The 144,179-nt window shown below is 42.7% G+C and overlaps 2 protein-coding genes across 3 annotated transcripts in view; both read right to left on the bottom strand.

Annotated features, from left to right (window-relative positions):
- Nucleotides 1–4,318, bottom strand: part of LOC149443741 (nuclear receptor subfamily 0 group B member 2-like) — a 5,312-nt gene extending 994 nt beyond the window's left edge. Inside the window, exons 1-2 of the mRNA XM_089655339.1 lie at nucleotides 3,694–4,318; nucleotides 1–969 (exon numbers count right to left, since the gene is read on the bottom strand). The exon at nucleotides 1–969 is cut by the window's left edge and continues 994 nt beyond it. Coding sequence (XP_089511465.1) covers nucleotides 725–969; nucleotides 3,694–4,318 — 870 coding nt within the window. The 3' untranslated portion in view covers nucleotides 1–724. The remainder of the gene's footprint in view (nucleotides 970–3,693) is intronic.
- Nucleotides 4,319–61,087: 56,769 nt separating this feature from the next.
- Nucleotides 61,088–141,425, bottom strand: TTK (TTK protein kinase). 2 transcript variants are annotated; one of them, XM_089655346.1, is made up of 22 exons: nucleotides 141,278–141,425; nucleotides 132,630–132,804; nucleotides 123,869–124,091; nucleotides 120,007–120,113; nucleotides 115,367–115,510; nucleotides 114,894–115,008; nucleotides 114,744–114,813; nucleotides 114,555–114,649; nucleotides 111,733–111,835; nucleotides 109,388–109,508; nucleotides 103,396–103,586; nucleotides 101,600–101,733; nucleotides 100,800–100,929; nucleotides 97,871–97,963; nucleotides 88,036–88,193; nucleotides 87,803–87,954; nucleotides 79,319–79,443; nucleotides 79,063–79,143; nucleotides 72,022–72,198; nucleotides 66,222–66,312; nucleotides 65,311–65,405; nucleotides 61,088–64,921 (listed from the first exon to the last, which is right to left on the bottom strand). In XM_089655346.1, exons 2-22 carry the CDS (start codon nucleotides 132,784–132,786, stop codon nucleotides 64,832–64,834), a joined length of 2,652 nt encoding a protein of 883 aa, XP_089511472.1. In that variant the 5' UTR covers nucleotides 132,787–132,804; nucleotides 141,278–141,425; the 3' UTR covers nucleotides 61,088–64,831. The 2 variants fall into 2 exon arrangements, with proteins under 2 accessions (XP_089511472.1, XP_089511473.1); XM_089655347.1 differs by having other exon boundaries at nucleotides 132,630–132,799.
- Nucleotides 141,426–144,179: the final 2,754 nt, after the last annotated feature.

Raw genomic sequence — 144,179 nt, 5'->3', positions numbered from 1 at the left:
TATACAGTTGTGAAATTTGTCCAAGAGGATGCTTAATAAGCATCCATCTTTCTTCTGTACTTCTCTTTAAAGTACTTACTGCCATTAGTAGGATATTTTTCGTTAATCATTTGGTGACCTCTTGGGACTGAAATACAGGAGCTTACATTGCTAATTTGTATTTGATGGTGAAGGCTCTTGTGCTGCCATACTTATCTTTGTCCATTACTGACCCAGCGGTTAGTGAATTATCAGGACGCCAGTTATGCCCAAACTTGTTCTGGGTTGCTGACTAACCAGGTTGCAAAGGAAGAATAAGGATGACATTCTTGAAGCTCACCTTCAAAAACATGCCAGCAGTACCAGCTCCCATATTGCTTTTCTGTCAAGCTCAAAACAATCACTTTTTTTTTTGTGATTGTAAACAGGAAAAAAAAAACTTAATAGCATCAATAGGTATAAAAATTATTCTGGTATCAGAGATTTAGGTGTTTAAATTTACGTACATACAAAACTGGAGTTAAATAGATTATGACTTCAACACATACTGTATTCTTTTATGGAGCTTTGCGTTATCTCTCAGTATCTGTTTTATCAGTTCTCTGTCTTTCAGTATGTGTACTGGTGCAATATAAGAAAATATTTGACCAAAGCTGAAAAGTCAGCTTATACTTATGACGGCCCTTTCAATTCAAGAGGTTTAATTATGTTCAATGCATCAGGGAAATGTTCTGGATTCACAGTTTTAGTGGTTGATGAACAAAGTTTCAAGCAACACCTCTTCCAGATTAATGACTTCAGAGACAGGTCTAAAGAAAAGTTCTGTGATCATTTTGGAGTCGATAGCCTTGACAATGTCCACAGCTTGTAGCATCCAAGTGAAGCGAGCGTGACTCCTGCTGTGTATCATTGATGTAAACTCCATTAGTGTTTGCTGTGCTTCCAGCTGCAGGGTCTGAACATACTGTGGGTACCTAATACCACTAATACCTGGGAACCAAGCAAAGTGAACAGAAAACACATTACAATTAAACATTTTTTCAGTTGGTTTTAGCAAATAACAAGAACAGCATAGAGGTTTATCAATGGGTATAGTTTTGTATAAAGCACACGACAGACTTCAAATATTCATTACTTCAAAATAAGTTATCAATGCTGTGTTTCGTTATGCATATCTTTTTCAACTGTCTATAACTACTGAACAAAGCATAGCTTCAGACATTTGTTTTCCAAATTTTGGATGGGGTAAGGAAGAGTTTGTTTTTTTTCAAGTTTTTATATTTGCCTGTAACCCCATTGCAGAGATTTTTTACTAACCTAACCTCCTATCCCTGTGTCAGCCTTACAAGGAATGGGGGAAAGCAGTTGTCCCCTGGACAGGAAGGCATGGGCAGCAATAAAAACATGGTCAGAAGTTCTATCTCTTGTCCACTAAATAAAAACTATGTTTTTATTTTTATCTGTTTTGCAGTTGGAGAGCTTTTTTATGATATCCTGTCCTTAAATCTCCCAATAGACAAATAGTTGGTAATAAAAACCTAACAGAGGCACTAACCCTTCCCATCTCTATCTGAAACAAAATGTAAAAAAAAAAAAAAAAGTTTTGGCTGGGCTGTAATTAAATACTTTTTCAAGAATAATGTCAATTGTTAATGCCTTCTCCCTTTTGCCTGCATACCCGGTAGCTGTTATGCAGTACTATAGCAGTTGCACAATAGATGAGTCAAGATCATTACACTTGATAGAAACATTGTATCAGACAAAATACAATTTATGACTGTGTCCTGGGTGAACTACGATAACGTTAAAGCTCCTGGCTGTACCAGTCTCTCGCACCTGAGGTTTGCCCTAACTGCACGTAGTACAACCCACCCATCTTGTGTGTGGGTAATATGATCACCAGCTCTACAACTACATTAAAGCATACATAGTTTATAGGCAGAAGTTCAAAGTTTGCTTGAACTAATTTAGGTTAGTATTTGTTAATTTATATTATTGTAATCAATATATTTATTTATTACAGGTACTTATACAGCACCGTCAATTTATGCAGTTCTTTACATATATTATACATTCACATCACTCCCTAACCCTCAAGGGGCATACAGTCTAAGGTGCCTAACTTACATTCATACATACACATACTAGGGCCAATTTAGATAGGAGCCAATTAACCTACCAGCATGTTTTTGGCGTGTGGGAGGAAAACGGAGTACCCGGAGGAAACCCACGCAGGCACAGGGAGAACGCGCAAACTCCAGGCAGGTGGTGCCGTGGTTGGGATTTGAACCAGCAACCCTAGTGCTGGCTGGTGGAAGTGCTAACCATTTAGCCACTGTTATGGTGTGATCCTCCTGCGCTCCTAATTGAATTGCTACCGAACGTGGGTACCATATGAAAATTCTACAATTTGATTTAACATTTAGCCACTGTGCTGCCCAAAACATGTAAAAAAAAAAATTAGCAGTATGTTATAATATTAAATATTGGACCATTAACAACACTCAGGATTGGAAATAATAGGAGCATTTGTAAATAGAACCAATATTTAATTCCTGGATTAGGCAATCTATTTCTTTATATTATGTAAATGAAATGATACAGCTGGTTTTGCTAAAGCAGGATTAGTATTCAGAAAGAAACTGTAATTTTCAGTTGATGGCACGTGATTATGTAATTAGGTCATTTTCAAGTCTTTCTTTTTAAGAGCTATAGCAAAATATGACGTTAATTACCATAAAAGTAGCATATCAGCTTTCATTATAACAGCACATCACACTGAAATTGGTAGAATATATCTCTAGCAAACATATTTTTTTTTTATTATACAGTATATAAACAAAAAATGACTCCACTGCTATTGGGTAAGTGTAGACCTAATTCACTACTGTAACAGATGCATGCAAATACATACTGTACATACAACTTTTAAATATTGTCAGATTCCCCTATGGCAGCTAGCAAAAAAATATTTCTCACTAGAATTGTATAAAAAAATTAAAGATAAATTCCAGTATAGAGTAAAAGAAAAATCTTGTTTTAAAAAGAAGAGCTAGTTGCTAAATATAAGTAACTACTAATTATCACTAATAAACCACGGTTACTTACAATGGGAACGAAGCCCAGTACCTGAAAAGGGGAGATGTCATTCTCAATCTATTTCTAAAATCATATTTATTGAAAGATTGCAAAGGTGGAAATAAGAGGAATTTCTTACAGAATCATTGAAGCTCAAATCCTTTTTTAGACCTCACAACTGTATATGTTAAAGAGCTTAAGTGACGTCATATTATAAAGTACCACTAAAATAGTTGACCACTAATGATATGTGTGCACTTGCACCCTTGTACAAACCAGTTTTCCCAGGTACCTGTTCCCAGTAAAGGTAACAGATTACTGTTATATTAGTGAGAACCTGGAACCTTAATGCCATGGCATTTGGGGGTTCATCTATCAACCTAGTTAGCACCTGCTCACATTTGATGTATTTATTTTGTTAAAACAGCGTTCAGTAATGTCTGAAAGAATTGTAACTGAATGTCAGTCATCAAAAAATTTCAAAGTCAAGCTTCTGAGTTTTTGTTTAATTCTTAGATACATTTTCTTAATTGAAAAAGTTATCGCTCTTGTGAGTTTGCAATAGCGGTATGTTATAGAGCCAATTCATATACAGCTAGTGTTAAATGAAGATCTTTAGATTAGGCAAAAACCTACCTGGATTAAACAGTACCATCCCTTTAAGATATGCATACTCTTTTGTGCAAATGTCCAAGCTCCACAGTTTATGTAGAAGCGACCTTATCCGTTGGACATCTCTGAAAGGAACTCCAGCATCAGGCCTCATTGTGGTATCACCGATATTGGAAGATTGATTAAGGAGAATCTTCTTCAAGAGGCTGGGGACAGAAAGTTCCTTCCATTCAAAATCCACTTTTTCTTGAGCCAGTCCTAAAACAAAAAGTGGAGCCCAACACTTGTGTATGAGAAGGATCTGATCTTCCTGTGGCAGCTGGTAAAAGGATGGAACATTTTTAATGAAAGCCACTGTCTTTAATAAAACTTCAGATGCTTTTTTGCAAATAACTTCAGAATTCTTTAGCACTACCATCTTGTTGCCCTCACAAGGACATCCTCCAGTAGAATTACAGATGTATTGATGATGCCCTTGCAGGCTGTTAGCTTCTGGTGTTACTTCTGAATTAAGCATTCGAAAAAGAATGCTGTTGACTGGATCTCTATTACATTGACAGGCACTAGGCCTTTCAGACTTACAAGCCATTGCTGTGCTGTGCGTGTCTGTTAATGGAGCACTCAGGTTACTGTAAACTGTGTCATACATGAGGCAAACTGTCTTCCTGCTAGATTAGTAGGTGATGTTATTTATATAGACATTCAGCAGTAATGTGACCTTGTGGTGTGTCATAACTGCCTTGAACTTTATTCTTACTAGTGTGTTTTCATTCACAATCCAGGAAGGCGTGATTTCAGCTGCACAATCTTGAAGAAGGACAGTTATCTGAATGAGGGAACTGATCACAGATAGGCATGGAACAATAAGAAATGGTGTGTCCTCTGTCATTAAGATATGGTGAAAAGCTGTGCCATGATATCAAGGACACCTATTGAGCTGCCAACTCTAACAGGTTTCTTACCAATCTCAAGATGATGTTATAACATAACCTTGAAAGAGCAACCTGCAGGCCACAGAGTTCACTAATAATCTCATGAGACATGGTTTAATTTAGCTTTATTTATTAAATGTTCAGAAAACACAGAAGAGTATCTAAATTTCAAATATTTATCAGTATAAATTGGGTAGAGGATAATGTATACTAAGTGCAAAAAAGGAAATGCTAAAACGTATCCAGACACATGCATAAATTACCATTACAAAAGAGAGAAGAATGGTGACCTCATTATTATGATGTTCAATCACTGTGCACAGTCAGCATGCAGGAGTGTGTTGGTCACCATGCTATTTGGCCTAACTGCAGTGGAAAAAGGGAGGTCAACATCTTCACTATACATGTGGCAGGAAAGCCTGGTTCACAAGATTGCCTGGACAGAATTACGAATCTTTTGGCAGGTAAAACAGTTTTTATGTACTCCGTTATAAAGAGTTTGTACATCCCATGATACTTCAATAAGTGTTACCTCTATCTTTAACCACTTGCCCTCCTGAGGATTTACCCCCCTTCCTGACCAGGCCATTTTTTGCGTTATGGCTCTGTGTCACTTTAACTGACAACGCTGCAACCAAGTAAATTTACGTCCTTTTTTTTCCCCAGGAATTGAGCTTTCTTTCAGTGATATTTGATCGCCCGTGCGTTTTTTTATTTTTTGCACTATAAAAACAAAAACACCAACAATTTTGAGTAAAAAAAAACAATATTTTGGACTTTTTGCTATTAAACATGTCCAGTAAAAAAAAAAAAAAAAAAAAAAAAAAATCACATTTCATCATAAATTTAGGCCAAAATGTATTCGGCTGCATGTTTGTGCTACAAAAAAAAAATCCCAATACATGTAAAGTAATTGGTTTACGTGAAAGTTATAGCGTTTACAAATGGCGGTATATATACTGGGATTTGACTATGAGATACTTTTCACTGCAAACAATACATACAAACTCAGTGCTGAGCTACAAAATACACTACAAAACAGTAAAAAGTGTCTGAATTAGAGTCCTTATTAAAGTTTTGTAAAGGAAGAATTCAATCTTCAGCATGAACACCACCAGAAAAAAGACACAAATCTGCTTTTGAGATAGATATGACTCACTAGGTTCAAAGAGGCATAACGTTTTAGGATTGCATACAGATCCACATTGCCAGCCTCCAAACGTCTCCCTCTGTCAAGGTGGTTCTCCTTCTAGGGGGATATCATCACAGATCACACCACCTGATCAAGGATCCATGTATTCAGGTAATTACCAATAAAGAGAAGATCACAGGCTCAACATAGTGAAAAAACGGACTTATTTAAAATACTAAAATTTATACAGCCCAAACTCCCCAAAATTGATGTGAAATCCTCCTAGATCCCCAAACCACGTGTGTCAAACACAAGGCACATCGCCCTAATCCAACCCGCCAGGTCATTTTATGTGGCCCTTACTGCACGATGAGGGGGCATCATGGCCCCTACCTTGTCTCAACAGCCAGCGGCAGAGAGTAGGACAGAACTCCTCCTACAGATCCTGTGCCTCTCTGGACAACCACAGCACCCTCTTGTCTCTATCTCCTCTGGGCTCAGCATTCAGCAGACTCTGGCAGCTGACTCCAGTCCTACTCCAGACTCTGCACTTTCTGCTTCCCAGCTCCGCCTCCAACTTCTTCCTGGCAGCAGCACAAGGTAAGGAGGTGCACTGTGATGTAAGGGAATGTGGGGGGCACATAACTTCTGATGGGGGGGCTCTTGACATCTGATGTAAGGGGGGCTGGTGTGCTCTAGACATCTAGTCTTACAGATAACACCGGCCCTTTGAGGGCAACCATAATGATGTGGCCTGTAATGAAATTGAGTTTGACACCCCTACCCTAAGCCAATCAGATAATTTCAAGATCAGCAATCTGCAGTGTTATAAATTATGTCCTTTACCTACCACTCACATGTAAAGAAATCAGAACAGGATTTATCTGCACAAAAAGAAAACAGTGGAAAATGATCTGGTCAGGGGTGGCTTGGTGTTTTGCAAAGAGTACTTTCATGGGGCCCACTTACAAAGTTCTAATGAAATCCTTTTGGGCAGCAGCACGAATTTCAGTAGCCAATTATTATTGCACTGATAAATGCTTCTTTGCTGTATCATGAAAAGTGCAGTGCATTACCCCAGTGAATATCAGATTTATTGTCCCATAACTAATAAGGGCCATGTGTAAGTTGGAAGATGGCTGCTTCCATCGAGCCTTTTCACAGAAATGTATTTACTGGTGCCAGTGTCTTTTTATTTTTAAAAAGGCACTGTCTATAGAGCAAACATGGTATTTTCCCCTTGGCCTAGAAGTATTCCTAAGCAGAACAGCCTCTTCAGACTCTCCAAAGGGGAAAAGACAAATTGACATGACAATATGAATCTTACTTTATTCAAGCAACCACAAATGAGGATGATGACACCCAACACGTTGTCACATTCATTAAGTGGCCAGTGCACTCAAAGGGAGTTGTTTCCACTTACCCTGTGAAAGGGTAACATGTTCTGGTGATTAGAGATCTCATAAACCATGCCAAGCAAGACAGCCTCTTCAGACTCTATGAAGAGGAAGAGGCGGACGAGCATGACTATGTATCCTGCTGGTTTAAGCAGCCGGGGATAGAGTTTAAGACACCTAACAGGATGTCACATTCAATAAAAACATTGTCAATACACTAAAGAAATGGTTTCCACTTTGAAGGGTTATCTGCTTTGGCAATGAGAAGCTGCCAAGTCTTCCCAGGCAAAGCATCCCTCTTCAGAGTCTCCAAAGAGGATGATGTGGACGAACATGATTGCAGGAATACTGCTTTGTTAGAGCGGACATGATTGCAGGAATACTGCTTTGTTCAAGCAACCAAGGATAAAGATGACACCTAACAGGTTGTCACATGAGGCTAATACACTCTAAAGCAGTGGTTCTCAACCTTTCTAACGCCGCGACCCCTTAATACAGTTCCTCATATTGTGGTGACCCCCAACCATAAAATTATTTTCGTTGCTACTTCATAACTGTAATTTTGCAGTAGGAGGAATAGTGCCACGTCATTGGTGTCAGTGGGAGGAATAGTGCCCCGTCATTGGTGTCAGTGGGAGGAATAGTGCCCCGTCATTGGTGTCAGTGGGAGGAATAGTGCCCCGTCATTGGTGTCAGTGGGAGGAATAGTGCCCCGTCATTGGTGTCAGTGGGAGGAATAGTGCCCCGTCATTGGTGTCAGTGGGAGGAATAGTGCCCCGTCATTGGTGTCAGTGGGAGGAATAGTGCCCCGTCATTGGTGTCAGTGGGAGGAATAGTGCCCCGTCATTGGTGTCAGTGGGAGGAATAGTGCCCCGTCATTGGTGTCAGTGGGAGGAATAGTGCCTCGTCATTGGTGTCAGTGGGAGGAATAGTGCCCCGTCATTGGTGTCAGTGGGAGGAATAGTGCCCCGTCATTGGTGTCAGTGGGAGGAATAGAGCCCCGTCATCGGTGTCAGTGGGAGGAATAGTGCCCCATCATCGGTGTCAGTGGGAGGAATAGTGTCCCATCATCGGTGTCAGTGGGAGGAATAGTGTCCCATCATCGGTGTCGGTGGGAGGAATAGTGCCCCATCATCGGTATCGGTGGGAGGAATAGTGCCCCATCATCGGTGTCGGTGGGAGGAATAGTGCCCCATCATCGGTGTCGGTGGGAGGAATAGTGTCCCATCATTGGTGTCGGTGGGAGGAATAGTGCCCCATCATTGGTGTCAGTGGGAGGAATAGTGCCCCATCATTGGTGTCAGTGGGAGGAATAGTGCCCCATCATTGGTGTCAGTGGGAGGAATAGTGCCTCATCATTGGTGTCAGTGAAAGGAATAGTGCCCCATCATTGGTGTCGGTGGGAGGAATAGTGCCCCATCATAGGTGTCAGTGGGAGGAGGAATAGTGTCCCATCATCGGTATCAATGGGAGGAATAGTGCCCCATCATTGGTATCAGTGGGAGGAATAGTGCCCCATCATAGGTGTCAGTGGGAGGAGGAATAGTGCCCCATCATTGGTGTCAGTGGGGGGAGGAATAGTGCCCCATCATAGGTGTCAGTGGGGGGAGGAATAGTGCCCCATCATAGGTGTCAGTGGGGGGAGGAATAGTGCCCCATCCTTGGTGTCAGTGGGGGGAGGAATAGTGCCCCATCCTTGGTGTCAGTGGGGGAAGGAATAGTGCCCCATCCTTGGTGTCAGTGGGGGGAGGAATAGTGCCCCATCCTTGGTGTCAGTGGGGGGAGGAATAGTGCCCCATCCTTGGTGTCAGTGGGGGGAGGAATAGTGCCCCATCCTTGGTGTCAGTGGGGGGAGGAATAGTGCCCCATCCTTGGTGTCAGTGGGGGGAGGAATAGTGCCCCATCCTTGGTGTCAGTGGGGGGAGGAATCGTGCCCCATCCTTGGTGTCAGTGGGGGGAGGAATCGTGCCCCATCCTTGGTGTCAGTGGGGGGAGGAATCGTGCCCCATCCTTGGTGTCAGTGGGGGAGGAATAGTGCCCCATCGTTGGTGTCATTTGGGGGAGGAATAGTGCCCCATCGTTGGTGTCAGTGGGAGGAATAGTGTCCCATCGTTGGTGTCAGTGGGAGGAATAGTGCCCCATTATTGGTATTAGTGACACCAATGATGGGGCACTATTCCCACTGACACCAATGATACTTACCTTGCAGACCCCTGCTCCAGCCTGGGCTCACTCGCTCCCTCCCTCTCCCATGGTACCGACACTTACCTGTCAGCTGTCTTCCTTCTCCGGCCGCTCTCCTCCTCTTCACTCGCTCGATCTTCGCGGTGCCGCTCGGCTCCTCCTCTCCAAGCTCCACCTCCTTGCCAGTGATTGGCCGTCTGTGTGCCTCTCCTGAGCTACAGTGCCGGCGGCCAATCACAGGCGAGGATTGATCTCGAGGTGTGTCCAGATGACAGGGGCGGCATGTCATCCCGCCCACACCTGGAGACGGCGGCGGCGAGGAGCGGTGTCTCGGTTCCTAAGACCATCGGAAATATGTGTTTTCCGATGGTCTTAGGCGACCCCTGTGGAAGCGTCGTTCGACCCCCAAAGGGGTCGCGACCCCCAGGTTGAGAACCGCTGCTCTAAAGGAATGTTTTCACTCACACTGTGAAAGGGGTATCTGTTCTATCAGCAAGCAGTCTGCTAGCCTTCCAGGCAAACAATTCTCCTCAGAATCTTCCAAAAGATGATTCAAGTGATCATGACTGTGTGAGCCCTGCTGGTTCAAGCAACCAGGGATAAAGAAGTTGACACCTAATAATTTATCACATTCATTGACCATGTGGTCAATACATTCTAAAGGAGTTGCTTCCACTCACCTTGTGAAGGGATCATATATTCTGCCAATCAGCAGTCTCAGAACATTCTCAGTCAAATCAACTCTTGCCAGATTTGTTCAAAGAACATGTGGACGAACATGACTGTATGATTCCTGCTTTGTTTAAGTAGACAAAAATTAAGATGATGGTGACCAAGTTGTGACAATTAATTAAGCATGTGGTCAAGCCACTCTGAACTAATTGCTGAATTCACCTTCTGCAAGGGCCATGTCACGTACCTGATGGGAGACTGAATTGACGAGGTCGGCCTCACTTGTGTCACTAATCCTGAGCCCGCTGAGGTTGGAACAGAGGGCGTCTAAGGACCAGGGGGACAAGAGCGCCAGGGTTTTGCTTGCAGCTCTTGCAGATGATGACCTTGGTAAGCAGGATATCCACTGATTCGGATACTGTAGAAATAGACCAGGCAGGTACAGTGGGTTGTCAGATGCACAGCAGAGCCAGGTTTGCAGCCAGGACACAGGACTGGAGCGGAGTCGTAGGATAGCCAGGGTCATAACAGTCGGGCAGCACGGTACAGGATCAGGAGGAAAATGCCAAAGCCTGGAACAGAGACGAAGTCAGGAACCGGGGGGCAGAAGAGAACTCAGAGTTGGGTCAGGGACAAGCCGGGTCAGCACCAAAGGAATCGCACAGAAAACAAGCAGGACACTGGGGGAGCTAAAGACCAGTCAGCACTGAATCAGCACCGAGGTGCTCTTTAAATAGCCTGCCCAGCGCCAACAGGCGCGCCTGGGTCCTAGTGCCTGCCCGGTGCCGTCATTGGTGACAGGCGCGCCTGGGTCCTAGTGCCCGCCTGCCTGTATGCCTTGTCGGGATCCTGCGCCGGTGCAGATTCATGCGCTGCGGCGATCTTCTTGTTCCCCGATAGGCCATCTAGTCTGGCAATGTCCAGTCTTCCTTTTAGGGCCATTATAACTGGTCTCAGAGCCTTCTCAAGCCAATCAATCCTCACCAGTCCCTTCTGAACAAGATGAGGACGACCTTTGTCCAGGTTGTTGGTTCTCCTTTTGCAAGGTTTATGAAATTCCTTTAAATAGTATTTCAAGTGCCTCTAGATGATGGTTTGACAATACCCTTATGGTGACTGAATCAAGTGCCTGTTCTACAACATTGGAGCATGTTGTCACAGCAGGATGTCAAGGGTTGTGATCTTCCTGCCTCAAGATGAACATCTGTTGAGTTAAAGAAGACTGGAATTTGAGACCATTTTCATGCTCACTCCAGAGAGGGTAGCTTCTGCATTTCTGGTTGGGAGTCAAAGGAAAGCCAACACATAATACAAGAAGTCGGCAAAGAGCTTCATGTCAGGATACTTTCTGGTATTCTGGGAATTGTGCCATCCATGCATGTCTTATGGCACTTGGTGGTTCCTCTTTGGACATAGGAACAGCTGTGGCGACTAACACATAGTCACTCAAGGCAAGCAATTCAGGTCATATTTTGGACATCTTTAATCCTTCACATCTCAGATCCAGCAGGTCAAGTAGACTCAGCTGAACTCTCACCCCCTATCAAGTTGGGTTTCTGGACTGGTAGCAGTCAGAGGGCCTATGTCAGAAGATGTGCATTACGTCCTGCATGGAAGCTAGCCAAAACTTGTAGCTGGAGAAGCAGAATCTTCTGCAATGTCATTCCCACCTGATGACCTAGTGGCTGGTGGTGCAGTAAGACACCAGCAAAGTAGGAGTTAAGAACTGAATTCCAGTCTCTCCTAGCCTTCAGTGACAGCACAACGACTGTGACCTACATCCGGAAACAAGGGGGCACTTAGGATCTCCTTTCTGAAGGAGGTTTCTCTGATTCTAGAGTTAGCTCAAGTCAATATTCTGCAGCTATCTGCTGCCTATGTGCCCAGTCAGAGGAATCTTTAAGCAAACAATTTGTCCAGGACAATCCTGGACAGTGAATGGCCCAGACTGCTGCAAGTCTTTCGCGAACTAATGAGCTTGGTAATCGATTCCAGAGGTAGACCTATGCACATCCTCAATCAACAAGTTGCTTTCTATTCCCAGGTCCAGCATCCACAAGCAATCGGAATGAAGGTGCTGATTGCAGAGTGGATCTCTAGGACAGCTTATGCCTTTCAGCCTCTCCCTCTGATTCTCCACTTCCTGCTGAGGCTGCAACAAGGGAAGGTGATAGTTCTGGTGATCTCAGATTGGTTGAAGGGGCCTTGGTGCCCTCTGCCCCTCCTACTGAGTGCCAAGGATTCACTCCCTCTGCTGGTAAGATCAGATTCTCCAAAGTCACATTCATCCAACACCTGGCAGGCTCAAACTCATGGCTTGGGTCTTGAGAAGCAGGGGCTAATAGATCTTGGGGGGCTCTGTAAAGGTTGTGAATACTCTTATGAAAGCAAAGAAGAATAGCAGTAACAGTGGCTATAGTAGAATATGACAAATTCACAGGGTTGTTGCTGATCAAGGTTTTACACTGGGCTCTTCACAAGTCCGTCACATTCTGAAGTTTATGATTTAGGTTTATGTATAAGTACACTATGGGACCACATTTCAGCTTTCTCTTCCTTCACTGGCATACAGTGGGCAGCCAACAATCAATTATACTGTTCTTCAGGCTGCAACTTGGTTGAAACCTACCTAAGAGATTGTTTGTGAAGTGGGATCTCCCATTGGTGTTGGACTTGCTTGCATCAGATGCCTTCAATCAAAGTGGCCCCTTGCAATACCTCTCACTGGAAACTGCTTTCCTGGTGGCAATTACATCAACCAGAAGATTGTCCGTATTAGCTGCCCTGGGGTTTAAAGAACCCTTTCTTACTTCATCGCAGATAGGGAGGTACTCATGCTGATGCTCAAGATTGTGCCTAAGTGGCCTTCATAGTCCGTAAAGCGTGTAAAGATAATTGCCTCCTGGTTGATGAAGCTCATCTCCTTGGCCTACAGGGTGAAAGGATTGTGTGTCAGGGGAATCACTTCACTGTCAACCCAAAGGGTCTAGACTTTGTGAGCAGCAGCAGGCTGAGTGTTCCCAGACACTATCTGTAAGGCAGCTACTTATGGCTCATTACTGTATAGAATCAGTCTTAATGATAGTTGAGTTTGGCAGAGGCATCCTGGCTTCTGCATTTTAGCCAGAATTGAGGAGTGTGAAGCATTATCCCTCCCCTGTGTGGCTAGTTAGTTCCCAGCTGTGTAGACATGGAGCTGTCAGGAAAACGGAAAACTGAAATGACAGACACTTACCGTAATTTTCCTTTCCTATACAGTTGTGTTCAAAATAATAGCAGTGTGTTGAAAAAAGTGAATAAAGCTCATAATCCTTCTAATAGCTTTTATTTCCATACACACAAATGCATTGGGAACACTACACATTCTATTCCAAATCAAAACATCAAGAAAAATATATCTAATTTGTGTTGTTCCTCTAAAACAATTGAAGAAAAGTGAATATTAGACTGATCAAAAAAATAGCAGTGTTTGTATTCTTCTAAACAAACTCAAACATTCACTATATAAACTGAAAAATGTTTGAAGATTTTGCTTTCCTTTGAATCACTTAATGAATATTTAGTTGTATAAGCACTGTTTCTGAGAACCGCTGTACATCTGTGTTGCATGGAGTCAACCAACTTCTGGCACCTGTGAACAGGTATTCCAGCCCAGGATGATTGGACTACATTCCACAGTTCTTCTCTATTTCTTGGTTTTGCCTCAGAGACTGCATTTTTGATGTCTCCCCACAAGTTTTCTATTGGATTAAAATCCGGGGATTGGGCTGGCCACTCTATAACGTCAATCTTGTTGGTCTGGAACCAAGATGTTGCACGTTTACTGGTGTGTTTGGGGTCGTTGTCTTGTTGGAACACCCATTTCAAGGGCATTTCCTCTTCAGCATTAGACAGCATGACCTCCTCAAGTATTCTGATGTATTCGAACTGATCTGTGATCCCTGGTATGCGATAAATAGGCCCAACACCGTAGTATGAGAAACATCCTCATATCATGATGCTTGTGCAACCATGCTTCACTGTCTTCACAGTGTACTGTGGCTTGAATTCAGTGTTTGGGAGTCGTCTGACAAACTGTCTCCGGCCACTAGACCCAAAAAAGAACAATCTTACTTTAATTAGTCCACAAAATGTTGTGCCATTTCTCTATAGGCCAGTCAATGTGCTCTTTGACAAATTGTAACCTCTTCAGCACGTCTTTTTTTCAACAGTGGGACTTTGCGGGGGCTTCTTGCAGATAGCTTGGCTTCACATAGGCGTCTTCTAATTGTAACAGTACTCACAGGTAACTTTAGACCTTCTTTGATCTTCCTGGAGCTGATTGTTGGCTGAGTCTTTGCCATTTTGGCTATTCTTCTATCCATTCGAATGGTAGTTTTTCACTTTCTTCCACGTCTTTCAGGTTTTGGTTGCTATTTTAAAGCATTTGCGATCATTTTAGCTGAGCAGCCTATCATTTTCTGCACTTCTTTATATGTTTTCCCCTCTCCAATCAACTTTTTAATCAATGTACGCTGTTCTTCTGAACAATGTCTGGAACGACCCATTTTCTTCAGAATTTCAGAGAGAAATGCACTGTAACCAGCATGTACAACATTTGCTGCCTTCCTTCCTTAAATAAGGGCAATAATTGCCACCTGTTTTTCAAAGAATGAATGACCTCACTAATTGAACTCCACACTGCTATTATTTTGAACATGCCCCTTTCAATTAGTGATTCAATTGCACAGAATCAGCAGCATGCATGTCATGACTGTTGGGTCTGTTGGATTTCTATTACTCTACTACACCTGCTAGTAAATTATTTGCCATGTAGAAATATCATTTCTACCAAAAACAGTGATTGATCAGGTTAGTGATGTCTGACTGCTATTATTTTGAACACAACTGTATGTAAGTGTGCAGGTAATGGAATCAAGGCACTGGGCGATAACTGCAACAAAATGAAGAACTTAACGTGATATTAAACCCAAATCAAAAATTTTTAATTTATTGCAGCTTACCAATCATTTGATGTGTGAAGAAAAGTCCATGAAAGTGAGAGAGTTGGTGAAACAATTCAACAAAGACTATGGGGTCATCATTATCTTCTAGAATGCCTTGGTGTTTTCTAAATTCTAGGCACACATGGAAATAGAAACTTTCTAATTGAAGCCACAACTTGACTTTCTCCCAATAAATAGCCATGGGAGGTGCAAGAGGCCAGAATGATGTTTCTTCAACTAGGAAGTCAATATTTGCATATCGCATAAGACCACAAGACTGCTGCATCTTATCTCATTTTGTGACTATGGATACATTTAAGATACCCGTGGATAATGTAGAACAGCCCCATTGCCTGACAGGGCAACTGTTTATTACAATAAAGCACTAGAAAACACTTTGGTCAAGTTTCAGTGGGGAAATAGATGTAGTTTACCAGCTGTTCATGTTTGGGAACTTGGCAGCCAACACAGATGCTTGAGGGTGATCAGTGTCTGAATATGTGAACAACCTTTTGGTCTATGCTTACCTTTAATGGTGGGATTGGGGAAGACAGTATTCTAGTCTAGGTATAAAGGAACATTAAATCCTGAGTAGCTAAATATGGTTACTACAAGTATTCTGCATAATAACTGGTGTTACATGATAACTGAAAGTCAGAAGATATTTGTGACTGTTATCTCTGTTTCCCATTGTCACACTACTTAATTATCTTCAGGCCATAAACAGCCAAATGACAGTACATGATTAATAGGTAATACATTTCCTTTTAACTCAAGGTCTTGTGGTTTATTACCCTGAAGGTTAGCACTAACCTTGTCATTTACTTATACTTTTTCTCACTAACCTATGTAAGAAAGGCTAAGCATTTTTTTTTATAGCTGAGTAGGTTAGCAGGTTCAGTGCATGCATGCATTGCAACTGTTCCTCTGATTGATATAGGGAACTGATATAATTATCTGCATCAGTCATGACTAACTAGATATGTGAGTAGTGTTTTCACAATGCACAACAGTAGGCATAGTGGGGTCAGGCTCAGAGGACAGTAGCTATAGCAGTTCAAGAGCTTACACAGAAACCAGCAAGATAAGTACACAAGCAGGTACCCCAGCACTTAGTTAGCACAGTGATCTCTCTGTTTTTTCTTTCAGCCTGCTACGTGTTTACCCAGTCTTGGGTAGCCAAGAAAAGAGAGCATTAGGATATTTCTGTTTGCTATAATGCCCAAAATGATAATTATACATCACGATTTTCTGTGAGCTAAAAAATCCCAACGTCCCCCACACATGTATGCTTACTGAAATATGACTGCCACAGCAACCAGTGTTTCATTACATCCAGCACCACAAGCCCGCTCTATGCCAAATCTGTTAAAAATGAAATTAAAATTTTTTATTTAATATAGTTGTAGGGTCTGGGAGGGGATTGACCTGGTAAAAAAAAAAAAACATAAATTTTTCATTTTTATCACTTTCAGCACTCACTTGATCTTGTCAGTTAAGCAACAGAGGGCCAATTGGGGCAACATTTCTGGATTGTGCTTTGGACATCGGTTGCTCTTATTATGGCCCTGGGTGACTCCACATAGTTTCCCCAAAAACAAACAGGTAGTGTTTATACTCTTTTAGTGGTCTGTTTAGCACAAAGCCTTTTCACTCAGTAGGCAGAGAAGCAAAGAGAGAGAAGGCAAGAGACTGTCAGTCAGCTTGCATATATATAGAAGCCTGTGGACAGCTTAAACCAATAATGAGGTTTGACTACCAGATAAAATGTGGACCCAAGGCTTTATCCCAACTAAAGTTCTACAAAGCTTCTGGACTCTGGGACCCAGAACAGAACTATTGACAATTAACAAAAAGTCTCCTTTTTCCTCATCCTCTATATAAACTGGATCCCCTCACCATGTGTATGTACTAAATCCTGTGTGACACATATACACCATCCACATTCCTGCCAGCGCCTCACATATCCTCTCCCTATGCTGAAACCTGTGGAAAGGAACACATTTTGCCAACATACATTGTAGAATGCTAATGGTTAGTCTCTTTCTCAGTAATGTTCTTGGGGCAAGACTGCTTCCAGAACAACTTCAGAGGCATTGGTTTGTACAATATATTTTTTTTTTTGCTGAAGTTAGGGCTGGTTAACATTGGTCTTTTGCACAATACTTACTCCGGCTCCTGAAAAGCCCTCTGCTAATTAATTCATTTTCACTATGAGGGACTTGCTCCCTTTGGTGAGATCAGTAGTAGAGCTGCTATAGTAGTAAAGGTAGGGACAATCCTTTTTCACATATGCTGTGCCCAATTTTTAATTACATTATTCTTGTTCATTAGAGGTTTTAAGCCCAATCCAGCCAAGGCAAAAAATTGACAACATCACTCATATTCTGTATGTCTAAGCATCCAAGGATATGCTTTGTGGGGAATAAGAATGCTGTTCCTCATTCTTTGGATTGAGGTTGGGGTTCCATGTAAGTCAAATGGGAGGACCGCTTACTACTAGAACAGCCCATATGGTGTTGCAGAATTTGTCTGGGTGCTACAGAAGCCTAACAATACCATTTAGTAATATTGGGTATGGTAATATACCTGGAAGGACCCAACCATCCTATCAACTTATCAACATGACACATAGGATAAACATCAAATGTTTGTTCTGATTATAGCAGAGTTGACCTGGCCTGACTCTTGGACTTGCCACACATGTTCCTAAACTATGGGCGTGACTGCCATTATCCTATCCTGCATTTAAACATTGTGGTCGATTACATTTTTGTGCAGGTTCTTGAACCAATGTTTCCTGGGTTACATTCATTAGTCCTCCGGGATGTCTAAAAAACAAAAGTTCAAAGGGGGAAAACTCTGTAGACGACTGTGGTAATTACCATACTAAAAACATTAAAGGGTAGCAACAATAAACATAGTATAACATTTACAATTGCTATACAAGCAGAATTAAAGGATAAGTTTACCTCTTTTTTTTCTATATTCCAGCTCCCCTATGTACCAATATAGCATTCATGTACTTCTTTCGCAGAGATTCAAAAGTTTTCCATTTATTCTACCCACCTTTATGTCAGTATCCAGTTGGCTGTACAAAAAAGCTTTTTCATTACTTCTGCCTTATTTCCTCCAGAGACTTTAAGTCATGACACAGAAAGGAGTTCACTAGCTGACCTCATTAGCGCACACCCTGCATCATCTACCCTCCTACCTCCCACCCACTTCCAGGTGCGCAAATATTAAATGAAAAGCAATCAATCAGTGATCACTATTCTCACTAAATACATAGACATCGATTTTTTTTTCTGCCTTAACTTTCATCTTGCATAGATCATTGATTTGGTTAATCTTCATCAATTGCTGCTTGAGCAAAGCAGGATTCATATAGGCTTTTGCCTGAAAAGGCACAAGCACCACAGGCCCAATTTAGGGCATTTATGATTTGTGCAGATCTGGAGGGGCTAAATGGTAAAGAGCCCATTAGTCACATTTTCATACACCTTAAAGAAACATTTTCCTGGAAATATACCTTTTACCTTCTGGCAACAGCTAGCCATAAAGATGAGGTGCAAAACTCATGGCTCCAGACAGCATGCACATGATACATGCAGATCTGGAGGAGCTAAATGGTAGAGAGCCATTAGTTGGCTTAGTCGCTTAGTGCCTTATCTGCATTAAATTAGCCTCAGAGCCTGTGTAAATAATATGTGTTCAGTTTTAAAGGGATGAGGTGGCAACCCTACACAGGACCATAAGCAAATGGCTTTTCAGCAAATTGGCAGTAAGAAATACAAGGAGATAAACTGCACACAGCTTTAGGAGGCCCACAGAAGGTCTGACAACCTAGAACAAAAATGACAGAAAGGAAGGCACTGGCTCCCACCAGCTACTAATCTGCATCACAGCAGTGGCAGCATAGGTGATTAGACTGCATGCTGCACAAGGACCTATGCAGCATGCAGGAAAACAAATCGTTGGCAAACAGGAATACTGAGAAAGTCTAAATAAGAACTCCAAATGTTACGAAAAATAATATAACATGTACAATTGCTACTCAAGCCATTTAATAACTAAGAGATATCTTTTTGAAAAAAAAAAAAAAAACTAAGAGATACTAAACGTTATTCATCCACTTGAAACTGCAGCTGATGAAGGTTAATAGAGCAGTCCAAAACCAAAATTCAATGCAATAGGAATAAGCTTGTTCGGTAAGAAATCCCTAAAGGGTTAACTATTGTTAAAGGGAAGCTGATACTACAACTTTCCAGACCAGTGCACTGAGACTTTGCCAGCTGGGTAATGAATCAAATCCTGCCATACAAAAAACAGGCCATGATGAAAAGGTTCTGTTCAGAACTGGGAAAGAAAGGTAGGAATCTATAGTGTACATCACCCAAAGTAATTGTCAACCTCATAATTATTATTTTTTTAAACAAAAGTTGAATTACATACCAAATAGCTCATATGCATCCAAGCATTCTGCCCCAAGCTGCTTTGGAACACAGAATGCATTCCAGATGCCTTTAGGGGCTCCAGTATATCTAAGGAAGCATCTTTGAAGGTAAAACAGATGCAGAATCTGCATGGTCAGAGGCAAATAAAAAGGCATTAAAATCAGGCAGAATCTACATACCAGAAAGCTGCACAGTCATAGTGTCACCCATGGGAACAGACCTGCATTTAGCAAGACAACAATCCCAAAGGCCTGTCACAACACCCATGCAAAGAGCCATCTAGTAATTTAATACTGCTAAAGTTTACCTTCCATTTCAAACTGCAGCCACTGACGTTTTCTAAAGCTGTTTAAAACAATTTAATGTGATCGAAATTTAGTTTATTTAGTGAGAAACTCCAAAAAGGGTTAACTACTGCTAAAGAGATGCGAACAATGCAGCTTTCCACAATAGCGCACTGGGACATCACCAGGTGATTAATGAACCAGACCCTGCCATACAGAAAAAGGACATGATGAAACAAACAGTTGTCTATTCAAAACAGAACAAAGTTTGTCAAAGTTCTGCAATGTACATAGATCATGCAGAGGGTAATGCTATTATAATTTTTTTTTTAACAAAATAGAATTATACTACAAGTAGGGATGCACCGATACCGAGTATTTTCACTCGTACTTGTGAAAATGTTCCTTATACCAGAAGCCTATACTTTGTGGTGCCATTTGTGTCAATACAAAATACACCACAAAGATTAGCATGCAATTTGAACAGGAATGCAATTCCTGTCTAAATCACATGCGGTTTCCCTACTGCTCCTGTGTGAACCCAGGCTTGTCATAGCCTGAGTTCACACAGGAGTGGTGTGGGAAACCTCCCTGTAGGGATCCCATGCTGAGCTGGGCATGTGGGGATGTATACTATGGAGGCAGATGGTCCATATTCTGAGTAGCAGAAGAGGAGATTTGCAAAGAGAGGAGAGAAAGTGGTGGGGATTTCAAATCCCCAGACCTGGGAAACAGCTTTCTCTCCTCTCCTTGGGGATGACAGTATGGGTTAGACAGTATCTGACTGGTCAGCACCGTCCATGTGACGGTGCCAACCAATCAAAAGTCCTCTAGTCCGACTGTCATCCCTGCAAGAAGAGCAGAGAAAGCCGCTTTCTCTCCTCTCCTACCACTGAGTATGGAGCATCTGCCACTAGGTATATATCCCCACACGCCCACTCTCCACTGCAGGAAACCTCCTTGCATCGCTCCTGGGTTCACACAGGAACAGTGGGGAAACCACATGCAGTTTGGACATGAATGGCATTCCTGTTCAAATTGCATGCTATTCTTTGTGGTGCAATTTGCGTTCATACATTTTGTATTGATGCAAATTGCGCCGCAAAGTATTGGTAATTGGTATTGGCGAGTACTTGACCAAAAGTATCGATACTCATACTCACCCATAAAAAAGGGTAACAGTACATCCCTAACTACACGTGCTTTCCTCCTTCCCCAAGCTGCTCTGAAAATAAGAAAAATTCCAGATGCCATAAGAAGTTCCATTAGATCCAGGAAACTATTAGATAGATAGGGAAAGTCAGATGCTGAGCCTGCATGCTCAGAAGAACTAAACGTCATTAAAATCAGACAGAAGCTACATGCCAAAATGTTGAAGAGCCATGGAATCAACCTTGGGAGCAGACCTGCATTTAGCAAAGGTGGAGCGGTCACATGTTTATTGCAGCCAGGTAAGCAGACCTGCTTGCACATTTTGCTAGGTCCTACAAGGTGAGGAGGACAAAATGTATGGATTAAATCAGCCTAAAAATATATAGAAATGGAGTTCTATGGGGTAGGAGCAAGTGGGAGTCTACTCATTTGTATGCTGCTATGGAATTAGTCAGGAAACGCCGTTTACACACCCTAAGGGCCGGTGAAAAAACATCACATTGGCTGGAAAATCCAAATTGCCTAAGCAATTCTTTTCATGAGAAGCATCAGCTACTAAACTTCTGACAAGTTTGGACACCTTCTGTTATGATGCACTGGCAACTGCTTTTTTGGGGGGTTTTGTGTGTCTTCTCCTAAATAAAAAGTATTGGAATTTAAACTTTAGGGACTACTTTTTTTATTTAAATATTTAAATGTGTAATGGTTACACAGAATGGTTAGTTTTGGTACAACTATGCTATCAGACCATGTGTAGAAATGAAAAAAACAAGTAAAGGTGTCAATATACATCATCACTCCTGTTAAACTGCCTCTCCACCACCCTATAGCAGGTATACTGCTACAGGGCGGCAGGGGTGCGCAAAACCGCACACACACATATATATACTGTATATATATATATGTATGTGTGTGTGTGATTTTGCATTTTCGGGTAGGGGGTGCGCACCATACCCACGCCACCATTCGTGGCCGCGGCTGTCAATCACCGGGTCACTGCCAGTTATTCTCCACCGGCGCTCGGTGATTACCAAGGATCTACGATGGGGAGGAATTTTTTCTCAAAATTGTCAGTCTTTTTTTTTTTTTATAGTGCAAAAAATGTAAAATGCACATGTGATCAAATACCGCCGAAAGAAAGCTCAATTCATGGGAAAAAAAAGCACGTAAAGCGTTGCACATTGCATGGCCGCACAAATGTCAGTTAAAGTAACGCAGTGCCGTAACACAAAAGATGGCCTAATCAGGAAGGGGGGTAAATCCTCAGGAGGGCAAGTGGTTAATGTCTAAATAGACATGCAATAAATATAAAGTCAGTGAGCGCTCTATTATATAGCAGCTATTGCACATAAAAGGTAACCAAATAAAACCTCGTAAAATCCAAGTATATACAAGTGCGGCGCTAAAAGTATAGTAAGATGAATAATATTAAATAATAAAATTATGTATAAAATAGATGACAGTTCGTTATAAGGTGCTTGATAAAGGAGTTGATGGTGACTTCACATTCCAGTGGTGTGTCGGTAAATAGTAAAAATACGCACTCACCAGATGCATATCTTTAGGTACGCATGTAATCACTATAAACAGAGGTCCCCCTCTCGGGATGAGATGGATGAGTTGGGCCGTCTTAACGGACTCTCCTCCCTCTGGATGGTAGGAAGCTACAGGAATGTCTCCCTAGGTATGTGCAGATGGAAATCCAGGCAGAGGCCTCCTTAATGGATGGGCGGACGCTTGTCAGCTAACAGCTCCCTCCTCTGGATTGGTGCCACAAGTAATTCAGCTCCTGTATCATCAAATGCTGGGCTCTGGAAGTGAACGTTAGCTCACCGGGGAGCCAACCAAAAAACGGCCCATAGTGTAGTACTTTTTAGAAAAATTCAGTTCATTAATCCACGTGGCAAAATAGTAAACATTAAAAGAATGGTATACTGACCATTAAAGTTAAAAAAGGTGGCCGCCGGACCTGTGATAGGTACCAGCGGCAATACGTCACGGCATAATGGCCCCTTTGACGTGTTTCGTGCTAAAGCACTTCCTCAGAAAGGTAGGCCATCACGCCAGTGCTGTGCGTCATATGTATATATAGGCTGAGTAATTGGATAATAAAATCCTGTGTATCGGATACCCAAAAATATATATATAACTGTTAACAGTTGATGTTTTTTATTGCCTTTTTAGTCTCCTTTTTAACCTCTTCTTATATATATATATATTTTTTTTTTTCTGTTTGTAATACATCTTTTTCCAATGTTCATTTTTATTCTTTTACCTTTTTTAATACGTATCATTTTTATCATGTCCTCCTCCCTACCTTTTACTTCTTTACCTTTTTACCTTGTTACTTTTTTATATATTTTATTTTTTAGATTTACATGTTTTATATTATGTGATTTTATTTCCTTTTGAACCTGGTGAATTTATTAATTGTATTAGCATTTTTTAGCCTTTATTTTAGGGGAATTGATCATTCCTTTTGCAATTATTTTAGGGCTTTTTTTAGTTTATTCTGTTCTATATTTGATGCTGTTCTATTCAATAAGTACTATTTTTTACTATTTTTTACGATTGTCACATCACACAGGACTTCAGCCTGTGTTTACACAGAAATGGACTATGGCAAAATGGCACCCGCGCATGCACGCGCGGCTCTTTCCACGCTTCGGCAAGATGGCGCAGACGTACTGTGCATGCGCCAGCCATTACATGCCGATATGCACGTAGCGCGCATGTGCAAAGTGCGGCAGAACGGAGGACGCGCACTGCGCATGCACGGGCGTCCAATACACAGGATTTCATTATCCAATTACTCAGCCTATATATACATATGATGCACAGCACTGGCGTGATGGCCTACTTTTCTGAGGAAGTGCTTTAGCACGAAATGCCATTACACCGTGACGTCTTGCCGCTGGTACCTATCACAGGTCCGGCGGCCACCTTTTTTAACTTTAATGGTCAGTATACCATTCTTTTATTGTTTACTGTTTTACCACGTGGATTAATAAATTGATTTTTTATAAAAAGTACTACACTATGGGTCGTTTTTTGGTTGGCTCCCCAGTGAGCTAATGTTCACTTCCAGAGCCCAGCATTTGATGATACAAGAGCTGAATTACTTGTGGCACCAATCCAGAGGAGGGAGCTGTTAGCTGACAAGTGTCCGCCCATCCATTAAGGAGGCCTCTGCCTGGATTTCCATCTGCACATACCTAGGGAGACGTTCCTGTAGCTGCCTACCATCCAGAGGGAGGAGAGTTCGTTAAGACGGCCCAACTCATCCATCCCATCCCGAGAGGGGGACCTCTGTTTATACTGATTACATGTGTACCTAAAGATATGTATCTGGTGAGTGCATATTTTTACTATTTACCGACACACCACTGGAATGTGAAGTCACCATCAACTGCTTTATCAAGCACCTTATAACGAACTGTCACCTATTTTATACATAATTTTATCATTTATTATTATTCATCTTACTATAGTTTTAGCGCTGCACTTTTATATACTTGAATGTCTAAATAGTTTATCCAGCATGCGCTGAGCAATGTATGGGTACAATGAATACAGACTTTTCCTATGTAAATGATTCATGATTCATGCACACTTTATTTTTGTACTTGTGGTTTTTTTCTGACCTGTGCTCTATATACTGCTCATTTATTGAACCCTATGGACTTTTGTTTTTTTTAGCTTACGAGCAGCTTCTAAACATCTTTTGATAGCATGCAAGCAGTCTTAAACAGTCTTTATTTATTATGTGAGCAGCCCTTGACAGTTTTTATTTAGCATGATAGCAGCCCTTGACAGTCTTTATTTAGCATGATAGCAGCCCTTGACAGTTGTTATTCAGCATGATAGCAGTCCATGACAGTCTTTATCAAGCATGAGAGCAGCCCACCACAGTCTTTATTTAGCACGCAAGCAGCTCTCAACGTTGGAGTACCTTCAGCACATGGACACTGTTAAAAAAAAAACACGGAAAGAAAATAAGCAGCTGACCTCATATTTCTGTAACACTAGAAATTTATGATTTGGAAACTGGCCTTGTACTTGACAAAGGAGAACAACTTTTATCACTATTTACCTTACGGTGCCAGCCTGACACATAGTCATTGGGAACAACAAGAAGATAATACTGTCTATGCCTGGCTCCTTATCATCAGTGGGATATGCAACAGCTGTCACAGTAAACACTAAAGATACTTTATCAAAACTCATGCAGCAAATATAAGATAATACAACTGAATCATAATTTATTGTTATACCTTGGCACATAGCTCTGCCACTGGAAGGAAATGGGCAGTTTTGCAACCTTTATGAAATCTAGGATTATGATGACTATGTTACTGTGGGGCTCAACCCCTAAAGGGCCTGCTGATTTGGTCCCAAGGTTATTTCACCAGTTAGTGTACTAGCAGCCAGGCACACAGTCGCTGTCACTCTTCTGGCTCATTAAAACAATCTAGGGGTATCCTTTATCTAATGCTTTATTAACTTGAACTTTGATGGATGTAGGGTAAGTGTGGGATGTTCCTGTAAGGCAAAGTACCAAGACTTCTCACTTCCTCAAACTTCCTGGCGCAGTCTTTACTGCAGCAAATGATGAACTGGGCTACTCAGAAACACCATAAGGAATATCCACTTTTAAGCACAGGTGATAGCACCTGTCTCCATCCAAAATCAGACATACATGTCTCCCATGAGCGCTTCAGACCAGCTCCCTAAAAGAACTCATTTGATCAGCTCCAGCAAATTCAGTAGAATAGGCCCCCAGCTAACCAAGCTAGGATCTTGATGAGCAGATGAAAAGTACAGCTGGACTGCCCAGAAAGGCAGCAGCCCTTCAGGATGGGATCTTCTTCTCCTGGACAAGAACCCCCCCTGCTCTAGGCTTCAAAATATATATGCACTCTCCCAGCCACTTACTGGGCACCCTCCCCAAGGATTTGCTGGAACCACATACATATTCAAGCTGCCTATTCGACTGTCCCAGCACACTACATTCCAGGCAGGAGGAAGCAGTCAAATCTGTAACCAGTGAGACACAGAACAGCCCAAAACAATCACAAGCTGTTCAACTGATTACAGTAGAGCTAAAAGAACTAGAGTAACCTAGCTTAGCTAGCAGCCTAACTAGGAGGGTGCTACATAACATATACCTAATGGATGCCCTTTAGATAATAGAAAGAAGTTGGGCCATGCCTCAGGGCAGCAAATCTTCTAGAAATAGCAGCATGTTCTTCCTAAGCCTGCAGGGTGCTAACCTAACAAGTGTATGTCAATATAGATGAAAGGAAGTTTGTGACCATGCCGTATGCAGCAGGTATCGTTCATCTAACCATTCAGTGGACGGCTGCCCCCATAGAACATGACGATGCCAGACGATGGTTATCAACGCAAGTCTATGTGCTGTTTAAAGCAATATTACACCCAAAAGAAAAAATGTATTATATTGCAGCTTACAAATCATTAGATGCAGTGGCTGCATCAGTTTTCTTTTCTTAAAAAGAAACACACCTCCTGTATTAGTGAGACACCACTGTGAAGGAATGAGCACAGGACACAGCAGATAACAGCATTGTCAGTCTGGGGGGAAGATGAGAGTGTTCAATGTATTAACAGATTTGATGCAATAACCAATTGAAGCCAAGCTCTTGCTCAAACTTTATAATCAATTACAGCAAACACCTCCAGTGTTAGTGAGACACCACTGTGAAGGAATGAGCACAGGACACAGCAGATAACAGCATTGTCAGTCTGGGTGGAAGATGAGTGTTCAATGTATTAACAGATTTAGTGCAATAACAAACTGAAACCAAGCTCTAGCTCAAATTTTATAATCAGTTACAGCAAAAACTTTCTCATTTTGGGATAAAGGTTTTACATGAATAAATAAAACCTGGTAATTTTAATCATTTTCCCCCTGATGAAGTCACGTGACCCTGTGATGCAACGCGTAGGGGAGGGGCTCTGACGTCACGACGTTGCATCGGAGAGGCTCGGCGATTCCAGCAGAGGCAGACAGAAAGGCAGAGTGAACTGCAAGCTCTGCAGATCTGTACCAGATAAGTGCCTCAAACTGCTGTATCACCGCATCTGGTAGCAATAAACTACTCTTATCTAAAAGGATAAGGCACCATGGTCTTTTTTTCTCCATCTGATTTATATATCCAATACTGAGGAAAGGTGGATATGAGGAGGAGGTGTCCCCAGGAGGGGAAATAGGAGATACTCACACTCTTTTCAAATGTCTATCTATGAGAGGCTACGTGTATGAATTAAGAGGAGATCATAGGAGGATCTGAGCAGGCCTTCACATCTATCTGGAATATTGTATAGAGGAGCATTATCCCACCAGTCCTGGAAGGACTAAAAGTCTATTTGCCTAAATTTATTTGGGCAAATATTAAGGTGAGCGCATATTGAGACTACACGGCACCTGGAAAGAGGGATTAAGGAGTTCACCTGCACTTTGCACATTGCACAAAGTTATATAAAAGACTTTTTAATTTATTTTATGCACTATATGAATTACATCCGTATATTTATTATGGCATTAACATTATTGATTGAGCACAAATGGCATGTTTTAGCACAATAATGGTTTGATTTATATATTTATTAATTTATCACACTAATTAATTAATTGATTTTTATTAATTATTTATTAGTTTATTTATTTTATTTATTATTATGAGTGACACATAATATATGATTAAGTATTTATAGTAGGAGCGCGGCATTATAAGTATATTTAATTGGTAATTTTAATCACCCCTGCCAGTGGTAAATGGATAGTCTCATCCATGTAAACAGATACATTCTGCTGGAGCTTGAGCTTCTTAAACACAGCAGACTTGCTGGCTTAAAGGATAAGTTCACTTTTCGTAACATGTTACGTTACACGCATATTCAGGGTGTAACATGTAACGATTGGACCAGCCCCACACCTCCCCGACCCCCATTGTGACAGCTAGCATGTTCTCCTCCCCACCAGCTGTCACAATTTAAAAAAAAACTAATTCACAGTATTCTATGAGTCAGTAAGCCTGTCAGTAAGTATCTGCTTGCTCGAAGGGGATGTACTGAGATCGAAGATGCTGTGACAGCTACAAGCTGGACACTCGAAGAATCTAAACTTCACTGAAAAGTGGCAAGAAGAAAGCCAAAAGCCACACTGGAGACATAGCAAACAGGTAGAAAAAGGTTTTTTGGTCTTACGAGGCTAAAACTAAACTTTCTGATCCTGTGCAATGGCAGAAAGCCAACACAATGCTAATCACCTTGAGAATACAGTTCCCAAGGTGAAGATTGGCTGCACCAAATGCAAGGCAGTTCTAGCAAAAACCTGCTTCCATTTGCAAGAGACTTAAGACTACACAACATGTTCAACTTCCAGCAGAACAATGGTTTAAAACCAGGAATCTGAATGTTCTAGAACAGCCATGTTAAAGCCCGGACCTCAGTTTAACTGAAAATCTTGGTCAAAGCTTGAAAGTTGTAATTCACCAATTAATGACTTTCATAGGCCTACGTTCAACATTGCAAAGCTACATCAATTTTGGTGGAGCCTTACCACAAAAGACGTTCAGTTATAATTGCAGCCAACATTGTTTCTACCAAGTACAGAACATATGGTGAGTACATATGGAACCAATAAAAGTTTATTCTTTTAAGGAGAATGTATATTTGATTTGCATATATGTTTCTTCTTAAAAAAAAAATTTCTATGTAGGTTTAATGCCACATGTTCATTGGGTAGGTATATTTGCTTTTTACATATGCAGGTCAATGTAAGTATGAGGGACTAAAAAACCATAAGCTAAGCTGGGACATATTTATTAAGCACAAAAAGATCAGTTCATTGATCATTTGCCACCCATTCAATTATTATTATTATTATTATTATTATACAGGATTTATATAGCACCAACAGTTTGCTAAGCACTTTACAATATAAAAGGAGACAATACAGCAACAATACAGTTCAATTCAAGAAGGATAGGAGGGCCCTGCTCCTTGGAGCTTACAATCTAAGAGGGAGGGGCTGGTGGTAAAAAAAAAAGGTAATAACTGTGGGGGATGAACTGATAGGAGAAATAGAAGAATCAGTTATTAGCTGAAGGCAGGATAAGCTTCCCTGAAGAGACAGGTTTTCAGTGATTGACTAAAAGTGGGAAGAATAGACGTTAGTCGGATAGATTGGGGTAGAGAGTTCCAGAGGATGAGGGAGGCTCTGGAGAAGTCTTGGAGATGAGAATGGGAGGAGGAGAGAAGGGAGCTAGAGAGCAAGAGGTTGTGGGAGGAGCGGAGAGGACGGTTTGGGTGATATTTGGAGACAAGATTGGTGATGTAATATGGGGCAGAGTTATGAATGGCTTTATATGGTATTGTCAATGTTTTGAATTTTATTTGTTGAGCAATGGGAAGCCAGTGGAGGGATTGTCAGAGAGGGATGGCAGATATGGAACGGTTGGTAGGGTGGATGAATCTGGCAGCAGCATTCATGATAGAATGAAGAGGGGTTAGTCTGCAATTAGGTAGTCCAATGAGGAGGGAGTTACAATAGTTGTTTCAGTGGTTTAAAACGGGCATATCTTGGAGATGTTATGGAAGTGAAGTCTAAAAGATTTGGACAGTGATTGGATTTGGACCTGAAAAGACAGATGTGAGTCCAGGATTACACCTAGTACCCTGGCATGAGGAGAGGGGCTTATGGTTGTATTATGTCACATAGTAGGTTGGTAATGCGAGAGGAGACTGAAGGGGTGAGGTGAGGAGTAGAAAGATAGATTTGTGTCTCATCAGCATAGATATTGAAGCCTGGGAGTTTATCCCAGTGACCAAGGGAGGAGGTGTAGATGGAGAAGAGAAGGGGTCCAAGGACAGAACCTTGAGGGACCCCTACAGAAAGAGGAAGTGGAGAGGAGGGGACAAAGTTAAAGGTAACACTGACAGAGCGCTGCGATAGGTAGGAGGACAACCAGGAGAGAGCAGAGTCTCGGAGGCCAAGAGAGTTGAGTTTTTTGAGCAAGAGGGGATGGTCAACAGTATCAAAAGCCGCAGAGAGGTTGAGTAGTAAAAATATGGAGTAGTGGCCATTGGTTTTAGCAGTTCGTAAATCATTAGTGAGTTTTAGTAGGGCGGTTTCAGTGGAGTGGAGTGAGCGAAAGCCAGATTGTAAAGGGACAAGAAGGTTGTTGTCAGTGAGGTAGGAGCTCAGGCAATTGTAGACTAAGCATTCTAAGAGTTTAAAGGTAAACGGGAGCAGGGAGATGGGTCTTAAGTTGTTCAGGTTGGTGGAGTCCAGTGAGGGCTTTTTAAGTATGGGAGTAATCTGTCCATGCTTTAGAGGGGAGGGGAAGGTGCCGGTAGAGAGGGAGAGATTGAAGATGTGAGTGAGGGAGCATAGGACAGATGAAGAGGGTGACCGTAGAAGTTGTGAGGGGACAGGTCCAGGGGGCAGGTGGTGAGATGGGCTTCTGAGAAAACGTTAGTGACCTCTGTTTGGTTGGCAGTTGAACATTCAAATCTAATGAATGTTTGACCACGAACTTTGAACTTAATGCACGTCTAGGGGACTCAAACTTGTGAATTCATAAATGCCCATTTTGAAGGCTTATATTTAAGTTATTGGACATAAAAGGGGTATGGAGACTCAGGCACTGCCCTGAGGGACATGAATCAGTGAAAAAAAAAATTCAAAAAGTACTGTTTTTAAAGGAGCAGCCATTTTTCATTGCCTAAAGTAAAAAAACATGAAAAATTCCCTTAACCACTTGCCTAAAGAGCACTTGTACCCCCCTTTGTACGCATGCCAATTTTCAGCTTACTGTACTGTCGCACTTTGAATGACAATTGCACAGTCATGCAACACTGTACCCAAATGAAATTTTTATCATTTTTTTCATACAAATAGAGTTTCTTTTGGTGGTATTTAATCACCACTAGGTGTTTTTTTTTTTGCACTATAAACAAAAAAAAGAGCAAAGGATTTGAAAAAAAAAAGTTTTTCTTTGTTTCTATTATAAAAGTCTGCAAACAGGTAATATTTCTCCTTCACTGATGTGCGCTGATGAGTCTGGGTGGCACTGCTAGGCGGCACTGATGGGTGCAACTGCTGGGCAGCACTGATGGGTGGCACTGCTGGGCACAGATGGGCACTGCTGGGCGGCACTGGTGAGCATTGCAGGGTGGCACTGCTGGGCGGCACTGCAGAGCACTGATCATCAGTGCCGATCTGCTCTGTGACAGCTGCTGGTTATCAGTTCAATACTCTGAAAATAAGCATTTTAGCCTTAAAATCCCTATTTGCATTTGCCTCGTACATCCAACCCTGGGGAAGTGCAGAGAGGCCACTGTAGAAAATCTGGCAAATACAGGTGAGCCTAGACATTCAAATGTGACTAGATCCACGTGCTGTTAAAATAAGTCTCAGTGTTTCAATATTTTTTTTTATCTCAGCAGTTGTTTAACAGGCATGCTAACTACTTTCTCTAATAAATACATATTGTATGCACTAGGACAGGTGTAGGCAACCTGCGGCTCTCTAGCTGTTGTGGAACTACATTTCCCATGAGGCATTGCAACATTACAAAACTGACAGTTACAGCTATGACTTGCAAAGGCATGATGGGACTTGTAGTCCTGCGGCTCTCAGGTTGCCTACCCCTGCTAGGAGGAGGAAATTCTACAAATGTCTATGTGTAATTAGGCAATATAAGTTAGTACAGCGTCCTGTGTAAGTGAAAATACAATCTAGCTTCTCTACAATTAAAATTTCCATGAGCTCTACTACATTTACTGCTATTGCATTAATACATTTCATTTTATACCAATAGTTTAATTTTCAAAAATTGTGGACACAGTATCAAACTTACATTTTTTAATTTTTGTACTGTATGAAATTCAAACAAGGAAAATTGATGTTCAAATGTGCATCTTTTTGATAGCTTGAATATACACATTTATTAAACCCATTATATTGGGATCATGTTCACTCATACAGAAATATTTCTGAACATTATTTGAAGAATACATTTCAGTTAAGGTAATGAAGAGTAATAAGTGTTTAGGGATATCTCACAATAGATAGCATTCAAGAGTACTTGGTGTTCCTACAAATACAGCTCTTATCTTAATATTTCTTATGAGAGATTGTGTGGCTAATGTGCTTTTTATAGCTGTTACACAGTATGTGCTGGGCTGATAAAGCCACACTCTCAATGCAAAGAATTCTCCTTGTGTGTGGCAACTTAGTTATGCTGGTCACTGGTCACTGGTGGAATGCATTTTGGCAGTAGTGCCAATACATGAAGTGTCTTTCTGATATAATGAGGACAAACAGGAGGTGAATTGCCCCAATACAAAAGGTGTCTTTGCTTCCCCTAAATCCCTCACAGTAAAAGAATTGTGAAAACAAGTGGGATCTGTCTAGGCTGTTAGACTGTAACATAACCAAGATTACGAAAGAATGTTAGTAACCGCCAAGAACTCCTTATGCAAGGTTTTCCAGAGCAGTGTCCTCTAGGTCCACAGCACTCTATTTAGTAGAATTGTACTCTGGAATGAGTGAATTGCTGAGCCATATTGGTAAAAATGTTATTAGAATGTGTATATTGTACATGTGACTCAAAGAACAATGCAAACTATTCATCTTGCTTTTATGTAAATAACACTACCAAGAGTGGTAGAAAAGAGGAAGTTGTCGCACCAAAGGCAGGACGCAGCCTCCATTTTGTTAAGAATCTCCATTTTCTCCCCTCATTCTCCCCCTTCCCTCTCTGAGAGGCATAGTGACATTTGGCCAGTGTGTGTGTGTGTGGTAGGAGTGTCACAGGAGGCCAAATGTCAGGGATGTGGGTATGACCAGAAGTGTGTGGACTGACACAGGGAAATGCAGGCTTCAGATATAGTAAATAATATAATTTATTAAGACTAACAATACAAACGCAGTGCAAAACTAAACATAAACACAGTGCAAACAAACTGAACCAAACCTCCAACAGATAACAAACATACAATACAAGAGTAGTCAGGCAGGCCGGGTCGGTAGGAAACGGGCAAACGGAGTACCAGGAGCAGGCGGGAGAGTGGTCAGGACTAGACGAGGTCAGTACAGGCAGAGTTCAAGCAGAGTCAGGACAGAAGTAACAGGATCAGGAAACCAGGGCCAAGCAAACAGTACAACAAGGCACAGACTGCAGGTCTAGCCATCCCTTAAATACACCACCTGCAATCAGCCCCAGGTGGTGGCTAATTGCCGGAGTGAGCACCCACTGAGAGCACCCGCTGGCCAGTCCTGGTACTGCAACCCACAAGGCAGGTGGGTCCCACCACTATTGGCAAGTCCATTCCTGACACCAGAGCCCAGCAGGGGGCTACGTGCTATAAAATCCCCAAGGAAGCTGGGGCCTAGCTGTCCAAAGAACCTGTGCAATGTAACACCTTGTATAAGATAAGACAAGCTTTCCCAGGAGTTCAAAGAAAATTCCCAGGAAACACGACCAGCTAACTTTTGTTAAAATCCATTTTTCCCCTTTGTCTCATATCTTGGAATATGAGAGACTTACATAAAAACCGGACATATGGTCAGATTGGCTAAGAGGAGACGAACATTTTGGTAGGTCACTCGCCTTGTCTCGAATACATAGGAAAGCCAAAAAGTAGATCACGTGAACCGTTCAGTGTATAATTTCATAATTTATATCTAATCAATCCTCAGACATGTCTTCATAATAATCTACCCGCGGGTGGAATGTCACTTGTGCAGATGGAAAGTTATAGGCCAAAATATGAGTTAGGAGAGATTTTGGCTCTAGTTGAGGTATCCACCCAGACCTCCATGCCCTAAACGGGGTATTGGTCCTTGACTTCAAAGACACCCCCTGCTGGGGAACTACAAATTGGGCTGTCAGGCCTAAGAGAGGGAAGTTGAAGATGTCTCCCTTTTTAATATCAGTACCACCTGGGGAGACCCGTGCCTTTTCGCTCTGAAACTTGGATCTGCTAACCCAGGACTTTGGCAAGTACCTTAACCCTTTCACCTCTCTCTGATATCTCTTTGCTGTGCTGTTGGTCTCTGTATATTTATATATATATATCTTAGTTACATTTTTCTGTAAATATTTTTATTGCACTCGTTTGACCTTTTAGTAATAAATCTTTCCTTCTGAAAGTGTTGAACTGTTTCTATAGCTCTTTATTGTAATTTACGAATTCCTGCCTCTAAAAAGAACGCTACTGTGTTTGTTTAACCCTCTGTATAACCGGCCTGTGGTGACCGTTTTATACAGACGATTATCTCAACCATTATAGTGTTATAGCTAATATCGCCGAGTTTCCTCTTTCTCTGTACAAAAAGGAGGTGGTGGCAGTGTGAAGGGTTAATTGCGTAATTAACCGGACCCAGTAACAATCACTCAGGCTGCCGGTACATCGATTGTGGTCCAATTAGCTGGAAAATCATTTGTAGGGTGCGGCTGGGTGTGGCATTGTTACGCACGTGACATCGCGGTTTTAGATTGGCTAGTCCTTCGGTCACGAGTTTGGTGAGAAGGGCTTGGGGTCTTACACCGCGGTTGTCACATATTGGTGGCAGCGATCTTGTGTCCGTCACAGAAGTATATAATGCTTAGTTTCTGAGGGTCACGTGTAAACTACTGAAGTTCCGAAATATATTGCCACTAGCCCACCAGATTATGAAATACTCATCCTTTAGCGATTCAATATGACAATTGAGTTGTATTTCTTGCATGATCCAACTGTCTTTAGAGGTCTTTTTCTAAAACAAACATAGAAATGCATGCATGCCTGGGTTTGCATATTTATGCTGTGGCGTATTGAAGAAACATCATTATGCCAGCTTATCTCAGAGGAAACAAATATTAGGTTTTCAAACTTGTCTAACTGGCATTTACTTGAAGGTCAAACAGCCAGTGGCACATGATATTGCCAGAGATATTACCAGATGATCCATCCAGTCCTGTGATTTACAGTCTTACCAGTCAACACAGTCAGACTGGTGATTTCACATTTCTCTACTGCAGTTAAGTAGCATAGCAAGGTTACCTTCTCTCGTGAAGCTTGTGACTGGACAGTGAAGGAGCAGCAGTAGTCTGATTGGGGTAATAACTAGAATGACTGCAATTGTTTCTTTTTCAATTTAATGTAGACACATCCTTTAAAGGATAAGTTCATCTTTGAGAACATGTTATATGTTCCACCGGTTTTTAGGGTAGAACATGTAACATGTTCCCAATGCTGCTGCTGCCGGATCCCGAGAAGTCCTCTGTACTAGCTGTCACTTTTTAAAAGCAGCGTGGCTGTGCTGGGCTCTGTCTACACGGCCACATCATTCGTTCACAGTGTTCTGTGAATGAATGAACTACAAGTTTCAACAGCTTTATTTTTAGTCAAAAAGTGAACTTATCCTTTAACCTTCCTAGCGGTAATCCCGAGTGTGACTCGGGGTTAATTTACAGTACTAAAAGCGGTAGCCCCGAGCCACACTCGGGATTACTCCTTAGTGCTTCTCCTGCTTTCCCCCCGATCCCTACCTTGTCCTGCGATCCCGCGATGTCCTCTAGCCGTGACCTCCGGCCATTCAAAAATATTGATTATTCAGACCACCAGGGAGGTTAAAGAAGAGCGGCGTTGCCTCCAGGTGAGCCTGTTCTCAATTTGTGCATTGCTATATACTGTATGTTCTATACCTGGGAACTCAGTTTTCAGTTAAAGACCACTCTTTTCAGAGGTGCCTTGATGTGGCAGTGTTGTTTCAACATGCATATGCAAACGTATGCAACTAAAACCTCTGTTGAAACAGTTTCGTTTTTTTTTTCTGGCTAGCTTGAGAGTGTTATTACCTTATGTGTTGGGTGTCTGGGCTGGACATACTCCTTAATACAGGAACGAAGACTTCTTGCTGTGCAAAGCGAAGGTTTATTTACCACCAGAACGATGAAAGCAAGTGATCATTCTGATTCTACATCAGATGTACACTGCTTTTATACATTGATTATGACCCAAAGACATGAGCTGATATTACATAACATATTTAACATAATTTTTTCAAATAATAGATATGACCAGTTGACGGCCAAACTTAGCATGTGTTCCAATTAAATAACAGATAAGAACAAACATATGACCAGACATTACTAGAACATAAAGTGTTCTTTAATCTCTCCCTCTCTTCTGGCACATTCCCCTCCCCTCTGAAGCATGCACACATCACTCCCATACTTAAAAAGCCCTCCCTGGACCCTACTGACCCGAACAACCTTAGACCCATCTCCCTGCTGCCATTCACATCCAAACTCCTTGAGCGCTTAGTCTACAATCGCCTAAGCTCCCACCTCAACGACAACAACCTCCTCGACCCCCTACAGTCCGGCTTCCGTCCCCTACACTCCACCGAAACTGCCTTACTCAAACTCTCCAACGACCTGCTAACCGCCAAAGCTAATGGCCACTATTCAGTGCTCCTACTCCTCGACCTCTCTGCGGCCTTCGACACAGTCGACCACCCCCTCCTCCTCCAAAAACTACACTCCCTTGGCCTCAGAGACTCCGCTCTCTGCTGGCTCTCTTCCTACCTATCACAAGGCTCCTTCAGCGTTACCAATAATGTTACCACCTCCCCCTCACTCCCTCTCTCTGTTGGGGTCCCTCAAGGCTCTGTCCTCGGGCCCCTTCTCTTCTCCATCTACACCTCCTCCCTTGGCCAACTGATACACTCTCACGGCTTCAACTACCACCTCTATGCCGACGACACGCAAATCTATCTCTCGACCCCTCACCTCACCCCCTCAGTCTCCGCCCGAATCACAAGCCTACTGAACGACATATCAGATTGGATGTCGCTCCACTTCCTTAAACTGAACCTCTCCAAAACCGAGCTCCTAGTTTTCCCCCCAGCCCGCGCACCCTACCCCCCCCTACTGACTTCTCCATCACGTCCAACAATGCCACCATCAGGCCCACCCCGCAAGCCAGAGTACTTGGTGTCATTCTTGATGCCAATTTATCCTTCCAGCCCCAAGTCCAATTGCTAACAAACTCATGCAGACTCCACCTCCGCAACATCGCCAAAATGCGCCCATTCCTAACCCCAGAAACCACTAAGCAGCTCATCCACTCCCTCATCATATCACGACTCGATTACTGCAACTCCCTTCTCACTGGCCTGACTCACCACAGGCTATCCCCACTTCAGTTGATACTGAATACGGCAGCCAGACTCAACCACCTTACCAAGCGCTCCGTTTCCGCCACCCCCCTCTGCCAATCCCTCCACTGGCTTCCGATTGCCCAACGGATCAAATTCAAAATGCTAACACTGACGTACAAAGCTGTCCATAATACTACCCCAAACTACATCACTGACCTAATATCCAAATACCACCCAAAATGCACTCCCCACAAGACCTCCTTCTCTCTAGTTCCCTGGTCTCCTCCTCCCATGCCCGCCTCCAGGACTTCTCCAGGGCATCACCCATCCTCTGGAACTCCCTACCCCAATCCATCAGACTATCACCTACTCTCCTCTCCTTTAGGCGCACCCTGAAAACCCACCTCTTCAGGGAAGCCTACCCCACCCCCTGCTAATTGCCGATCTCCTCCACTCTTCCTACCACTCCATCCCCCACAGCTTTTCCTCCTGTACCACTATCCCCTCCCTCCTAGATTGTAAGCTCCAAGGAGCAGGGCCCTCAAACCCCTCGTGTATTGCATTGTATTGTTATTGTACTGTCTCATGTATTGTCTCCCATTGTAATGTACAGCGCTGAGCGAACTGTTGGCGCTTTATAAACACTGTATAATGATAATAAAGTGAAGGTTATTTAACCCCTTCACGCCTAAGGGTAAAACAAATCTTAACGCCTAAGCACAATTTTGCAACGTTGACATATGTTAGTAAAACCGTACATATCATCACAACTACTTTGTACATCCAGGTGAATTATACCTTGTTTTTTTCAGGACAAATTGAGATCTCATTTGGTGGTAAATGGTAATGGTTATTTCATGATTTTTTTTTATTATCAAAGGAAAACTGGCCCAAAATAGTAAAATAAATCATTTTTTTAATTTAGCTGTGTTTTTCCTGTTACAACCATAACATAACACCAAAGAACAACCCAAGATACATTTTCCAGCTCTTGACGATCACAGCGATACATGTGTATGTTATTTGTTGTTTGTACGCATAGTACAGCCCAGAAACAATAATGTGCATTTTGTTTTGTTTTTTGTTTTTTTACCTAAAACACACTGACACTGATACCAATTTAAAAAAAACAAAAACAAAACCTGACTTTTGACCTTGACCCAAACACTTACCCTGGCACTGCACTAGATCAAACCTTGATCTAGGTATTTTTTATTTTATTTTTTAATATTTATTTATCTCTTTTTTTTTAACAAACATTTTTTTTCTCCTCTATGCCAGGAGTTACAGAGATACAATGTATCTCTCTCCTCCATTCATAGAGAAAAAAAAAAACAAGGGGGGCGGGCGAAACCGTGACTGATCACTGTGATAGCCAATCAGAGGCTATCACAGCGATCATGTGACCCAGAATTGAGAGTCCCGGGTCCCAATCGTCAGAACGGGACCCGGGGCTCTCAGTGACACCCTGGTCTTTGCGATGGGGGCACGCAAAAAGACAGGTACGGAAATATGCAGCACCATGGAAAAAAGCCCAGTTCTGTGAGGCCACATATTTGTGTGACATCAGCGTCAAGGGGTTAAACTATTATTTCAGCTGTATAGCAAATGTCCATGGATAGATTAAATAAGGACGAGGCTGTCTTTTAGGTTAGAAAAAAAGACTAGAAAAATGGCAACGATAGTTTTAAGCAAAAAGTCACTTTTATTGTGAGGGCAATAGCTTTTGCAAATGTCCATAAGTTTCCAGCTTGTTCAAAATCCACATCATGTGGTTCCATGTTTACATGCGTTTTGCTGCGCTTAGCGTTTTTCTGTTGCCAGGAGAGTAAACCTCTAGGCGTGTTCCAGTGTGCATGCAACCTAACCCTGTTATTGCAGTAAAGCTCTTCAGGGAAGGCATGTCTGTATAAAGAAGAATGTACAAACCTCTCCCATCACCTGTACCACCAAACCCCACTCCAATGTAATAAAACTTACCTGAAGTGTGCTGAGAATCTGTTACTTCTGGGGGTGTCAGTCCCCGGGGGCCACTAAACCAGTGTCCTTCAAACAGGGTGCTGCAGCAGCCTGGGGTACCATTTGGGTTCTCTTGGGGTACCATGATCATGAGACCAAGTTTGCCCCAAATTAGAGATGAATGAAAGGACTCAGTAATGGGGGAGGACTCTGTGGTGATGGGGGACTTTGATGTGATGGGAAACTCTGATGGGCTAAACTTTGAGCATGTGACCTGAAGGGTACAGCAAAATTCTCTTGATCCTGCAAACTGGGATACTGACGATTCTTAACCATAAAAATTCTGACTTTATCCCTTGCGCACTGCTCTTCACAATAACTCCATGGTCTACGTCCAATTTACACAAATGCAGGACAGATGGAGTTAATGCATTTTTGCTCCTCATTTTTGTTTCAGTAAAAAAAAAAAGAAAATCACAGACCTGCAATGCAAGGAGGTAATAATCTTATTTTTTTAACCTGTAGTAACCCCAGATAGCAGTTGTTATTGGCACTATACTCTTTATTTCTGTGCTATCAAATAATTACTTGTTTCTGAGATTACAAGATCCCGATTAACCATTTTCATTTAAAGTAGAACTTGATTATTCCTCCAAACATAATCAGTGAACAAAAACATATATAGGTTGGGGGTTTAATAGAGTTATTAGTAAGTATACAGTACAATGTTTGGTCAAAGGGAACTATTGAGTGTTTTTATTTAATAAAAAAAGTTTATGCTTAAAGGACTCTCACTAACTTTTCTAGAGATGTAGAAAGAAAGAGGATTGCATTGTTCCACCCCTTGGCTCTTGACTCTCAAACAACAGAGACATTAAGGTTTTTAGGATAATCGTACAGAGTTTTAGGGAACTGTTTAGATTCATCTGTTTCTCTGGACAAAACCAACACAGTACAGACTTTTAGATAATGATTGCTTTACTCCTGTGATATAAGCAGAGTCTTTCTCTCTCACGCATTTGATTTCCAAAAGCCTGTAGAATGTTACATAGTTAGTCTGGCTGAAAATAAGACAAAAGTCTATCCAGTTCAACCAAAAAAAAAAAAGTTATAATCCTATACCCACAGTTGATCCAGAGGAAAGCAAAAAATTCAGCAAAGCCTGATCCAATTTGCACCTGCAGGGGAAAAAATTCCTTCCTCATCCCCCGAGAGGTAATTGGATATTCACTGGATCAACTTTGCCTGTAAATGTTAGTATCCAGTTATATTCTGTGTATCTAAGAAAGAATCCAGGCCTTTTAAAGCAATCCACTGAGCTGGCCAGAACCAATTCTATTCCACATTTTCACAGCTCTTACTGTGAAGAAACCTATCCGTGTTTGGAGATTACATTTCTTTTCCTCCAGACATAAAGAGTGCCCCCTTGTCCTCTGTGATGACCTCAGGGTGAATAACTCTACACCCAGTTCACTATATGAACCACTGATGTATTTATACATGTTGATTATATCCCCCCTCAATCTCCTCTTCTCAAGAGAGAATAAATTCAGTTCCTCCAATCTTTCCTCATAGCTGAGCTCCTCCATGCTTCTTATCAGTTCCCAAAGGATAAGTTCACCTTTTGGAACATGTTACATGTTACACTAATTTTTTTCCACTCAGGTCCGCCACTGTGCTTTTCACAGATGAGAGCAGGTTCACCCTGAGCACATGTGACAGACATGAAAGGGTCTAGAGAAGCCGTGGAGAATGTTATGCTGCCTGTAACATCGTTCAGCATGACCGTTTTGGTGGTAGGTCAGTGATGGTCTGGGGAGGCATATCCATGGAGGGACGCACAGGCCTCTACAGGCTAGACCAGCCTCAACCAGGGTGCCTTGAGGTTTCTTCAGGGGTGCCTTGGCAAAATGTCTAAAAATTGCCCAAAGGTTGTACACAAGCGAGCGGGTGGAACAAGCCTGCCTTTTAGAAACACAAAGTCACAGGTTTTCATTGTGTACCATAATTACCTTCTAACTGCCGGCATCCTGACAACCAATGGCATCATCAGTTGATAAGGGGGATGTCAGATACCTGCACATCATCCTAGTTTGACCCTTCCCTGCCCCTTTCCACCAGTGCTGGGGTCACATTAGCTCAGTGATGGAAAAAAACTGAGGGAGAAGAGAAACACTGGAATACTACTCAGTACCAGTGTGCAAAAGTGTATTTGCTGTGGAAGAATAAATCACCTCTAATGTTGGGTGTCCTACATGTGTGGATGTTGCTGCGTCATATAAAACTATTAGAATAGTTTTTCACATTTTAGAATGAGGGGTGCCTCAAAACTGTCCATAATTTTAAAGGGTGCCTCGGGACTGTTCATAATTTTAAAGGGTGCCTTGACTGAAAAAAGATTGAGAAACACTGAGATAGACAATGGCACCCTGACTGACATTGTTTTGGCGGTTTTGCTACCGCACTTATTCACTTGGTTCTATCTAAGATTATAAATGTAATAAGTGATGACAACCTTTTGTCTATACATGAATTTAGCCAATCCTCATGTGGCTTTTACCAATAATGTTAATAGCAAAGGATGACAACTGTGCAAAAAATAAAGATCTAAATTATTTACACAGAAAAAGAAGCTTGCTATTAATCAATTATGACAAAATAAATAGTAGCCGATATAACTTTAAAAGTAGTAATAGTACAATGCAAATACAGAATGTTACCAATACAAAGAAATATGACTATAGGAAAGAATGTTACAGAAAAAAAACATAGAATAATACATTACGCAGACATCCTGACGACTGGTCTTCCAAAGAGGCAAGGGGACAAAGAGGCAGAAATGTGAGCAATGGCATCCTTTATACCCCCTCCATTCCAGGTAGTCACACCCTTCATTAGGTTCCAGTATTTTGCTATTTCTGTTCAAAGGGGGGCTCAGTGATTTGTGAAAGATATTGGCCAACTTTAGTTCATCAGATGGAATTTAGGATGGGCCAATGTCCAGCAAAGCATACCTCATTTGAAACCAGTTCCCACAGGAAGATCTATGACAATACTTCCTAGGAAGTGTTAGAAATGATGACTCCAGGGCTTATTCAGCTGGATGGCCCTACTGTCATATACCTCTACAGGAAACCTTCTAAGGGGGGTGTTGAGGTGATGCAACAGATGGTAAATACGTTGCAGGAATTGAGACCCCTATCAGAAGTTCACAATAATGTTAAAACTTATTGTAGGTCCAAAATAGCCATTACAGTATCTGGATAAAATCCTTGGACCCATTTTCAGACCCTACACTTGTGCAGTGGGTCCTGGGTTTCTCCTGGTGCACGACAATGCACAGCCTCATGTGGTGAGAGTATCCAGGCAGTTCCTGCAGGATGAAGGAATTGATACTATGGAATGGCCCCCACACTCGCCTGACCTAAATCCAATAGAACACCTCTGGGATATCATGTTTTGGTCCATCCAATGCTGCCAGGTTGCACCTCAGACTGTCCAGGACCTCAGTGATGCCCTGGTCCAGATCAGGGAGGAAATACACCAGGGCACCATCTATCGTCTCATTAGGAGCATGCTCCGACGTTGTCAGGCATGCATACAAGCATGCGGGGGCCATACAAACTACTGAGTACCATTTTGAGTTGTTGCAATGAAATTTCAGCAAAATGGACTAGCCTGCTGCATCATTTTTTCACATTTTCAGGGTGTCTTTGAATTCAGTCCTCTGTAGGTTGATAATTTTCATTTTCATCAAACGATGGGGTATTCTTACGTTCCTAACACATTACCCAGTCCATATCTGTATAGATATCCAGCATGATATTCTTCCCCATTGAGATCTGATGTATTTTCAAGATGCTCCTTTAATTTTTTGGAGTAGTGTACATATATTTATATATCAGCTCTGACAGGTTAGGTGAATAACACTTATTATCTCGTTACAATGGCATGTGAAAGCCGGAGGTATATACTGTATTAGGCAGCAAGTAAACATGTTGTCAGTGAAGTTGATGTTTTGAAAGCTGAAAAATGGACATCGCAGTTTGTTGTGTATGAGGTTGCGTAGCTGCAGACCAGTCAGGGTGCCCATTCTGACCCGTGTCCAAAGCAAATAACACCTATAATGGCCATGTTAGCATCAGAACTGAACCATGGAGCAATGGAAGACGGTGGCCTGGTTTGATGAATCATATTTTCTTTTACATCATATGGATGGCCAGAGATGTGTACGTCACTAACCTGGGAAGAGATGGCACCAGGATGCATTATGGAAAGAAGATAAGCTGGCAGAGGCAGTGTGATGCTTTGGATAATGTTCTGCTGGGAAACCTTGGGCTTTGCCATTCATGTGGATGTTACATCGACACATTCCACATACCGAAACATTGTTGCTAACCAAGTACACTTCCTCATGGAAATGATATTCCCTGATGGCCTATTTCAGCAGGATAATGCGCCCTGCCATACTGCAAAAGCAGTTCTAGAATGGTTTGAGCTTCCGTTGTTGACTTCGCCTCCAAAGTCTCCATCCAATTGAACATCTGTGGCATGTGCCAAAAAAACATATCTAATCCATGGCAACCTTACCTCACAATTTACAGGACTTAAAGGATCTGCTACTGACAGCTTGGTGCCAGAGTGCCAGATACCACAGCATGCCTTCAGAGGTCCAGTGGCATCCATCCCTTGATGGGTCAGGACTGTTTTGGCAGCAAAAGAGGGACATACCCAATATTAAGTGGGTGGTCAAAAAAAAGTCAAAAAGTTGGCTGAACAATATATATACAGTGGATATGTCAGGGCTCCCAGGTATGACCAGAGGTGTGTGACTGAAGCAGGGAAACGCAGACCTCAGATATGTTATAAACAATATAATTTATTAACACTAACAGTACAAACATAAACGCAGTGCAATACTAAAACATAATACGGTGCAAACAAACCAAACCAAACCACCCACAGATAACAGTATATACAAGCAAGCGTCGTCAGGCAGGCCGGGTCAATATCAATTGGGCAGGTAGGTACAGGGGGAGCAAGCGGAGAATGGTCGGGGTCACAGGCCAGGTTCAGCAGGTAGCAAGCAGCATAGTACAGAGGGTCAGGCAGAGGGATGGTCCGGGTCACAAGCCAGGGATCAGAACAGGTAGCAAGCAGCGTAGTACAGAGGGTCAGACAGAGGGATGGTCAGGGTCACAAGCCAGGATCAGAGCAGGAGAAGTCAGCAAAGGAACAGAAACAGGATGCAGGACAGATACAGGGCCCAGGACAAACACAACACCAAGGCAGAGTCTGCAAGTCTGGCCATCCCTTAAATACACCAGTATCATCTGTTCCAGGTGTTAGCTGGCTGAAAGGTTGAGTCTCTGATTGCTGGGAGCACCCGCTGGCCAGCCCTGGTACTGCAGATCAAAAGGCAGGTGAGTCCCACCATTGCTGGCCAGTCCATTCCTAACAGTACCCCCCCCTCAAGGAGCGGCCTCAGGACGCTCCAAACAGTCCTAGCTGGGCAAAATGTTCCACCGCCCGGGTCTGGCAACTGGCGGGATATCAAAGACTGGCACACCGGGCAGGACTCCGGGCAGCGGCACACCGGGCTGGACTCCGGGCAGAGGCACATCGAGCAGAGGCACATCGGGCAGGACTCCGGGCAGAGGCACATCGGGCAGGACTCCGGGCAGAGGCACACCGGGCAGAGGCACATCAGGCAGGACTCCGGGCAGAGGCACACCGGGCAGAGGCACATCAGGCAGGACTCCAGGCAGAGGCACATCGGGCAGGACTCCAGGCAGAGGCACATCGGGCAGGACTCCGGGCAGAGGCACATCGGGCAGGACTCCGGGCAGAGGCACAGCGGGCAGGATTCCGGGCAGAGGCACATCGGGCAGGATTCCGGGCAGAGGCACATCGGGCAGGACTCCGGGCAGAGGCACATCGGATTACCAGGCGAAGCAGCAGGCAGCGGGCCACCAGGCGGAGCAGCAGGCACCGGGCCCCCGGGCGGAGCAGCAGGCACCGGGCCCCCGGGCGGGGCTACAGGCTCCGGGCCCCCGGGCGGGGCTACAGGCTCCGGGCCCCCGGGCGGATCAGCAGGCACCGGGCCCCCGGGCGGGGCTGCAGGCACCGGGCCCCCGGGCGGAGCGGCAGGCACCGGGCCCCCGGGCGGAGCGGCAGGCACCGGGCCCCCAGGCGGAGCGGCAGGCACCGAGCCCCCAGGCGGGGCGACAGGCACCGGGCCCCCAGGCGGGGCGACAGGCACCGGGCCCCCAGGCGGGGCGACAGGCACCGGGCCCCCAGGCGGGGCGACAGGCATCGTGCCCCCAGGCGGAGCGGCGGGCGCCGGACCCCCAGATGGAGCGACAGGTCTCGGGCCCCCAGGCGTAGCGGCGGGCGCCGGACCCCCAGATGGAGCGACAGGTCTCGGGCCCTCAGGCGGAGCGGCGGGCGCCGGACCCCCAGGCGGAGCGACAGGTCTCGGGCCCTCAGGCGGAGCGGCGGGCGCCGGACCCCCAGGAGGAGCGACAGGTCTCGGGCCCTCAGGCGGAGCGGCGGGCGCCGGACCCCCAGATGGAGCGACAGGTCTCGGGCCCTCAGGCGGAGCGGCGGGCGCCGGACCCCCAGGTGGAGCGACAGGTCTCGGGCCCTCAGGCGGAGCGGCGGGCGCCGGACCCCCAGGCGGAGCGACAGGTCTCGGGCCCTCAGGCGGAGCGGCGGGCGCCGGACCCCCAGGAGGAGCGACAGGTCTCGGGCCCTCAGGCGGAGCGGCGGGCGCCGGACCCCCAGGAGGAGCGACAGGTCTCGGGCCCTCAGGCGGAGCGGCGGGCGCCGGACCCCCAGATGGAGCGACAGGTCTCGGGCCCTCAGGCGGAGCGGCGGGCGCCGGACCCCCAGGTGGAGCGACAGGTCTCGGGCCCTCAGGCGGAGCGGCGGGCGCCGGACCCCCAGGAGGAGCGACAGGTCTCGGGCCCTCAAGCGGAGTGGCAGGTGCCGGACCCCCAGGCGGAGCGACAGGTCTCGGGCCCTCAGGCGGAGCGACAGGTCTCAGGCCCCCAGGCGGGGCGGCGGGCGCCGGATCCCCAGGCGGAGCGGCGGGCGCTGGACCCCCAAGCGGAGCAACAGGTCTCGGGCCCCCAGGCGGAGCGGCGGGCACCGAGACACCAGGCACGACAGTGGGCTCCGAGTCAACTGGTATGACCGCAGGCACTGGGTCAGACATTGGATGGTCTGGCTGGACAGCGGGCATCGGGTCACCAGGCATCAGGTCATTTGGCTCGACAGCGGGCACCGCGTCATCTGGCAAGGCAGTGGGCTCCGAGTCAACTGGCATGACCGCGGGCACCGGGGCAGACATTGAATCGTCTGGCTGGACAGCGGGCATCGGGTCACCAGGCATCAGGTCATTTGGCTCGACCGCGGGCACCGCGTCATCTGGCAAGGCAGTGGGCTCCGAGTCAACTGGTATGACCGCGGGCACTGGGTTAGACATTGGATCGTCTGACTGGACAGCGGGCATCGGGTCACCAGGCATCAAGTCATTTGGCTCGACAGCGAGCACCGCATCATCTGGCAAGGCAGTGGGCTCCGAGTCAACTGGCATGACCGCGGGCACCGGGGCAGACATTGAATCGTCTGGCTGGACAGCGGGCATCGGGTCACCAGGCATCAGGTCATTTGGCTCGACAGCGGGCACCGTGTCATCTGGCAAGGCAGTGGTCTCCGAGTCAACAGGCACGACAGTGGGTACCGGGTCATCAGGTACCGGATTGTCTGGCTCGACAGCGGGCATCGGGTCATCAGGTATGACAGCGGACACTAGGTCACCAGGCATCAGGTCATTTGGCTTGCCAGCGGGCACCGCGTCATCTGGCAAGGCAGTGGGCACCGAGTCACCAGGTACGACAGCGGGCTCTGAGTCAATTGGCACGACAGCGGGCACCGGATCAGGTACCGGATCATCTGGATCAACAGCGGGCATCGAGTCAACTGGCCTAATAGGATCGTCAGGCTGGATCAGTTCATCATGCTGGGTAGAGGCATTAGGCCGAGTACAGGCATCAGGCCGAGTACAGGCATCAGGCCGAGTAGAGGCTTCAGGCCGAGTAGAGGCTTCAGGCCGAGTAGAGGCTTCAGGCTGAGGAGAGGCTTCAGGCCACGTAGAGGCTTCAGGCCGAGTAGAGGCATCAGGCCGAGTAGAGGCATCAGGCCGAGTAGAGGCTTCAGGCCGAGTAGAGGCATCAGGCCGAGTAGAGGCTTCAGGCTGAAGAGAGGCATCAGGCCGAGTACAGGCATCAGGCCGAGTACAGGCTTCAGGCCGAGTAGAGGCTTCAGGCCGAGGAGAGGCTTCAGGCCGAGGAGAGGCTTCAGGCCGCGTAGAGGCTTCAGGCCGAGTAGAGGCATCAGGCCGAGTAGAGGCATCAGGCCGAGTAGAGGCTTCAGGCCGCGTAGAGGCTTCAGGCCGAGTAGAGGCATCAGGCTGCGTACAGGCATCAGTCTGAACCACGGAAGGCAGGCTCACCAGTTTGGATACTGGCAGGATGGTATTGGTTGGAAAGAATTTTCGCTTTTTTCTGGTTTTAACTACTGGAGCACTGCAAGTAAACGCAGGTCTGCAAACGAATGGAGCAGCTGGAGACAGAGAAGAACTGGAGGATGGAACAGGAGAGGGAGCAGTTGCTACAGAGGGCTTTTTTACAGGGTTAAAGGCAGGATAGGTGCAGCGAGTGGGAACAGGGTACTGACATGCGGTAGATAGCCAAGTATACTGGGCTGTAACTGGAGGAGCTGGTGGGAATACAGGAGTAGAGTTAGAAGCAGGACTGGGTCTTTGTAAGCTGACTGAGGCTGGGTGCAACAAATCTGTCCATGTCTGCAGTAGGGGTTGAACAAAGCTGAGCTTACACAAAGCCTGTCTGGTCAATGACTGCACTGCGTTTATACAATCTCTCAGTGTCTGTGGTGAACATGTGGAATAACGCTCCAGAAAGTAACCCACATCATCCTCTAATAACCACACCAGGGACTCTACCTGGTCTGCACTAAATGGTGGCAAAAATTCATCCCTGCATTCGGGGGAACCAGATGAAACCAACTCTGCACAAACCTCAATCAATGGCTGCACCTCAGAGAATACTGTGCCCTGATCTACTAGAACATGAGCGAGCCGTATACATTCTAGCAATTCATCCCGGGTATACTCCTTCAGAGTTTGATAAGCATACTCCCTGTCATCAAACACTAGCAGATATAAATACTCAACCTCCTCAAGATCCATCCTTCCCATCAACAAGCCAAGATGGCTTCCCTGTGCAGCCACTTCTGGTCAGGATTGGCCTTGGTGTAATGTCAGGGCTCCCAGGTATGACCAGAGGTGTGTGACTGAAGCAGGGAAACGCAGACCTCAGATATGTTATAAACAATATAATTTATTAACACTAACAGTACAAACATAAACGCAGTGCAATACTAAAACATAATACGGTGCAAACAAACCAAACCAAACCACCCACAGATAACAGTATATACAAGCAAGCGTCGTCAGGCAGGCCGGGTCAATATCAATTGGGCAGGTAGGTACAGGGGGAGCAAGCGGAGAATGGTCGGGGTCACAGGCCAGGTTCAGCAGGTAGCAAGCAGCATAGTACAGAGGGTCAGGCAGAGGGATGGTCCGGGTCACAAGCCAGGGATCAGAACAGGTAGCAAGCAGCGTAGTACAGAGGGTCAGACAGAGGGATGGTCAGGGTCACAAGCCAGGATCAGAGCAGGAGAAGTCAGCAAAGGAACAGAAACAGGATGCAGGACAGATACAGGGCCCAGGACAAACACAACACCAAGGCAGAGTCTGCAAGTCTGGCCATCCCTTAAATACACCAGTATCATCTGTTCCAGGTGTTAGCTGGCTGAAAGGTTGAGTCTCTGATTGCTGGGAGCACCCGCTGGCCAGCCCTGGTACTGCAGATCAAAAGGCAGGTGAGTCCCACCATTGCTGGCCAGTCCATTCCTAACAGGATATAAAAGGTTTACACACCCCTGTTAAAATGTCAGGCACCTTTTGAGTTTATTACAGCACTCAGTCTTTTTGGGTATGACTCTATCACCATGGCACATCTTGACTTGGCAAAATTTGCCCACTCTTCCTTGCAAAAACACTCTAAATTTGTCAGATTACGAAGGCATCTCCTGTGCACAGCCCACTTCAGATCACCCCACAGATTTTCGATCAGATTCAGGTCTGGGCCCTGGCTGGGCCATTACAAAACATTAATCTTCTTCTGGAGGAGGCATGTTGATTTGGATGTATGTTTTGGGTCGTTGTCATGCTGAAAGATGAAGTTCCTGTTCATGTTCAGCTTTCTAGCAATAGCCTGAAGGTTTTGTGCCAATATTGACTGGTATTTGGAACTGTTCATAATCTCCTCTACCTTGACTAAGGCCCCAGTTCCAGCTGAAGAAAAACAGTCCCAAAGCATGATGCTGCCACCACCATGCTTCACTATGGGTATGGTGTTCTTTTGGTGATGTGCAGTGTTTTTGCTTCAAACATATCTTTTGTAATTATGGCCAAAAAGTTCAACCTTGCTTTCATCAGACCAGAACACATTTTCCCACATGCTTTTGGGAGACTACAGATGCGTTTTTGCAAACTTTAGCCGGGCTTGGATGTTTTTCTTCATTAGAAAAGGCTTCCATCTTGCCACTGTACCCCATAGCCCAGACATATGAAGAATACAGGAGATTGTTGTCACATTTACCACACAGCCAGTACTTACCAGATATTCCTGCAACTCCTTTAATGTTGCTGTAGGCCTCTTGGCAGCCTCCCAGACAAGTTTTCTTCTCGTCTTTTCATCAATTTTGGAGGGATGCCCAGATCTTGGTAATGTCACTGTTGCACCATTTTTTCTAAATTTGGTGAGGACTGTCTTCACTGTGTTTCATGGTATATCTTATGCCTTGGAAATTCTTTTGTACCCTTCTCCTAACTGTTATATTTTTTCTGTTAAAGGATTCTCAGTGATGACTCAATTTGTTGACTCATTTTTGCTACAGCCAGTGTAAAACAGCTATGCTTTTCACAACACTGCTGTTACAAAAAAAACGGAACTGCATGTGAAAAGGAGCCTAGAGCTCTGCTGGCTGGATTAAATACTATACTATAATTAGATATACGATTTTATATTTATCCAACACATGTAAGAATCAAAATCACTATTGTATATCTTCAGGTAGACAGCATCAGCACCTGTCTACTGTGAATAGGAAAATTTTCTGTAATTCAGTGGGTGTCCAGTACCACCTAGTTATATTATAGACGTTCTCCTGACCTTTGCTGACTATTGAACATTGATTTGCTAACTGAAACACTGTGATCAGTCTTTTTGGGAGAGTTCTTCTGCCACTCCTTTACGCCAATGTTTCTCAAATTCCAGATAGCTAATAACAGTATTTTAGAAATGTTAATGATGACGTGCTGGAACAATGGACTTACTGCAGTATTCTTCAAGAGGGGCGAGGTCTCTACTGTATCTGTATTTTGTATGAATTATTTACAGTGTTTCAAAGCTGTTTGTACAAAGCAAACCCACCAGCTCACACTGCGCTTTGCTACCAATTGGACCATGACCAGGCCATGGGTGGTGGTAAAGGAGCAAGAGGTTCTTTAATACCAAGAATTAAATTCAGGTAATCGGCAACTTCTTGCAAAAGAAGTAAAAATACAGAAGCCTGGTACATAGGAGGACATTGCTGGGACAATCAAATATGGATACTTACTAGACTGCCAATAAGAAAATCAGTAGTTGCCCAAGGGACCATCTCTAGACAGGGATAAAGACACAAAAGTGTTGAGGGCAGGCCTGATACTCAACTTAGAATCAAGGAAAGGAGTCTGCAGATGACGGAGTTCTTCTGCCTGTGGTTGCCATCACCTTAGCCTTACCGTTCAGTGAAGCTTCTCTGTATTCATGGCAGACAAGGCTATCTGAGCCAGGGGCTATACCATGGAAACGTAGAAAACTGAGAGTAACACTCTGCTTTCTTGTCTGTCTCAAGAGACAGACAAGAAGGCAGAAGGCCAGTAGATACCAAGGGTTAACATGAAGCAGGAGGCCTGTCAGATACAGTAATGAAAAAATGAGTGCCAAGGAGCACACCCACTAATATCAAAGCAAGTATATGTTATAATGGCATTAACCACTTGCTTACAGGGCACTTTCACCCCTTCCTGCCCAGGCCAATTTTCAGCTTTCCAAAGTCATGCAGTCATGCAACACTGTACCCATGTGAAATTTTTATCATTTTATGTCAACAAATAGAGCTTTCCTTTGATAGTATTTCATCAAAGGAAACAAATGTAGCACACCCTTGGGTGATGCTTGGCTAGATATATAGGTTCAGCTCCCACCTGAATCTGGTGACACCTCCCTTTATACCCAGAACACTTTGACACTCTGAAAATATTTTTTATGGGTTTTATTGAAAAAGACAAACTCTGAAAAAGAACTAGCTGATTTAACACAGGTAATGTACATAAAACACAGACACCACTTTGCGTAACACGGCTAGTATGAAGTCACAATTCACTCGCCAAAGACTCCAAAAACTGACTAGTATCACTCTGACTAGGGTGGCATATGAGAGTGACATTGACACATGAAACAACAACTGTTAATGAGATTTAGCAGCTTATTAACATTTGCTATAGCAGTACTATCTAGAGCAGAAATATCCTACCTAACCACTGGCCAGTGGGATGAAACTTAAAGTCTCTCAACGTTGGGGCCCTTTAATCAATGGAAGAGAGCTCACTCTCTGCATGGGAGAGTATTTGTAATCCAAGGGTAGCAGAATAGCACAGTCTCCTTTAAGCAGAATCTTTCAGTCTACATTGCAATAGAAGAAAACAACACTTCAACAAATCTTTGCCAGGTGAAATCCTGATATACTGACACTTGCTCAGTATATTCAAAGCAGCAAGCTTCTGTGGGGATTTGGAACTAAAACACACTCTTCCGCCACAGCACAAGTTTTGAGGAGACAAACCAGTAATATACAGTGACAGAGTTCTCTCATCAATCAGCAGCAGGAATAGCTAATTATGAGCAGCTTGGGCTTTCCAAGATCTGTGTCACTCTGAGAATTAGAGAGCAGGTTTTCTCATGACCATTCTCGAGAGATGAACAGCAAATGCAGCAATATCAAAATCCCCTTTCATCACAGAGTACTCACTGTTTCTGGATTGTCCTCTAGATAGCATTAGACAGTAGTAGAAATCCTCTCTTTCAGCAGCTCCAGACTTTGAGACACATACACTTGAGTGGCTGTAATCCTGAGTTTCAGGCAGGACAATCTTTGGTTTGCACACTGTCCTCCTGCAACAATTTCTCTGCTACACACTCCCAGCCCAGTTTATGGGTTCCAGCAGCACAGAGAGTGAGACTCTGTAACTTTACACCAGGAGCCCTTGCTCCATGCAGTCCCCAGAAATGTCTGCCTCCTCACATGTGCTTCTTCTTCCTTTTTCCTCTCTCCTTTCCTCCACAGCCAATCATAAGTCCAGCTGCAACAGTGCTGCTATGGGTGGATCCTTCTCAGCTGTAGCAACAACCAATCAGAGCACAGTCCTGCTTTCCCTGTCTGTCACTCACAAAGAGGGAAAAGAAAAAAAATGCTTTGCAACTGCTGTTTAAGATTTAAAGAAAGCACCACATCTCTGCACAAAAAAAAGATCGAAATTAAAAAAAAAATTCTTCATTCCTGTTAGAAAATTTAGCAAATAAGTAATTTTTCTTCTTCACTGATGGGCACTGATAGGTTGCACTGATGAGGAGGCACTGATGCTGCTGCACTGATGGGCACGAATAGGCGCTGATAGGCTGCACTGATAGGCATTGACTGGCCGTACTGATCGACACTGATGGGGCTGCACTGATAATCAAAGCACTGGTAAATACACATTTCAAATAAATAATTTGTTAAAATTTTTACCCCGGCGCTTGCAGTTTACAAAGTTCAATCTAAATAAATATGGCAACTAACCCGATTTATAACTAGATTTTAAAGCACGATGCACATGGAATGGCTATGTACAGCATATCAACAAAGAATTCCCAGCACACTTACCAGCTAGCCAGAAAATAACAAAATCAGAAGTTATTGTTGCACAACATTTACAAATTTATGTGGAATCCACACTACTTTGTCAAGGTTCCTCTGTCAAGTGCAGTTGCACTTCCCTAATCTTTGTCTCCATATCGGAGCATCCAATGTTTTGCAATTGATATACGAGAAAAGGCTGCACATTTCTCCTTAAGGGGTAACTCCACTCAAGTCATATTGTAATTGAATGTTTTTAAATATTACCTTTCCTTTTCAATCTGCAGCTCTGTAATTTTCTGTAAGATGCAATATGGCTACATGGAGGAGTTTTGTACATAGACGCCTGAAAATGTAATTTCCTGCTTGTGTGATTGGCTTACTGATTTTCCCAAAAGTCTGCACTAAGATACAAGTCAGATTTTTGGCATCCCCTGCAACAAAAGTATCATTCTTGCTGAGAAACTTTCAAAGGGAAATCACGTCTAAAGAAATGTACACTCTGCAATTTTCCTCATTAGAGCCCTGCAGGTGCAGCAGCGGATTGATATTTATAAAACCACTCCCATACAGATTCACTCTGCACATGGACACAGACAAACAGCTATTATTTCAGAATAACAAAAGGTAGGAACCTGCAACAAAGTTTGTTAATATCCTTGCAATGTACATAGATCACCCAGAGGGGAATGTTTTTTTCTCAACAAATATAGAATTACTCTTTAACCAATTGCTCTCCAGAGGATTTACCCCCCTTCCTGACCAGGCCATCTTTTACAATACGGTGCTTCGTTATTTTAATTGACAATTGTGCAGTTATGCAATGCTGTACCCAAATGAAATTTATGTTCTTTTTTTCCCCACAAATAGAGCTTTCTTTCAGGGGTATTTGACCATCTGTGCATTCTTTATTTTTTGCGCTATAAACAAAGACAGCTTTGAAAAAACCCAATATTTTTTACTTTTTGCTATAAAACATATCCAGTAAAAAATCAAATTAGTAATGGCGACGATCAGCGACTTATAGCGGAAGTGTGGGTCTGCGGTGGGCCTTCTGACACTGCAGGGGGGCACTGACAAACTGCCACTGACATCCCCAGCACTGACACTGTACTAATGACACTGGGCAGGAAAGGGTTAACATCTGGGGCGATCAAAGGGTTAACTGTGTGCTGTTTTACTAAGTGTGCTGTGTGTGTTTTACTTGGGAAACATACTGCTGTGTATTTCTCTGCTGCGAAGAGAAGTACACAGCAGCACATTACTGATGGCAGGAGAGAGACCTGTGTTGTTTACACACAGATCTCTCCCCTGTCACTGTTCCTTGGCGATCGCCAGGTGCCAGCGGGGAATCTCCAGCCGGAACCTGGTTATCGACATCTGAAGCTGCCAATGGCGGCGCGGGCAGAGCGATGTGCCTGCCCCCTACCCAGAAATGCAAAATCACATATATATATATATACAGTTGTGTTCAAAATAATAGCAGTGTGTTGAAAAAAGTGAATAAAGCTCATAATTCTTCTAATAGCTTTTATTTCCATACACACAAATGCATTGGGAACACTACACATTCTATTCCAAATCAAAACATGAAGAAAAATAGATCAAATTTGTGTTGTTCCTCTAAAAAAATTTAAGAAAAGTGAATATTAGACTGATCAAAAAAATAGCAGTGTTTGTATTCTTCTTTACAAACTCAAACATTCACTATATAAACTGAAAAATGTTTGAAGATTTTGTTTTCCTTTGAATCATCTAATTAATATTTAGTTGTATAAGCACTGTTTCTGAGAACTGCTGTACATCTGTGTTGCATGGAGTCAACCAACTTCTGGCACCTGTGAACAGGTATTCCAGCCCAGGATGATTGGACTACATTCCACAGTTCTTCTCTATTTCTTGGTTTTGCCTTAGAAACTGCATTTTTGATGTCACCCCACAAGTTTTCTATTGGATTAAGATTCGGGGATTGGGCTGGCCACTCCATAACGTCAATCTTGTTGGTCTGGAACCAAGATGTTGCTTGTTTACTGGTGTGTTTGGGGTGGTTGTCTTGTTTCAACACCCATTTCAAGGGCATTTCCTCTTCAGTATAAGGCAGCATGACCTCTTCAAGTATTCTGATGTATTCAAACTGATCCATGATCCCTGGTATCGATAAATCGATAAATAGGCCCAACACCGTAGTATGAGAAACATCCCCATATCATGATGCTTGCGCAACCATGCTTCACTGTCTTCATAGTGTACTGTGGCTTGAATTCAGTGTTTGGGGGTCGTCTGACAAACTGTCTCCGGCCACTAGACCCAAAAAGAACAATCTTGCTTTCATCAGTCCACAAAATATTTTGCCATTTCTCTTTAGGCCAGTCAATGTACTCTTTGGCAAATTGTAACCTCTTCAGCACGTCTTTTTTTCAACAGTGGGACTTTGCGGGGGCTTCTTGCAGATAGCTTGGTTTCACATAGGCGTCTTCTAATTGTAACAGTACTCACAGGTAACTTTAGACCTTCTTTGATCTTCCTGGAGCTGATTGTTGGCTGAGTCCTTCCCATTTTGGCTATTCTTCTATCCATTTGAATGGTAGTTTTTCGCTTTCTTCCACGTCTTTCAGGTTTTTGTTGCCATTTTAAAGCATTTGCGATCATTTTAGCTGAGCAGCCTATCATTTTCTGCACTTCTTTATATGTTTTCCCCTCTCCAATCAACTTTTTAATCAAGGTACGCTGTTCTACTGAACAATGTCTGGAACGACCCATTTTTCTCAGAATTTCAGAGAGAAATGCACTGTAACCAGCATGTACAACATTTGCTGCCTTCCTTCCTTAAATAAGGGCAATAATTGCCACCTGTTTTTCAAAAAATGAATGACCTCAGTAATAGAACTCCACACTGCTATTATTTTGAACATGCCCCTTTTAATTAGTGATTCAATCACACAAAATCAGCAGCATGCATGTCATGACTGTTGGGTCTGTTGGATTTCTATTACTTTACTACACCTGCTAGTAAATTATTTGCCATGTAGAAATATCATTTCTACCAAAAACAGTGATTGATCAGGTTAGTGATGTCTGACTGCTATTATTTTGAACACAACTGTACATGATGTTGTGCAGCCCTGTAGCAGCAGTTCTGCTATGGAGCGGTAGGGAAGCGGTTAAGGGTGCAGGGACATACTAAAAGCCCAACAAAGCACATTGGAAGCTGAGGGTGTCTACTGTGTCCCCATGCCAATTCCAGTGAGCAATACAAAAATGGCACCCAACCCAATTTAAATCTAGCTTTTAAAGTAAAGTGCCCATAGAAGGGCTGTACACAGCACATAAAAAAGGTTTTCCAAGCACACTTACCAGCAAAAACGAATTATACTGTGAACAACAGTGGTGGCAACAATGGACCATATGTGCCAGCACAGCTCATTGCAGTCTCCATCGGGGCACATATGGCAGCATGACAAGGCAGTGGAATAACAGAAAACTGTTGTTGCCCCATAGCAGAAAGTGTCTGATCAAGGACCTTCATAGCAGGATCACCTGGTATCCTTATAATTAAAACTGCAGATTTACATTAAAAAAATGTGAACATTTCTTTTGAAATTACAATGTTAAAGCCTAGCACCAGGCACCTTTATTTTAATCCTTTCAGGTAGCTTAATATTTTTGTAGCTGAGGGGGGTGCCCATGTTGTACCTATTTGTAAATTATGTTACCCTTACTGCATAAGCTGTACTTCCAGCTCTCAGTTACATCAGGGAGGCTGTATGACATATATTAATGCTGGTGCTATGCCTTTACCACCTCTTTGCAGCCTATAATGACTCTGTGGCCAGCAAAAAAAAAAAAAAAAATGCTTAATGGACAGTCCCAGTCTGTACCCCCCAATGCCTATTACAACTATTCTCTGCTAAATAGGTGCTCCAGGGTATCCCATCTAGAGCTACATGTTAGAAGATCACCAGTGAAATTTAAAAATATATATATACTGACCATCCAGAACCTTTCATTGAGGCAAGAACACATCAATAATGTGCTTAGGGCTTTGCGAGTTTCATAAATTGATACATACATACTGGCCACTTTATTAGGTATGCCTTGCTAGCACTGGGTTGAACATCCTTTTGCCTTCAGAACTGCATTAATTCTTCATGGTGTAGATTGAAAAGGGTGTTGGAAACATTCCTCAGATATTTTACTCCATATTGACATGAGTTAGTTGCCTTTCTATCATCTCAAACCAGTCTGCCCATTCTCCTCTGACCTCAACCAGGCATGTTTGTCCACACAACTGCAGCTCACTGGATATTTTCTCTGTTTTGGACCATTCTCTGTAAACTCAGCAGTTTTTGAAATACTCAGATCTGCCCGTCTGGCACCAACAACCATGCCACATTCAAAGTCACTTAAATCCCCTTTCTTCCCCATTCTGATGCTCGGTTTGAACTTCAGCAAGTCACCTTCACCACATCTAGATCCCTAAATACATTGAGTTGCTGCCATGTGATTGGCTGATTAGCAATTTATGTTACCAAGTAATTGAACAAGTGTACCTAATGAAGTGGCCGGTGAGTGTACATATTCAAGGTGCATGCATTTATTTTTTAGATGTGTTCACTTTTTGAAGAAAATAACTTGAACATTTTGTAAAATAACCCACCATTTTATCAAACTGTAAGTGTGGGGTATACAGTTCTTTTCATAGCGTTGTTTTCTCATGGTCATGTAATTTATTTTACTATAAACACAGCCCTGAAATAAAAAGGTTATCCAGTGTCACACTGGCTCATAAGGTTACTTTGTATCATACCCTCAAGTAACCTATTTCAACAGTAGGTTTCACATTCTGATTATCTGATAACAAGGTAACACATACAGTATCTCTGTTCTTTTTTCACATAAAATAAAATGTGTACTGACAGATTGTAATTTCTAAATTTTAATGCAAAATTCTTAAAAACTTGGCTGCAATCAACATAATTGTCCTTAGAATAGTTACTGTATACAGTATTTGGTACAGCTTTGGGTTAGGTTTTATCTCCTACCGAACTGTCAGCTGTGATGTGTGAGTTCTGTAAGCAATGGCTTCTTTCATCATAGCTAAACTAACCAACTATAATATATGAAATGGAAAATAAAATGCCATCTACTGGCTGGATAGAAGACTGCATAATATTAAACTACAAATATTTATGTATTTTTAATATGTTATTATTAATTGCCTTGTCTCAAGAGAGAATAAATTCAGTTCCTCTAATCTTTCCTCACAGCTGAGCTCCTCCATGCCTCCTATCAGTTTGGTCGCCCTTCTCTGAACTTTCTCCAGTTCCCAGATATCCCTTTTGTGAAATGGTGCCCAAAACTGAACAGCATATTCTCAATGAGGTCCTACTAATCATTTGTACAGGGGTAAAATTATATTTTTCTCTCTCTAGACCAGTGTTTCTCAACCTTTTTTTCAGTCAAGGCACCCTTTAAAATTATGGACAGTTGCAATGCACCTCTTAACATTGACAGTCTCAAGGCACCCTTTTCTAAAACGGGGTGCCTCTAGACTGTCTATAGTTTTAGAAGGGTATCCCATTCTAAAATGTGAAAAAGTATTCTAATCATTTTATATTACGCAGCAACATCCACACATGTAGGACACCCAACATTAGAGATGATTTATTCTTCCAAAGCAATACACTTTTGCACACGGGGAAGAGAAACATTGGAATACTAGTCAGTACCCATCAGTTTTTATCCATCACTCATCACTAATGTGAACCCAGCACTGATGGAAAGGGGCAAACTAGGATGCTGTGCAGGCAACCAACATCCTCCTTATCAACTTATGATGTCATTGGTTGTCAGGATGCCCGTGGCTAGGTGGTCATAATGGTGCACAATAAAAACCTGTGGCTTTGTGTAACTAAAAGGCAGGCTTGTTCCACCCACTGGCTTTGGGCAATTTTTAGACATTTTGCCAAGGCACCCCAGGGTACCTGGGCACCCTGGTTGAGAAAGGCTGCTCTAGATTATACCTCTTTTAATACAAAAGAATTGTGCATGCTTCAGAAACTGCATCTTGGGATTGCATACTAATATTAAGTCTACGATTCAACAGAACACCCAGATCCTTCTCCACTGCTTACTCCTCCAGTTGTACTCTCCTTCAGATGTAGTTGCATTCATGCTTTAGCCCCCAAGTGCATAACTTTACATTTATCATCAATAAATCTTAACACCACTAATAACCTTAGACTATTTAGAGTATGAATCATTAACCTCTTGGTGCCGGCGGGAAAGCAAATATGCGGCCTCTTGGCGGATGGGCCTTGAGGCTCAGAGGACACATAATTGTATACCAGATGTAAATAGCCTATGCCAAGAACGCATCCCCTGAGTTCTCCCAGCACAGTTAACACCTATTGGAAAAAGCCAATCATGACAGTCACATGATCATAAACCCCACCCCCTCCTCCAAGCATCAAAAACCCCTTAGGAGACACTGGCACCATGGGGTTAATTACTATACTCTGAATATGGTCTTTTAGCTACAGAATAGATTAAACAGAAGCAGCAAAGTCCTTGTACTGCTTGTCATCATGCACAGTTTCCACTCTAGCAAGGAGTAAATTGACAAACACAGTACCACGGACACCAAATCTCATGAGACTAGCAGTCAAAGGCAGCAGTGCTTTATATCTCACACTGCAGACATGCAGCTATAAGTCTGTAGGCACAGTGGTGCTTAGGCATAGGCACTGAACTGTTATTATTCAGAAGACAAGACAAAAAAGGTAGATGTTTTAAAGAACTGCTTAGGTATTGTGACGCAACGCATAGGCCTGCATGTAGTGACGCACTTCCGGTGTAGACACCATTTTGGCACACCTATTCCTATACCCATGCAGAGTACACCCAAAAAGCATGCGGTTTGAAGATGTCAGATACTGGAGATTTATGTGAGTGCACATTTATTATATTTGGTTCAATCCTCTTGTGAATAAACATATTACACTATGGGAGGCTGTGTTTATGTTTGAGATACTGGTACATACCCCCACCCTATCTGGAGGAGCCACTATCTGAGTGCTGACCCACCATTGTGATTTATTTCACATAGTCTGTCATTTGTTTTTATCCACGAGTGTATGCATATATCATATTTTGTATTTATATATTATATGTGAGTAGCGCAAAATTTTTTATAGTTCTTTTAAACCACAGATCATGAGTATATGATTTTATGTTAGCAGCTTCTCTTAGGACATTTTTTAAGATTATTAGCGCAGGAGGTTCACACCAATAATTTAATAATCATAAAAAAATAATAAATGTAATTAAATATTTCATTAAATAATATAATCAAACCAAAAACATTGAAATTTGAAATATAGCACCAAGTTTGCACATCACTGAGCAAAGTCGCAAAATCGTTTTCAGTGTCTGATGACGAATTTCCCCACACATCATCATTCAATTCTGCAAGTGATTCTAATTTACTATCGCTGTTCTCTAGCTGGTCTAAAACCGCTTTTGACTTAAAGGGACGCTTTTGGACGCCATGGACATTTCTCAGTTTCCAGGCAGAAAAACCGGTAAAAATGCAGGCAGGGCACAGGACAAAATGTATGTGAAATGCTTTTATACAGTAATGTTTTACTATGTGAATTTAGTGAATGTCACTTTTACAACTTTCAAATTTCCCCCATGCGTCCTGACATCGCAGGGAACGGAACCCAGAAGACAGATGCCGGCATCAGCTGGAGGACATCGCCGGGGACACTGCATGAGGGACATCACGGGATACATTTTATATGGATATTGCTACTTACTTCGAATACCAAGGACCTGCAGCTGTCTGAAAGGACAAGGTACAGTTATGCAGACTGTTACAGTACACCATGGAGAATTGCCACTGAAATCTATGTTGGATTTCCGCAAAGCTGAGAAAGCTTTTTTTGTTTATATGTTGGTAAAAGAAAATGATACAAAAACACAATTTTACAAAACATTTTAATAGGTCAACAGTTAACTATATATTGCTTTTTATGGCTCAAATATGAAACAAACTGGACAAATATATACATTGCACAGAGAAGGACGACATCTAATGGAACTCTTAAGGAAAATTCACAACTTATGAAATCAAAGAAAAGAACAGAATAGAACGAACTAGAAAAAGTGCACTAAAAGTTTGGCACTTTCAAAACCCAAAATATCAGAATGCTATTAAGAGCCAGGCCACTATATGCTAGCACTTGGCATAAATAGTAAGTATGAAAAAAAGTATTTACAGTATTGCAAGGATATTGCAGAGCCAATGATTAACAGGATGCTGTAAAAGCAGATGAAAAAAAAAAAAACTTTTCAAATAAACATCTTTAGTGTTTACAAGCTATAGGTTAATGCTGCTATTGGTTGATCAAGTAAAAAAGTTCTTATCAGAAAGAATGCAATTGACACAACAGAGAAGGACAATTACCAGCGGTGTATGCTGTGAAAGGGGAACACTGTAAAGTACCCCAAATCAGATACTGATCCAAGTTTAGGAAATCAATCCCAAAAGTTGGTCCAAAAGCAGAGTAGTTCGGTAAACAACCAGATTTCTTGCTTCTGAAATATTAATTCTGACTGGGCCAATTGTTTAATTTTTGTAAGTCAGTAGGTGGTGAATCAATGCTTCGAGCCCAATTCCATCCATTATGTTGTTTTTATTCTCATTTTGGATAGAGTAAGGAAGAATTAGTGCCTATGTCATGTTTAAAATGCAGCATTCTTTTTGGCTTACTCATTTAACTTGGACAGAAAGCAGCCAGCAACTTAATGGACTAAAATAATATAAAAAAAAAAAAAAACACAGAAAAGTCAAAATTTTGTATGGACACATTGGGTGTTATTTACTAAAACTAGCAAGTGCAAAGTCAGGTGCAACTCTGCATACAAACCAACCAGCATCCAGGTTTTGACAAAGCTTAATTAAACAAGCTGGTTAGAAGCTGTTTGGCTACCATGCACAGCTGCCCCAGATTCTGAGTGCACCAGTTTTAGTAAATCTCATCCATTCTAACAAAAAAAATCTGACAAAACATATTGAGCCTGAATTACTAAAAAAAATTAAATCTTTACTTTAAAAAAAAAATCACCTCAATTATTCAATCATGTGAAAAACATCTGAACATGACTGGGTGTTAAAAGTGGGCTGGAATTAACTTGTACCAAGGAGAAATGAAGTGAATAGTCACATAATAGGAGTAAAGATTAACTTCTTAAGTAAATCAGCCTATCATCTCGAATACTTGGCAAGAGCATTGCCTTGGAAGATTTAGGGTGCTTTGAGGTGTAATGCATTACCATGGCCCATATGCAGAAGAAACCACTGAGTTTTTATTTTTTTTAAGAGAGTACATTGTGGTACACTATAGCATACATGCACACTGTAGTTCTAATTTATTGGCACTGCAGACACACTACGGCATGCTTGTTGCATTGCCACAATGTGGTGTGTAAAGAGCCCTTACAGTAAATTATTTTTACCTACTGGGCAACAAATCGCTTTACAGAAGTGTCCAGTCTCAAGCATTCAGATCACAGGCACCCCTTTCCAAAAAAAAAAAAAGTGTTCAGAGTCCAGCTCCATTTCATTTGTCACAGCACAAGGCAAGCAAGCAGAGACAGACCAGGGTATTAAGATGACAATTTCTCCTCTTGTCATGGTGGATAAATCTTCTGGTGGTAGGTAGGATGTATCAGCTTCAATCCTTCTCCACTTCAAGTTTCCAAGGTTGTTAGCGTTGAAGTGAGAGAAGCAACTCAATTTTTCCTTGTCAAGGTGGGAAAATAGTGCAGGGGGCAGTGCATTTGCCTGCTGTATACACACTGTGCTCAACAGGTTAGAAAGAATATTCTAGCTGTTCAAAGTCAAACTGCACATGTGTAGTGTACTTCCGATCCATGGTTCCAGTCTTTTTTACAGCAGAATGCAGTAAAACCTTGAGATTCGATCACTCCCCTACTCTACTACAAAAGTTATACACTACTGCTTTCCATGGCTCCAATGGGGAAATTTCTCTCGCTTCCAGACAGGCAGGCAAAAGGGGGAAATCTCTCAAAATGGAATATAGAGATCAATGTGCAGTGGAGAAATTCTAACTCTCCCCCTTTATGGAGAAAAAAAAACATTGGCTGAGAATGGTCTTTAAAACTTAACTAAACCCTCTTATCCTTTGCAGGCAAGGAAGCTATTGTTTTAGCCTGTTTGACCTGCAGCTGCTATGCTGTTGCACGAGATCAGTTATGACAGTTTGGTTGAGATTACAAGCAACTTTGGCAGTTATTCACAACACATAACTGTTTTGGAAAACATTTAAAATTGATAGGTTTAGTACTGCTTGAATAGCAATAAAGATAATGCATAAAAGGTTTTTGTAAGGGATGTCACCTGAGCAGAAAACACAGTCACCTGGTTAACTGGAAACCACTTTGCCCTATTATTGTGTAGTATCCAAAAAAAAAAAAAAAATGCAGGCTAATGTTATATACTGCATCACATCACAAGCACTTTAAACTCTTGGGCTCAATCTCCATTTCCTATATATTATTTTATTGTGCTTTACATGTCACTAATTAATCCACAATATTAAGTTTACCCATACAGCAACAAAACATTCCTTAGACAAGTTTTTAAATATGGCATTGGTGATGTTATTTTGAACAGCATTTGAAATATACATATACATATATTACATTTTTAAGAGTAAACATATTTACAGAACATAGATGTTTCACAGAACAAAATCTAAAAGCCTAAAAAATCACATTTCACACAGGGAAGATGTTGAACTATAACGATTAATAATCTGAGATTTTTTTTTTTGTATACATCTTTATGGTTTTAAGTGAAGTGTAATGACTTCAGCGTGCATGGTAAAGGAGGCAATCTACCATGTATGGAAACATGGACTGATGATAATTCTAACTTGAACCAAAAAAGTATTCCAGGAAAAAATGTGGTTAATTCAAGTTTAATTTATTTACTAATGTCTGCATATATTGCTGGATAACCTAAACAGACATGAATGCCATATCTTTTCAGGTTGTTCACTCATATGTTTTAAGACATGGCATGTACATAGACTAGACATTGTTTTAAATTGTGCTAGTTAATGTGTCAGTTTTTTTATCCATTATATAGAGCCAAATAAGGCAGTATATGCTAAGTAGTTGATAGCATGTGTTAAAATGCACAGAAAAGTGTGGATACAGTCAAACTACAGGGAGCTACAAACATTGTTTCGATCCTGCTTAGCTTGCCTTCTTAAAAGGAAGAAAAAAAAAAAGAAAAACACAACCACAGGAAAACACTGTATTGATCAATGTATTTAAAAGAAAAAAAAACCTTCTTTTAACTATTCTTAATGATCCAGAAGACCACACTGGAATAGATGCCAAATTAAAAAGGGGGGGGGGGGGGGGGGGGGACAGCAGAACACAAAACGTAGGTTTTATCACTTCTCTGATGTTGCCTAAAGGAAGAGTGGAGGAAATATTGTTGAAAAGAACACAAAATTTACACATATGCCGTGCAAATACAAATCTATTTACAAGCAAACAGTGGTATCTGTACTGGAAGACACAGCAGAGGTTTCACTTTATTATTGTAAAGTAGTTACATGGGTTTGGCCACAGGCCTTCACCCAATGACCATTTTTATGAGCTTTTAAATGGCTCCTTTCTGCATTGCACATCACTTTGTTGCCCATGTGTTCTGACTGGTCTCTTTGCCAGCTGGGCCAGAATCAAGGCCCTTGCCACTGCTATATTGTTCATACAAACTCTGCAAAACAAAAAGGGAAAATTAAAATGTTAATATGGTTTGCATTTAACTCAACAGATGAAAAGAATAACAAGCATACATAATCTCATCTTAACTGTACTACCCTAACACACTGATACTAAAAAGGGAAGGTCAAAGATATCCAATGAATCAACAGCTATAAAAGTTTATAATACTTACTATTTACACGCGCTTAGGGGAAAAAAATTCTTTATCAGTATAGCTATTGGGAAAGCATGGGGATATCCTGTACATGATAACAAGTAGACCTTGGCATGTAAAAAAAAAAAGCATGTAAACCATCAATCTTCTCATCAAAGTACATACAGTAGGTGCACATCGACAGCTCAATATTAAAACAACTAATATTTAAAGCTACTGTTTTTCACCTTAGCAGCTCTAGATATAGAATTTGGTGAATTCAGTCCAATGAGTTGTCCAAGAATTCGTTTCATCTCCTCTGCAGCATCATTCCGTACTTGATCTATAACCAAGCAAAAAGACAAACTTTAAAACTCATGAACTTCCTTACATACTCACATTCACATGAAATATACTATCATATCACCTGCTGAATTTTGTCTGAAACGTGTATTGGAAAGCACCCCCTTAAAATTTTTTTTTTTTTTAAATTTTGGACATGAAAAGGTTGAAAATGTGAAAAGGTTAGACCCTTTATGAAGTCTTAATTGCTGTCTGTGTACCTGCTAGGGTGATTCATATTTCTATTTGTCTTGGTGACCACTATCATAGAGACAGAAAGTAAGGAGAAATCAAATATATTCTGTCACCACTGCGTCCCTAACAGCTAAGATCAATAAGACCAGCTTTGCACTGCTACGCCATAGTTTGAATGCAGTGCATCCACATCCAGTGTACATGCAGTACCCTACACCTAACTTCAACCTAACCTCTTACCTCCTCATCTCCCTTCCTATTCTATTCTCTCCCTTCTTCAAGGAACCTCTTTTCGATAGCACCAACTGCCTTTCTCTATACTTTAGCTACCAAGATCTTGACTGCACAATTCTCAAAGAAAAACCTTACCTCAAAACTAGTGATCAGATTCCTAGACACTGCCATAATGATGAAAATACCTCTGAAAGTTGTTAAAGTCATAGATGCTGCAATCATATAAGCCTAGAAAGCTGATCATTATCTATATATATGATGACCGCTCCCACAGGTAGGTCCCAGATATTAACAGTTCAGATCATCTGCAACTCAGTTTACCATTTAATTACAACGCCTCAGCAGCCTACAATACAAAAAGGTATGAAATAGAAAATCTTTTACATACCTGTCTGAGGGTGAGGTTGTATCTGAACGTATGGGTGCACCAACAGCTCAGTAATAGATATCCTTTCCTTGGGATTTCTCACTAAACATTTCTGGGGGGAAAAAAAAAAATTACCATTTGTAAGTCATATGGGAAATAAAAGTGTTATGGCAATACAGAAAACAAATTGAATATGGTGATATAAAACTGTAACAGCATTACTTCCAATGCCGTTACTTTATAGCATAAAACAGCGGTAAAAGTGTTATAAATGCCACTCAATCAAAAAAGTTAGTGGTTATAAAGTATATACATTAAGGTTAAAAAAAAAAGAGAGACCTTTTCAGTAGCTGTACATTCATCCCCTTCTCTATATACTTATCTAAGGCCTCTATCGATCCAGAATGAACATAATAACACAGGCATGTCAAACTGAACAAGATGTATGATCCAAACAACATCTGAGTCCATACGAAGGAACCCTGGATGACCAACTGGCTAACGCGTTTCGAGGACACAACCTCTTCCTCAGAGCCCTCAGGGCTTGGATCATACATCTTGTTCAGTTTGACATGCCTGTGTTATTATGTCCATTGTGAGTATGATACCTATTTTTGTTTCTATAATAAATTATTTTAAACGATAATGCACTAGGTCGGTGCGCCCTTTTTCTGTTTCTCCATTTGTATCCAGTGTATTCGGACCACCCCATCTGTTGAGGACAGCAAGCAGTGCATATTCCAGAAAATTCCAGAACATTCCTATTGGGTCTACTGAGTCCTTTCCTAGCGCAGGAGTAAAGTGTTTGTTGTATTGGCTCTATCGATCCAGCACTTTGCCCAGCTGCAGGTCTTCTCTCCCCTCTTTCACAGGCTTGGCAGAATTCAGCGGGAGCCATTGGCACATGCCACAGTCAACTCATGTGTCTATGGGCACACAAAGCCTGACTTGGGAGCAAGCCCTCATCTGTGCCACCACAGGAAGCAGGTTCCTATGGTGGCACACAGAAAAGAGGTGGAGATGAAAACACTTATGGGGACCCCCAGAATAGGCAGTTCAGGGTTGATCTGTGCAATACTCATGCACAGAGCAAGTATAACTTCTTTTATTTTGGTAAAATAAAAAAATTACTTTACAAGCTCTAATGTTCAGTATAGTGGAAACTCTGCTTCTGTTCCATTCGGCACCGAACATACACATCAGCACAGTAAGTTTTCATGTGCTATTTGTGTTTTCTATGTGATGCACAGATTAAATTCAAAATGCATAAGACTCTTACTGGTACACAAGGTCACTGCCACAGATTCATGTACGGCATCACCAGGATCAAAATAAATAGGAGAATATCATATAAAATTAATTCACATAGAAACACAACAAAATGACACAAAACTTTTCCAGAACCCTCCAGGATGGTCACTTGAGAGAGAATAAGCTCCTCCCTCTACTGTAGACACAAGCACAGAGAGGTAAAAAGCTCCACACCAGCAGCTACCCCAGTTTTATCAAAGATTCATCAAAAGGCTGAGACAAATAAATAATTTACCCACCAAAAGATGAAAACCGCCTGGGGGGGGGGGGGGGGGGAACTTGCTGTCCTGCAAAATTCCTGGAAAAGTCATCGGGTAATAACTCATGTTTCCTAAATTATCATCATATGAGAGACTATAAAGATGCATACCTAAGTAGGGACCACAGCCTGGAGAATGTCCCACCCAAAAGCCAAGTCTTGCCTGGATATCAAGTCAATCCTGTAGTGCCTCAGGCGGGTGGACTTGCTAGACCAAGTGGTGGGTTTGCAGATTTGCTCAGTGGTGGCCCAAGCACTCTCTGCTCAGTAAGTGACTACTGTAGAGTGAGTTGATTGACTTGAAGGACAGGTCATGTCTTTGATGCTGTAAGCAGGCTCAATAGTGAACTTACACCGGCCATAGACAGTTCGAATTTCAGACGATTCAGCAGGGGCTGACCAAGATTCGAACCATGTATGGGCAGGCTATCAATCAACTTGGGTACAAACAGCCTAGTCCAATTTTACACGATTATTGCTAGTGGAAATTATAGCTGCTAGCAGGAAGTACCATGTTCTTCCAGCAGGAAAAACAATGGTTCCATGGGTGGTCGCTCAGTGTTGATGGGGGGAATTGAGCGTATTTCTTTCCTGTAACCTGTGGTTGCAGGAAAGAAAATCACTCTATCTATGGCCGGCTTTAATCCTTCTGGTGATAGAGGAAGGAAGATTTCCCTGCTTTGGCCCCTCTGAAGAGAGTGAATAAAAATAAAAAGATTCACTAAATTTCTTTGGAAGCTTCCATGTACCTTAGGATTCATCTCTTCATATTCTGAGTGGCACATTCTACTTCTTATTTCTAGGGTTACTACAGAATAATGGAAGAACCATTTTTTGGTTTAGAAAACAGTTGTGGAAATCTTAGGCAAAGACATGGGATCTTAATATCACCCTGTCAGAAAAAATGGTTAAAGGGGTAGTACAGTCATGTAAGAAAAATAAAGCAATGGGCCCCTTTGCAGGTTTAACTCATAATGTACTACAGCCCTTGCCAAAAGTTTTGAGAATGACACAAATACTAATTTTCACAAAGTCTGTTGCTTCAGTGTTTTTAGATCTTTTTGTCAGATGTTACTATGGTATACTGAAGTATAATTACAAGAATTTCAAAGGCAAAGGTTTTTATTGACATTTACATTAAGTTTATGCAAAGAATCAATATTTGCAGTGTTGACCCTTCTTTTTCAAGACCTCTGCAATTCACCCTGGCATGCTGTCCATCACTTTCTGGGCCACATCCTGACTGATGGCAGCCCCTTCTTACATAATCAATACTTTAAGTTTGTCAGAACTTGTTGGGTTATTTTTTGTTAAACCCGCCTCGAGGACTGACCACAAGTTCTCAATGGGATTAAGGTCTGGGGAGTTTCCTGGCCATGGACCCAAAATTTCAATGCTTTGTTCCCCAAGCCACCTAAGTTATCACTTTTGCCTTATGGCAAGGTGCTCTATCATGCTGGAAAAGGCATTGTCCGTAACCAAACTATTCTTGAATGGTTGGGAGAAGTTGCTCTTGCAGGATCTTTTTGTACCATTCTTTATTCATGGCTGTTCTTAGGCAAAATTGTCAGTGAGCCCACTCCCTTGGCTGAGAAGGAACCCCACACATGAATGGTCTCAGGATACTTTACTGTTGGCATGACACAGGACTGATGGTATCGCTCACCTTTTCTTCTCCGGACAAGGTTTTTTCTGGATGCCCCAAACAATCAGAAAGAGGATTCATCAGAGAAAATTACTTTACCCCAGTCCTCAGCAGTCCAATCCCTGTACCTTTTGAAGAAAATCATTCTGTCCCTGATGTTTTTCTTGGAGAAAAGTGGTTTCCTTACTGTCCATCAGGCCATCCTCCGAAAGTCTTTAACTGTGGTGTGCAGATGCACTCACACCTGCCTGCTGCCATTCCTGAGCAAGCTCTGCACTGGTGGTGCCGATTCCATAGATGAAACAACTTTAGGAGACGGTCCTGGCGCTTGCTGAACTTTCTTAGACGCCCTGCAGCCTTCTTCACAACAGGTGAACCTCTCCTCCTTGATTTGATGATCTGATAAATGGTTGATTTAGGTGCAACTTAGTAGCAGCAATATTCTTGCCCGTGAATCCCTTTTTGTGCAAAGCAATGATGACTGCACGTGTTTCCTTGCAGGTAACCATGGTTAACAGAGAAAGAACAATGATTTCAAGCACCACCCTCCTTTTAAAGCTTCCAGTCTGTTATTCTAACACAATCAGCATTATAGACTGATCTCCAGCCTTGTCCTCATCAACAAAGACACGTGTTGAGAGAATCACTGACATGTCAGCTGGTCCTTTTCTGGCAGGGCTGAAATGCAGTGGAAAGTTTTTTGGGGGTTAAGTTAATTTTCATGGCAAAGAGGGACTATGCAAATAATTGCAATTCATCTGATCAATCTTCATAACATTCTTTAGTATATGCAAATTGCCATCATAAAAACAGAGTCAGCAGACTGTGAAAATTAATATTTGTGTCACTCTCAAAATGTTTGACCAGGGCTGTAGTATGCACTGGATGCTAGTACATTATGACAGACTTACCTGCAAACGGAGCCCTCCAGCGCTACGTTGTCATAGCTTCCCAGGTCCCTGGCACTTCCATCTTTGTTTGGTCTTTCTTCTGGGTTTCATATCTTCGGCCACTTGAACGGCTGGGCTGACGTCATTCCTATGCATGCCCACGGGAGTCACTTTGCCACAGCACAGAGTGGGCCATAAATGTGGTCTGAGCTGCACATGGATGGGTCAGATCATTACCGGTTGACAGGCAGAGGGGACATTTATAACAGGAGAGACCTCTAGGGTCTCTTGTTTTTAAAAACCTGCCTGTCAGCAATTTTTCAAATTGTGACTTTACTACCATTCTAAGTATGGCTCCTTTACTAACGCCTGCAGTTCATGGGCCCTCCTAGCCGCAGTGATAGAGACTAGGAAAAAGAGCTTGAACTTGAGGCATTTCAGAGGAATTCCTTCAAGCAGTTTGAAGAGTGGCCTTGTCAGCTGCTAAAACTACAGATAAATCCCAAGGTGGAACAGCCAGACTTGTGTACAGCTGATTTCTAGATAAAGCCAAAAAGAGTTTGACTATATTTGGAACGGTCTTTGGCCAGGCATCCACTAGTTAGAGTCAGCTGTATGCCGTTTCAGGGTTCTGGCCGACAGTCCCATATTCGACTCCATCTGAAGAAACATTTGAATGGCTTGAGATAATCCTTGTTATGGTCACCTGTGCTTTGTCTGCCTAGATTTTTGTACAGCGTCCTGGGGAGTAGTCGTATCAGTAGAAACGCACATGCTAGAATTACGGTCCAAGGAAAGGTCATGGTGTGTAAGCCCAATGCTTATTGTTCTTGTCAAAAAAAAAAAAAAAAACACTTGTGTTCTTGTTTGCTCCTGATAATAGGTCTACATCAGTCCCTCCACTTCTATCTTTATCTCCCCTTTTAAAAAAAATCCTTACAGTGAAAATGCTTTCCATCTTGATTGCCTAATATTGAACTTGAAATTCTTGAACAGGGCAACATTTCTCCAAAAGGTTTTACTCTCAGGAACATGTGTGAGCAAAACCTGACCTGTGCTGAGAACAGGGAACCAGGGTAACAACAGATCTGCTGAGATGTACCACATCTCATATGTACCTACCATATAGAATAAAACAAAGATTAGCTCCACTGCTTATTTACTTCTCAGTATCTTACCAAGGTGGCCTTGTACTCGCTGCAGCCAACATAGTAAATTATTTGCAACACATTTACAAAGAAAGCAAAAAGGTAAAAAATCTTGGAGACTTTAGAACAACGTTAATGTTCATAATCAACTATAATGGGGTGAACATGAGCATTATTATTTTTATATCATCTGTTTCCAATGTCCCTGTAAAGAAATCGAGACACAATAACCTCAAGAAATATGTATATTCATGTGTACATTGATAGTTCTATTAGACTGTTTGATCAGAAGTACTGCTAACAATTCAGTGCATATCATGTTCTGCTTTGTTCAATACACTGCCTGGTTGTTAAGCAGAAAATATAACCCCTGCCCCCCCACATAATTTAACATAAACATAAATATATATATATATATATATATATATATATATATATATATATATATATATATAAATAGTCATATACATCAAAAGACACATCTCTAAAAAGAGCTGTTTTATTAGATTATTAGAACAATCTCTAGCATTGAACACTTTCAAAGATGTCAGAACTAAAAAAATCTTACTTTGAGAACATCCTGGAGGTCCTTCTCTGGTATATCAGGTATCTCAATTTCATAGCTTGGATCCAAGATTGCATGCAGTTTAGTGATTTGATTAGTAATATGTTGAAATGGTGTCTTCCCGTAAGTCATACAGTACAGTATGCAACCCAAGGACCACACATCACCCTTAGGACTAATCTAAAAGCAGAAATCAATAGTGGTTTAAAATAAATACATATAAAATGTTATAATCAATCTAGCTATACATCATAAGCTCAAAAGTTTTTTCCAATATTTTTTTCATTAAAATAATAGCAGATAACGCAGGTCCTTGTTTTGGCACAGCCTGTTATAGGGTGACAAAGCTCTCTTAGTGTTCCTATTTGTGCCCCTGCATTATCAGTTTTATGGGATTCCCATTCAGACTACAAATGGCCAATTCAACACACTGGTGCATCACCATCATGAACCCCGGTTTGCCATTAAGCCATACCCAGAGTGCAAGCATGTAGATGTTTAAAGGCTGTAGAGGATTCAGGAGATCAGCTATCGTTGAGCTGCAAAGAGGGATGAATAAAAGGTGAAAAGTTTTTTTTTTTTTTTTTTAAATAAAAAGGGGAACTGGCGATCCTTCACTGCAAAGCACAGAAATCATTGGCAAAGCTGAAAAACTGGGATGTGCAGACAGACCACACATCTGTCTTGGGAACCAAGAAATCTCTCTACTGGCACAGGTCTAATGACCCCTGTGGACAGTAGTCTTTTCAGGGACGCAAACAATCCATCTGCCATTAGTTCAGGCATACAAGCATGAGGGTGTGCCTAGTTGAGAAAACCCCTCTACCCCTGCAGAAGACTACTGGGATGTATGACATCATTTGCCTAGGCAAGAAACCAGGAAGTAACTGAAGAAACATAACAAAAATAGTTTAAAACAAGTAAAGATGATATATTTTTGTATTTACTAAAGCTAGCAGCATAAGGATTAAAAATAGTCAATGTTAATTGAGAGAGTGAAGTTCCACTTTAAGGGGTTGGCACACTCCTACAGCAGCCACTGCAGGGAGCAGAGCCACTTGACACTGGAGAGAATGAAACAGTTTAGCTTCCAACCTTTAATTCATGGCATCTTTAAAGATCATCCATCAGGACTGCTAGTGTCTTATTCAAATAATAGCCAAGCAAACCAATATGGTAACAAAAAACATGGTGAGGCCAGTCAGCATACATCATTTCCTGCTAGTGAGGGTGCACTGGAAAAGACTTGGAAATTTTTTGGCAGCCATCAAGATCCAAAAACCAGGGAGTTTAGGGGAAGAAGATTGAGGTAGCGACAACCTAAGGACGCGACGCATCTACTAGGAGCCTACTGTGTTAGAAAACCCTGGACCCTGGGATTCCGCCTGAGAGGACTCCTCTACAGAGGATTCCTGACCCTCAATAGCTTTTACATGACTAATCAAAGCCCCAGCTTGCTGAGGGATGATAGGCCTGTAGCCAAGCGAGAAGCAGTCACTCAGCTGAGAGGAGTGTCCTATGCCAAAGCAATACAGTGATGGCATTTTCCAAAAAACATGTGCTTCTCTACTTGCTGTGCAATGGACAGAATCAGCAGTGAATGGGACACAAAATGGCCAACTGCCCCCACCCCTTTATACACTACCACAGCCTATATATCACCCCATAAAGAGGAAAAAAAAAAAAGTACGTCTTGGTACCATCCTGAGCTCTAAAACACCACATACAGAGGGAAGACTATAAGAGGGGGCTGCCACAAGTCCACACACACACTGACAAACTTTCCAGTCCACGCTGAAGGGCATTAGTAAGCCCAATACAATTCCACACAGGTAAGGTGCTACAACCCAGTTTTCTCTTCCATGCTGTGGTATGGCGATTCACCATGCCGGACTAGCAGTCTCCTTCTGTTTCTCAATAAACACTCATAAAACGGACGTCAGCAGCAAGGTGAAAATAGACAAAAATCTTCTTTATTGAGAACAAGGAGTAAAATGTTTCATGGTACAACCCAAGCTAACACGTTTCAGTCCAGAAAAAGACCTTATTCATTGCCATGGCAGTCAGAATACCCGCACAGGATGGATAAAAGCAAAGTGCGCAAAACATTTTTTTGCCCAATTTTCTTATCAAAGATGTTGGGCAGGAGGATGCACCATGGTTTGAACTTTCAGCTACCTCATCAAGATCCAGCCAAAATTTTCTTTGTATAAGGCCAGCTTAAGCTGAACGGTAGGTGTGGGGCAGGAGAAGTTATAGGTGTGCAATAATCATGTGACAAGAAAAAAAAAAAAGGCAATGGGTATAATTTTATTCTACAAGGTCTTCAGTTTAATGTAATCCTCTGGCCTAAAATGTGAATTTTAATATGTGCAAACCATGAAAAATAACAGATAAAAAAATAAAAAGGAAGGGCTCTGGCAGCGAAAGGATTAAATCTTGATGTGAGTGTTTTTCAGTTTTTGTTTTTTTTAAGGAACGGTGTGTATATAGGAGGATAAACATATATTTGTCACAACTTTAATGAGTTCTGACAGAAGTAAATAACTTTTTACTTGCTATTAATCCATAGTTTGGGAAAGGCCAGGTACCGTGTCTGCAAGTAAAGAGAACGCATATATTTTTTGTTTTTTTCCCCAGACTTGACTAACAATCATGTTCAGTCCATCTGGTGAAACACGTAGATCTTGCAACTACCGTATTTTTCACTCCATAAGACGCACCTAGGTTTTAGAGGCAGAAAACAGGGGAAAAAAATTCTGAACTAAGGGACTGCGGCCACAGTTCAGGAGATGACCAGAGACTGCGGCCACAGTGCAGGAGATGACCAGAGACTGCGGCCACAGTGCAGGAGATGACCAGAGACTGCGGCCACAGTGCAGGAGATGACCAGAGACTGCGGCCACAGTGCAGGAGATGACCAGAGACTGCGGCCACAGTGCAGGAGATGACCAGAGACTGCGGCCACAGTGCAGGAGATGACCAGAGACTGCGGCCACAGTGCAGGAGATGACCAGAGACTGCGGCCACAGTGCAGGAGATGACCAGAGACTGCGGCCACAGTGCAGGAGATGACCAGAGACTGCGGCCACAGTGCAGGAGATGACCAGAGACTGCGGCCACAGTGCAGGAGATGACCAGAGACTGCGGCCACAGTGCAGGAGATGACCAGAGACTGCGGCCACAGTGCAGGAGATGACCAGAGACTGCGGCCACAGTGCAGGAGATGACCAGAGACTGCGGCCACAGTGCAGGAGATGACCAGAGACTGCGGCCACAGTGCAGGAGATGACCAGAGACTGCGGCCACAGTGCAGGAGATGACCAGAGACTGCGGCCACAGTGCAGGAGATGACCAGAGACTGCGGCCACAGTGCAGGAGATGACCAGAGACTGCGGCCACAGTGCAGGAGATGACCAGAGACTGCGGCCACAGTGCAGGAGATGACCAGAGACTGCGGCCACAGTGCAGGAGATGACCAGAGACTGCGGCCACAGTGCAGGAGATGACCAGAGACTGCGGCCACAGTGCAGGAGATGACCAGAGACTGCGGCCACAGTGCAGGAGATGACCAGAGACTGCGGCCACAGTGCAGGAGATGACCAGAGACTGCGGCCACAGTGCAGGAGATGACCAGAGACTGCGGCCACAGTGCAGGAGATGACCAGAGACTGCGGCCACAGTGCAGGAGATGACCAGAGACTGCGGCCACAGTGCAGGAGATGACCAGAGACTGCGGCCACAGTGCAGGAGATGACCAGAGACTGCGGCCACAGTGCAGGAGATGACCAGAGACTGCGGCCACAGTGCAGGAGATGACCAGAGACTGCGGCCACAGTGCAGGAGATGACCAGAGACTGCGGACACAGTGCAGGAGATGACCAGAGACTGCGGACACAGTGCAGGAGATGACCAGAGACTGCGGACACAGTGCAGGAGATGACCAGAGACTGCGGACACAGTGCAGGAGATGACCAGAGACTGCGGACACAGTGCAGGAGATGACCAGAGACTGCGGACACAGTGCAGGAGATGACCAGAGACTGCGGACACAGTGCAGGAGATGACCAGAGACTGCGGACACAGTGCAGGAGATGACCAGAGACTGCGGACACAGTGCAGGAGATGACCAGAGACTGCGGACACAGTGCAGGAGATGACCAGAGACTGCGGACACAGTGCAGGAGATGACCAGAGACTGCGGACACAGTGCAGGAGATGACCAGAGACTGCGGACACAGTGCAGGAGATGACCAGAGACTGCGGACACAGTGCAGGAGATGACCAGAGACTGCGGACACAGTGCAGGAGATGACCAGAGACTGCGGACACAGTGCAGGGGATGACCAGAGACTGCGGACACAGTGCAGGGGATGACCAGAGACTGCGGACACAGTGCAGGGGATGACCAGAGACTGCGGACACAGTGCAGGGGATGACCAGAGACTGCGGACACAGTGCAGGGGATGACCAGAGACTGCGGACACAGTGCAGGGGATGACCAGAGACTGCGGACACAGTGCAGGGGATGACCAGAGACTGCGGACACAGTGCAGGGGATGACCAGAGACTGCGGACACAGTGCAGGGGATGACCAGAGACTGCGGACACAGTGCAGGGGATGACCAGAGACTGCGGACACAGTGCAGGGGATGACCAGAGACTGCGGACACAGTGCAGGGGATGACCAGAGACTGCGGACACAGTGCAGGGGATGACCAGAGACTGCGGACACAGTGCAGGGGATGACCAGAGACTGCGGACACAGTGCAGGGGATGACCAGAGACTGCGGACACAGTGCAGGGGATGACCAGAGACTGCGGACACAGTGCAGGGGATGACCAGAGACTGCGGACACAGTGCAGGGGATGACCAGAGACTGCGGACACAGTGCAGGGGATGACCAGAGACTGCGGACACAGTGCAGGGGATGACCAGAGACTGCGGACACAGTGCAGGGGATGACCAGAGACTGCGGACACAGTGCAGGGGATGACCAGAGACTGCGGACACAGTGCAGGGGATGACCAGAGACTGCGGACACAGTGCAGGGGATGACCAGAGACTGCGGACACAGTGCAGGGGATGACCAGAGACTGCGGACACAGTGCAGGGGATGACCAGAGACTGCGGACACAGTGCAGGGGATGACCAGAGACTGCGGACACAGTGCAGGGGATGACCAGAGACTGCGGACACAGTGCAGGGGATGACCAGAGACTGCGGACACAGTGCAGGGGATGACCAGAGACTGCGGACACAGTGCAGGGGATGACCAGAGACTGCGGACACAGTGCAGGGGATGACCAGAGACTGCGGACACAGTGCAGGGGATGACCAGAGACTGCGGACACAGTGCAGGGGATGACCAGAGACTGCGGACACAGTGCAGGGGATGACCAGAGACTGCGGACACAGTGCAGGGGATGACCAGAGACTGCGGACACAGTGCAGGGGATGACCAGAGACTGCGGACACAGTGCAGGGGATGACCAGAGACTGCGGACACAGTGCAGGGGATGACCAGAGACTGCGGACACAGTGCAGGGGATGACCAGAGACTGCGGACACAGTGCAGGGGATGACCAGAGACTGCGGACACAGTGCAGGGGATGACCAGAGACTGCGGACACAGTGCAGGGGATGACCAGAGACTGCGGACACAGTGCAGGGGATGACCAGAGACTGCGGACACAGTGCAGGGGATGACCAGAGACTGCGGACACAGTGCAGGGGATGACCAGAGACTGCGGACACAGTGCAGGGGATGACCAGAGACTGCGGACACAGTGCAGGGGATGACCAGAGACTGCGGACACAGTGCAGGGGATGACCAGAGACTGCGGACACAGCACAGGGATGACCAGAGACTGCGGACACAGCACAGGGATGACCAGAGACTGCGGACACAGCACAGGGATGACCAGAGACTGCGGACACAGCACAGGGATGACCAGAGACTGCGGACACAGCACAGGGATGACCAGAGACTGGGGACACAGCACAGGGATGACCAGAGACTGCGGACACAGCACAGGGATGACCAGAGACTGCGGACAGCACAGGGATGACCAGAGACTGCGGACAGCACAGGGATGACCAGAGACTGCGGACAGCACAGGGATGACCAGAGACTGCGGACAGCACAGGGATGACCAGAGACTGCGGACAGCACAGGGATGACCAGAGACTGCGGACAGCACAGGGATGACCAGAGACTGCGGACAGCACAGGGATGACCAGAGACTGCGGACAGCACAGGGATGACCAGAGACTGTGGATAGTACAGGGGATGACTGCTGACCTTTGGGGAGGGGGGGGAGCGGGTACCTGAATTTGACAGATACCCGCTCCCACTTCCGCGGAGTTGTTCTTTCATCTTACCTGTTCCTCTATCCAGCCGCGCGCTGTCTTCCCGGCTTCTGTAATGGCGCTCGGCAGGACAGCCGGGTGCCCAGTGCGCATGAGCGAGAAGCACTTGCGCTTTGTGATTGGTCCGGCGGCTTCTGGGATCTGTCATGTGTCCCAGGTACCGCCTTACCATTCACAAAAAGCACCGCTTCCTGCACATGCGCACTTGGCACCCGGCTGTCATGCCCACACTACAGAAGCCGGGAAGACCGCGCCGCTGGATAGAGGAACGGGTAAGATGAAAGAACAACTCCACGGAAGTGGGAGCGGGTATCTGTCAAATTCAGGTACCCGCTCCCCCCCCCCCTCCCCAAAGGTCAGCAGTCATCTCTATAAGGTCCCGCTGTAGAGCTGAGCGGCCGGCCCGGTATTCTGACACGGCGGCAGTGGAAATACCGGACCGGCGGCTCCATATTCGCTCCATAAGACGCACTGACATTTTCCCCCCTTTTTTGGGGGGAAAAAAGTGCGTCTCATGGTGCGAAAAATACGGTATATGTTTTTTAATTGTAAGATGAAACTCTTGGAAAACGTGGTTGAGTCAAGACAGCATCAAAAGGGAAGACGGCAAAAACACAGAAGACAAAATATGTGACCAAGCATATACTGTAAGACTAGGTATGACATTTTACCTTGGACCTTGGTCTTCCATTTTCACCAAAAGAAGTGTTATCTTTGATAGCCTCAGGTGGCATGTAATTGATTGTGCCAACCTAATATTAAAACAAGCAGAAAGCATTTGTAATTACACATACTCAGGAAAAAAAATATATAAAGGACGCGTGGAGGTTATGAAGATACACAAAGTATGTTAGGTAGATGGACTGTCAGGAAAACACACACACAGTTGTTGAAAGAAGTGAAGAGTATATGTTTTGGGGTATTTACCTGAGAATCTTTAACAATGCTAGTCACATCTGGCTGTATTTGATTAGCAATTCCAAAGTCTATAAGCTTAAGCATCCCATCAACAATCAAAAAGTTTGCAGGCTTCAAGTCACTATGAACGATACCTAAGAAACAAAAAGCAATGCAATCCCATAACAATTCTTCAAATTATTGATACAGGAAGTTTGTCCTTTCATATTTTTACAATTCCTTACTGTAGCAACAAGAGAGGCACTTCTTTACATCACAATTGATACTTTATGCTCTGTATATGCCCTTGTATTATTAAAAAGCCAAGGGGCCCATTTCTTAACCATTTTATTGTAGCAATGCACCACAATGCACTTTCGTATGTGGCAGTGCACTGCAACACACAACATGCTGAAGGTAGGATTGTAGGTCTGTTGTAGTGCATAATGCAACTAATGCCGATAAATGGGATGCCTTAACACAGTGGTTCTCAACCTGTGAGTTGCGACCCCTTTGGGGGTCGAATGACCCTTTAACAGGGGTCGCCTAAGACCATCAGAAAACATATATTTCCGATGGTCTTAGGAACCGAGAAACTGCTCCTCTATCCGTCTCCAGGCGGGTCCGGCCACATGAAGATACACCCACATATGAGTACCCGGCATGATGACATCATCGCGCCAACCCCATCAGATACACCCCATACAAATACAGGTGTGACAGGGTTGGCGCCATAATGTACTTATGTGGACCAGTCACACATGTGTGTAGAGCAGCTACTGTTTAGAAAGCAGTTGCTGTGTTGAAAGCAGCTACTGTGTTGAAAGCAGCAGTATTGGAGGTAAAAACACTTCATGAATTATAATTACTGGGTAACTGTAAAATTATGTATTTATATTTACATTACGATTCATAATAGCAAAATTACAGTTATGAAGTAGCAACGAAAATTATTTTATGGTTGGGGGTCACCACAACATGAGGAACTGTATTAAAGGGTCGCAGCATTAGGAAGGTTGAGAACCACTGCCTTAACACAAAGCAAATTAGTACGTATATGACTGTTGTGGAGGGTCCCATCCCATTTGATAGAGAGAATTATTGCCTTAAAGCAGAACTTCAGTCAAAATCTAAAATAATAAAAAGTCAGCAGCTACAAAAACTGTAGCTGCTGACTTTTAATAAAACACACAGACAGTCACTTAGCCCTCGATCCAGGGGTGTCTTCTGCAGCTGGTTTCACCGGCCGTCCTCTCTCCCCAGTGCCAGCATCTTAAGTGTGCGACAGCTTGCGGCTTCAAAGCCGGGTGCCCACTGCACATGCACCAATAGCACTGCACCTTTGTGAATGGTCCTATAGTCTGAGACCTTTTACGTGTTCCATAAGACTACGAGGAGGGAAGGAAAACGACTTTTACTTTCGATCGCCTAGGCGACTGCAACAGAAGTGGAAGCGGGAACCTGTCAAAATCAGGTACCCACTCGCCCAATCCTCAATGGGGAGCAGGAAACAAAGCCTTAAAGTGGAACTTCTCTTTTTGGGTGGAGCTCCACTTTAATTTTGTTTGCGAATGAAAAATATTCTCTTAGCCACTTTAAAACCAGACCTTTTCTGGCACATTTACTTTACGTGTGAAAATCAGTATTTTTTGCTAGAAAATTACTTAAAACCCTCAGATGCCCTAAAATAAAATGATGGGTGTTGCAATTTTTTATGTCACGCTGTATTTGTGCAGCGGTTGTTGAAACGCAATTTTTTTTTAAAAAAATACACTTTAATGAATTTTAACACACAAAAAAAAAAAAATACCCAATTGTTTGACAAAATATAAAAGAGGTTATGCCGAGTAAAGACACCAAACACGTCATACTTTAAAACTGACCACACTCCAGGAACGGCGACAAACTACGGTACATCAAATTATGCTGATGCAAGGGGGCACGTTGACGGGGACAGCTGATTCAAGGGGGCAATCCATGTTGATGTTGGAATCCTTGCTCTTACAACGATGTTCAAAGTGATACCTCACGTGTGGTGCGAACACCATTTAAACATGCTTGTGCATCCTACATGTAGTCGCCTTTGTGCACGAGTATGGGAGGGATGGGGTGTTTACAGCTTTTTAAATCTTCCTTTTTTTTTTTTTTTACATTGTCTCTATTTTTTTTTACTTTTATGATTAACAAAAGGGATGAACTACTGGTTTAGTGACCGGTCCTTTTTATGGAGAGATTTGGTGCCTATTAGACCTCAGATCTCTTCTCTGCCCTTCAAAGCATCAGATTTAACCCAGATCGCATGGTTCTGATGCTTTCAAAAGCCAGTAATGGCTTGCTTACAACCTGGCAAAACTAGAAGTGTCAAAATTTTTTACTTCCAATTACTTGCACAATAGAGATGATCAGAGACATTTTGGTCCTCAGGAATCTCTAAGGTCAGCCAACGAACCACCAGCTTCAGTCCTGAGCCCCCCAGTGGGATGGGAGAACCTCTTCTGCCACCTGTAAAATCAATTCAGCTAGGATCGCTGTTACATTAAACACCATCACCAACAAGGAGAAAATATAAAAATATATATTCCATAGCTGCATGCATCATCCTGGTACAACCTTTTCAACCTGGCAACTGTGTACGTCGTGAAGACTGAAGTGGTAAAAGTGGAAAGAAGCAGTGGCTGAAAAACTCACAGCTCAAACACATCCAGACAATGGAGGGAAATTTGCTTTTAGTGAACTGCAGATGGACAGAGGAACAGGAGAACAATCCCCTGAAACAGAAAACTCTCTCAGGCAGTTTCAACACCTCAACTATGCAGAATCAGAAAGGGTTCCTCACAGCAGAAGGCCGCCAGACATTCACCTTGCAGAGTTAATGGCTACAAGAAGAAGCCTGACCCTTGATAATGCTGAGAGCAAAAAGCTGATCCAGACCCAGAAGCAAGGAGAGGATTTATTCAACACAAAATCTGGTATTCCTAGTTAAATTCAGTGACTGTGAAGCTGGATAGTTAATCAGTCCTTAAGACAGAAGGATCCTGACAATACAGTAGAGCACGCAGCCAATCTGCTCAGTCTCATCAAGTCAGCATGCCAACTATGCCTGAGCCATTCTGATAGAATGAGGATCATTGGAACACTGTCTGTGGTTCTCTATACCAAAAAACAAATGAGAAATGTTTCAGGGAAGCAAAGGCATAGATCAGAGTGTATTGAAACGAATCTGGATCAGATGACCCTCCAAAAGGATGGTCCTACATGAAGGAGACCGCTAAATCACCCAAAGTTCCAAGATTTTGACTGGCACAGGAGACCCCCCTGACAAAGTCCCCCATATTGACAGGGTGCCCAACACTCCTTTCCAGCCTGACATCTGTTTTGTGGATCCTCCACAAAAAAAAAAAAATAACACAGAAAGAAGGACTTTCCTGAATCTGGAACTGGCTTTCCTATCCACCAGACCAGGGATAACCTGGACCCCAAAGATTGATGAATTGGTTTGTCCAGAGACCAGATTGACTCAACTCACAACAAAATGTTGCATTTTAGAAGTCTGGAGTGAAACTGGGCAAATGGGACTGCCTTGAAAGAGGCTATTCTGATGGACTTCCTGGCACCCCATTTGAGTGCCCCTTGGTCGCTCGGTAACAGGACCAAGGTATTATAGCTGGGCATTGCACCCTTGAACTAGATGACACTAGCTTAGGTGCAACTGGAACTCTTTATTCAACAAAAATACAGGTTTTTATACACTTCAGATATAGGGCAAGTCCCCACTTGAAAAATAAAAACAAACATTACACATTGGGAGAAACATCCCACACTGATTAGGTAACAAGGTCAAGTTGACACAAGACTAATGCCATCATGTAGAAACCTTCAGGAGGACTAGCCAGACAGGCAAATAGGTGATTCAATTAACTAGTTGCCGACCGCAGATAGCCAAATGACGGCTGCACTGCGGCCGGCCAGTTCTGGGTGGACGTCATATGACGTCCTCCCAGAACACGCTCTCCTGCGCGCCCCAGGGGGCGCGCACCCGGCGATCTCCGTGATCGATGTGTCCTACGGACACAGCTGATCACGTGATGTGGTAAAAGGCCAATCACAGCGGCCTTTTACCACGTGATCAGCGGTGTCCAATGACACGCTGATCACAGGGAAATGCAAGTGCCGGTTCTCGGCTGCAATTTCCTCACGCTATCAGATCGTGAGGAAAGTACTGCCGAGAACCGGCAGTTGTCAGAGCGAGCATCGGCACCGATCATCAGGGCACTGATGATCAGTGCCCTGATGATCGGTGCCCAGCAGTGCCACCCGCAAGTTCCACCCACATGTGCCGAGCAGTGCGCCCACTAGCTCCACCCACCGGTGCCCAGCAGTGCACCCACCTGTGCCACTCTGCAGTGTCACCCACCTGTGCCACTCTGCAGTGTCACACACCTGTGCCCAGAAGTGCCACCTACCTGTGCCCAGAAGTGCCACCTACCTGTGCCCAGAAGTGCCACCCACCTGTGCCCACCCACCTGTGCCACCCACCTGTGCAGCCCGGCAGTGCTGCCAGTCAGCTCCCAGCAGTTGTGCCAGTCAGCGCCGCCAGTCAGTGCCCAGCAGTGATGCCAGTCAGTGCCGTCTATCAGTACCCATCATCAGTGTCACATATTAGCGCCGCCTATCCGTGACACCTCATTAGTGCTGTCTATCAGTGCCGCCTATCCGTGCCACCTCATTAGTACTGCCTATCAGTGCCCTTTAGTGCTGCCTATCAGTGCCCATCAGTGCCGCCTATCAGTGCCCATCAGTGCTGCCTCATCAACGCACATCAGTGAAGGAGAAAAATTACCTGTTTGAAAAATTTTATAATAGAAACAAAGAAACTATTTTTTTTTTCAAATTTTTTGCACTTTTTTTATTTATAGCGCAAAAAGTAAAAGCACCCAGTGGCGATTAAATACCACCAAAAGAAAGCTCTATTTGTGAGAAAAAAATGATCAAAATTTCATATGGGTACAATGTTGCATGACCGCGCAATTGTCAAAGTGCGGCAGCGCTGAAAGCTGAAAATTGGCCTGGTAAATAAGGGGGTATAAGTGCCTGGTAGGCAAGTGGTTAACTCCATTACCAATGGGACAAATACACAACGGTAAACACAACACACCTTAATAAACTGATTACAGCAAGAGCCTTCATCATCAGGTTGTTTTGAGCCGATTATATTACCATCTGCTCTGAGTCTCCAAGTCTAGGAAGGGGGGTTGAAGCAACTAATGCTGGTTTGGGCATAGAGACCCCAAATCTGTATCTTGGTCCTCCAGTTCTCAGAGTCTGTGTTTTGGGAAGACATGGACTTGAATCCAAAGTAAAACTACTCCAAAAAGGTCCTCCAGGCACGCCCCTCCCAAAGAATAGAGCCCCCTCAATGCCAGGGCCCATAGTCAGTAGGCAGTCTCCTCCTAAAGACCCTGTTCTGGATGGTTCTATCACATCTACATTCAGACCTAGGACTCCCATGCAAAATCGGAATATCAGATGACTCCTGGACTGGAGATTTCAAATAAGACTGGAATGTGTGAAGTTTCTCTTCTGGAAGGAAAACTGGCCTGAGCTCTATCCAGGACTAGACCAAAATACTCTAGTCTGTTCCTCTGCTGATCTGAAGAGGGTTCAAGATCCATCCAGTATATAATATTTGGAGGATCAACTTCATGTTGTCCGATGGAGCTTGCAAGGACTGTTCCCTGAACAGGAAGTTATCCAAGAACCCCAACAATGGGAATACCACGAGAATGCAGCAGGGCTAGTACAGGAGCCAGAACCTTGGTGAAAACCCAAAAGGTGCAGACGAGGCTGAATTGGGGGAGGGGGATCATAAACTGGTAGTGTAGGGATCCAAAGCAAAGTGTAGGATTTGCTGATGTGCTAACAAAATGGGGACAGATACATGAGCAGCTTTGATATCCACAGTTTTTTTCCCTGCGGTTACATCTCTGCTGTCAGATTTCCCTGCACTTAGATGTTATAACTTTATCTACCAGTGACTGAAAGTTTCTGTGAACAATGGACTCCATAAGTTGTGAGGACCAATATTCAAGCCCGTTTCCTGCTATATACTCTTCTGTGTTCCCAGCGACCTGCTCAGGTGAGCATTTATGTCTACACATTTTTCACATTTGGATCCACAGCTACTCTTGGTTGTGCCCTGTGTCTCTTTTCATGAGGAATTTTTGGACTCAAAAGCATTCAGAGCCTGGGGATCCAGAATGGGGCAAATTTTCCTTTGAGCTTGACAGTGAACAGATTGAAGTAAAACTCCCAAAACCATTCTGCCACAGGAAATGAGAAAATGTCACCTTGATCCAGACTTTCTTAGAGAGCTTGAAGAAGATCTGCAAATCTGTGCAGTGACACAAAGGTTGGTGGTGAGAAACTGAGGGGGGACAGGAAGGGAGACTATTTTGAAGTCCTGGGAGACCACCCTATCTGAGCTGAAGTGCAAGCTGTCCAAGCATCTGCAAAGATTAACCACCACCAAACAACACAGCTGCAGTATATATCACCACCAGTCAACTGCTCCACATTTCTATAAGTCTTGGCAGCACTTAGATCTATCAAGGTATTCTGACCAGTCAGACATGGGTTCACCGAGCAAAGTCACAAATAGAATCGTATAAAGAACAGGGCAGGTCAGTGAATCAACCGCTTCTTGATTTGGCCAGAATCAGTAAAAAACTTGTAAAACTGTATTCATTTTTTATTTTATTTTTTTAAACACTGGCCACCTGCATGTTTATGCCATAATGTACCCCACATTCTAGTACATTATGACAGATGGTCACTTGTGAAAAGAAGCTCTCCAGCTCTTAGCTGTCACTGCTCCTGTGTGCTTCCATCATCATCTCTCAGTCTTCCTTCCAGGTTTCAACAGTTCAGTCACTTGAATGGTTGGACTGCAATAATGTCACTTCTGCACATGTGTATGGAAGTAACATCAGATCTGGCACAGAGCGGGTGCCATAGATGTACGTTGACCCGTGTAACCTGACAAGCCAAGGGGAAGCATTTATGATAGAGACCAATAGGGTCTCTTCTGTCATAAACACTCTGTCAACAATTTTTAAAGAGTGAGTTTAATATTTTAAAGTGTGTTACAGTACCACAACATTTTATTTCCTGAAATGTGTGTCTGTTTGTACCATGTTTGGATTGCTTCCTTTTCGTGAAACACCTGATCTTTATTCGTTAATTATGATCACTTCTATATCATCACATAAGAAAATGTTCTGGGGAATTGTTATGAGTTGTGAATCTTTAATATTTATGTTTTCACATGAGAAAACAGATTCAAACTAGGCATTTTTGCACCAGGTGATTTTAATAGGAATATTTCTATTTGAAGTTACTGAGACACAACATTGCATTTACACCAGGACATAAATGTGCACATTGAGTAACAGAGGGTGCTCTCTGCAAATAACATTTTCTCAACCAGATGAAACATGATGCTGTTACTTATACTTGCAGTCTAGTTTACACTTCACAGACGCTAGCTGCTGTAGTATCTGAGTCCCAGGATTCAGTGTACACAGAAGGGACAGGCTCTGCAGCTAACTCCATACTAACACAGACAAATCTAGCTCAATGAAATGTGTGTGCACCACACAGAACACAGCATCTGTGATCAACACCCTTTGTGTATTCCAGGGGGCTTCTCTAGATCAGAAGGTCTTGTGGGTGTTCACACATAGCAAATGTGCCTGCTGTGTTGCCATTCTATGAAAATTCAAAAGGCACATTATAAATAGAAAGGGAGATGTTATAAGAGCAAAATTTTCTGTCAAGCACTAGAGACAGTAGCAGATAAGACAGAAAGTAATTGTAAAGGCAGAACATGTTACCTTACAATATCTAGAGTTCTATCTAGATCCAGAGTTGTGACCAAGTGTAGCAGTGCTGCACTCTCCTCACAGGACTAAGAGCAGCGGGAGCCATTGGCTCCTGCTGCTGTCAATAAAATCCTCTTGGGAGGGAGCAGGGGGAAACCAGCACTGTGTGTCTATAGATGCACACAGCACGCCTGGATAGCGAGCCCACGTGTTCCACCATAGAAAGTGGTTTCCTATGGTGGCACACGGAGTAGAGGAAGAACCTATAGCACTGGTGGGGGAACCCAAGAAAGGAGTTTCGGGGCCACTCTGTGCAACAGCATTGCACAGAGCAGAAAAGTAGAACATGCTTATTATTTTAGATAAAAAAAAAAAAGTATAGCCTTTGCAACTGCTTTAAGGCTGTAGTACTGCTTTAATCACTGCAATGCCCTACCACAAAAAAAGTTTTAAAAAGCTTTTTACAAAAATGTTTACATGCAAAGTTATCTTTTTTTTTGGGTCAAGAGGTCTAGAACAATTTGTGTTAGGAACATTTTTTCTCCCCAAAGTTGCGAGTTTATGAGAGGATAAAAATGACAGACATTTATCTTTTTTCATTCTACAAGCTGTTATCAACTAAACAGTCACATACCATGCTGGTGTATTGTGTGAACTGCTTCCAGCATGTTCTTCCAGTAACTCTTCTTCTCCCATGGGTTAATAGTCTTCTTTTTTCTCAGCCATGTATTTAGATCAATGTTGCCACACTCCATTACCATGTAGATGTGCTGCTTTGTGATTTCACTGTAGGAAACTACAAGTTAGCCTATTTTGGGTATTTCAGAAATAAAAAGGAAAAAGCAATAAAGGATTGCATACACTTACTAATCATACAGTCTGATTATTTTATCACTGTGTTGCTGAAGTTTATTTAAATGAGAAATCTCGTTCTGATAACTCTCAACAGTCTGTTGGTCAGCTTCCTCCAGGTCCACATACTTTATAGCATACAAATGTTTTTTATCATCCATAACTTGAAAGACCTGTAAAACACCACAAAAAGCAGATTAGCCAGCAAAAGAAGAAAATCAAATAAATAAATTGAACACTTGACTGCGTAAAAAAAAAAGGGATATTGCTAATAAGCCCATCTATACCAGAAAAAAAGAAAAAACACCCTAGGACACTATGTTTACAATGTCCAGCAAATAGAGTGCTAAGTTGGCAAAGTTTACACAAGCACCAAGCTATGCTTACAAGTGCTAAAAGTGCAAGAAAATCTGTGAAACGGACAGCAAAAACAGGATGATGCATTAAAGGATAAATTCACCTTTTAGTAAAAAATTATAAATGCACATTTTTTTCAGGTAAAAAAATGTGCATTTATTATTGTTGTCTGCAGGAGCCTATAAAGCATTGCATCAGCAGATTGCTGGTGCCATGCAATTCTCCTGCAGATATGTCAGAATATCTGTTTGCTGGTATGGGATGTACGAGAAAGCAGATATACTGACAGGAGGAATTAATGAACTACTATCGCACCCCACAGCGGGTGGGAGGATAGGATCCCCCACTAGCTGTCAAAGCGGGTATCAGGGGCCAGTCAGATAGTAACATGTTACACCCTGAATATGGGTGTAACATGTTATGAAGGTGAATTTATCCTTTAAAGAAATGCATACAGACAGAGATCAGATGTATCCTTTCATAATCTTCAGCTAAAAATGTACTACATCCAAAGCATATGTTCTGGATCTCTGGGCTAGCATAAAGGCAAATTATAGGTACCATAATCTATGACTGAGTGACAGTGACAATAAGTGTACACAGAATCACATTTAATAAAATGTAAGAAGTGGGATGAGGGAAGGGGGTGTCTACTTTTAAAGAAAATGGGAAAAAAAATACAAAATAAAACCAAGGTCTCAGCATCATGGATTTTAGTCATAAGGCTAATGTGCAAACATTTTTGTGAAGACCACATTGTCTTGTGTATGTTGGGAATACAGTACTGGGCACAGGCTGAATTATCCATACACTCTGGGTTATATGCTGGTATCTTCAGGTGAAGGGACACTGGCAAAGCTTTTGAGGCTATGCGCTTGGGCACCTGCCTTCCAAGTCTACCCTACTCCAAGTTGTCAGTTTTTTTAACAACAATGCAGAGTAACCAAGGAATAGAAAGGAGGGTGGCCTGTGTATTGTACTCCAACATATGGAATTTACAGGTACGTTAAGATTGCTCTTATCTTAATTGTACAGTACAGGACACATGCTGGATATTCATAGACCCTCAGACATCTCCAAGCAATGAATAAGGTGGTTGAGTAAAAACAAGGCAAACAGAACTGTGCCAAAAGCACCAATAAGAACAAGGTTCAAGGACCCAACTCATACTGCTGCTGCAAGAACCGTGCAGTCAAAAGCTGCAGAAGCTTGGAAAAAGTATGAACTGAAGACCAGGTGGCAAGCTTGCAAAGTTGGACAACAGAGGCTTGGTGTCTAAATGCCCAGGAAACACCCACAGATCTGGTGGAGTGGGCACACAAGAGTGGAGAGCTCTTATCCTTTTGAGTGTAAACTTGAGAAGTTGTCTTAGCCACCCGGCAATATTGGATTTTGAAGCAAGTTGTCCTTTGAGAGGCCCTGACGACAAGAAAGTTTCCTTTAGAAGTTGTGGCTTTTAGAAAACTGACACCTCTGCCAACATCTAAATAAAGAGCAATATCTTTGGGGTGCTAAGAAGCAGGGCACAAAGAGGGAAGTACAATGTCCTCATGAAGTTGGATGTTAGATACTACCTTAGGCAGTAAGTTAGGTCTTGGGTGCAAGAATACTTGGTCTTTCTAAACAACATGTCAAATACAATGACCGTGGGCCGAATCTGGCCCACCAGGCCATTTCATGTGCCCCTCATACCTAGGGCTTTTTTCAGCCAGAACATGGCAGAACTCTGTTCCACCACCTCCTGCTCTTGCCCCCCGCTCCCCATTGTCACTTGTAAACACAGAAACAAATCCCTGCTTGCCCTGCTTGCACTAATTGCATGGCAGAGTGATGCCAAGGTCAGAGCTGAGGAGGAGGGGGTAGAAGTGAGATATAGACAACCTACGAAAGAAAGCTGAATCCTGCGCACTTTGCGTACTGCCTACTTCAGCCTTTTGAAGAACGAGGGACTTAAGTGACTTAGTAACCGGCTGCGGGTCACAGTGAAATGAAATAGTTCAGAATTTCAAATTTTTTTTTTATTTTGAATAGCATAATCAACATTTTCTTCCTGCAGCTGCTGAATGCCAGCGGGAGAGAAGCTTTTAGCCGTTGCAAGAGGAAAATGGAGAGGATCGATTCCTGTATATGCCGCCCCTCCTGTCCAAGTGTAAAACAGTATGACAGGGAAGCTGCATGGGCCCCTGGAGCAAGGGGCAAGGTCACCACTGCAACCCTTGACGCTACACCAGTGGTTGGGGTGTGTGGTAAAAACACGTCTCAACTATGGGGTTTTACCACCCCTCAAATCGAAAATGGAAACAAGCCCTTACTGTTCTGAGCCCCCTATAAGGATGCTTTCACACTGATGTGCTGCGGTTTACCTGCGGCTTTCCTGCGGGTTAGCTGCGCTTTGTCTTCTTTGAGTTCCATTATATATTGTGGGTGAGGTGCACTTTCTGAAAGTGCACCTAAACGCCTGCACTAGGAGTTCTTGTGCTTTTCAGAAAGCACACCAAACCTGCAGAATATAATAGAAGTGCGCTTCTCGGATTTGAGGTGGAGGGTCACATCAGAGGGCTCCATAAGCCACAGGTTGAGCACCCCTGTCCTAAACCGTGCACAGCCTACTCCTAAACCATGCACCCTGTACGGTGTATGCTGCGAACACCTGAACTGTGCACGTAGCACACTCCTGAACTCTGCATACATAGTCTTACAGGTACAACCAGCCCTTTGAGGGCAACTATAATGCTGATGCAGTCTGCGATGAAATGGAGTTTGACACCCCAATTGTAAACGATCAAGAATGGCTCCGTACACGAGATAGCCGCTAATTCAGAGACACATCTGATAGACATGACAACCACTAAGAAGACCACTTTGCAGCAAAGACCATCCAAAGAAAGTACCCTGATAGGTTCAAAGCATGGCTTCTTCATGGTAAATTAAGATCCCAAGGCAGTACAGGTAGCTGTAAAGGTGGTCTAATCCAAAAAAAGACCTTAACCAAATGCCCACTGGGGAAATGTTGACATTCCTGATATACCTGTACCAATTTGCATTTTTTTGCCAGAAAATTATTAAGAACCCCCAAACCTTACATGTTTTGAAAAGCAAAGGCCCTGGAGAATAAAATGTTGGTTGTACACAATATTTGTTCAGCGGTTTATCAAATGAAAATTTTTAGGAAAAATTATAAGTCCTTCAGAAGATGATCTAGGTATTCTTTTGACTGAATGACCTGAGTTCTTAAGAGAGCAAGAACAGGTGCAAGTACCTTTGTGAAAACGAAGGGTGTAGAAAATAGGCCAAGTGGCAGTGTGACCATTTCGAAGAGTTTGTCTCCAAATTTGTAGCTCAGAAAGCAACTATGAGGTGGGTAAACCGGAATATGTAAGCAAAGCATCCTGGATGTTTACTGAAGCTCAGAATTCTCATCTCAGAGAGGCAACAATCCTTGTGGACTCTATGCGAAACTTTGGAACATGAAGGCACTTGATTTTAGGTCCAGAACACAAAAAAAAATACTCCAGAACCAGTTAAAAAAAGAAGAATTTGAAAATGGAAGGTTTTGGGTTGTTTGAGAGATGAAATTGATGAGGGGCAGAGTTTTTAACCTTTTTACCCCTTTGAAACTAGTGGTTTGGGACATCTGTAACTCACAGAAAAGCAAACTGTAACAGACATCCCCCCAGCCCAAGGAATGAGGAAATCACTTCATTGTGAAGATGGAAGTTGAAACCTACTGGGTCTACCCCAAAACCAAGTCCTGTGACTAAAGGAAGAACTGAGTTTTGGCTTCAAAGACGAAACCTTAAAAAAAAGCTATGGGGCATTCTTCTTTTTGAGGAGGCAGAAACCTCCCAAAGAAGGGGTCTTGGAACTTTAAATCGTGAAACCTTAACATACTTTATGTATTTGTCAAGTGACTCATCAAATAGATGTCCTCCTTCAAAAGGGCATAGATGTGAGGCTATGTTTGCAACCATCTTCAGCTGTCTAGGCTTTCAGCCATAGGAATTTTTGTTCATAGAGAGAAACAAGAGGCATTCTTAAGGTCTGTGTCATGACCTGTTCTAGGACATCAACACAGAGTACTGGTTGTTCATTGCCCCAGTTCAATTAGCTGTGGACTGCTAAACAAACTGCAGCAACGGCCAGCTGCAGAGCAGGACCAGGAAAATGAAAGATAGTTTTTAAAAACTATCTCAGTTTTTGTCAGAAGCATCTTTAAATGAAAGAACAGCAACAGATTTGTTTAAAGTGGTATAAAAGGATTGGCTAAAAAATAAACAAAAAATAAAATAAAATTATATGGTTTTGCAGAGCAGCCCTGATGCTTTTCTTTTCGGGTCTCCTGGCTCCTCCCCCTTGACCAGTGCTATGAGGGCATTGGTGCGTGCTCACTCTCGAGCCCGGCTCCATGCATCAAAAAAAAAAAAAAAAAAGAGCTGAGGCTCGACCTCGCCTCCCACTCTCTCATTGGCTCACTGGCTGTGATTGACAGCAGTAGGAGCCAATGACTCCCGCTACAGTATCAGCCAATTAGGAGAAGGAGTCCCAAGGAGCCGAGGCTTTCATGCACACTGCTGAATAGAGAGAGGGTTCAGGTGAGTATTAGGGGAGCTGAGGGGGTTAGCATCACACAGGTTTTTTACCTTCATACATAAAATGCATGAAGTTTAAAAAAAACCTTCTGCCTTTACAACCACTTTAAGGCTGAGACTGCAGGGTCTACAGAACAGACCACTTATTAGTGAACTCTAGAATTCTGCAATGATTCTCGGTGAGGTGAAAATCCTTTCAGGATTAACCCAATTATCCTACATTGCCCATTCTATTTGCTCATGAATGGGGAATGTATTTTAGACTTGGCAGGTCTCTTAGTACCCAAGGGGGCATGGTGAGGAATGACATAAATTGAGTGCGACAATGCTGAGGCATTTGTGTCCAGCAAAAGTGAGCATATCTACACTGGCAAGCAGGTTGCATCAACTTATAACATCAGGTGTACGAGAGGATGGGGGGGGTGCAAAAACTTCCACTAACATTGCCTTTGGGTCCTTTTTCATTCCCCACAAGGTCTGCATCCTCTAGAGCAGGCTCTTCATTTTCCAATGCTGGCAGAGATGGCGGGGGTGTAATAGGAACTTGGTGCTTTTGGGCTTTAGACAATCATGGCTGTATTAAGGGTTTTAGTAGTCTAGGAAGGTCTGACACTGTTGCAGAAAACAACAACAACGATTGAATATTCCCATAATAAATATTTACATTGTCCAAACATAAGACAGTCAACATTTAGTTTGGGTGAACTTAGTAGACAATCAGTCCAAACACTAGAAAAGCAGAGAAAAAAAGAAAAAGAAAAAAAGAAATCTTGCTTACACCTGAGGGAGAAACCCTGTACTCCAGAACCCTATATCTGGAGGTGGTGAGATCTATACCAATAGGGGTCATTTCAAGATTTTATTTATTCCAAAATCATTGCTAGAATTTCCCAACCAATGGTTCATTGTGGTATATTGTTGCTGACGGTGCATAGTGGTTTAATTTGCTAAGTTTCCCGTATCATTACTTACAGTGCTCAGCATAAATGAGTACACCCCAACAGATTTGTCAGAAAACCTTTCCTTTCAGAATCAACATTTTCTGTGGGACACTATACTACAAAATACTCCCACAAATGCGGGCCATTGACTGCAAACAAGATTTGTTCATTTGCACACACAAAAAAATTGTTTTTCACTAACAAATTAATTCAAGACCACGTTACAAAAATGAATACACCCCAATAAAAGTCTTGGCAGCAATGCTAAATTTTAGACAACAAAATCCTAATTAACAAGTATTCAATCACAGGAGAGTCTAATTCATTAAACAGGTATCCAGCAGACAGTTGATTATAAAAAGGATGTTACTTTAAGAAAACCCCTTCTCATTTCATGCTGTCAGCAATGGCATCATTTCTTTACACAAGAAAGGTGAAGGCTACAAGAGGATCAGCAAAGCTTTACTTAGCAGTCAGAATACAGTAGCAAATGTACAATACAAAAATTTAACAAAGATGGAACTGCAACCATCTCACAGAGATGACCGGGCTGACCACGGAAGTTAACACCATGACAGGAGTGTCTTCTGATGAGAAGGGTTGACGAAAATCGCCATGCAAGTTCACTGCAGTTAGCTAAAGAAATAGAAAGCCAAACTGGGGTGATTGTTTCCCGTGACACAATAGAGCAAACACTGCACAGGAATGGCATGCATGGGTTTTGTCCACGAAGGAAGCCTCTCCTAAAGCCCATGTACAAAAAAGCCCACTTAGAATTTGCCAGGGATCATGCTAAAAAAAGAGACTACTGGGACTCTTTACTCTGGAGTGATGAGACCAAGATAAATGTTTTTGGAACAGATTGCTTCAAAACAATATGGCAAAGGTGAGGAGTACAAAGAAATGCGTGATGCCTACAATGAAACATGGTGATGGTGTTGGGGAGCTGCATTTCATTGATAGTATCATGAATTCACAGATGTACTGCTCCATAATGAAAGAGAAGATGCTACCATCACTTCGTGCCCTTGGTCGTCATGCACTTTTCCAACATGACAATGATCCAAAACAAACATCTAAGGTCACTGTTGCATTTCTGAAGAACAGTGTGAAAGTGATTCAGTGGCCAAGTATGTCCCCTGATGCAATCGAACACCTATGGGGAATTCTGAAGAGACAAGTTGAGCATCACTCTCCATCCAGCATCCAGGCTCTAAAAGAGGTCGTTCTTGAAGAATGGAAAAAGATCAATGTTGCAATACGTCGCCAACTTGTTCATTCCATGCCTAGAACACTTGGTGCTGTCCTTACAAATCATGGAGGTCATACACAATACAAGATGTAGTAGTTTTTGTTGTGGCCTGTATTCCTTTTTTGCATCCACTAATTTGAGTAAAAGTGAAGATTTTGCCATCTAAGTTATACTAATAACCTTACTTTCATGTAGTGAGCTAAACAAATATTCTATAAAGCTCAGTTTTGTAAACAATTTTGAAAAAAATTGTTCTTGTGTTCATTGAGATATTGATTCAAATCTCTCTTTTCAAAAGTGGTGTACTCATTCATGCTGAGCACTGTACATGTTTTGTATTCTGGAAATTCACATGTGTATGGTGGAGATTGGTGCTAATTTGTTGTGAAGTTGAAGGTTGTTGTCAGTAGAAACAAGAGTTTTTCCTGTTAGTAAGCTGTAGTCTTATAGTTTTAAAGGACGTGTTTTAAAGTGGAAGGTGGGAAACTGCTCTGAGGGTGACTAGGGTATTTTTCTATCTCTTGGTTACTTACCAATTATATATTTTTGGTTACACGCTTACCTGTATGTACATGAAACTAATTTAATTGTGGTAAATCATTTTGATAGCATATATGAATTGCAAATCACGTGTGCATGTGTGCGTTTTATTTACAAATAGATCACCCTTTATATATAACCACTTCCCACCCAGCCAATAGGAAAATTAAGGCTGGGTGGGACTCTTGTCGATCTGGGTGGGCGTCATGACGTCCCTCCCGGACCGCGCCTTGTGTGCACCTGCAGGGCCGCGCTGTGGTGAGATATGTCACCGGCTGTGTACTTCGGACACAGCTGATGACAGATCTGTGTACCGGCCCGTTGCCAGTACCATGTGACCTGCTGTGATCAATCATAGCAGGTCACATGACAGTTGTAAACAATGGATGGCTTCCTTTCATGCCATCCATTGTATACAATTGTGTCACTAGCTGTGATTAATCACAGTGAACACAAGCACAGACCGGGCCAGTCACAGCCCGTCTGTGTCATGTGACTATCCGTGGCCAATCACAGCTGATCACAACAAAAACAACCTGAATGAATTGATTTCATTCAGTTAAATGCTTATTTATAGCAAAGAAATTATTTGCTATAAGCAATCATATTGCTTTAAAAAAAAAAAAAAAACAAATACTGATCACTTCCCCAAAGTAGTACAATGGGACTATGGTAACATTATACTACTTTGGTCATACTGTAATATGAAAAGAAAATCGAAAAAAAAAAAACGTAAAACAAATTAAAAAAAAAAAAAAAAATTTCCCCCCGTACTGTGACCAGTAGGTGTTCCTGATCACCATCACACCAGTTATATGATGACACTGTACTGCACCGGTGACCGTATGTAAAAAAAAAAAATATGACAATTTTTTTAATTTGTTCATTTTCCAAAAAATGACAAAAAAAAATGACAACTTCAAAAAACTCACTATGCCTCTTATGAAATACATCAGACTATCTACTTGGCAAAAAGGGGTCATTTGGGGGATATCTGTACTGTTCTGACATTTGTGGGCCTCATGAAATTAGATTGGCCATCAGTACTTCAGGATTGATCAATTTTCAGATATATCCCATAGTTTGTGAACTCTAACTCTCCTACAGACTAAATAATAAATACTGATTTGGGTTATTTTCACCAAAGACATGTAGCAGAATACATCTCGGCCTAAATTTATGAACAATTATTTATTAGCAATTTTGTATAACAGAAACAAAGAAAAACTTGTTTGGTTTTTTTTTAATTTCTGGTGGGTTTTTTTTCTGAATTTTCTGTGTTTTTTTTTTTTTGTTAACTTAGCAAAAAATAAAAACCCCAGTGGTGATTAAATACCATCAAAAGAAAGCTCTAGTTGTGTGAACAAAAGGATAAAAATGTAGCTTGGGTACAGTGTTGCATGACCGTGCAATTGTCATTCAAATGTGAGAGCACTGAAACCTAAAAATTGGCCTGGGCAGAAAGGGGGTAAAAGTGCCCGGTATTGAAGTGGTTACCCACTTGCCCTCTAGAGAATTTACCCCCCTTCCTGACCAGGCAATTTTTTGTGATGCGGCGCTGCGTTACCTTAACCACGGCCTTTTTCCAAGTGGTCAGCCGTATCCAATGACACGCTGACCACAGGGAAATGTAATTGCCGGTTTTCGGCTGCACTTTCCTCACGCTGTCAGTGCATGTCAGGCAGTTGTCAAAGCAGGGATTGGCACCAATCATCAGGGCTTTGATGATCAGTGCCCTGATTGGTACCCAGTAGTGCCACCCACCAGTTCCGCCCACCTGTGCCACCCATCAGTGAAGGAGAAAAATTACCAAATTTTTTGCTCTTTTTTTTGTTTATAGCGCAAAAAATAAAAACACCCAGCAGCGAGTAAATACCAACAAAAGAAAGCTCTATTTGTGAGAGAAAAAAAAAATAAATTTCATATGAGTACAATGTTGCATGACTGCGCAACTGTCATTGAAAGTGCGACAGCGCTGAAAGCTGAAAATTGGTCTGGTAAGGAAGGGGGTATAAGTGCCCAGTAGGCAAGTGGTTAATACACAGGTCTCTCCCAGTGTAACTTCTGAGCAATATCTTATAAATAACTATTTCATCCACACTTTTGACCCCCAAAAATCGATTTCACATAGATATGTTATACATTTTGCAGAACCAAAAATCAGAGGTTACCTTGCTAGAGCCACCAGTGCCGATTTGTTTTAAAACTACATAAATTCTTCCTTTGACTACAATACAGTCATTAGATGCAATTGACGGAGTCATCTGAAAAAAGAAAAAGATAATAATTAGTTTATCAGCAACAAAGGCTCCTCTCCTTGATAACCACATAGATCTGTCCATTATTGCAGTTTTGCAGAACTTTTGAAACTCCATTAGTCTAAAATAGATCTCCTTTTGATATTGAAAAAACAAAATGATTACTCACTAGCCTCAGATATTTTCCAACAAGCCGGAATGGGTCAAAATGATTAGACCTATTTCCTATGTTCATGCCTGTACTGCATGGTGTCCCCAAAATACCCAATTTTTGCATAAAAAGCTCTTCTACAGGTCACAAAAATTTGCTCATACAGGGACACCCAAAGTATTAAATAATTTGCACAGGGGGAAGGCTGCAAGGGAGCACAGATTGGAGAGTATCCCTTTCTTGGCATCAGGACACACTATCATTTTGCCTTGAATGGGCAGGTGACAGTGTTTTCTTAAAGTGGTTGTAAAACTCAGACATGAAAAATGAACAAAGCATATCCCTCTAAAGTGTGTACTTGTCTCTATCCAAAGCACCAAGTGTAATTTCTGTTTGCTAATCCTTTGCTATCAGCATGAGCTACTTCTGACAAGATATCCTGACACCAAGAGAAAAAAGGTGACAGAGCGGGAGCTTCAGCAGATTGACATAATGCTCAGCTCTGTTTCCATGTGAAGGGGGGTGGATCCCTTTCCTTCAATCAGCTTTCAGGCTCTCCTCTCCATCCCCCTTTTTTCTGACAGCTCAGACAAGCTTATAAAAGCTTTGTTTCATCTGCTTTTATCACCTGAGGCCAGTCGCTTTACTGGGTATATTTGAGGGTCTGCAACCACTTTAAAGTTAATATGTGAAGGCAAATTTGGCAAGTACCATTTTTTTTTTTTTTTTTTTTTTTTTTTAAGGTGCAGGACTCAGGGCAGCCATCTTAATCCTGGCAGCTTCCCTATTTCTGAATTTGTGGGATAACAATAAAGTGCACCTATCACATACACATGAACAGCAAAGTAAGCTTGTAGCTGTATAACATGAACCTTCTTAGTTATAATTAGCGTGCCTGCGGAGTTATCCTTATTGCCACGGTTGTTCTCTCTCCCCAAATCCTATGCAAATATTGCCAGTTTGCGTATGTGAAGGACTGAGAACCACCCTTCCCATGTGATATTGCTTAGACCTGGTGAGAGTTTGCACCAAGTACTGCAATCAGGAATGCAGGAGGGGGCATGCATGGCTGACCCATACCTACAAGTTATTTCCAGCGGTGAATAGCAAAAGGGTGGAGGTGGTCTGCAGGCTGCTGAATAGAACTTTCTAAAAACAACACAGAAACCTGCCTCAATACTCCTATCAAGAGCCCTCAGCCCTGATGCAAACAGCAGGCTGTCTCCTTTGAGGAGGTATGCAAATATCAAAATGCCTTGATAGGTTAATGTCAGTCCTGGAGGAATGGGCATTCCTAAAAACGCTGCATAGGCATGCAGACTGCCCTATGTTATACCGATATGTAATGCTGAGCCTCCACTGAAAATGAAAAAACTCAATGAATGACAGGGACAGGCCAGAGACAGTAAGCCCCGTTCACACCAATGCAACTTTTCATGCGATTTGACAGTTCAAATCACGTGACAAGTCACACCCAATGATCGGCAATGGAACCGTTCTAATTGGTGTGACTCCAACTTCGCCAGAGTCACACTGATTTGGAAAGTAATTGCTGCACTACTTTGGCGATTTCAGGTGCAGCTTGCATAGACATCTGGGCATGAAGTTACACAGATGTCTTACAAGTCGCACTGAGATCCGATTTTGAAATCGTGCAAATTCAAGTGAAGTCGCACAATTTCAAAGTCATATTTAGAGTGAACCCAGGCTAAGGCTGGGAATAGGATGCAAGATGCTGGATTTTCCCAACCAAAAAAAAAAAAAAGGAGTTGGGCTCAATGAGTGGTTGCAGAATCTAATGCACACTGAGAGTTTAAACCATGTGTAGTGAAATCAGACTAAGGAATTTTTACTACAGGAAAGGAGCCTGTACAATTATGGAAGGCTAAAGCTGGACATAGATGGATTGAAATTCTGTCAAAAAACAAAAATTCCCAGCTCACTTACCAACCAGCCTGCAACAAACCGAATTATCTCATCTAACAGTTCACTTTAAAACCCCACATTTTAACGTGAACGGTTAGGGCAATACGGTTTGTTGCAGGCTGGTAAGTGAGCTGGGAATTTTTGTTAGTTGTTTTTTTGACATGTGTCGTCCTTCCATGTGTTCCCTGCTGTAAAGGCCAGTTATAGGTTAGGGTGGTTGCCATTTGTTTGGATCGAAATTCTGCTGGTTCAGCAGGAACTATGGCCATTACCGCTAGAGAGAAGGCGAGCTAATGAGCGGCTTCTCTCGACTGGGAATGTTGAAAAATGTTCCTTTGATCATTGCTGCAGAGTGTGCAGTGATTAACTAATATATGACTCAACTGTAGTTGTTGGTACCCAGCGTGCATGTCTGCTTTCTTAGGTGCATGTAAATTTTATAAACTTTACTGCTATCATAAGGGGCCCTTTGAGTACTCCAGTATTGACCTTAGACTGTAGAGGGCAGGAACTAATCTTATGCACAATTTGTAAAGCATTGCATAAAGTGTGAGTGTGAGTGTGTGTGTATTAAACACAATCTGCTATAGCAGTTGGGAATTTGTTTACATGCTGGCAATGCTGCCACCGCATTACTTGTTGTGGCAGCAAGTGGTAAAAAGTAGACCTTGCATGCAGTGAAGCAATGTATCTATCAATTAACCCAAACAAAACTAGATCATGGACTACAGAGATGTATGTGTACAATGAAGAGAAATACATTACCGGGAAAGCTGAAGGCTGCAGAATAGGATTGGCTGGAGTATGTGGGAGTTTATAATTAGGCAAGTTGTTACAAGGAGTAGAAAGCATTGAAACTGGTCTCAGCGGGTCTTTCACAACAGGAGTTCTGAAACTAAACCATAGGAATCATGTTAAAACTGAAAACACACAACTTACTTTGTCAATTTAATAAGCACCAAAAGACCATGCTCCTGAAAATAAAAAAAAGAGGTGTGATCTTAAAAAATAAAATTTGCTTCAGAATTCCAAAGCTGGCAAAAAAAAAAAAAAAAAAAACAGCTTGGAGAGGAGAATCATCCTGTATTTTATGAATGGGCCATAACATGTGGGTCATGGTGTGCATAACACTGCAGGAGTATGATACAGCGAATGGTGATACCCACTCTCCATTGCAAATGAGCTCCTCAATCCAGTGTCCTTATAGCAGTCAGGTAGATATACACTATGGGCTATTTGGACAGAACCTAGTTAAACTACAAAGTATGATTTAGGTTGTGGTAGAAAACCAGAGCAAAATGAGGAAACCCAGATAAACTTAGGGAAAAAACCCCATTCTAATATTGTCCTCTGTGGGAACTGAAACAGATGTCCCAAAGTAATATGAAGCATTCCCATTAGTTCAACCATTAGCAAAACAAATCTATAAACTGAAAACCTGACAATTATGTACACCCAAATACACAGCACATTATTACTAATTTTGGTAAAATGTAAATACTGTAACCTCCAAGTTAACAAGTTATATACATAAATGATATTACATTCTCTTTATTGGAAATTACCAATTCATATAATCCTCCTGTGGTTTGGCAGGTGTCCTGCAGGTTATAACAGGTTCACATTTAGATACGGACATTGGTGGGGTTACCCTTCTGGCAACTGGAAAAACACTGGGATCCATACTCATTCGTTTACCCTAAAGCAAAAGATTGAAAAACAATGATTGTAAAACTGGCAATTGTATATACAAAGAGAGAAGTCCACAAGGTGCCATGCACATTGCTGGACCTAAAGCCCAACTCCAGGCAACTTAAACACTTGCCCTCCTGAGGATTTACCCCCCTTTCCTGACCAGGACATTTTTACAATATTGCGCTGCGTTACTTTAACTGACAATTGCGCAGTCATGCAACGCTGCACACATTAAATTTATGTACTTTTTTCTCCCCACAAATAGAGCTTTCTTTCGGTGGTATTTGATTGCCTGTGCAGTTTTTATTTTTTGCACTATAAAAAAAAAAAAACTATTTTGGGGGAAAAAAAAAAAAACAATATTTTTGACTTTTTACTATAAACATGTCCAGTAAAAAAAAGAAAATTAATAAAATTTTGTCAGAAATTTAGGACAAAATGTACCGGTAATCTGCTACACGTCTTTGGTTAAAAAAAAAAAAAAATCCCAATACGTGTAAATTAATTGATTTACGTGAAATGGTGAGATATATATATATATATATATATATATATATATATATATATATATATATATATATATATATATATATATATATACACACACATATATATATATACACACACACACACATACATATATATATATATACATACATACAGACACTGGCGGCGATCAGTGACTTATAATGGGACTGCGGCGGGCATTCTGACATCCCCAATGACACCAGTACAGTAATCAGTGCTAATAAAAAGCACTGACTGTACTAAAGGCACTGGGCAGGAAGGGGTTAACATCTGGGGCGATCATAGGGTTAAATGTGTGCTATTTCACATAATGTGCTGTGTGTGTTTCACTGTAAGCACACTGCTTTGTATAGCTCTACTATGCAGAGCCATACAAAGCAGCGTGCAGGAGCTGACAAGGGAGAGATCTGTGTTGTTTTTATGTCCCCGACTCTCTGCTCACTGAAAACTGAGCAATCAGTGGTTTTTGATCACTCAGCTCTCAGTCTTAAAAGAGAAGTATGGGTTTTAGGAACAAAAATTATACCTAGGTGGATGCATCTGTTCCCTTCCACTTCTAAGTACTGTATGGCTCTATATGCATACATATAATATTCAGCGGAACACATGCAACTCTCTGTAGAACAGTGCAGCCTGATACTGACCTGTATGTTACATAAACAACGATCAAAGCCACTCATGTTAAATTTTTCAACATTATAGACACCGACACTGCTGTTCTAAACGCTTCCATACCATGCAACAATCGGTTTCCTGTTTTCCCACCTCCACGATGGCCACATTTTTTTTTTTTTTTTTTAAACACAGTAACCCCCTCCACCATTCCTTAACAGATGTAGCATGGGCTGTGCTTAGGCAATTAGGTACGGAAATGTTCACACATAAGGGACCAAATTGTCTGACTAAATGGATATTTCTGTTTCAAAGCAACTGTCTGTGCCTCGCACACTGAATGTGTTGTATGACTTCAACTGAATTATGAACAGTCTGTACATTTATGAACCTTTTTACTATCCAGGTTTTTCAGATTATCTGCATACATAAGCCCAGTGTAAGTAGGCAGGGTATGCAAGGAGAATATAGACAAAGACATTTAATATGTACCTGACTGAAATTATTCCTGTACAGTACTACTCACATCTCCTTGAAAAATATCACTTGGTATCTTCTCAGGAATTTTCCACTTCCATTCCATTTCAGAATTGCTGGGTTTTGGAGGATCAAGCTGCTTTCCGTCCATTTTGTTGTCACTTTGGGGCAATGGTTCTTGTTTATTAAACTGTGGGTTGTATGGTGCTGTAGTAGAATCTGTCTCATCCATATCTACATCTATACATTTAAAAAAAAGTTATGAATTTTGATGTTCATGCATTAAAGGGATATTAAATGCAATAAAAAAAAAAACAAACATCATACTTGCCTGCTTTGTGCAGTGGTTTTGCACAGTATAGCCACGGTCTTCCTCTTCCCAGGGCCCCTGCCAGCACTCCTTGCCCCTCCCTCCTGCCAAGTTCCCCAAAGCAAGGAGCTTGCTATGGGGGCACCGAAGCAGGCTTGCTCCTGAGCTGCTGCTCTGTGTGTCTATTCACACAAATTGAATTGATTGACACACAGGCTCCTGCTGCTGTCTCAGCCAATGAAGAGGGAGAGTTCCTGTAGAGCCAAGGCTCTTGTGCACATCACTGAATTGCAGTGGGGCTCAGGTAAGTTATTAGGTGGGAGCTGCACACAGGTTTTTTACCTTCATGCATAGAATGCATGAAGGTAAAAAACCTTGAGCCTTTACAACCACTTTAAAGCAGAACTTCCCCTTTTGGGTGGAGCTCCGCTTTAAAGACTGGTCCCCCGCTCCCCATTAAGGATTGGCACCTTCAGGAAAGGGGGCATGGGTTGGTAGTGGCTCCACAAAATTGACATGTAGCCGCTCCCACTTCCGCTGCGATCGCCTAGGCGATTGGAAACGGAAGTTCTCCACCCTCCCCGTAGTCTTCTGAGACCCGTAATAGGTCCCATTAGACTACAGGACCATTCAGAAAGCTACTTGCATATGTGCAGTGGGCACCTGGTTGTGAAGCGGCAAGCTGTCACAGCTGCATGCCCACACTTAAGATGCCAGCGCCCAGAACATGACCATGTAGTCTATGTATTAACATGTCCATGTAAATTTCTATATGTGGGCCGCACAATACATCCTCTACGCAAACGTATTGGTGAACATAGAAGGCTCATCATAACAAGAATTTTAGCGTCCTAGAAGTGATGACCATAGAACATATTCCTAAGGGCACTCTCACCGATAACAAGGGGCTAGCCCTCCTATGTAGAAGGGAAACCTTTTGGATTTACAAATTTAGTTCTATGGTACCCAACCTCAATGAAGGCTTAGAGGTACATAGCATCAATACAGCATGGAATACAGATATCGTCTATATTATCAGGCTTTTTTAAACCCCCCCTTTTTTTCTTCTTCTCTGGAGCTCATGGTTATATGAATGTGATAATCTGTTCTTATAAGATATAAGAACCCCCCCAGCCGCAGCTCACCTATGCACCCTGTCTGCAACTCACCTAACTCAATTTACCTCTGCAACACCTGACTGCAGCTCACCTTTGCACATCCCCCCTCCCCTGCCCTCATATGGTTAGCTAGCTTTAGCAAACAGCTGTCAGCAGCCAGCCCCTCTCTATAGTAACTCCCGTTTCAGGTCCTATCTTCCTACACAGTGCACCAAGCGCACTTACTCACCGCTCCGCCTCTCCCCCACTGGCTGGTGATCACCCCTGGGGCATCGGCTTCCACGCACTAGGCTGCAGGACGAGATGCCCCACCCCTAAACACACTGCACCCACAGATGTCTGTTCCCTCCCTGTCCCACAGTGAGTACAGAGGTAGGGAGCGGATGGTGCTGTTACTTGCGCTGCGCTTCTGTGTTTATAAGAGACAGTAGATATGGGTATGTGCCGGATGTGGCGGAATGGCGTTCAGCCACGTTCCAGCTGAAAAAAAGCCCTGATCACAACTATGTATGTCTTATACTTTAGCAATTCCCAAAAATAGCACTAGGTCTTATTTTAGGGGAAACAGGAGAGATATACAGTCAGGTCCATAAATATTGGGACATCGACACAATTCTAACAGTTTTGGCTCTATATACCACCACAATGGATTTGAAATGAAACGAACAAGATGTGCTTTAACTGCAGACTGTCAGCTTTAATTTGAGGGTATTTACATCCAAATCAGGTGAACAGTGTAGGAATTACAACAGTTTGCATATGTGCCTCCCACTTGTTAAGGGACAAAAAGTAATGGGACAATTGGCTTCTCAGCTGTTCCATGGCCAGGTGTGTGTTATTCCCTCATTATCTTAATTACAATGAGCAGATAAAAGGTCCAGAGTCCATTTCAAGTGTGCTATTTTCATTTGGAATCTGTTGCTGTCAACTCTCAAGATGAGATCCAAAGAGCTGTCACTATCAGTGAAGCAAGCCATCATTACGCTGAAAAAACAAAACAAACCCATCAGAGAGATAGCAAAAACATTAGGCGTGGCCAAAACAACTGTTTGGAACATTCTTAAAAAAAAGGAATGCACCGGTGAGCTCAGCAACACCAAAAGACCCGGAAGACCACAGAAAACAACTGTGGTGGATGAGTGAAGAATTCTTTCCCTGGTGAAGAAAACACCCTTCACAACAGTTGGCCAGATGAAGAACACTCTCCAGGAGGTAGGTGTATGTGCGTCAAAGTCAACAATCAAGAGAAGACTTCACCAGAGTGAATACAGAGGGTTCGCCACAAGATGTAAACCATTGGTGAGCCTCAAAAACAGGAAGGCCAGATTAGAGTTTGCCAAACGACATCTAAAAAAGCCTTCACAGTTCTGGAACAACATCCTATGGACAGATGAGACCAAGATCAACTTGTACCAGAGTGATAGGAAGAGAAGAGTATGGAGAAGGAAAGGAACTGCTCATGATCCTAAGCATACCACCTCATCAGTGAAGCATGGTGGTGGTAGTGTCATGGCGTGGGCATGTATGGCTGCCAATGGAACTGGTTCTCTTGTATTCATTGATGATGTGACTGCTGACAAAAGCAGCAGGATGAATTCTGAAGTGTTTCGGGCAATATTATCTGCTCATATTCAGCCAAATGCTTCAGAACTCATTGGACGCCGCTTCACAGTACAGATGGACAATGACCCAAAGCATACTGCAAAAGCAACCAAACAGTTTTTTAAGGGAAAAAAGTGGAATGTTATGCAATGGCCAAGTCAATCACCTGACCTGAATCCGATTGAGCATGCATTTCACTTGCTGAAGACAAAACTGAAGGAAAAATGCCCCAAGAACAAGCAGGAACCGAAGACGGTTGCAGTAGAGGCCTGGCAGAGCATCACCAGGGATGAAACCCAGCGTCTGGTGATGTCTATGCGTTCCAGACTTCAGGCTGTAATTGACTGCAAAGGATTGTAATTGACTGCAAAGTATTAAAAAGAGAAAGTTTGATTTATGATTATTATTCTGTCCCATTACTTTTGGTCTCTTAACAAGTGGGAGGCACATATGCAAACTGTTGTAATTCCTGCACCGTTCACCTGATTTGGATGTAAATACCCTCAAATTAAAGCGGACAGTCTGCAGTTAAAGCACATCTTGTTCGTTTCATTTCAAATCCATTGTGATGGTGTATAGAGCCAAAACTGTTAGAATTGTGTCGATGTCCCAATATTTATGGACCTGACTGTGTATATATATATATATATATATATATATATATATATATATATATATATATTTATTTATTATTTCTTTATACACTTTATTTTTAGTTTTTCATTTTAACTTTTATTGCTATCACAAGGTACTACTTGGTAATTATAAATATTAAAAAAAAAAGGACCCCCGCCCCCACAGTCCCTACGCATACGTGCAAATGCATGCATACAGAAACAGCACCTGCACCACTCAAGAGGCATCGCCACAAACGTCAGAGTGAGAATAAGTTTGGGGTCATTATTCACAATTACCTCTACACTGAACCTGTAAAGCAGGGGTGGGCAACTGTGGCTCTCCAGCTGTTGTAGAACTACAAGTCCCATGAGGCATTGCAAAACTGACAGTTACAAGCATGACTCCCAAAGGCAGAGGCCCACCCCTGCTGTAAACGCTTTAACATGTCACCTCTAAAAAAGTTTAGGTACCATAATTTAACACAATTTCTTGGCTGCACACAGTTTGGAGTCTTGACAGGTTTGGTATCTATTTACTCGACACAACATCTTCCTTTTATATTGAACAAAAAAATAGGTATTTATTGTGTTTGTGTGCCGTAAATGGCACATTAGTGTAATTTCTCATGAAAATTTAATTAAACGGCTGCGCAAATATTGTGAGACATAAAAAAAATTTGCGACTGCCATTATTTTATTCTACAGGGCCACCGCTTTTAGAAAATATATGTTTAAAGGTTCCGAGTAATTTTCTAACAAAAAAATGCTGATTTTAACCTTGTGAAAAATTAAATTGTCCTAGATTGCAAGTGGTTAAAGGAAATTAAGTGCTAATCTCCTGTTAATATTTTCCATTCACTGACCTGAAAAAAAAAAAATGCACAAGACCACAGACTCTTGATCTGCCTACCAAATAGCATGTCAAGGACTTAAAAATTACTGAAATCAAACAGTCTCTCGACATATACGGAGACAGGTTTGCTTTGTCTTATAGAAACACTGTCAGCTCAGATGTATTGGTATATTCAGTGACCAAACTGAATTGACTGAACTGCATGGATTGAGCAAAGTAAATAGATAAGAAATGCATAAAAAGGGGAATGCAATACGATGACTACATCATGGTCATTTAACTGAGCAGGAATTGTTCTCCCTTTCTTAAAGTACTAGGACTACCCACTTGAAAACCAAGCATTTTCTGGCACGGTTTACAAGTTTAAATCAGTATTTTTTGCAAGAAAATTACTTCTAACCACCAAATATTATATTTTTTTTTTTAGCAAATGCCCTAGAGAATGAAATGGCTATCTTTGCAATTTTTACGTCATGTCATGGTATTTGCACAGCATTTTTTTCAAAAAATTTTTGGGAAAAAAAAAACACTTTAATATAAAAAAAAAAAAAAAAACCCACACACAAAATATACCTTGGTGGGTTTTTTTTTTGTAAAATATGAAATATGTTATGTGGAGTAAATGGATACCAAACATGTCACACTTTAAATTGCGCATGCTGGTGGAATGGCAACAAACTATGGTACTTAAAAATCTCCATAGAAGATGCTTTTTAAACCTTTTACAGGTTACCTGTTTAGAAGTACAGAAGAGGCCAAGCACTAGACTTATTGCTCTCGCGATACCCCACATGTGTGCTGTGAACACGGTTTACATATACTTGTGCGACTTACGCATGTGTTCACTTCTGCACGCAAGCATGGAGGGATGGGGGTACTTTACCTTTTTATTTTTACATGTCTTAATTTTACATTTTTTTTATCACTTTTATTCCTATTACAAGGAATGTAAACATCCCTTGTAATATAAATAAGGATGACAGTTTCTCTTTAAGGAGAGATCCGGGTCAAAAAGGACCCCAAATCTCTTTGTTGCCTTTAAAAGCAAAGAATAAAAAAAAAAAAAAAAATGAAAACACATTATATATATATATATATATATATATATATATATTTTATTTTTTTTTTTTCCCCTAAAAACAAAACAAAAAAATCTGCCCAGACCGGAAGTGACATCATGCTGTCGCTCCAGTCCTCCAAGGCCACAGAGGTGACCGGAGATGATCAAGTCTTTCATTGCCTATGTGACCAGCCGGCCACACTGTCGGAATGTTTTTGTTAGTGAGCCTGTTGCAACAGTGCGAATGAGCTGCTCAGACCATTTTCATGAGAAAGCCAACTGCTGGCTGAAAAAAAAAAAAAAAGATACCGGGGTTACAGCTCTTATCTTCAGACATAACCCCAGTAAACTGTATATATACGTATTGCGGTCAACATGTAGCTACATACTGTATGTGCACCTTACAACAAAAAGGATATATAAACTATAACAGACGAGGTTTAGTGCTCATGTATGCAAGATGTGACTATCATACCCTTACCTTCATCTCTCCTGACAGTGATGCTGCTGTCTGTCCTAATTATTACCGATGAAGCAGTCTTCATCTCTACACTGTCTTCATTGAACTGCTGCTGATTTGCCGAGCTTGCAACGTAGATTAACTAGGAGAAAACATTTATTTCAATACAACTGCTTTCAGAAGTCAGTTTCCACAGAAGAATCTGTGCCCACACCAACTATAACAGCTTTAGATCCATTAAATTAGAATATCAAAAGGGAGCATCACTGCAAAGCGAATTATCTTTTCAGAAATATTTTAGTGCAATATCAACCATCATCAATTTAGCTTCAGAAGCCCTGTGACAAAGGGTGCCGAGTCCTACCATTCATCATCTTCCATTCCACCAAGGGGGCCTTATTCATCAGTGAGATCACTTAGGACAATAAGAGGCACGTATTCTCTTTTTGCAGGGATACATTTGACAACTTTTTCTCTGACATGGTTACTTTAAAGTGGACCTTCATCATAAAGGTCATGTTGTGCCGCCCTGCCTTCTCCACTATGCCCTCTTACAAATGGCTATTTTTTTTTTCAATTTGTGCTCAAAATGTATTTATTATAGGTACTTATATAGCGCTGTCAATTTACGCAGTGCTTTACATATATTGTACATTCATATCAGTCCCTGCCCTCAAGGGGCATACAATCTAAGGTCCCTAACTTATATTCATACATACACATATTAGGGCCAATTTAGACAGCATCCAATTAACCTACCAGCAGGTCTTTGGAGGAAACCGGAGTACCCGAAGGAAACCCACGCAGACACAGGGAGAACATGCAAACTAAAATCATCACTTCACATTTTTCGCCTAGAAAAGAAGAAGTTCTCCCTACCCCCTGTGCATGTGCAGATGTGTTGCAGGGCCCGGATCCCTAGAGCCCTGTGTCACATCTGCACAAACGCAGGTTTCGCCAGCCATCTGCTCACATGCATGGGAAAACCAGCACATAGACTGCTATAGCACGGAAGACTAAAACTTTTCCTGTGTTTGCATATGCACAGAAAATCACCTACGCAGATGTGCCAAAAGGCTCTGCCAGGGCCCGAAGGCTGGGCAGAGCCCATAGGCACATCTGTGCATACGCCACAATGGTGGCATCCAAGGGGAGTGGCGAGCCACCTGGGAATTGGACTGAACTACTGCTTTAAGTCTATTTAAAGACTATGCAACTCAGCCTTTCATATTCCGGATATGTGCTTGATATACCATGTACTTGTATCCTGTTATTTTTGTACTGCTTCCAGTGTTCCTGCCAGTCCCTCTGCGTTCCTATTAAAAATTTACCACACTAAGCATGACATCACATAGTTGTCAGTTTTCTAGCTATGTTGGAACTCAGCCTGCTCTCCTCCAATGATGACACTTGTGCTGACACGTGCCCCCCCTGCACAGCCTATCAGTGGGAAGTTCAGTGTACTGCTGCTTCCCCCCTCCTAGTTCTTATGCAGCCGAATGATTTAATCACTTATAACAATAGGGGAAAAAAGGTACTTATAGCGTTTTTTTTATATGTTTTGCCTTTAATTTGTAATGGGTTGTTTTATAAAAGGTGAGGGTTTACATACACTATAAACAAAAAAAAAAAGTTTCCTATTTGTCAAGACACCTACAAAAATGCAAAAAACACAGTATGCAAACATGTTCCTGTGTAAACCACTGCATGAGGAATTTTTAGAAAAATTTAATCATAAATGTCACAGGTCTGATAAAATGTAGTTTTTGATTCCTCACATAGCATGTAGGAGGAAAAAACTCCAGTGACAAAATATTACATTCCGGAAATTTAAATTATGGCTACTTTCTCACTGCTCCCTGGGAAAAATGCAGTAAAAATGCATACGGGTTTTTACCATGCTTCCAATGCATTTTGCACCTGTGAAAAAAACATGTGACTCAAAAAATGCACCAAAAAACGCAACTGAGGGCACATTTTTAATGCTACCATTTATTTCAATGGAGAGGTGTGTTTTTGGTACGATTTATTTGAACCGCACCAGACGTGCCAAGAATGCAGCAAGCAGGACTTTGAAAACTACACTGATGCACAACTGACCAGTGTAAAGAGTTCCACAGAACTGAATGGTCATGTGTTTTTCTTTCGCTTCCAAAAATAGAAAAAAAAAAAGTGTGAAAGCAGACTAATTTGAAAAAGACCCCCAAAAAACCCAAAAACAAAAAACAGAATGGTTAATAAACTGGTAAAAGGGTCACATTTCAAGAAATCAATACAGGAATATAACCCTAATTTATTGGATATCACAACATGACAAAGCTAGCAAAAACTGACAATGTCACATGCAGTAATGCATAGCTTCTAACCTTGTTTCCGGAAGACTGTAGGTCCTCATCTATATCATTCACACATCCACTGGATTTTGGCATAGGCGGCAGAACAGGCACATGCATAGAACTAAGGGGTTGCCTTAAAGGAAAAGAAAAAATTAGCACATTATTCCGATAAGAAATGTAACTCTGCATTAAAGGTCCAGGGGTGTGGACATTTTTGAAAAAACTACTTGTCCAGGGACTAAATCAGTGTCCCAATCTACTTGTTCCTCATGACAATATACTTGTTCTAATAAAAAAAACAATCAATCAATTTTAACCCAAACCGTATTTAAATCTGTTAGGAACGTCTGGGACTTTTAAAATCAAAAGGGGCTTTATGGTGACCTAAACGTCTAATTTTTTTTTTAACATTCTGCTGTTTTATCTCCTCCTCCCCTCCCTGCCTCCAGCACCGCACCCGGGAACTAGCAGGGAGGAGAGAGACCTCACAGTGTAATGAGCACAGATTGGGTGCTTGTCAGGAAAGGGTGGGTCAGGGCTTATCCTTTATCCCTTTTGCTGCCAGAGCCATTTTTGCATTTTTTGCACATGTTTAAAAAATCATTTTAGGCCTGAAAATTACACAAAACCTCCAAACACTATATACGTATTTTCTGAAATCAGAGACCCTAAAGAATAAATAGCGGTAGTTAAAATTTTTTATGTTTCGCATGATATTACCGCAAAGGTAATAAATTAGCCTATTGTTTTGTAAAATATAAAAGATGAGGTTCCACTGAGTAAATAGATATCCATCATGTCAAACCTTAAATTTTTGTGTGCTCGTGAAATGGCAACTAACTTCAGTACCCTATATTTTTTTTTATAGGCGGGCCTTTTAAAGACCATTATAGGTCATCAGTTCAGCGTTATGGATGGAGGTCTGGTGCTAGAATTATTGCTCTCATTCTGGTGTGCGCAACGCTATGTAACGTGTATCGCAATCAACGTTTTCATGCGTAGGCGTTCATGTGTGCTTTTTCTTTTCTATGTGCGTATATGTGGGTGTGGAGGGGCTGCAAATTTTTTTTGAGGGGATGTTATGTGCAACTTTGATTTTTTACTATTAAAAAAAAAATGTTTCTACTTAAACTTTTTTTTTCCATTACATAGGCGACAAAAAGTCCCCTATGTGATGATTTTTTTGGCGGCAGGTAATCTTTAATGAGACATGCAGGGTCTAAAAGACCTTGCATGTCTCCCCTGAATGTAATGCAGTGCAAATCGCACTGCATTACATTCTTTCCTGGCCTCAATAGCCGGAAATCTCACATCGCTCGTGCTGGAAATGACGTCACCAGGCTCCGCTGGTGTATGACCTATTTGATAGGTCAAGGAAGAAGGTGAGTATATGGTGCACCTATACGGTGATGGGAAACACCATGATTTAGTCGGCACAGTACAGAAATGCAATCATTTGATTATTACACTTTGGAGCACATTTTTTTCTTTAATGTGAGTGCATATCTGCGTGTGTATAATCCGTAAATTTATAAAAGAAAAAAAAAAAAAAATTGTGTTACACTATGGTATATTTTTGTTTATTTTGCACGGTTTTGGAGCCAAAAGGTCCAATGAAGATATAGCACGTGGAAAAAACACTATATGGATCAGAAATTCTGTGACATTGTACTGCCTTTTTTTGTATACATATGTTGTCTGCTGAAATTTTTTGCCATGTCCTACTTTGGATTTACTAAGAATTATTGTTTACAAAAAAAGATGGGCAATGGGGTCACTTTAAGCAGCTTAAAGAGGTATTGAACACAAACATTTATTATATTGCAGCTTGCTCTTAGATGTTGATGGCTCCATTAGCTTTTTTTATTTTGATCTGGCGATCTGACCAGCAAGATCTCCTGCAAATGCAGCAGTTAGAGTGTTGAAACAAACCATTTACCACTGAGAGGAGTGCTTACAATGCTCAGCATTTATTTATCCATTTAAATCCTTTATCCCAAAAAGACCAAAAAAATTAAATGGTGCTTTAACGATCTGTGTAACTGCAACTTGAGCTGAAGTTTGTCCTCAGTGTACTATATCTGCTTGTACATTTAAACACTTTCCTCCATCCAAACTGAAAATGTTGCTGTCTAGAAAGGTCCCCTGTGCCCCTTCACCCAGAGTGGGAGCACTCTAATGCAAGTGGTGTGTTACTGGCCGGATCACCAAGTGCAAAGAGGGAAACAAGCCTTAAAAAACATCCAGAAAAAACACACAAAAAAAAAAAAACCAAACTAATGCAGCCACATATAAGGATTGGTAAGCTGCAATATATAAAATTTTTGGCTTTGGATTTAATATTGCTTTAAATGCAAGCAAAAGCAACATGCAAATACATTGCATTTGGGCTAGTCCTGAGTCTGACACAAGTCATTCTCCAATAATGTACACTTGCAGAGTTGAATACACTTATTTAAGGATAAGTTAAGTAGAAGTTCAGGCAAAACTTAACTAAGGTTAAATCTTTCCCCCCCAAATCCATTCTATCTAACCCTGTGAAGAGAAGATCTGTATACTTACCTATTCTGACTGAAGATGCTCCGGTCTAGTCCCCGGATCAGCTGTCAGTGGCAGCCGACAACTAATGCCCCGTAGTAAGTCTATGGGTGCCGTCATCTCCTAGGCATTTCCTGTACACAGAAGCCGCTGCTGGAGAACGGACTGACTTCAGAATAGGTATAAGTATAGAGATCTTCTTTTACAGGGTAGATGGAATAGCCTTAGAATGGGGGTGCGAGTAGTTTTAGCCTTTGGTTTTGCCTGAGCTTCCATTTTAAACTAAGTTTGCATGTCAATAAACAAATTCTTACCTTTCAACACTTGAAGTGGAGAATACACTGTGATTAGCTGTTCCAGCACCTGGTGAAGTTACAGGCTGTACACGTACCCTGCCAAACTGACATGTCTAGTAGGTTACAAACAAAAACAAATCTTAATTAATACATTAAATAGGTACTTGGCAGAGGTACCTTATGGGGATGCAACATATGACATATTACCTTATTAGGCACATTCGCTAAAGGTTTTCGTTGCATCTCATCACAATCTTTAGGCGAACTAATCTTTTCCCTTTGAAAATGAAGCAATACATGAGGTCATGTAGAAATACATAGATATAAAAAAGAAAAAAAAAAGAATTTATAGCTTACCCAAATAAAAATCTCATGTTGACAGAGAGCTCGCCTGAGCTTTCACTCCTTGTTATCCTTGGTTTCCCTAAGGCACAGCTTGAGTCATTTTCTCCAATATGTTGGTTCAGAGACACTGCAAAAGTGACCACAACTTGAAAATCACAGTGACTAGTAAAGGCCAAGGCGGGCTATACATTATGCAATTTTTTTTTCCTGCAACCCTGGGTTGAAGGAAAGAAAATGGCAGTCAGTGTTGATGGGGGAATCCCTCCTGCTGCATTATTGTTTTATGACAACGGGAGGTTTCCCCGCTGCCAGAATACAAATATTACTGTGTCTGCTATAGACAGCAGCAGTAACCACACGAAAAAAACCCAACAGGCTGATTGTACTGAGGTCGATTAATCGACTTCAGCACAACCAACCTGCTCATAGATGGCTAGAATTTCAGCTGCCTAGTCAGCAATGGTTTCAATGAAAAATATACTAACCAGATAAATTTTCTTTATCTTCCTCTGATATCAGCTGAGGTTTCCTTAATTGCAGGTTCTTCATGGCCAACTCAATCATTTCAGCTGGAACAGCTCCACAGTCTTTTCCTCTCTGAAGAATTTGCTTGCTTTTTTTAAAATTTCCTTTAAAAAGAAAAAAAAAAAAAAAGTAAATTTGAAAGATGTTACAATAATTTTCCTTTGTCAAAAGGTAGAGGAAAATCTAGGTAGTGGATAAATTAAAATCCATAACATATACCTTAGATGAAAGCAACTAAATATTTCTACATTTAGCCATCCACTGTAGTAGCTTATCAGACAACCTGCCACCATATTAAATGGTGATAAATGTTTTACTGAAAGATTGTGAACACTTTCTGAAAATAAATACAATTGGCACATTTTGGGTAGTCTTTGGATTGCATGGATAAACGTCAATATGCATGCAATGGACATGATCCAGCACGGACACCAGTTGATTAGCTAAGCAATCCCATTAGTTTATCTAAGTATATCTGAAGCCATAAATATAATATACATACATATATATATATACATACATACATACATATACATATACACACATACGTACACACACAGTTGTGTTCAAAATAATAGCAGTGTGAATATTAGACTGTTCAAAAAAATAGCAGTGTTTGTATTCTTCTTTACAAACTCAAACATTCACTATATAAACTGAAAAATATGTGAAGATTTTGCTTTCCTTTGAATCACTTAATTAATATTTAGTTGTATAAACACGGTTTCTGAGAACTGCTGTACATCTGTGTTGCATGGAGTCAGCCAACTTCTGGCACCTGTGAACAGGTATTCCAGCCCAGGATGATTGGACTACATTCCACAGTTCTCTATTTCTTGGTTTTGCCTCAGAAACTGCATTTTTGATGTCACCCCACAAGTTTTCTATTGGATTAAGATCTGGGGATTGGGCTGGCCACTCCATAATGTCAATCTTGTTGGTCTGGAACCAAGATGTTGGACGTTTACTGGTGTGTTTGGGGTCGTTGTCTTGTTGGAACACCCATTTTAAGGGCATTTCCTCTTCAGCATAAGGCAGCATGACCTCTTCAAGTATTCTGATGTATTCAAACTGATCCATGATCCCTGGTATGCGATAAATAGGCCCAACACCGTAGTATGAGAAACATCCCCATATCATGATGCTTGCACAACCATGCTTCACTGTCTTCACAGTGTACTGTGGCTTGAATTCAGTGTTTGGGGGTCGTCTGACAAACTGTCTCCGGCCACTAGACCCAAAAAGAACAATCTTACTTTCATCAGTCCACAAAATGTTGTGCCATTTCTCTTTAGGCCAGTCAATGTGCTCTTTGGCAAATTGTAACCTCTTCAGCACGTCTTTTTTTCAACAGTGGGACTTTGCGGGGGCTTCTTGCAGATAGCTTGGCTTCACATAGGCGACTTCTAATTGTAACAGTCCTCACGGGGAACTTTACACCTTCTTTGATCTTCCTGGAGCTGATTGTTGGCTGAGTCCTTGCCATTTTGGCTATTCTTCTATCCATTCGAATGGTAGTTTTTTGCTTTCTTGCATGTCTTTCAGGTTTTGGTTGCCATTTTAAAGCATTTGCGATCATTTTAGCTGAGTAGCCTATCATTTTCTGCACTTCTTTATATGTTTTCTCCTCTCCAATCAAATTTTTAATCAAGGTACGCTGTTCTTCTGAACAATGTCTGGAACGACCCATTTTCGTCAGAATTTCAGAGAAATGCACTGTAACCAGCATGTACATTTGCTGCCTTCCTTCCTTAAATAAGGGCAATAATTGCCACCTGTTATTTAAAGAATGACCTCACTAATAGAACTCCACACTGCAATTATTTTGAACATGCCCCTTTCAATTACACAGAATCAGCAGCATGCATGTCATGACTGTTGGATTTCTATTACTCTACTACACCTGCTAGTAAATTATCTGCCATGAAATGTAGAAATATAATTTCTATCAAAAACAGTGATTGATCAGGGGTAGTGTGTGTGTGGTGTGTGTGTGCTGTGTGTGTGTGTGTTGTAAATTGACCATTGAGGGATAGCTTGATAATTAAGCAGCCTTCATTATACGGTTCACTACAGGAGAAATGGGCACTAGGTACATACAAACCGAAGGCAAGCTCCAGCAAGAGAGCTCTGCTTGAGTTTACAGTGACTGTAGTCTCCACTGATCTTACACAGCCAGGCACAGCCTGAGAGTTTTTCACTCAGCTTGCAGGGACAAGTGGTTGCAGACATTTTTTCTTCCTACACTACCCTCTGGTACATTCCACTCAGCTGGTATGCAAATACACCTTTATGGAAAGAGTTACCTCTTCCCCCCGCTTCCCCAAAAATAACATCCCTTTTTGGTTTTAAGCAGCATGTCAGGAGATAGGTTAAGTTGGAACTTCTTTCAGACTCAAGACAGATAGGCCTGCACCAGTGGCAATTACTGAACCCCCCTTCCTCCACTTTCAACTTTTGGGTGCTCATTCTTTTCTCACATCAGATGCACAACAAAGTCATGAGTCCTTGCATAGCAAAAGAAAATGCAACTTGTTGTTCCCCCTTATTTGTTTTTTCCTCCACATTCTTCTCATAATGGCCATTTTCACCAAGGACAGATGAATCCATCTCCATTTAATTATGTGAACATGCAACAGTATGCACTTCATCTGAGGCATTGGTAACATAGCCTTCCCAGTCTGCATCTGTAAGGCATTGGTTGCACCACCAGTTCCTCACTAATGAACTAGTAAACCAATCAAATCCTACAAAGGCAAAAATCGCTCTTCCCACTAGCCATCTGAACAGATCTAATGGGATATGTTAGGGGCAGAATCAGAATAGTTTTACAGTGTTGCTGTTCCCCATCGGGTCTGTTCCCAGCTGCCAAAGGGATAAGCCAATTCTGTATGTGCAGAATTTGATTGGCCGAGCCATCAGAAGGGACCTGATGGGGAGTTGACTGCCTATTTGGTGGCAAGATTATACTTTTTTTTTGCTAGGATGTAGGCAGCAGGAAATCCACCTGTGTTCTAGCATCTAGTACATTACTGAGTGGCAGTGGTGGCCAACAGAGGCCATTTATATGCTGTATGGCTCTACGCATGTAAAAGTTAATGCTATACGATTACAGGTCACTTCTGCCTGCAAATTCCTGCATAGAAACTGTCTAGAAGTGCAGGGCTAAGGTATCACTTACCTTACTTCTGGCTCCAGCAAGCTCCCTTGATACTGGTCCAGCGGTGCCTCCTAAGACACTTCAGGCTCTGGTTGCAAGCTCGCCTCCTGATGTATAGATCAAGGTTAATAGCCTTGCACTGTACACGATCATGCTGAGGCAATGCCCACAACCCAGAGCTTTATCCTAATTGATAAACTAAAATATGGAGCTTCTGCACACTAGTTATTAGTGGTGAGATTAGAACACTGTGGATTTTGTACTGGCCAAGAGAAAATCAGTAAAGCCCTAACTTGGCTACTATGTTTATGTAGAGTATAGAACATTAATGAAAAATTTTTCCAGGCCACATTTTGCAAGTGCTTAAAGGATAAGCTCACTTTTAGTAACATGTTACACCCATATTCAGGGCGTAAAATGTACTATGTTACTAAAGCACCTGCCTGCAACCCCTACGATCCCTCATTGTGACATCAAGTGCGAGATCCCATCCCCGCACCCGTTGTCACAATTCATAAACAGAGCAGCTGTGCAGAGTTCCGAATAGTAACATCATTCATTCACGGAGATCTATGAAAAAATGAACTACAAATACTGCTTGCCACTGCAGCAGGCAACTTGTAGTTCTCTGTAAACTGCAAGGGAGCTGGCAAGTGCTCTTGTAGATCATTGATCTTCCTGGAATTCAGTAACAATGCACGTACAGGAGGTATGTGCAGACAGCTATCCTGAGTGTCTGCACCCAAGATCGGCTGATAGCAGGTGCAATGCTTTGCAGGCTCCCAGAAATAAATAAATGAGTGCACTTTTTTTTTCTCCCCTAAAGCGGAGCTCCACCCAAAAGGGAAAGTTCTGCTTTAAGGCCTTCTCCCCCACTCCTGGTAAAGAAATGGCACTTTTGGGGAGCGCATACCTGATTTTGACAGGTAACCATTCCCACTTTCGCTCCGACCGACTAGTTGATCAGAAGCAGAAGTTCTCCTCTCCACCCTCCCCATAGCCTTTTGAATGTGACAGGTCCCAGAAGACTGCAGGATCATTCACAATGCACAGCAGGACTCGCGCATGTGCAGTTGGCACCTCGCTGTGTGCTGTCTCAGCCAGGTGCCCACAGTTAACATACCGGTGCCGGGGACAGACAAGAGATGAAACTGGCTAGGGTGAGCACACCACTGGATCGTGGGACGAGTGGCTGTATACTAAATGTCAGCAGGTACAGTATTTGTTGACTTAATTTTTACACAGGAGACTGGAGCTCCTCTTAAACCTGAAAAAAATGTGCATTTATTGTTTTTTGTTTTTTTTTAAAAAGTGAACTTATCTTAAGCTAGAAATCGAAAGTTTTGTTTTAGAAGTTTTTCTGATAACCTTTACTATCAATTAGGAGATGTAAAACCAAAACATAAAAGACAACTTTGTTTAAATATGATTGAAAATTACCTTCTGAACTCTCAAACTGAGCAAAAGCAGCATGTACAAAAGCAAATTTTTTGCAGTTTAATCTTGCAATTTGGAACTGGTCACGTGCCTCATCTGGATCTAGAATACTAAAATAAAAATGGAGAATTACCCTTAAAAAGTACCAGTTGCTGAAAAATAGTAAAGGCAAATATAATCAGTGTTTAAAAAAGGTAATTTTTTAATTAAAATAATAAACAGGTTATACTCACCTGCTCTGTGCAACGGTACTGCAAAGAGCAACCCCAAACCTCCTCTTACATGGTCTCCTACTGGCAATCTTGGCCCCTCCTCTTTTGCAAGGGAATTATGGGGCAGACATAATCCCGAGCTGGGTCACGTGCATCCAATGACACACACAGCGCGGCTCAGCCCCATCTTCTTTCTGCTCACAATATCTGATTTGACAGTCTGCTGCCCGATCATTCTGTTTGAAGAATAAAAGAAGGGAGAAGAACTGCAGGTAGGCACAGCTCTGTATCGATCCAGGACTCATGAGAGGGTTTTTTTTTGTTTGTTTTTTTATTGAGGGGGGGTTGCACAGTATGTTCCAAATGTCTTTTTCTCCATTGGGACTTGGAGCACACATAGGCTTCCTCTACTCCCAGCAGCAAGAGCGGCAAGGGAGCAAAAGGAATGCAATGTATATGAGTAGCTGGCAAAGGAAGCACTTAAGTGAACCTGTTATTTTACCAAGTATTGTGAACTCCAAGGTTCAATTTGGCCAGATTTCTCTGTAATCCACTTAAGGCAAAACTATCCATAGCTGTAAACATGTCGGGTGGGTGTGTCTCCATTAAGCAGATTCAACAACATACAATTTTCTGGTACAATTTTCCATTCAGATTTACCAAAACTATATGAGGTCAACCCTAAACACTCAATTTGTATGCAATCAGGCAGGCCCTTGCACTCAATAGTTGAAGGTAAACCTAAAGGAAAACAAATAAGAAAATTGTATAATGTATGGCCAGTTTAATACAAGTTTGAATCTGACTGGCAGCTTTAGAAAACACCTTAGTACACAAAGTTTGATACACAAGGCATTCTTTACCTAATACAGCAAGGAGCTTGCAGGTTGTATATTTGGGAATACCTCCTCTGTATTAATAGTATTACAGTTAAGCAACATTTTGTGGGGTTATCTATAAGATGCTTTCCTTTGAGTACATCATGGGCCACAGAGGACTTCATATTCATGACTACTTTGGATGTCCCAAACCCTTGAACATGAGGAGTTGGCAACACAGCTACAAGACCAAATACACCTAAACACAAAAACAGAACAGGAGGGAATCCCACTACAAAGCCACCTGCAAGACCTTCTCTTGGCTGCCAAGAGCTTTACAGTGTCTGCATACCATGTTCTTGGCCAAACAGGTGCTAACAGGAACACCAAAACACCTTCCAGCTTTATTCTGTGCAACAGGTGAGAAAGAAGCTACAGTAGAGGGAGGGCATAAATTGGGGAAAACTGATCCCAAGGAGTCACCAGACCATCCACCACAAACACCCAAGGATCCCCAGCATAAACCTATCCAGTTTGATACTCAATCTGGATGCCAGGGAATCCACATCTAGCACCTCCCACCACAGACAAATCCTTTCAGACACTACTAGGCTAGGGACCTATTCTACCATATTCTGCTGCGGACAGCTGAAAAGTCCATCTGCCAATTTTCCATGCTGGGAATGTGCAGAGCAAAGAGGTCTCGAATGTGAAGTTCTGACCATAACAAGACCACGTCTGCTTCCTCCTTGATGGTTAATGTACACCACAATTGTGACATTGTCTGACTGTACCCAGAAAGGGAGACCTCAAAAGATGGACAGACCAGTGTTGGAGAACCAGCTGAATTGCCCGAAGTTTCAGGATGTTGATTGCCAACTTCCACTGTACGGATGGTCACATGCCAGGAACTGAGAGGGTTTTCCAGAACACCTCCCTAGTCCTAAAGACTGGCATCTGCAGTTAAGACTTTCCAGTTCATCAGAAGAAATGATTTTTCAGTATCCTACATCTGCATGGAAATCCATCATTCCACAGCTGATCTGGTCTTGGGAGTCAGATGCAAAGATACCTGAGGTTTGTCCACTACCAACAGCATAATGAGCTGAAAATCTCTAGTGTAAAATTGGGCAAGGGGGCCATCTTTCCCAGCACCTTCATGCAGGCACAACTAAAATGACTTTCCAATGACCTCAGGGACTCCACCTGGGATACATTTGCCTCTGCCATGTTGGAGGACTAAGTCAAAGTACTTCAGACGTTGAGTTGGAACCAAGGCCCACTTTTTGAAGGTTCAGCACAGGACATCCACATACTCCCAAAAGGGGGATAGCTCAGATCCTCAACATTTCTAGGAGTCAACACCTTGGTAAACACACTGGGGGCCTTGGACAGGCCAAAAGTACGCACTGATCGTAAAAAAATCAGAAAAATTGGGTTCTGCAAGTAGGCACTTTTTATATCGAAATCTCCTCTTGAAGCAAAGCAATCATTGATTGAGTGGGTTCAATCCTTTACTTCTGTACGTTTAAGAACTTGTTGAAACCCTAGGTCCAGAACAGGCTGGACAACTCTGTTTGGCTTGGGAATTGTAAACCAGTTGGAATAGAAGCCATGAGTCCTCTCCGTCTCCACTGTAGGTATAGTGTGGTGACTCCCTGGGACAGCAGCCTTTACAGAGCTGCAAAGAAAATCACTCTTTTGTGGCTCAGAAGATACCCTTAAAGTGGTTGTAAATTCTTACATACTGTATACCCAGTGAAGTGATGGATCAGAAAATGTGAGCGTCATTCCTAATTTTTATTCTTTGTAAATTTTAATCCGATAATAAATACTACACTATGAGATTGTCTTCTGACACACACTGATTCTTTACTGAAGGAGAGCTGTATGTCCTTTTGAGCAAGAGGCCCATAGAGAAGAAAGATAGTAGCATATGGCTGAATTAGGATCCTGACATAACAAGTGCATATGGTCTTCCTTTTAAATAAGGGGTCATTGATCTGTGGTGAGTGCATCAGAGTGGCACACATGGTGGAGCACTGAAATGATCAACTAGGAGAAGGATATATCACTAAGCACCATATCAAGCACTTTATTACTCACTGTGTGGTGTGGGACATTTTAAATATAGAACTTTGCACATTTATCATATATGTGAAGGAGGATTGAAATATACATGATATCATCCTCAAGGAGCAGCCTCACAATTTGTTTCTTGCAGGGAAGTTCCACCGAACACTTAAGTTAGAGTATCCTTCATACATGGACAGATATGATGCCCATCTGTAAAAGCTGCCGTATCCATCCACAGATCATGCTTCATAGCATGACAACTCTGAAACCAGAAACGATGTGGCTTCCAGGTTCATTCGTTACAGAGGACACCAAGAAGAGATCTAACAAATGTTCTGCGATCTTCTTCGTAGCTTGCTATCCTGGCCATTTACCACAGGCCCAGGCTCCCCAGTGGAGCATTTGCCCTTTATTTCCCTTCTTGAGACAACCCAAATCTTTCACCATAAGTGAAAGAAAATCCCATATTTTGGGTTGTCTCTAAAACAGTAATAGAGGGCAAATCTTCCAATGGAGACACTAATTCTGGTGACAACCAGGGATTCCCTCACTTTGGATGGATTTTCTTTCATTTACTGATCTGGCTAATGAAAAGGAAAAGAAGATGAATCTCCCCGATGGGACACAGATAGTTAAAAAAATAAATAAAAAAGCATAACAGGGTTAGAACACTTCCTTACTCTATCCCAAATTTTGTCCATAAAGACTATTGTTAAATGACTGCATTTCTTTCCCATAATATATGGGAGTCATACTTACGCCTTCAGTTCTGCAAAACGGACCAAGATTTTGGCATAACTCTCATTGTGGCTGTGATCTTCTGCAGGAAGAGATCCAACAGCATTACTGTAATTGTCAAGCAGTCTATTGAGAAGTACATGGTCCACCTGTGGAAGGCCTGTGTTCTCTAACTTTAAAAGAGAAGCCAGCCATTCTTCTGGGGTCTTCGGTGTAAGAAGATGATTAAAAACTCCAGAGTGTTCTAAAAGGAGGAATAGAAAGTATCAAGCATTAATATGCATATTAATATATACAGTATATAAAATTTATTTACAGTGCCTTGAAAAGGTATTCATACCCCTTATAATTTTCCACATTTTGTCATGTTATAATAAAAAAGGTAAATGTATTTTATTGGGATTTTATGTAATAGACCAACAAAAAGTGGCACATAATTGTGAAGTGGAAGGAAAATAATAAATATTTGTAAAAAATTTTGAATACTAAACATCTGAAAAGTGTGGCGTGCATTTGTATCAGCCTCCTTTACTCCGACACCCCTAACTAAAATCTAGTGGAACCAATTACCATCAGAAGCAACCTAATTAGTACATAGAGTCCACCCGTGTGTAATTTAAACTCAGTATAAATACAGCTGTTCTGTGAAGCCCTCAGAGGTTTGTTAGAGAACATTAGTGAACAAACAGAATCATGAAAGCCAGGGAACACACCAGACAGGTCAGGGATAAAGTTGTGGAGAAGTTTAAAGCAGGGTCAGGTTATAAAAAAAAAAAACAAATAACCCAGGTTTTGGGCATCTCACGGAGCACTATTCAATCCACCAACCAAAATGGAAAGTGTATGGCACAACTACAAACCTACCAAGGCATGTCTGTCCATCTAAACTGACAGGCCAGCAAGGAGAATAATAAATCAGAGAAGCAGCCAAGAGGCCCATAGTAACTCTGGAGGAGCTGCAGAGATCCACAGCTTAGGTGGGAGAATCTATCCACAGGAGAACTAGTAGTCGTGCACTCCAAAAATCTGGGCTTTATTGAAGAGTGGAAAGAAGCCATTGTTGAAAGAACGCCACAAGAAGTCCCATTTGCAGTTTGCAAGAAGCCATGTGGGGGGACACAGCAAACATGTGGAAGAAGGTGCTCTGGTCAGCATACATGTGGAAGAAGGTGCTCTGGTCAGAGGAGACTAAAATTTTACTTTTTGGACTAAAAGAAAAAACGCTCTGTGTGGTGGAAAACAAACACTGCACATCACCCTGAACACACCATCCCCACCTTGAAACATGGTGGTGGCAGCATCATGCTGTGGGGATGCTTTTGTTCAACAGGGACAGGGAAGTTGGTCAGAGTTGATGGGAAGATGAATGGAGCCAAATACAGGGCAATCTTAGAAGAAAACCTGTTAGAGTCTGCAAAAGACTTGACTGGGGTGGAGGTTAACCTTCCAGCAAGACAATGACCCTAAACATACAGCCAGAGCATAGAATCAAGTCAATTAAACTCCTGGGATATTGATCTGGTCAGTTAAGTAACAGATGGGATTGTAATCAGTTTCAGCTGCTTTGGTGTTAATGAAATTAACAACAGGTGCACTAGATGGGTGACAATGAGACGACCCCCAAAACAGGAATGGTTTTACAGGTGGAGGCCACGGACATTTTTTTTTCCTTACTCGTCTTTTCTTTTTTTCACTAAGTTTTCATTTGGCTAGGGTCAGGGTCACTACTGGTAGCATGAGACGATACCTGGACCCTACAGAGGGTGCACAGGTAGTCAAACTCCTCCAGGATGGCACATCAATACGTGCAATTGGCAGAATGTTTGCTGTGTCTCCCAGCACAGTCTCAAGATCATGGAGGAGTTTCCAGGAGACAGGCAGTTACTCTAGGAGAGCTGGACAGCAGCAGGACCAGCATCTGCTCCTTTGTGCAAGGAGGAACAGGATGAGCACTGCCAGAGCCCTACAAAATTACTTCCAGCAGGCCATTGGTATGAATGTCTCTGCCCAAACAATCAGAAACGGACTTCATGCAGGTGGCCTGAGGGGCCGACGTCCTCTAGTGGGCCCTGTGCTCACTGCCCAGCATTATAGAGCGGAATTGGCATTTGCCATTGAACACCAGCATTGCCAGGCCCACCACTGGTGCCCTGTGCTTTTCACAGATGAGAGCAGGTTCACCTTGAGCACATGTGACAGACGTGAAAAGGTCTGGAGAAGCTGTAGGGAACATTATGCTGCCTGTAACATCATTCACCATGACCATTTTGGTGGTGGGTCAGTGATGGTCTGGAAAGGCATATCCATGAAATGACACACAGACCTCTACAGGCTAGACAATGGCACCCTGACTGCCATTCGGTATCGAGATGAAATCCTTGGACCCATTGTCAGACAGTATGCTGGTGCAGTGGGTCCTGGGTTCCTCCTGGTGTACGACAATGGCCAGAGTATGCAGGCAGTTCTTGGCGGATGAAGGAATTTATACCATTTAATGGCCACCACGTTCACCTGACCTAATTCCAATAGAATACTTCTGGGATATCATGTCTTGTTAAATCCGACGTTGCCAGGTTGCACCTCAGACTGTCCAGGAGCTCAGTGCCCTAGTACAGATCTGGGAGGAAATACCCCAGGACACAATCCATTGTCTCATTATGAGCATGCCCCGATGTTGTTAGGCATGCATACGAGCACATGGGGGCCAACCAAACTACTGAGTACCATTTTGAATTGCTGCAATGAAATTTCAGCAAAATGGACTAGCCTGCTGCATCATTTTTTCACTTTGATTTTTGGGGTATCTTTGAATTCAGTCCTCTGTAGGTTGATCATTTTCATTTCTATCAAATGATGGGTCATCCTTACATTCCTAGCACATTACCCAGTCCATATCAGCATAGATATCCGGCATATTTTTCCCCATTAAGATCTGATGTGTGAGAGAGGAAAGAGGATGTCTAAAAGGGAGGCGAGACATGGTAAGAGCAGGAAGAAAGAGAACAGGAAAAATGGCATTGTGCCAATGTCAGCATGCTTGCTAGGGCTGACAGGGCATTCTAGCTGCCAAGGAACTTATTCCAGTTACCATAGCAAATGGGATTTGCCCAGGTTGCCATGTTTTTGACATACTTATGGTTTTCTACAGAATATCTAAGTATTGTCATTTCTCGATTCCCTATTAGACTAATGCCGTACGACGAATGAAAGTACAGAAACGTTTTTGTGAATGACTTTGGTGGCTGCAGGTACCAGTCCCACTCTCCAATTAAAGTATATCTGCTGGCTCAGCACACATGCTACTGCAGCAATATCGCCAAAGTACAAGCACCTCCCTTCAAACATCTTTGGGTTTCCAGATGCTTAATCTGAAGTTTAATGGTATTTAAAGTATAAAGAAAGGCAACATTTTTTTTTTATTTTTTGGATAGAGTGGAGAGGGGTTAAAACACCTATCATTTTTATTGCTTTTGGTCCCCATTAGGGAGATTCATCCTCTCCATTTGTCCTGTTTAGCATTATCAGTGACAGTGAAAGTAAAAGAAAACCACACATTTTGGATTGTCCCCAGAAAAGTAATAAAGGGGAAATCTTCCTATGGGTCCCCATGGAATTCTCTTCATTTGCAGGGATTTCCTCACTTCCTGTTTTGACTGTGGGACAGGAAGTTTAGGGAAATCACCACAATGGGACACAGATTGTTAAAAAATCTGACAGTGGTTATAACCCTCCCTTACTCTATCCATAATTCAAAAAAAAAAAAAAAAAAGAAAAGAAAAAGTTTTGCCCAAAGTTCAAATTTAAGATAACTGAATTTTATAATGTTGTCAAAGTCTACTATACTGTACTTCTCTCATCCAATACTCTGGAATCAGTCCTATTCTGCTCTGCCAGAAGTGTTATTTGAATTGTCCACTAAAGCAGAGTTTAAGGCACTCTGCATGGAACATTTAGAAAAAGAGTAACTGCAAAAATGGGACTATAGAGGAGAGTGATATTGATGAATCAGACACAATTCCCCTGGACCTGTCCAAAATTAAAAAGGGAATAAAAAAGGTGTTTGGTAAATTTTACTTTAAAATATTTTTTGTAATGGTTAAATTTTGATTAAAATTTAGGCCTCATGCAACTGGATGGTTTGAGGGATAAAATATGCTCTAGCTTAAAATTCTGGAATTTTTTCCCACCCGGGGAGCTGCAGGTGGCACGCATAGCCAGGCATAGAAGTGAATGGCCATACTCAAATACTGTATGTGCAAATACTTGTGTGTGCTGGCATGAACATGTGTACGCCAACATTTCAGAGTTTGGGGAATATACAGCATGCACAAGCATTTATGGTAATGCACGAAAAGCATGTATGGCCACATACATCAATTCATTTCCACGATCAACGGTTGTTCCCCAGGAAAAGAAAAATGCTATAATTTTACACCAGAGCACAATTTAAGCCTCAAAGTGTGTACATGTGCATGAGGCATGATGTTTATAGTTTGCATAAGGGCCAGTTCACACCAGATGCAGCCCAGTGCATTTTTTTCTGATTCAAAAATGCAGGAATATTGCATAAATGGGCTTTAACATTCATCTTAAAAGACATTTTACACTTTCAAATATTTTCATTGTTCTAAATGGGTATTAGTTTAGTTATATGTCATTTCAACGCCATTGTTTCTCATTTTTAGGGACTCTTTACTGACTGGCATAGTACCACTGAACTGGCATAAGGCCAAAGGTTCAAAAATCTTTACCAAGTAATTATAGACCTGTTAGTTTAACTTCTATAGTTGGGAAGATACTGGAGAGTTTAATAAAAGACCACATAGATGAGTTCTTGCGGGAAAATAATATTTTAAGCAGCAGACAGCATGGATTCATGAAAGACAGAAGTTGTCGAACAAATCCGATTTCTTTTTATGAGGAGGTGAGCAAAACCTTGGGCAGAGGGGTGGCGGTGGACATGGTATACTTGGATTTTGCAAAAGTGTTTGACACAGCTCCCCACATATGGTTAATGTGTAAGGTAAAGTCTATGCGCTTGGAAAATCAGTATGTAAATGGATAGAAAACTGGCTAAAAGATCGTATTCAGAGAGTAGTGGTTAATGATTCATACTCTGCATGGTCTAGGGTTGTTAGTGGTGTACCCCAGGGTTCAGTGTTGGGACCCTTACTTTTTAATATATTTATAAACGTTATAGGGTCTGGGATTATAAATCCCATTTCAGTATTTGCAGATGACACCAAGCTGTGCAGTGGAATAACGTCCTTACAGGATGTCTTCAACTTACAAGCTGACCTCAATGCACTGTTTAATTGGGCAACTATGTGGCAAATGAGGTTTAATGTTGATAAATGTAAGGTTATGCACTTGAGGGCTAAGAGTAGGTATGCATCATACATACTAGGGGGGTACAACTGGGGGAATCAATGGTGGTGAAGGATCTGGGAGTTCTGGTAGATCACTAAGCTTAATAATGGCATGCAATGCCAAGCTGCGGTTTCTAAAGCGAGCAAAATCCTCTTGTATTAAAAGAGGTATAGACTCCAGAGAGAGCGATATCATATTACCCCTGTACAAGTCATTAGTAACACCTCATCTGGAATATGCAGTTCAGTTTTGGGCATCAATTCACAAAAAGGGGAACTAGAGAAAGTACAGAGAAGGGCAACCAAACTGATACGAGGCATGGAGGAGCTCAGCTATGAGGAAAGATTAGAGGAACTGAATTTATTCTCTCTTGAGAAGAGGAGATTAAGGGGGGATATGAGCAACATGTATAATACATCAGTGGTTCATATAGTGAACTTGGTGTAGAGTTATTCACCTTGAGGTCATCACAGAGGACAAGGGGGCACTCTTTACGTCTGGAGGAAAATAAATTTAATCTCCAAAAATGGAAAGGTTTCTTCACAGTGAGAGTTGTGAAAATGTGGAACAGACTCCCTCAAGAGTTGATTCTGGCCAGCTCAGTGGATTGCTTTAAAAAAGTCCTGGATTCTTCCCTAGATACACAGAATATAACTGGATACTAACATTTATAGGTAAAATTGATCCAGGGAATATTGAAACTGCTGACACAAGAATTTGAAGATTTTCTCTACTATAGGCTGTGTATGCAGGGCAACGAATGACAGCATGAAACTATGATCAATCCACACCCCTGCAACATGGAGGGGGGGAGAAAAAAAAAATAATAACTTTGTTCCTCCTGGCCCACCCTCTGCCTAGGCAAGAATGTAATATCCTACAACTACAAGCTCCTGGGATATCCCCCACACCTATCCCAGGTGGCAGGAGGAGCAGGGACACACAAATGGCAGTGTGACATTGGGGGGCTAGCTGCAAAAACTCAGAAGAGACAGTCGGCTCCAGGCGATTTGGCAAGGGTAGGTGACAGCACAGGATCGGCAAATCACAGCAGAATAAAGCTGAATTTGTAGGGCAGGTGAATAGGTTTTCTGAACAAAATCCAGTGTAATAGGAAAAAAAAAAAAAAGAAAACATATGGCGATAGTTGTTCCTTTTAGTGAAATAGTTGTTTGAAGTGGTTGCCCTCTTCTGCTTGCGCTTTTAAAATATCAAAAAGTACCAACCACCACAACATTGCAGGCAATTAGGCTGCATTCACACTTGAGCGAAGTGAATTTGAATGATTTTTGTGCGTATTTTGCAAGATTTTATACAACATTTTTAAGCTTTGGCTTTTTTTTTTTTATTAGCTATTAGAGAAATACTTGTTTTTAGCCTTTATTTATTTTTTGTTAGGACAAGGGATTAGCGTTAGGGTTAGGTTAGCGTCAGAATTAGGGTTTTGTGTAGGGGTTAATATTTTGTCTTATTTATTCCTTTTTTTTTTGTTAGAGGGTTAATAATAAATGAATAAGTAAATATAAAATAAATACACAAAAATAATCAAGTACAGAAAATGAATACTATGCTATATTAACCTCTAACCTTAACCACTTTGCCTCCAGAGGATTTACCCCCCTTCCTGACCAGGCCATTTTTTTGCTGTTCGGCACTGCGCTATTTCAACTGGTAATTGCACGGTCATGCAATGATTTACCCAAACGAAATTTATGTCTTTTTTTTTTTTTTTTACATAAATAGAGCTTTCTTTTAGTGGTATTTGATCACCTTTGTGGTTTTCACTTTTTGTGCTATAAACAAAAAAAGACCGAAAATTAAGAAAACCCTATATTTTTCACTTTTTGTTATAAAAAAAAAGGCGTGTTCATGCCCTAAATTTTCAATATGGTATTTATTAAATTTTCTAACATTCATTTGTTATACTTTTATCAGAATAGTACAATGTTATCATAGTAACATTGTACTACTGTGGGGGGTGATCAGAGATTTTTTTTTTATACACTTTGCTTTGCAAGAGAAATAAAGATCATTTCTCCTACAATGCAAAGCTTGCTGCCATGAACCTACCTCAGTCATTAACTTTCATGAATGAGTTAGGTTTTTGACAGCTCAAGATAGTGATCTGTGATTGGTTGGAGCTGGTCACGTGGTACAGGGTGCTGTGATTGACCCCATGTATCATGTGACAGCTGTGGGACAATCACAGCTCACTAGGAGAAGCAGAGCCGTTATGAATGAGATTGATTCATAACAGCTTTGCTTACATTGTGATCATGTGAACGCATAGCGATCACATGATCACCGGGTCCAGTTCATCGGGATCTTCACTCCGCTGTGTCCGCCCGACACAGCAGTTGCGGGGGAGCAGTGGGTACATCACTTTGCCTGTAGCTGCCCTACCACAGTACATTGCGGGTGAGCAGGCGGGAAGCAGTTAAAAGAATAACATAAAAATAATAATAAACACCCTAAAACAAAATAAATAATTTTGTTTTGTTTGGGTTAGGGAGTTAAGGTTAAGGAGACATTATTTAAAACATTCATTTATTTTATTAATGATGATGTTTATTTGTATAATTACTATTTTTTTACATTTATTCATACATTACTATTTTTTTTTTTCATTTGAGCTGAAAAATCTCACGAAAATACTCATAAAAGGCACTTCACGCATTTCTATGGAAATAAAAATGCGCAATTCTTCCCAATTTGAGCTACAAAAAAAGCTCCAGAACTTGTCTGAGCTTCAGGCGGCTTGGAGTGAAGATGTGAACCATCTCCACTGAGAACTTATTTTTGCTCCTCAAGCATTTTGGAGCTTTGAGCTACAAATTGCTCAGGTGTGAACGGGGCCACAGTTCTAAAATGAAAAAGGCACAACATGCTTTTATTAATTGTGCGGTATATCTATGCACCTTTTTAACACACTACTGAACTGCATTCAGCAAATGTACAAGGGATGATTTAGATCAGTGGTCTCCAAACTGCAACCCAGGAGCTGGATGTGGCCCTTTGCTTGCCTTTATCCGGCCCTTGGGATACTATTCCTCCCACTGATACAAGGCACTGTCCCTCCCTCTGACACCAACAACGAGGCATAATTCCTGTCACCGATACCAACAATAGGGAACTGTTCTTACCACTGACCCCAACTACTCTCACTGGCCACCGTCCGGCCCCCTCAGAATCTAAAAGACAGTAAACTGACCCTCTGTTTAGAAAGTTTGTAGACCCCTGATCTAGATCACCATGAGGACTGCCTACAGTATAGCTTTGCTAGCAAGACTAAAATGACAACTGTATTCCCTGTTCTATATACAAAAAAAAAAAATAAAAATACAACACACCACAAGAGAGGAGGAAGGATATTGACCCTCCAGTTTGTAACAAAACAGCACCTGATTCTTACCTGTTGTATCAGCAGATGATTTTGTGAAGATCAGTTCACCTGTCCAATTATCTTCACTGCTATACTTTAAAGTATCTTCATTCTTCTTAAGTTTTTTAACTCTGTCCAGGATCGATGCAATTTTCAATTTCCTCTCGCTTATATCTTCGTCACCCATTTTGTGATCGATTCTAGACTGAACAAAGACATCATGGTAACTATAATTTCTAATCAAAATGTTAGACTTTTTACAGCTGCATAACGTGGGAGGGGTTATAACAGAATCGCTCTCATAACATTTAGCTAGGAACCAGAAGTGCTTTAAGAGTCAAGGTCCAGATAGAGCTTTTGTTTTGACATTTGTCCAGTTAACACCAAAACAGATGTTACTATATGTACTCATTTTTAAACAATTACAAAACAGTACCATGGTATACATGGGGGGACTTCATATCAGGTATGAAAAAAAGTTTGGAATTTTAATTTAAATCCATACAAGCAAAACTGTAAGGCCGGGTTCTCCATTTTTCATGGATGCCGACAAGAATTACATTGTATGTTAACATGCGTTGCATTAAGGAAGATCATTTTGAATGTCTTAGTGTGCTGGCATGCCATTCAAAATTATTGGCACTGCAGCAAACCAAAACACAACATACACTATATTGCCAAATGTATTGGGACGCCTGCCTTTACAAGCACATGAACTTTAATGGCATCCCAGTCTTAGTCCATAGGGTTCAATATTGAGTTGGCCCACCCTTTGCAGCTATAACAGCTTCAACTCTTATGGGAAGGCTGTCCACAAGGTTGTGTCTATGGGAATGTTTGGCCATTTTTCCAGAAGCGCATTTGTGAGGTCAGGCATTTATGTCAGAAGAGAAGGCCTGGATCCCAGTCTCCGCTCTAATTCATCCTAAAGGTGTTCCATCAGGTTGAGGTCAGGACTGTGCAGGCCAGTCAAGTTCCTCCACCCCAAACTCACTCATCCATGCTCTTATGGACCTTGCTTTGTGCACTGGTGCGCAGTCACGTTGAAACAAAGGGCCATCCCCAAACTGTTCCCACAAAGTTGGGAGCATGAAATTGTCCAAAATGTCTTGGGATGCCTTAAGAGTTCCCTTCAATTGAACTAAGGGGCCAGGCCCAACTCCTAAAAAGCAACACATCATAATCCCCCCTCCACCAAACTTTATACTTGGCACAATGCAGTCAGGCAAGTGCTGTTATGGTAACCACCAAACCCAGACATGTCCATCGGATTGTCAGACAGAGGCATGATTTGTCACTCCAGAGAACATGTCTCCACTGCTCTTGAGTTCAGTGGAAGCATGCTTTACACCACTGCATCCGACACTTTGCATTGCACTTGGTGATGTAAGGCTTGGATGCAGCTGCTCAGCCATGCAAACCCATTCCATGAAGCTCTCTAAGCACTGTTGTCCTAATCTGAAGGCCACACGAAAATTGGAGGTCTTTAGCTTTTGATTCTGCAGACAGTTGGCGACTTCTGCACACTTCAGCATGTGCTGAGCCCGCTCTGTCATTCTTCATGGCCTACCACTTCGTGGCTAAGTAGCTGCTGTTCCCTGTTGCTTCCACTTTGGTATAATACCACTAACAGTTGACCATGGAATGTTTAATAGAAAGGAAATTTCATGGATGGACTTATTGCACAGGTGGCAACCTATCACGATACCACGCTTGAATTAAATAAGCTCCTGAGAGTGACCCATTCTTTCACAAATATTTGTAGAAGCAGTTTGCAGGCCTAGGTGCTTGATTTTATACACCTGCCATGGAGGTGATTGGAATCCACCTGAATCCAATGATTTGGAGGGGTATCCCAATACTAGCAATATAGCGTATGTCATCACACTGCGAGGATGTAAACCCAGCCTAATGATTCCAGATCTAAGTAGTATCTAAATCAAATGAACATTTCACTCTTATTTAAAATCATAATTAATTTATGTGTCCAATGTAAAAAAATTTTAATGCATACCAACAGAATGACTGGAACGGTTATGTCTTGCTGTGTGTGACCCCCTTATTGACACAGTGAGCACCCAGATATAATTTTTTTTTTTTTTTTTTATAGTGTCAAAAATTTGGCTACAATGGCAACACTAGGGATGCGCCGATACAGAGTATTTTCATAAATACTCATAAAAATGCTCCCAATACCCAAAAACAACGATATTTTGCGGTGCAATTTGCACTCATACAAACTGTATGGACGCAAATGGCACCACAAAGTATAGTATGTGATTCCTGTCCAAATTGCATGCGATTTCCCACTGCTCCTGTGTGAACCCAGGCTTGTCATAGCCTGATTTCACACAGGAGCGGTGCGGGAAACCTCCCTGCACATTTGTTTGGGATGCAGAACCAGTCAAATAATTTACCTCTAATGAATAGTATGCTATTGTCCTGCTGGTTAATTCGGCAGTCATTACCAAAAGTGAATGGGGCTGCGTCACACCTGTAAGCCAACTGGTGGTCTTGAGATTGTGACACAATATTCCCATTCAAAAGCCCCATTCAGCTGTTCATGTGAGCCCCGCTGGATCATGCTGGCCAGTGTTCCTGCCTAATCATAAACAAGGCAATTCGCCTTATACAGTGGGAAAATTTTTTTGATCCCTTTTGTAAATTTGCCCACTTACAAAGAAATGAAGGGTCTATGATTTTTATCATAGGTGTATTTTAAATGATAGGGACAGACTATCAACCAAAAATCCAGAAAACTCACAATATAAATATTATAAGTTGAGTTGCAGTTCAGTGAGTAAAATAAGTATTTGATCCCCTACCAACCAACAATAATTCTGGCTCCCACTGACTGGCTATATGGACAGATTAGTCCTGTCAATTTAGGTAGGAGCTCAGAATGACAACTCGCGTGTATAAAAAGACAGCTGTCCACAGAATCTCTTTCTTCCATTCAAACCTCATCACCACCATGGGCAAGACCAAAGAGCTGTCAAAGGACGTCGGGAACAAGATTGTAGACCTGCAGAAGGCTGGAATGGGCAACAAGACAATCCGCAAGAAGTTTGGTGAGGAGACAACTGCTGGAGCGATTATTCGCAAATGGAAGAAATACAAAATAACCATCAATCGCCCTCGGTCTGGAGCTCCATGCAAGATTTCACCTCATGAGGTAAAGATGATCATGAGAAAAGTGAGAGATCAGCCCAGAACTACACAGGAGGAGCTTGTGAATCATATCAAAGCAGTTGGGACCATAGTCACCAAACAAACCATTGGTAACACAATACGCCAACATGGACTGAAAATATACAGCATCTGCAAGAACCCCCTCCTCAAGAAGGCACATGAACAGGCCGGTCCGAAGTTTACGAATTAACATCTTAATGATTCAGAGAAGAATTGGGAGAAAGTGCTGTGGTTAGATGGTAACAAAGTTGAGCTCTTTGGCATTAACTTGCCTCGCCGTGTTAGGAGGAAGAAAAAATGCTGACTATACCCTAAGAACACCACCCCTACAGAGGTGGAAACTGCTAAAGGTACAGGCCGACTTTGCCGCATTCAGGGGCCAATCAACGAGGTCATCTACTGTAAAATCATGGGTAAGAACTTTCTTCTCTCAGCCAGAACACCCAAGATGGGTCGTGGATGGGTCTTCCAGCACGACAATGACCCAAAACATACCGCCAAAGCAACAAAGGATTGGCTCAAGAAGAAACACATTAAGGTCATGGAATGGCCTAGCCAGTCTCCAGATCTTAATCTTATAGAAAATTTATGGAGGGAGCTGAAACTTCAAGTTGCCAAGCAACAGCCAAGAAACCTTAAGGATTTAGAGAAGATCCTGAGATGTGTGCAAACCTGGTAACCAACTACAAGAAGCATCTTACCTCTGTGCTTGCTTGTCAACAAGGGTTTCTCCACCAAGTACTTAGTCATGTTTTGCTTGGGGATCAAATACTTATTTTACTCACTGAACTGCTACTCAATTTATAACATCTGCATCGTGTTTTTTTTCTGGATTTTTGGTTGATATTCTGTCTCTACAAATTAAAATACACCTATGATAAAAAAAAAATTACAGACCCTTCATTAATTTATAAGTGGGAAACTTAGAAAATCTGCAGGGGATCAAATAATTATTTTTCCCACTGCATCCTATTGTTCCAAGTCATAACACTGTGCTGCGTTGATGTGTGCAGGAAAAAAGTAGAACAGGATGCGTTGTTACATAGCACGTGTTGCAGTGCACTTTATTATGCATCATAACTTGCTGTGGTGCTTAAAGGTCACCACTTTAGGACCAGCCCTTTTCTGACACTGTACAAGTAAAAATCAGTATTGTTTTCTAGAAAATTACTCAGGATCCCCAAATATTATATACATATATTTTAGCAAAGGCCCTAGAGAATAAAACGGCGGTCAATGCAATTATTTTTTCACATGTGATTTGTACAGCAGTTTTTCAAGTGTAATTTTTTTTTTCTAAGAAGTTTAATGCATAAAAACACAATATGATGTCCAATTGTTTTGGTAACATATAATAGATATTGTTACTCCAAGTAAATAGATACTAAAAATGTCACGCTTCAAAATTGTGCATGCCCGTGCAACGGCGACAAACTATGTAAATTTTATTATCCATAGGCGACACTTTAAAAACCTTTACAGGTTAACGCTTTAGAATTCCACAGGTGGTCTGGTGCTAGAATTACTGCCCTCAATTTGACATTAGCAGGTGATACCTCACATGTAGCATGATCGCTGTTTGCATATGCATGTGGAACCAACGCGTGCGACTGCGGGGGCATTTTAATGTATTTTATTTTTACACTGTCCCTTTAATTTCTTATTGTTATCATATGAAATATAAATATCCCCAGTGAAAGCAATAGGCAGTAACGGGTACTCTTTAGTGAGTCTATTAGAACCCAAATCTCTCCTCTTAGAAGTTTTGGACCATACCAAGATTGGCAAGTTCCGATGCTTTTTTAATAACCCCTAAGGGAGGGTTTGTTTATAACCAAAAAAACAGAAGTGATGAAATGCTCATCGCTTCCGATTTCTAAGACCACAGAGATGATCAGAGCCATTCCGGTCTCCGATCAGCTCTATGGTCAGGCAGCGACCACTCAGGTCTTGGAGTTGGATGGGAGAGCCCCAGAGAGACACAGAAGGGGGAGGGGAATGATTCCCCTCTCAATGCTTACAAAATAGGAAGAAAGGAAAGCCGACCACCAGCTGAAAAAAATACTGGGATGATGCTTGCAGCTGAAGGCATTATCCCAGTATAACCACCGAAAGTCCAGCGATGTCCGCTGCAAACAGTTACATGAAATGTCATTTTGTATGATATTTCAATTATAAACAAAACAGAAAAAAAAAACCAGACATCACACCTCTAGAGTTTGTACAGAGCATAACACATACCCACTGGTGTGAATGGGCCCCTAGCCCTCAAGCACACAGGATGTTTTTCTGTGTAGAATCTTATTGGAAGTGATGTAAAACCTGCCTGTGCACTATATGCAGGTACTATGTTAAAGCTCATCTCTGGACAAAAAAAAAAAAAAAAGTTTTCCCATGCTGTGGGGCTGTTGCCTGAACTGTATGGGTTAACTGCTTTATTTTTGTTTAGGGGAGAGGAGATACATTTACCTAATCCTCTGATCTTCCCAGCACAAGGCCAGTCCGGCATCCCTACATTCTATCAGTCTTAAGTTGTGGACTGTTCCTGACGTCATCACACCCAGAGCAGACTCAATAGACCAGGAATGGTCCACTGCTGGACCTGGGGGGAGCAGCGATTTATGGAGGATCAAAGGCTTGGGTGAGTATATGCTTTCTCCTCTAATCTAGACAAAAATGAGTAGTTTTGCAGGCACAGCCCCATGGCATGGGAAAACTTTCTTTTTTGCCCAGAGATGGGCTTTAAAAGAGAAGTTTAGGACTTTGGTTTTTTTTAAAGGACAAGTTCACCTTTGGGATCATGTTACATGTTCCACCTGTACTAGCTGTAAGTTTAACAGTGCAGCCATGCAGGGAGTAGAAAATGGCCAGTGGGAGTAGAAAATGTCCCAGAGAAACTGGGAGTAAAAAAAAAAAATTAAAGTGCTTGTAGTCAGTGGAAGGAGTAATAGTGCCCCATCGCTGGTGTCAGTGGGTGGAATAGTGCCCCATCGCTGGTGTCAGTGGGTGGAATAGTGCCCCATCGCTGGTGGAATAGTGCCCCATCGCTGGTGTCAGTGGGTGGAATAGTGCCCCATCGCTGGTGTCAGTGGGTGGAATAGTGCCCCATCGCTGGTGGAATAGTGCCCCATCGCTGGTGTCAGTGGGTGGAATAGTGCCCCATCGCTGGTGTCAGTGGGTGGAATAGTGCCCCATCGCTGGTGTCAGTGGGTGGAATAGTGCCCCATCGCTGGTGTCAGTGGGTGGAATAGTGCCCCATCGCTGGTGTCAGTGGGTGGAATAGTGCCCCATCGCTGGTGTCAGTGGGTGGAATAGTGCCCCATCGCTGGTGTCAGTGGGTGGAATAGTGCCCCATCGCTGGTGTCAGTGGGTGGAATAGTGCCCCATCGCTGGTGTCAGTGGGTGGAATAGTGCCCCATCGCTGGTGTCAGTGGGTGGAATAGTGCCCCATCGCTGGTGTCAGTGGGTGGAATAGTGCCCCATCGCTGGTGTCAGTGGGTGGAATAGTGCCCCATCGCTGGTGTCAGTGGGTGGAATAGTGCCCCATCGCTGGTGTCAGTGGGTGGAATAGTGCCCCATCGCTGGTGTCAGTGGGTGGAATAGTGCCCCATCGCTGGTGTCAGTGGGTGGAATAGTGCCCCATCGCTGGTGTCAGTGGGTGGAATAGTGCCCCATCGCTGGTGTCAGTGGGTGGAATAGTGCCCCATCGCTGGTGTCAGTGGGTGGAATAGTGCCCCATCGCTGGTGTCAGTGGGTGGAATAGTGCCCCATCGCTGGTGTCAGTGGGTGGAATAGTGCCCCATCGCTGGTGTCAGTGGGTGGAATAGTGCCCCATCGCTGGTGTCAATGGGTGGAATAGTGCCCCATCGCTGGTGTCAATGGGTGGAATAGTGCCCCATCGCTGGTGTCAATGGGTGGAATAGTGCCCCATCGCTGGTGTCAATGGGTGGAATAGTGCCCCATCGCTGGTGTCAATGGGTGGAATAGTGCCCCATCGCTGGTGTCAATGGGTGGAATAGTGCCCCATCGCTGGTGTCAATGGGTGGAATAGTGCCCCATCGCTGGTGTCAATGGGTGGAATAGTGCCCCATCGCTGGTGTCAATGTTTGGAATAGTGCCCCATCGCTGGTGTCAGTGGGTGGAATAGTGCCCCATCGCTGGTGTCAGTGGGTGGAATAGTGCCCCATCGCTGGTGTCAGTGGGTGGAATAGTGCCCCATCGCTGGTGTCAGTGGGTGGAATAGTGCCCCATCGCTGGTGTCAGTGGGTGGAATAGTGCCCCATCGCTGGTGTCAGTGGGTGGAATAGTGCCCCATCGCTGGTGTCAGTGGGTGGAATAGTGCCCCATCGCTGGTGTCAGTGGGTGGAATAGTGCCCCATCATTGGTGTCAGTGGGTGGAATAGTGCCCCATCATTGGTGTCAGTGGGTGGAATAGTGCCCCATCATTGGTGTCAGTGGGAGGAATAGTGCCCCATCATTGGTGTCAGTGGGAGGAATAGTGCCCCATCATTGGTGTCAGTGGGAGGAATAGTGCCCCATCATTGGTGTCAGTGGGAGGAATAGTGCCCCATCATTGGTGTCAGTGGGAGGAATAGTGCCCCATCATTGGTGTCAGTGGGAGGAATAGTGCCCCATCATTGGTGTCAGTGGGAGGAATAGTGCCCCATCATTGGTGTCAGTGGGAGGAATAGTGCCCCATCATTGGTGTCAGTGGGAGGAATAGTGCCCCATCATTGGTGTCAGTGGGAGGAATAGTGCCTCATCATTGGTGTCAGTGGGAGGAATAGTGCCTAATTGTTGGTGCCACTGTAAGAAATGGTGCCTCCCTGTCGGTGTCAGTGGGAGGAATAGTCCCCCGAGGGCCAGATAGTGGCAAGCAAAGGGCCGCAGTTTGGAGATCGCTGGTCTCCATGCAGACAGTGAATGGCACAATGTACACTACAGGTTGCTAGGACCCAAGTTTTGCGCCGTAGACATGTAAACATTAGCACATTGTAAAATATGCTCCATACACAGGTCCTGGGATGCCGCCCAATACAGAGCAGTGTCTATGGGCTCACAGATCAATTATGGAGTATTGTACACACGTATGAATCTACCCAGTAGAGATAGAGGCAGCAAAAACCTGACAGGGGTTCTAGCACTTCCACATACTCTCAAAATCATTATATATATATATAGTTTGAGATGTGCTGTACAGATTAGATCTCCCCTAAACCACACAGAAGGGACACATGTACATGGAGAGTCTTTGTAGTGTAGAGAAGACTTATTTGTGGATGGGGGAGGGGATACATGGTGTCCTGCCACCCCTAACACCAGCACAGGCCGGAGCCCTCCATCCTCAGCTTTGTGTATGTAGAGATCAATGGTCGTGCGATGTTCAATGTGCTGCATCCTCTAGTAATGACAGCCCCCGTGCCTCGAGCAGACGAGCCTCCAGGGAGGGTGTGTCATTCCCGGTAGAAGAGCTCGGTGTCACACACCTGTCAGTCCCGGCCGCCGTTCCTGCCCTCTTGCCGCCAGACGCCCTCCGATAACGGAGTACAATCCGCGCTCTGCTCCGGTACACACTCCCAGCTCCGGCACCGTACAACACTGGAAGCCACAAGTTTGAAATGTGCACATCCGCAATGCCGGTTTCTGATTGGCTCCTGAAAGCGGAAAAGGAATTAGTAAGAAGCCTCCTGATTCATCTGCCGCCATTTTACTTCTGGGCAACGCATTTTTGTAATCAACATGTTGAAGTGTTAAAATTCACAGTAGCGAATTAGCATGAAAAAATGTTTACCTACCCTCAGTATTATGCATTTTAAAATACAGAAACAGATTAAATTATGGGATATGTTTACATTGTTATGCAAATATATGGACGCAAGTTTTCTATGTGAAAAGAAAACACGCTATGTATGGGGAAAAGTTTAAAGTGGAGTTCCACCTGAAAAAACCCCCCATAAAAGTCAGCAGCTACAAAAAACTGTAGCTGCTGACTTTTAAAATACAGCCACTTACCTGTCCCTCGGTCCAGCGGTGTCCTCACCCCAGCTAGTTTCAGCGGCCGTCTTCTCTCCCTGACTTCAGTGTGGGCAACCGGCTGTGACAGCTTGCGGCTTCACAGCCGGGTGCCCACTGCGCATGCATGAGAAGTGCTGCACTTTGTGAATGGCCCCGTAGTCTTCTGGGACCTGTCACATGTCCCACAAGACTATGGGGAGGGAGGGGGGCAGGACAACCTCTGCTTCCGATTCACTAGGTGTTCACAGTGGGAGTGGGTACCTGTCAATTTGGGGTACCCGCTCCCCAAAGGTGCCAATCCTTAATGGGGAGCAGGGGACAAAGACTTAAAGCGGAACTTCCCCTTTTGGGTGGAGATCCACTTTAAGGGATAAGTACAGCTAAGGCTCTTTTGGCTGTACTTCTCCTGTGGATCACAGGAGTGCAATGCATTCTGCACTCCTGTGACCTGTTTTGAGCTGACAGAGGGCTTAAATCCACTGTCGGCTGACATCACTCAGCTTGTCCAGGCTGGGGACGGATCCCGACTTTAAAGTCAGGATCCACCCCAGTCTGGAGCAGCACCTGGCTCAGCCTCTCAGTGATACTCCCTCTACCTCCACAGCCCAGCACTCCAGGGGGCAGAGAGCGGTGACTGAAAGTCACCGCTCTCTGCTCACAGAGACTGTGAGAACTCAGCGATCAGTGGTCATGTAATTGCTGAGTTCTCATGCGTAGGCAGTGCAGGACAGATGCAGCATCGGATCAATGCGTATCCAACTAGGTAAGTATGATTTTAAAAAAAATACACATACCATACTTCTTGCACGGGGGGACTGACCATTTGGAAACTTGGGCACTGCCCGAGGGCCCGGGGTCAGTAGGGGGCCCCATGAGATGCCCCTGGTTTCTTTTTCATAGGCGTTTTTGAGTTTGGGCAAGGACACAGGGGCCCCATGACCCCCTATTGCCCGGGGGCCCCATGAGTTGTCAGTCCACCCCTTCTTGCATATCCATGCTGTGAGCTCTGTGCCACACCCGAGACTCCAGAGCACATGTGCTGGAGTGAGGTCTTTGCGGCTCAGCCAATCAAGTGGCCAGAGCCCGCGAACCCGGAAGGAAGACCGGGTGAAGTTGGAAACTTCTACAGCAATGACAGCACGCTGCTGAAGGGCTTCGTTCTAAGTTCAATCTTTCATAATGTGCTAGTATGTATTGCATTCTAGCACATTATGACATTATTTTGCAAGGGAAATTTTTTTTAGGTGGTTTACTACAGCTTTAATAGCGATCTATTTTTTTACTCACAACCATAGCAGATACCTGTTCTAATCCTAGAACTTTACAGGCATCAAATAATCCTCCATTTGCAGCTATTACAATTTTGCAGAATTTTGGACATTTTTTTGGACATAAATCTTCCTAGAGGGTAGTGGGATTGGTTTGTATGGCATTTTTCTCTTGTTTTAAACTGAAGGTCATATTGTACATTTTTCAGCACATAACGTTTTAAAAAAATGAAAAAAAAAACAGAATGATCTGTCATTTACTGTGTACTAGCACCACTCCCTTCACAGCTCACCAGCGTTTGCTGGTGTGAACGCACCATTATGCCTAGTTTAATAGAATAGTACCACTAGTAGGCACAAGCTTGTTACTAGATAGTAACAATAGTCAAGATGTTTCTTGCAAAGTTTCCAGATTTATCAGTTGTGGACATTAGAAAGCAGAAAAAAGATTACCCTCTCCAAATATGATCCAATCAATCATTATTTTGTTAAAAAATATATATTAGGGATGCACCGATTTATCAGTGGCTGAAACGTATTGGCCGAAAATAGTGTTATCAGTATTTTGCCAACAAGAAAAAAGGTACCGATAATGGCTTCTCTGTTTTTATTATAAAATAAATGTGTCAAGGCAACTCACATGCAAAGCTGTATACCATTGACCTTCATGCAAAGCGTCATCCCTATAGACTTTAATGCAAAAACATCCTCTAGTGACCTCAATACAAAATCGTGTCCCATAGACTTTAATGCAAAATTGCTTCCCTATAGACTTTAATGCAAAAATGCCCCCTAGTGACTTTAATGCAAAATCGCATTCCAGAGACTTTCATGCAAAATCACATCCCCATAGACTTTAATGCAAAAACGTCCCCTAGTGACTTCAATGCAAAATCGCATCCCATAGACTTTAATGTAAAATAATGTCCCCATAGACTTCAATGCAAAAATGCCCCCCTAGTGACTTCAATGCAAAGTCGCATCCCATAGACTTTTATGTAATATTGAGTCCCCATACACGTTAATGCAAAAACGCCCCCTAGTGACTTCAATACAAAATCGTGTCCCATAGACTTTCATGCAAAGTCGCAGCCCCATAGACTAT

This window comes from Staurois parvus, unplaced genomic scaffold (genome assembly GCF_062004578.1).
Source record: "Staurois parvus isolate SC_StPar_1 unplaced genomic scaffold, SC_StPar_1.0 ptg000834l, whole genome shotgun sequence".
In the NCBI taxonomy this organism is placed as follows: domain Eukaryota; kingdom Metazoa; phylum Chordata; class Amphibia; order Anura; family Ranidae; genus Staurois; species Staurois parvus.
This window is presented reverse-complemented; position numbering and strand designations above follow the sequence as displayed.

Bases quoted from the DNA above. Each gene is read 5' to 3' on its own strand.
- TTK (XM_089655346.1), bottom strand. From the start codon at position 132,786: ATGGGTGACGAAGATATAAGCGAGAGGAAATTGAAAATTGCATCGATC. The intron at 120,114-123,868 runs GTAAGTATGACT...TTTTTATTTTAG, and splicing joins CGTTTTGCAGAACTGAAGGC to TATTCTAGATCCAGATGAGG. The intron at 114,650-114,743 runs GTAATATGTCAT...GTAACCTACTAG, and splicing joins TAGCGAATGTGCCTAATAAG to ACATGTCAGTTTGGCAGGGT.